General features: G+C 34.4%; 11 protein-coding genes and 2 pseudogenes across 13 annotated transcripts; 10 read left to right on the top strand and 3 right to left on the bottom strand.

Annotated features, from left to right (window-relative positions):
• Window positions 1–1,269: 1,269 nt before the first annotated feature.
• LOC145569920 (putative hydrolase C777.06c) lies at window positions 1,270–8,364 on the bottom strand. Its single transcript, XM_081628883.1, has 12 exons — window positions 8,058–8,364; window positions 6,864–6,997; window positions 6,651–6,763; window positions 5,064–5,105; window positions 3,629–3,684; window positions 3,436–3,512; window positions 2,550–2,669; window positions 2,340–2,416; window positions 2,165–2,228; window positions 1,976–2,026; window positions 1,847–1,895; window positions 1,270–1,638 (listed from the first exon to the last, which is right to left on the bottom strand). Exons 1-12 carry the CDS (start codon window positions 8,224–8,226, stop codon window positions 1,520–1,522), a joined length of 1,071 nt encoding a protein of 356 aa, XP_081485009.1. The 5' UTR covers window positions 8,227–8,364; the 3' UTR covers window positions 1,270–1,519.
• Window positions 8,365–8,452: 88 nt separating this feature from the next.
• LOC145569919 (uncharacterized) lies at window positions 8,453–17,831 on the top strand. Of its 2 annotated transcripts, XM_081628881.1 has the most exons (17): window positions 8,453–8,458; window positions 9,173–9,252; window positions 9,343–9,422; window positions 10,146–10,240; window positions 10,837–10,997; window positions 11,815–11,966; window positions 12,227–12,345; window positions 12,824–12,987; window positions 13,134–13,208; window positions 14,159–14,230; window positions 15,008–15,145; window positions 15,259–15,414; window positions 15,885–15,937; window positions 16,053–16,231; window positions 16,933–17,024; window positions 17,115–17,260; window positions 17,419–17,831. In XM_081628881.1, the coding sequence occupies exons 2-15, from the start codon at window positions 9,186–9,188 to the stop codon at window positions 16,991–16,993; spliced, it is 1,572 nt and encodes a 523-aa protein (XP_081485007.1). In that variant the 5' UTR covers window positions 8,453–8,458; window positions 9,173–9,185; the 3' UTR covers window positions 16,994–17,024; window positions 17,115–17,260; window positions 17,419–17,831. The 2 variants fall into 2 exon arrangements, with proteins under 2 accessions (XP_081485007.1, XP_081485008.1); XM_081628882.1 differs by lacking the exon at window positions 8,453–8,458 and having other exon boundaries at window positions 8,508–9,252; window positions 15,271–15,414.
• A 14,779-nt stretch (window positions 17,832–32,610) lies between these two features.
• LOC145571441 (fructan 6-exohydrolase-like) lies at window positions 32,611–37,086 on the top strand. Its single transcript, XM_081630473.1, has 7 exons — window positions 32,611–32,809; window positions 33,012–33,020; window positions 34,670–35,532; window positions 35,621–35,779; window positions 35,910–36,151; window positions 36,273–36,363; window positions 36,705–37,086. Exons 1-7 carry the CDS (start codon window positions 32,662–32,664, stop codon window positions 36,882–36,884), a joined length of 1,692 nt encoding a protein of 563 aa, XP_081486599.1. The 5' UTR covers window positions 32,611–32,661; the 3' UTR covers window positions 36,885–37,086.
• Window positions 37,087–42,198: 5,112 nt separating this feature from the next.
• LOC145571440 (fructan 6-exohydrolase-like) lies at window positions 42,199–44,152 on the top strand. Its single transcript, XM_081630472.1, has 5 exons — window positions 42,199–43,056; window positions 43,136–43,294; window positions 43,429–43,670; window positions 43,774–43,864; window positions 43,955–44,152. The coding sequence occupies exons 1-5, from the start codon at window positions 42,199–42,201 to the stop codon at window positions 44,132–44,134; spliced, it is 1,530 nt and encodes a 509-aa protein (XP_081486598.1). The 3' UTR covers window positions 44,135–44,152.
• A 955-nt stretch (window positions 44,153–45,107) lies between these two features.
• LOC145571439 (fructan 6-exohydrolase-like) lies at window positions 45,108–47,891 on the top strand (annotated as a pseudogene). Its single transcript, XR_014096576.1, has 6 exons — window positions 45,108–45,300; window positions 45,639–46,506; window positions 46,590–46,748; window positions 47,036–47,280; window positions 47,422–47,512; window positions 47,593–47,891. The product of XR_014096576.1 is annotated as a fructan 6-exohydrolase-like (transcript).
• An 812-nt stretch (window positions 47,892–48,703) lies between these two features.
• LOC145571438 (fructan 6-exohydrolase-like) lies at window positions 48,704–51,338 on the top strand. Its single transcript, XM_081630471.1, has 7 exons — window positions 48,704–48,870; window positions 49,030–49,038; window positions 49,132–49,985; window positions 50,186–50,344; window positions 50,448–50,689; window positions 50,860–50,950; window positions 51,046–51,338. The coding sequence occupies exons 1-7, from the start codon at window positions 48,744–48,746 to the stop codon at window positions 51,223–51,225; spliced, it is 1,662 nt and encodes a 553-aa protein (XP_081486597.1). The 5' UTR covers window positions 48,704–48,743; the 3' UTR covers window positions 51,226–51,338.
• A 1,143-nt stretch (window positions 51,339–52,481) lies between these two features.
• On the top strand, window positions 52,482–63,631 carry LOC145571437 (fructan 6-exohydrolase-like; annotated as a pseudogene).
• Window positions 63,632–67,027: 3,396 nt separating this feature from the next.
• Window positions 67,028–69,557, bottom strand: LOC145572723 (PKS-NRPS hybrid synthetase cheA-like). The gene is made up of 3 exons (XM_081631696.1): window positions 68,108–69,557; window positions 67,839–68,066; window positions 67,028–67,641 (listed from the first exon to the last, which is right to left on the bottom strand). The coding sequence occupies exons 1-3, from the start codon at window positions 69,555–69,557 to the stop codon at window positions 67,028–67,030; spliced, it is 2,292 nt and encodes a 763-aa protein (XP_081487822.1).
• Window positions 69,558–71,027: 1,470 nt separating this feature from the next.
• LOC145572722 (fructan 6-exohydrolase-like) lies at window positions 71,028–73,339 on the top strand (the record flags this gene model as incomplete). Its single annotated transcript, XM_081631695.1, has 5 exons — window positions 71,028–71,915; window positions 71,989–72,147; window positions 72,427–72,674; window positions 72,913–73,003; window positions 73,151–73,339. Coding segments are annotated over 5 exons (1,575 nt in total), but the record flags the coding sequence as incomplete, so codon positions are not given.
• Window positions 73,340–77,534: 4,195 nt separating this feature from the next.
• On the bottom strand, window positions 77,535–77,975 carry LOC145572721 (uncharacterized). The gene has a single exon (XM_081631694.1). The coding sequence runs from the start codon at window positions 77,973–77,975 to the stop codon at window positions 77,535–77,537; it is 441 nt and encodes a 146-aa protein (XP_081487820.1).
• An 8,061-nt stretch (window positions 77,976–86,036) lies between these two features.
• Window positions 86,037–95,284, top strand: LOC145572720 (fructan 6-exohydrolase-like). The gene is made up of 7 exons (XM_081631693.1): window positions 86,037–86,187; window positions 86,355–86,363; window positions 86,671–87,530; window positions 87,640–87,798; window positions 87,948–88,195; window positions 88,554–88,644; window positions 95,006–95,284. Exons 1-7 carry the CDS (start codon window positions 86,037–86,039, stop codon window positions 95,246–95,248), a joined length of 1,761 nt encoding a protein of 586 aa, XP_081487819.1. The 3' UTR covers window positions 95,249–95,284.
• A 992-nt stretch (window positions 95,285–96,276) lies between these two features.
• On the top strand, window positions 96,277–99,683 carry LOC145571436 (fructan 6-exohydrolase-like). Its single transcript, XM_081630470.1, has 7 exons — window positions 96,277–96,450; window positions 96,622–96,630; window positions 97,348–98,216; window positions 98,312–98,470; window positions 98,771–99,009; window positions 99,191–99,281; window positions 99,380–99,683. The coding sequence occupies exons 1-7, from the start codon at window positions 96,378–96,380 to the stop codon at window positions 99,608–99,610; spliced, it is 1,671 nt and encodes a 556-aa protein (XP_081486596.1). The 5' UTR covers window positions 96,277–96,377; the 3' UTR covers window positions 99,611–99,683.
• Window positions 99,684–105,401: 5,718 nt separating this feature from the next.
• Window positions 105,402–106,249, top strand: LOC145571435 (cell wall / vacuolar inhibitor of fructosidase 1-like). Its single transcript, XM_081630469.1, has one exon. It carries the CDS (start codon window positions 105,506–105,508, stop codon window positions 106,037–106,039), a length of 534 nt encoding a protein of 177 aa, XP_081486595.1. The 5' UTR covers window positions 105,402–105,505; the 3' UTR covers window positions 106,040–106,249.
• Window positions 106,250–107,811: the final 1,562 nt, after the last annotated feature.

Raw genomic sequence — 107,811 nt, 5'->3', positions numbered from 1 at the left:
ATAGACTTTGAAATTACATAATCTTAGCCTCTGGAGTTAGTTGTTGATGTTCAAACTTGTTGGGGGCAACAATTATGGAGTAAAATATGATGTATTCTAATTAAACAGTGTTATTGTTAAAAAATTATAATAAAACTAAACAGTGTTATGATAACTCACTAAATAAATCAAATTTTGTATAACCTTTAGTAACTTTTTTTTTGGAATTTCAATGAAGGGTAATTTAATTTTTTATTTAATCTCCCAAAAAAAAAAAAAAAAAAAAACCTCTTATTTCTTTTTTTTTTTGAAGAGTGGGTCTTCAGTCTTCTAGCTAGCTAATGGTCTTTTACCTTGCCCTTGTGGAGTGTGGACTATCAACACGACAGTAGTAGTTGATTGGCCTACTATCCCTGTATTAACTGGGCCAGCCTGGGCCCTAAAAGAGGTGTTAAAAATTGCAGTCTCTTACATGCTCGTATTTCATCCAATTTTTTAATAGTTGCTGGGTTAATCTTATTGCATAGTTTCAAAATACTATTTGATGAAATACAAAGTGATTTTTACTGAAATGTATTTATAGATTTTAATATTGACAGTTAGTACATACGTATTGTAATAAAAAAGAAACAAAGAATCTATAAGAGACGGAAGTAGTATATATAAAACGAACAAATTATGTAGACAATCAAAGCGTCAATTAATTTGGCTAGGTTTGGAAATGGTTGGTGATTATCATGTCTATGAAATACCCATCAATGTCATTTAGAAGGAATGTGATGTTATATTACAACCAAGTTTCACCAAACAAGACAAACATCATCTGAAGCCTCAACATCTACCTACTACCATTTTTTTCTATTTATAGCTCAAGATTAGAGTTATTGTCAACTCCATTATTCCATATTCTTCATTGATCATGACCTTTCATGCTTTTGCAATTTACATGACCAAAAAAATGGGATGAAAAACAACTCTTCTGATTTAAATCCTGCGAAAAATTTCCACAATTATATGAAATGATAATAATCTGAATGATGATTGCATTCCTTATACTATGATCCATCATGTTTGACATGAGTTATCAGGATGTACTCTATCCCAGAAATAATTGTCGCAACATCTCAGTAGTGTACCTTAGTTGAACTTTCCATAAATCTTATGTAACATCTAACTATTGAATATGGCCAAAGAGAGCACTAAGTGTACTCTGCATCGCTTTCCAGCCCTGCTTTCCCTGTGCACCACCAGGCAGTCAGCAGTGAAATTTAAAACAAAAAACAGCCGGGAAGTACAATGAGAACAATGTTCTCAGTCTTTTATTATATTTCTGGTAAAGGGTACAAATCGTACAATATAATCTGTTGCAAGTCTTGCAACCTATGCCACATTGCGCAGCTGAACTGACCAACCACACTTTTCCTGGAGCCCATATGCAATTTGCATTGATTTGAACCTAAGGTATCAATCTTGCTGGATAAATAATTGTGAACACTGCAGTATAATCTGGAGAGATGGAAACTTGCCAGGGAAAGGGAGACTAGAGATCTATAGGCACGCGAAGTCCATCATAGCTCAATTGCACATCAAGTCCTTCTGTATCCTTCAAACCCGACAGCTGTGCGTTAATTTCTTCGTGATCCATTAAGTGCATCATGCCTTCACATCAGTAGCAAAAGAAAATTGAGGGAGAAATCAGGATTATAGTTCATTACAGTACAGTTTCCAATCTCTCAGATAGGATTGAATAGTGAAACGATGAATGAAGATGGAGAAAACGTTAAACTAAGAAATGGGATAAAACAATCGGATCGAAGACAAGTCTTCATTGAAAATTGAGCTGTGTACATAATAGCTCAAAACATACCAGTGAAAAGTGTTCTCTTGGGTTGGATTTTTCGAACTTCATCCAACGCCTGCAACAAGAATATGCAGAATGAAAATCAAACAATCTGGGGCAAAACAGAATGGAATGAAAAGTAGAACTAGAGCCTACCCTTGGCAGTCCGAAATGGGTTGGAGTAGATCGTTCAGGTTTCAAAGCATCCTAAGTTGGATTAGCAAAGCATATTAAGAGCCAAACACAAATAGAGTAAATTGTAGATAGAAAGGAACCATGCAAGTAAGAAGCAACCAAACAAAAAACAAAAAGATAAGGAGAAAGAGGGGGGAGGGGAGGTCGTACCATGATTAGGAGATCACAATCCTCCAAGAGCGGATAAGTTTCATCTGGAATATCACTGACGTCACTGCAATCAATTACAAAAGTCCATTGGAGTATAGGTGAACATCTACAGAATACTACATAATGTTGCAAGGTGACAGCCAGGATCTTAAACATAATCATTCGAACAAATTACCTTATGTAGCAAATGTTGCCAAAACGAAAACCGAGAGAACGATAGCCTTCACCGTGCCACACAGGCAACGGAGTAATCTGAAACCATAATAAAATACTTAGAGATGACATGAAGAACATGAAAGAGGAGAAAGCATGCAGTTGTTATTCCACAGAACATGACATGAAGAGCATGAAAGAGGCGAAAGCATGCAGTTGTTATTCCACAGACCTTCAGATCATTCACAATAAACGGCTCCTCCTGAATGATATGGAACTGCAACTCAGAGACAGCAGCACCTTCTAAAACCACACTAGTATCAACCAGATAATAATGGGTTTTCTTCATCACCTGAATTATTTTAATTGCTATAGTCATCTCAATACATATATGATGGCACATTTCAGTGCAAGAATGAGCCACATATAATATTATCAAGGGTCACAAATTCACAATCTGAATTGGTAAAAGGCACCTCCTCTAAGCATGCCACTTGATCTTGTCAATCAATGAACATAACATAGACAAGGGTGAAAATGAATGACGAGGAGATAAGAATATAAGATGCATCAAGACCTATGAAACCCAGACAACCAAGCTTCTAACTTGCTAGGTAAATTCAGCTAAATGAATTCCTAAGCATTTTAATATCACATTTTTGTTATAGAAGCCTATAAATTTAAGCCAGCAACTGGTGTCTTTTGTCAATGAAGTTCTGAGTTTGAATAACAGCATTACTTCAGCACAAAGGACCTTTTTTTTTTTTTTTTTTTTTTTGGAAACATTGAAACCAAATGTCTTTGTCCTCTTTTCCCCCTTTTCCCTGAAGGATGTTCAATAAAGCTGAAGTTGGAAAGTACCAAAAATTGAGCAGATTATCACACACGAGTAAAGTAATCCATCACCAGATAGATAAAACAACGGCATCATATGCATAAGTAGTGTACACAACAGTTCAAAGAAGATTAAATTTAGATTATCTAACAGAAAGAACTTAAAACCTCAAGTTTAACTTATATCATTTCAAGTTTAGCTTGAGTACACATATTTTCATGCAAGAGCATTTATATTTATAAAGCACAAACACTAATGTAAGAAAACAAATGTGGGTATAGACCTCAAAATCACGCCTTGCGACATATATTGGAATGTGGGGCTGAACATTATTTGTCCAGTCTCGAAGATCATCAAGACCTAAACCAAAAGAAAAAAAAAAAAAAAAAAGAAGGCTTGGGAGGGTGAGCTGAAAGGTAATAACTATCAGGGGAGTCAAGTGAAAATTAAATATTAGAAGTGTTCATGTCAGAGACCTCCAATAGCATCAGCATGAGAATGAGTAATAATAACCGCATCAAGTGTTCTTATCCTGGCAGAAATGCAACTAGTCATGAAAGGGCAAAATTGACACTGGCAGATACATGACTAAGAAAACCCATTACCAAATATTCATGATTTGCTTACATACGACAATTATCTCTACTGAAGGTAGATAAAACAACATAACTTCTGTGGAAACAATAACTCTATGGAAAATCACATGAGCAAAATCACGGTAATTTTACAATTTCCTTCCACCCCTCAAAAAGAAGACAAACTTTAAATTTTAAAATCCCATTGTAGTAATGCATGCAAGTGCATCATACCCTCAAAAGAGAAGGGGGGGGGGGGGGGGGGGGGGGGGGGGAGAAGAAGAAGAAGAAGATGCATCATATGCACTAGACTAGTTGCATTTTGAAGTGTGTGCATATCTTCCTTCTTTTTTTTTAAATCAACACAGTATGGGTTTATTACTGGATTTCTCAGAATGAGCCTAATTAAAATAAGTGATAACTGCTAAGGAGAGTAAGATAATGATACAAACGTCATAAAGGGTCTTTACAGGGTAGCCATACCAATATACCATGCCCTTATGAGGGGTTGGGATAACGTGACAATGTTTACAGATAGAGGAGTACATTGTAAATTGGGTCATAGTGTGCCAAGTCCAACGCTAATGAGGCAGTACACATCTTACTAAAGATAACTTCATATCAGATATAATGAGTTAGATACCTAGAAAAAGAAAAGTGAATAAAGAAAATTCCTGCCCTTCTCTAATAATACTTCATGTGTAAGTTATAAATTTTCCCAGCCTCCTTTCCTCTATGTTGCCTAGTTACAAAAAGCCTCCATGTGTCAGTCAGCAATTCTATGAAAATTTGGCATGATATTGGACCATAATGAAGTATCAACAGTCAACACCCATGTTCAGATATCGAAGTATTCAGCACACACAAGTACTCGAGGTGAAATAGAGTACCCAAGTAACATAGCCCTCGTATCTTATTCTTTGATAGATTAAATTGTAATGTGGATTAAAGTGACTACAATAAACATATATTCATATCTCTTTTAAGGATGTGTCTGAACTACATCTCCCATATTCCTTATCAGAAATGTCATAACTGAAATTTATTTGCAGGTCAAGACTAAAACACAGCAATAAAGATCCTAAGAATCTAAGACAATTTGATGCATCAACTTGCTCAAAAGTGAATTATCAAAATTTTCAATATCAAAGTGACCCTTACAATGTCAACCTTTTCTCTATGAAGCCTTCTTCCAGAAAAAGTAAACACTTCCAGAAAAAGTAAAAATGACATACATTAATAAATAGAACCTTCAGAAATATTTAGAAATGAGGTTACTTAAAGATGCTAAGAAGCATTGATCAATATGTAGTGAAGCTACTGCAGCATTGCTTACCCATAGGTAGGAAACCAGCGGAGAGCACTATGGTAGAAAAATCTGCATAAAATTCAAGAAGCTCTTCAATGAATATAGTAAACTACATGGAAAAAGTGATGAATGATATACTTGCTCTTATCTAGTAAATATAATCAAAATGACCACAATATCCAAAAGACTTAAAATGAAGACTGCAACTACTCAGTAGCAAACATAATTGTTGAACATCTGCAGAATTTTAACTCATCAAATGAACCATTTAAGTAACAAACGCTTCTTCATGACCAAATAATGAGCAAGAGCATTACAGTATATCTCCCAAAAAAAAAAAAAAAAAAAAAAAAAAAAAAAAAAAAAAAGAGCATGAGCATCCCAATCTAATCACATGTGAACTATCCAGCATGACAATATCCCTATATCACCATAAGATTCCTGAATGCACTATGATCATAAATTCATAATGTTTCAAGTACTGCTTTCCCAATTTTCTCTAAAAGTAACTGACATCAAAATCAGTATGGTTATAATGTTCCTGAAAGCAAAAGGTCCTTTCCCAGCTCAAAGGGAATTCTAGAAATTACAGAACAACAATAAATGACTTCCTAGGTTCAAAATCCAGAAAATTTATGTATCAGATTATTCCACAGAAACATGAATGAAACATTTGAACCACAAAAAGAGCAATATAAATATCGTTGGTCCGTCACTGATTAGACTTGTGTAAATGATGAAGTGCCTCAAATGACAAACTCATAGGCACATCAAGCACCACGATCTAGAGTCACCAATGTGGCTATGAGCAAATACTTGTGTAAATGTAGCGAGAGTAAGGATGTGTTATATTCACCTAATTTTCACTTATATGAACTTATTAAAGCTTATTTTAGTTGTAATTTGAACTTGGGTAACCCTTATCAACTCTTATCAAGACTTATATTTCTTGAACTTATCTAGTTATCTTATTTGAACTAATTAGACTTGAAATAAGTGAAAACATGGTGAGCATAATAGGGCCTAACAAAGAAATAAATTGTTGAATGGCATTTAAGAGAAGCAGCTACACTGTAATATATAATCTAAAACGGAAAATTAAACACTATTGGCAACACAAGACCATATTGCTGAAAATGCAAATTTGAAAGCTAAATAAAAGTTTTCCAGGTCAATAAAAAACAGCATTATGATCTGTAAGGTGCAGCTCTTAGACTACGGACGCAGCATGTTGTAGCCAGAAGTTAGTTCACTAACACATTTAACAGAAAACGAGAAAGCAAAGAAATCACCCAGGCTGACAGGTACTAGTTGCCTCCACTTTTTGGCCTACATTTTGTGTTCCATGTTCTATTGAAGTGCTAAGAAACAACTAAATTGAGGTACCTGATCCTACTGCATAGGAAATTCAAAGCCTACATGCAAATTAGTCTCCTTCACTCCCCAGCACCCCACTATGTTGAATTGTTTTCATACAATGTTCTTAACATCCTTATAACCATCCAGTCCTATCCTCTGGGAGTCTGGGGGCTTCAAAATACTGCTAAGATTTCTCCTATGATTGACAATTCAATAAAAATCTGGAAATTAAAAATTAGGAAGAAGCAAACTTACTTTCCAGCATCAATAAGAATATTGCGCATCCCAGAAGCTCCATTGTAACGGATCAGGATGCTTGTATTGAGTCTCCTATTTTTACTATTTGGATCTGCTGCTTTCTTGCATACCTAGAAAAGTAATATGGAGGACATAAATTTCACTCTTCTTAGATCAATAGCATAATGATGGAATATTTCGTATCATGGCATTCTAGAGAGATGTTCATACCGGACAGTTTTTGAAAGGATCAGTCAAGCAGCTAACACGTGGGATGCCCTCACTTGTTCCTGTTCCCACAAATATTATCTCAGACTGTTCTCCTGGGGGGGTTACGAGATTGTTGCTTGTAGATTCTAAAGGAACTGAAGAAATAACTCATATTAGCATTTACCAAACAACCTTCAACAGATTCTATTATGTCTATTAGCAAACATCTAACTTATTTTCACTTCTAATAATTAAAAGTTCAAAAAAAAAATTGACTGATTCATCCAAACAAGAATACATAAAACAAAGTCGGTTAAGCGTGAAATTTCAAAACAACGAAAGATAGAAGTAAGAGCAGTAGAACACTTGTTAAGTTGTTATAAAAAACGCACCAACATCACAGATACATGTGAAAGACTTTTTTAAGAGGTATGAATATCAAAACCTTCTTTAAAGAGAACTTCCTGATATTATAATCCATTGGTAACTCTTTTGCTTCGCTTCTAATCTCTCATTTGATGTGACTAACCCAATCATCCCTCAATACTTTCAAGATTAATCCACTATCCATACTGAACAAGAAAAGTAGTCGTGACTCACAAGCCTTCAAGCTACAGATTTCTTATTCATCATACAGGCAAACTACTCACTCATCAAACTCCTTATTACTCATCATGAAAACCTTAAAAACTTGAACACTATGTCAAGAGTCTAACACCAAACCAGGTCAATATCTATGAAACTCTAAATAATTTTTACTTGACACGAATCCAAAAACCTCACCCCACCCCCTTTTAGTAGTACTCATGTTATGTTTTCAATTAACATAGATCAATTTTCAGGATCATCATCCTCAGTAGCACAAAATTTAGTGCACTGGCATTAATTTTCTTTTCAAACCCTATATAAACAAGACAATCACATCAGTCAATAATCACATATCACATACAAGTAAAGGACATACTTTTAACTTTAAAGCCACTATATCAATCAAATAATCAATAAACAATGTACATGGTAACCAATTGGCCCAACATTTGCTATCTAATCTGCTGCTCGATTCGCCTATCTAATTGATACAGCAAAATTCCCAACACTATATACTAACATTACTCATAAACATCGACACAGCTAAGTACACTATTGCTAAATAAAACAACTAAAAGAAAAAAAAAACGAAAAATTAAAAAAGAGAGGAGGTAAATTAAGACATACCAGAATGTATAGAAGCTTGAAAACTTCGTTTAAGGAGATGATGGAAAGATAACCCATTTCTGGGAACTGAAACTGGGAATCCAGAGAGAGAAAGTTTGAATCTTTGATTTGCAAAATTGGTTAAACTATAGGGTACTGGACGAACTGTGCCCAGAAATAATGCTGCCATTTATCGATTTCAATAATTCAATAGAAAATGAAAAAATGAATTTGTTAAAGAAGAAAAGGTAGCGGAAAAGCCAGAACAAAAAATCTGGGTTTATTTGGCTCCCTTTCTAATGCTTCTTTCTGTACGCAGTAATTGTCAATTGCTGTTTATTTCACTTTTTCTAATTTGGTCCCAGGTGTGCGGACTGTGGAGCACTGGAGCGAGCTAGACGACTTCGCACAAGAGCCAAGAGGTTAAGTTTAGTCAATCAATAATGATTTTACTGATTTGCAATTTGCTTTATATAATCGCAACCCCTTTATGATCCCGAGTAGTAAGTACTATCAATAGACATTTTTATTACCAATTTGTTAAAAGATTTTTACAAAAATCAGTAGGAAAATTTTCTCACGAGGAGAATTCTTAACATTACATGTCATTTGGAGTATGTAAGTTAGGCAAGAAATACTACAGTAGCCAATAGGTGATATTCAATGCATATGCAACTAAAAGACCTACGTTAGCGGTTCAATTTGCACTGGTAGAACTACTCCATTTATTAAATTTGCCATAGTGTAGACCACTTGTCATTGATTGCATTGATGATTAGTAAGCGTTCAATAGACTCCTTTGTCAATAACTATCTAAACATCTAACACTAAATCATCATATAATACAATTCAATTATAATTCACGTCTTACTTGCGTTTAATATAGACACAAGCCAATATGGCAAGAGACTTCCCTATTATCCCCTCACACAAACTCAATTGCACTAAGTTAATATCGGTGACTACATGTTTTTTTTTTAAGTTTTACACCTATCAAAATCCAGAGTACGCTTCAAGCATCTCGTTCCCCCTCGCCCGTTGGCCTTTGGGCTTTTGACTCACTTGTTCTCCCAACACTCGGGCTCTCTTTCCCTTTAATTCTTGTCTTCAACATTTTTTCTGTAAATCTGTAATAGATCACAATTCACAATGGTACAACCTCAGAGCAACAATGGCGACGCAGCCAATTTTTCCCGCACATTCAAGTATCTCATGGGTTAGTTAACTTCTCGAAATTCATCTCAATTACTACTTTGATCTCAATTTTTAATCCAATTTTAGTTACCCTTTTGCTTTCTCTTTTCAGCGACGCAATTTTTGTCAAGGGGCATACCTTTTATCTTCAATACCTGGATAATTAGGCATCTTACTGCAACCGATTATGCTGTAAGAATCATTCAATTCTCTTTTTAATACTATATTAGTTTGTTTTCTGCATATTTTGATGATTTTCTGAGCAATAAATTTAGCTGCATTTCTTAATTTTTCAATTGATTGATCCTGATTTTGCTGGAGTAAAATATATATTTTTTTTCTGGGTTGTGTATTGCTGCCTTTAGGAAAGAGTGAGTACAATCAAATCTAGAGATAGATTTTAATTTGTTTTTATTCTTGTGTATGAAGAGCAGTAAAAGGCAATGATGTAGACGGTATTTGATCTGAGGTCTTGGGTACCAACCTCCAAGACTTTAATTAACTACGCAAGTTGGCACCCGCAGTTGATGCTAATTTGTGATTTCGATTTCGAATCTTTTTTAGTGTCCCTTAATTATTAATCATACTAGGCTAGAATCTATGGGAAGAATTCTCTTTACCTAATTGAGTGAAGTTGAGAGTGTCACATTAATCCAACATAAAGAAGGCTATTTTTTAAAAGGACTTAGTGAAACCATGTTATAATCTTAATTTTGAGATGTTGCTACCAATGTGTTTACTAAAATATTTAGTGAAATATTTTCCGATTGGCAAAGTATTGCGCATATTTGATTATTATTGTCCCTGATAGTTTAGAGTTTGTGTCTTTATGATCTTCTTCCTGTCCTTGTACTAGGATTTTTTTACTGGAAATACTCTTCAGATCATATATTGTTATTTTCATGTAAAATGCAGCTTTATGCAGTGCAATTTCATCTGTTTGTTACTTGCATACTGTTTGTCAGTCGAGAAGGATTCAGGCGAGCATGCATGCGGGCAGAAATTAAGAGGTGTTTCTCTTGCACTCTTCCATTTTTACAACTCTATTAAGGCCTTTTTGTGTTCACCTAATTTTCAATTATTTAAAGTAAAATAAGTTCAAGTTCATACATAGGTTAATAAGCTTAAAGAAGATACATCCAGGAAAACTAAGTCTAAATAAGATGTAATAAGGGTTATCTAAGTTCCATTTGTAACTAAAATAAATTTTGATAAGTTTAGCTATATATAGATTAGTTTAGATGATGAAATTAGGTGAATCGAATGCACCCTTAGTGATTCTAGTATGACTTTTGTAAATTATGGATCATTTTTCTTTTATGATATTGTTGATTTTGTGCTCTCTATATGATAAGTTTTGTGTCCTTGCATTGAAATTTTGAGTGCTTGCTCTATATATTTTTGTAGATTAATTTCTTAAACTAATAATGGAAGTGAAGGATGTTGACTAGACAAAGAATCACCAAAAATTCTATTTCTTTGTACTTGGAACTAGTGTATAGGGTTTATGGAGGAGATAGCACATTTTCTAGTTGCCACTTGCCTTTATGCATCTAATTAGTTTAGTGATGTAAAAGCCAGTAAAAGTTTAACATGTTTGATGCAGTGATGATGCTTCAGCGGGTGAGTATGCATCAAAGATATTGAAAGTAGCCTGGCTGTCGCTTCCACTTGGAGTAATAATTACAGTGATAGCATGTGCATTTGTCTTCTGGTGGCAACATTTGAGCTATTCCAGCCCTTACGGGCAGGCTATATTATTGAATGGTAATCTACTGATTATATTTAGTAGTGTTTCCTACCTAAAAAGGTTTTTAGAGTTTGTTTCCTTAGCACATAGCTCTAAAGGCTCCTTTAGTTGTATATATATTCCCAGAAGAGATTAATGATCTTTAATGCTGTGTGCTTGTTACATCTCTCTCTCTCTCTCTCTCTCTCTCTCTCTCTCTCTCTTTAATGTATGTGATTCTCTTACTGCCAATCAACTTTCCTTCTATCCAAACCCTTTCCAATTTTTCAGATAAATCAGTCAAGACTAATTATCAGGATTTCCTAGTAGTTGGGACTTGGGAAATTTCTTTCATTTAAACTTGTAGGGACAGGAAATATTTCACCAGCTGCTTTCAGATGTTCTGGTGACTTCTCACTTGAAGCTTCTCTGATGTCTATGTTTCTTTTCTTTTTTTAAGTTATGTTTCCTTTCCTTTTTTTTTTTTTCCCTTTATTTGGGAGATGGAGAGTGCAGGAGAGGGAGTGTAGAAGTGATACTAAAAGTGCACTTATCAGATTGTGTTGACCATGTTTGTTTCAACTAGCCCAACTACACAATGTAGTAATTTCTTTAGAGGTGAATCACATTGAAATTTTGAGTTCTGTGAAATGCATTTTAATTGTTTATCTGATTTCCATTGACATACATGCAAAGTATTTTCCTCACCAATCAATTACTATTTTAATGGCCGATTAAGATGGTCGTTATGAGATAAATTTTTAATCATGGAAGTTATAAACCCAACCACTTAACTTTTGCTTCTTCCATGGAACTTTAAATTCCCTTAACCCCTAGCTGTTTTTGGCATTGCAGGCTTTGCGTGCTTATTGGAGCTTTTAGCAGAACCATTTTACATTCTTTCTCAGTATATGTTTTGTCTCAAATTGCGGATGTTGGTTGAAAGTGCTGCAACACTTTCTCGGTGTATAACAACATATGCCCTTATAGTTGGAAGCAGTGACATGGTAAGCCATTGAACTGGACTAAGCTTGAGATACTGTTAAATACTAGAGCCCTCTTTTCATTTTTGAGAACTTTACCCGCGAAGCCGTGCAATAATTAAGTGTCACAACTAAGTCAAGAATTCCCAGCATAATTAATGTCATGGACTCATGGATGATCTTGTTTTATTTATTTTAGAATATTTTTTAATCGTTACATATTCCATGATAAAAATATGTTTTGATTCTGTTGGTATTGTAATAAAATCAATTGTACCTTGCAGGAAAAGGCAATTGTGTTTGCTTTATCGCAAGTTTCATATGGGGGTTGCGTGTTTCTAGGCTATTGGGGCTACTTTGTCTTTTATCATAAATTGCAAGGTTCAAAGCTTTTTCCTTTCAGGTAAACTTACTATTCTATATATGCAACTATGCAAGCTATGATATTACATCTAAGAGCTTCATTGTTTTGTTTGAAGACCCACACTAGAGATTTATCCATTGTAAGCAAATGTATGGCTGCTCATCTTGACCTAAGGTTTAGCTTTGCATGCAATTTGGTTAGTATCATGGGACATTTTTTGTTCACACCACAATTTGACTATATTAGCATGCAACTAGATCAATAATTTGCTGGGACTACTGGAGAATCTAATGTTGAATCATTGTGTATATGCTTACCTGCAACTTTAGCAAATTCCAATGTTTTTGGGTGTCTACACGACAAAAGCTGTCTACAAGATCCTTTTTTTCTTTCTGATTTTATAAAATACTGTAAGTCCATTGAGAAACTCTTTGCCTTCATGTGTCAGGGTGAAAACTGGTTTTACCATCTCACATTTGCTTATCATTCATTGACAACTTTATCCCTCTTTTCTCAGAATAGCTGCTATGATGAGCTATGACAAGCCACTATTGAAGATGTGTACAGTGTTTTCTCTTCAGTCAGTTCAAAAACTGATTCTTCAAGAAGGAGAAAAGATGGTACTTGTGTGGTTTGACACTCCATATAATCAAGCTGTATATGGACTAATTGATAAATTAGGTGATTTGTCTGTCAATCTCTTGTTCCTCGAATGGCAATCTTTTATTTGGCTTTAAACTATTAACTAGCTAGACACATTGTGATGTACTGACAAAATTTACTGTAGGGCGTAGTTGCTTACTCTGTCTACTAATTCCACGTGTCAGGTAGTTTGGTGGTGAGAATGGTATTTCTTCCTTTTGAAGAAAGCTCATATGCCATATTTGCAAGGTCTGCTTCAGGTCAAGTTCTTTTAATCATCATCTCGTTTATTCATTCTCTTTTGATATAAAGCTCTATAATTTTGTTCACAGTGGAAATTTAATAATGAGCATGCTAGCATAATAATGTTATTTGAAGCAATATATAAAAAGGTTCAAGGAGCACCAAGTAATTGGGATTTCCCTACACCATAGGTGTGCCTCCTGAAGTGAGGTGCAGTTAATAAATGTTTAAAATTTTGTGAAAAAGGCTGTGCCTTATCGCACCTAGGTGCACTTCAAATTTGCTTCGTCTAGATCAAAAAAAGTGTAAGACCCATATCGCCTTGCGTCACAGCACCTCAAGCATGCTTTTTCAAACACTGGTTAGAAGGGATTGCTCATATCTGCAATTGTCTTTCTCCCAGAAAATTTTGAGGGTGTTACTTCCAGGGCCCTATCTTTGGGAAAATATTTAGATTGTTTCTCTAAGATTCTAAAATGTGACCCTTGTGAACTCTGAGACTATATTATGCTTTAAAAGTAGTATTAGCATTTATCAAGTTCCTGAATAGATACTTTTGCATGCTTGAATTACGGCTTGGTAACATCTGATAAGATGTGTCTTTTCCTGATGACCTCATTCATGATTTGTAAATTAGCCTCACTCAAATGTCAATTCAAATGTCAAAAGATTGGAGCAAAGACTAGTGCATTTGATGCATATTGAGATCGCTTCTTGTTATGGTCATTCTAGGTTAGACTTGTTGTCTCCTTGGCTTTCCTCTATCTGTCTCTCCATCCTTGTTGCTATTGGGATCAAGAGGAGTTGGGGCTGAGCTCTAAGGGAATACTCTTACCTAAGTGATTTGATGTTTTTGTTTGCCATTTGAACCTTTTCTTCTCATTCACGACAGTATGTGAAGGCTACATTGCATTGTGGCCAAAATCCAGTTCAAAGTTTTTATAAATTGCTGCATATCAATCTGCAGAAGATTCTAAAGATAGAAGGAAGGATCTAGGACGCCGCCTCACGGAAGCCCTAAAGCTTGTAATGCTTATTGGTATGTCTTCCTAAGTAGTTGTATAATTAATATTTTTGTAATTTTCTTCAATCTGAAGAATTTTTTAATTATTAACAACTTATTTAGTTTGATGCTTGAAGAAATTCTTGCCAGTATTTGAAAATAAGTGATGTAATAGCTTCAGTGGATATCTGCTTCAACTGTGAAGTCCATATTTTTTTTGAACTTGGCTGTTGTTATATCTCTGTATTTGTATACATGAGATGTGTCGGTGTAGTGTTCACTCTGTTCAGTGCTAGTCATGTTGCTGCATGCTTGGTATCATGGTATGCTATGCCTAGCTGTTCTGGCATCTAAGTTCTGCAAACGTGTGCAACTAATGGAGTACTTCTTTAATAGTGCTATACACTCAAGTGGGGTCCATTGACCCCACTTAACATGAATAAATGAAAATTTTTTCTATAAAATTATTTTTTTTCCTATAAAATTAAAATTTTTTTGCCATTAAATATACGCACTTGACCCCATTAAAATTTATCTAATGTATTTTGACCCGTTAAATATTTTTTCTGGATCCGCCACTGCCCACCGCGTTCTTCGTTTTTGTAAAAATTTGCATGTTTGAGGTAATTTTTTTGTCTCAATATTGTGACTTTTATCTATAAGTTTTGGACAGGGACCTATTATCCTCTTTAATTATTCTTTGTTATCGCAGGTGTTATTTTCTATTCAGAATCAGAAGTATTAAACTAAATTATAGTCTTATGATTGTCTACCCGGTACATTTGAAACTGTCTGTTTTAATTATTATCGCAGGTCTTATTTTTATGGCTTTTGGACCAAGCTACTCTTATTCTCTCTTGAGATTGTTGTATGGACAAAAATGGAGCGACGGAGAAGCTTCAACTGCTCTCAGATACTACTGCTTGTACATTATAGTTCTGGCAATGAATGGTTTGTGATATATTCTAACCTTGTAGTTTTGACTATATCCACTGAAAGTTATAATATGAGCAATATATATTCTTTTGATTGTGATTTGAATGTTAATGTTTTCTTTGTATCAGGAACATCAGAAGCTTTTCTGCATGCTGTTGCTGATGAGAACCAACTGAAGCGCTCTAACAAGTCACTGGTTGTGTTCTCAGTGATCTATGTTATTCTGAATATCTTGCTAGTACGATCAGCTGGTGCACTTGGCTTAATCTTTGCAAATGCCACAAGTATCCTTATCTGTGGTCACTTAATTCTGCCATATTCCTTGTAATTGATTTTTTTTTTTTTTTCCCTCCTCTGATACAGCTATATTTATCCCGCTGAGACAGGATCTTATAGGGATGTCTTCATGTATATGTAGGATATCCCTAAACAGTTCAACCACCATGCTAATTCGGACCTATACATGCATGCACATGACTAATAAGAAAATCATTACAAATAATAGCACCCCTGCTCCCCCCCCCCCCCTCCCCACACCCACACACGCACCAAAACATCCCTATTCATGAAAGAGTCCGTCTCAGGTTCTGTCATCAAATTCATGTACTATCATTGTACTTTCATGCCTTGTGGCTGTGGAATCAGGATTTAGACAAATCAACCTGATTTTTGTAGAAAAGCTTCTCTCTAGGTAGCAACGGCTATTATTGTCCTCATTTCTATATTCCCTGTTGTTGCCTTGACTGTAATGAAGATATGGCACTGCGGATAGCATATTCTGCTGTATTTATCAAGCAGTACTTCCAGGTTTGTCCTGTATTTTGACTCCAATCCTGGCCAAATATTTTGTGATGTAGATGTTTGGCAAGTTTAATATTGGAGATATGTCTTCTTGTATTTTTAACCTCTGTCCTGTACACAGGGCTCATCGTCATTTTCATTTCGTAGCTGTTTGCCTTCTGGTTGGATAGTGCTGCTATTATCATCAGCGGTTACTCTGTTATCTGAGAAGATATTTCTGGACAGGGATAACTTCTTGACTACATTTTGGCCCCACTTTTCTGTCGGGCTAACTTGTTTCTGTGTTTCAGCTTTTGTCATGTAAGTCTCATATCTTCTTTCTTTCCAAGGGTTCTGACCTTCAACACCCCCCTTAAAAAAAACACCACACACACACACAAACACCTAAAACAGGTTTTGAATTGGAAGAATAAAGTAGGAGCTGAATAGGATTAATTCGAGGGCTATAATTATGGGGGTAATGAGGAGGTAATGATGGATTTTTAGGGTGAAGGAACGTATGTTATCTATGTGGAAGTAAATTATTAGTTTATTACAGTAGGAGGGGTTAGGAGACCCTATTCACCCTGTTAGAGATTGATCCATTTCTCCATGATTAATTTACACGATAATTTACTTCCCTTAGTTATTTCCACAATTGATAGACCCCTTTTTTCCTCATTCCAAGTATGTTGTATGATTTTAGAAGACAAGAAATCCTCTTCCACTATTTGCTGTTCCCAAGCTTTTGCATTGAATTTCGTGCCCCTTGCTCCCTCCCAACCTGAGTAATATGGTATCAGCTGCTGCAAAGTCATCCTTTTGGGTTTTATTAAATGATGTAGTTTTATTGGTATATTGTGTTTTCCTGAATTGAATTTAGTGGCAGGGTAATATTTACTGGTTTATGATATTGCTCAAACATGGATTTTCTTCCTCCATGCAAGTTGTTTAGTGTTAAATTCTAGTCAATATTAATTATACAAGTACTATGTATTATGACTGGTTTTATGTACCAACAGATATCACAGTGAACGGGACTTTATAAACAAATTGATCCACATACGCCGTCATGCTGACTAGATAGTACCAGCATTTTCTCCTGTGATTAAAGGTCTGTTGCTCTATTAATTATTTTTTCTCCTCATTCCCTAAAGGCCTGAATTGTGCTTTTTCATTCCTTTACCTCTTGTTAACTATGTAGTGTTTTGGGATGGATGCGAGAGAAATGGAGTGCCTTTTGAGTTTGTTCAACTCTTGCAAATTGTTGATCAGTATCTGCAAGGAGCTTTATCGACCAATTGGCAGATTCTTGTCCGGAGTTCGACTAATTGGCAGATTCTGTCCAGGGTAAATTTTTTCACTCTCCCCTTTATTTGATTGTTATGCAACTGCAACTTGATCATCATTCATTGTCAAGATCCAGCATGTAAATGTTTTACTTTGGCTCATTATATTTGTAAATTGTAATGGTCTTTATTCTTACTATTTTCCTCTTATGTTTACAGTTTTCTCTCTCTTTCTCTCTGTGATCCATCTTCTGAACTTTGGGGAATTGCATTGGGTAGCTTTCAGCTAGTGTTACTACTTGTTTACAGCTTTTCCTGCACAGCTCTTGTGGTGGTGGAAAATCCTGTTGCCATTGCATAATCTTAGCAATGGTTGGTTGGTCCGAGAACATGAACTTGCTGTCGGAGAAGATTAAGTGGAGCTGATTAATCCATTTTCATCTATACAAAGGATCTCTTGCATGAAGTTGTAGCAAAGAGCTGATATTGTTCTTGTGGAATTGTACTATATTATATCATAAAATCTCATGCTGAACAACACTGTACAAGTTCAATATAGATGAGTTCTTGCAGTATAAACTACTGATAGATACTTTAATGGTTTTTTGTATACTTTGAGCTAGCTACATCAATTCAATGGTAGAAATTTAGTGATTGATATTGCTCTCGAAGATCTTTACCATAGTATTGAAACTGTTTTTTCTAGTAGTATTGATGACTTGAAGCCATTTTTAATTTTTTTATGCAGCTATTCTTTGCTGCAGGAAATATGTTGTATGGGCCGTATGGTTCAGCATCTTGCCTGATTGAGTTATGTGGTTCCACTCTGAAATTAGTGGGCTAGAAATATGCTGACAAATAATAAAGTATTGGGCTTGTTTAAAAATCTCATCGTATATATATATATATCAAAAGCTTATTCAAAATTCTCATTACAGAAGGTTTTTACATCAGCAATATATCAGTAGACATGAATGTTAACGTAAGTGTTGCAACTTCGAAACGTTCGAACCCTGTCATATAAATTGGTTAAAGTCTTGGAGCAGTGTCTGAGACCTCCTTTCAAGCTGGAACCATATATATTTAAATTAAAAAAAGGTCAGCCTTTTTTTAAAATTCCATATTTTGGGCATTTATGTCCTGAGTTGTCTAATAATACTTGATAAGTCTCGCCTCGTTTACACGTAAAAAATGTACTCTTTTTTGGTCAACCTTTTCGAAAGTAGAACAATGTAGATCGAGGTGGGAGGATCAAAACTTACTACGTAAAAGACATTAGAAGCATTATTATTGGGTGGAATCCACTTGGTCAATTTGTAACCCTTTTTGTGCAATCTGCAATTGCACAAAAAATTGAATATCTCTTGGAATGAACATATACACGGGTAACACACAACACAACTACTTTCTTTTATTTTTGGGTAACCTTACAAAATTTGTAGTAAGTAGTACTTATCCAAATCCTAGTATGATTTATCTAGAATTTGCTGGTTGTTATTTAACCATACAAAAATTCACATACTTTTTTCACATGATTTTAGTTTTTGTAACTTCACTTTTTCATTTAAATTATCTTGCATCATCATTGCCACATATAATGATATACATTTAGATTTAGATATGGATTTTGGTACACGAGTAATGTGTAACATTGTATTTTCTTTGCTAGTCCTTTTCAGAATTTTCTGAAATTTGCTTAAGTTCTACTTTTGAGATTCAAGATCTCTCACTTGAATAAAGTTTTTGATTGTGTGGTGTCACTTATACCTTTTCCCACTTGTGGATTTTATAATTTTTTCTCGCATAACTTTGTTTTCCTTATTTATTTTGGATAATGTAGTAATCCGTATACTTGAAACATTTAATACCTTATTCATCACAAATTAATTGTCACTTTACTTTAGAGGTCTACATTCAAAGTAACTAGCATTGACCTTTGATAGTCACAAACCTCAAATTGTAATTACTTCATAGCTAAATTACAAACCTACTATTTGTCAAAAAAAAAAAAAAAAACAATTACAAACCTATATGTAGCAACAGAACAAATCTAAATTTTTATCTTAAATTGATTGTTATAAAAATAATTAGATTGCCCAAGACATTAAAAAAGCTTTCTTTGAATTTTTTTTTTTCTTGTAAAAAAATAAATAATGAATCGTGTGAAATTGTGTGATTAAGAAGGAAATGTGTTGTTTTACAACCTTGATCATGACCCCTAATTCAATTTATGACTTAGCTTCTACTCCATATTTTTAAGTACTCTTATAAAAATATTGTTTTTACGTATCATAATAGCTTATACTGCGTATTGTTTAAGATTTTTAGAGGACCATGATTTATTTTTATGTAGATCGTCTTAAGAAATTAATATATTTCATATCATTATAAGAAAATTCTATTATACATTTAACATAAAACCAATTAAATTTCAATTCTATTTTAATTTACACCGAATACCTCTTCACTAGATATCATCAATCAATCAATCAATATCAATCAATATCAATATATATATTAAAACTCATGGCAAGGATTGTAATCTTGGCATGTGTCATCAATCTTGCCACGTGTCACCATGTCACCTATATTAATTACTAATATTTTCTCACAAATATTTACTATTTATTAGCATTAATATTTGAACCCATAAGCCATAACCTTTATATTCATTAAAATTGAACTTTGATCATCACTCCAATGATACATCTTATATGATAATAAAGTTGTATTAAAAAGAGTTATTTATGTTCATAAATTCTAGAATTATAATTGTGAACTTATATGTGGATATTTTAACAATAATATGATTACAAATTTATTTTTGTTTCTTTTAGTTACTCAACCATAATTCATATAGGTGTTAATAAAAATATGTAACCCAAAAATGCAAAACAATTTTACAGGTTTTTTCTTTTTACCACAAAATATATTTACTCAAAAGAATTTATTATGACAGCTGATTAATAAAAAAAAAAAAAAAAAATCCCTTTAACAATTAAAACAAACTGATACAATATAATTCCTCCGTTTTGCAACATACCCTTTTTCACGGTATTTAAGAAAATTGGGTCTCATGTAATTTAAAACACTTAAAATGGAGGAGAAAGATTGTTAAGAGTATTATTTAGTGTACCATGAGATTATAATAAGAGTTATAGTACAAATTTTGACATAAAATACTTTCCAATTATAGTTTGTTGCAACTATTGTGACAATTCCATTTTAGGAAAGTTTTGCAACTATAAAGAAACGGAGGAAGTGACATTTTGACTACTGCATATTAAATAATGCATTTTGATGTTCAATTATATTTACAAAATTTAACAAATGATATTATTTTTATAAAACCACCAATGTATTTCACTTTATTTTGTTATAATTTTTAATATACAAACAATGACCCGGGGCATCGCCCGGGCCAAAAACTAGTTATTCAGTTAAAGACCAAACAAAATATATATTAATATAGAGTATTATACTACATACAAATTATTCTCCGTATAGTATAGTACGAGTGTGATCCAAGTATTTCTTAATATAAGACAAAATTATGCATGTGTTTTCAAGTTAGTAGGCATGATCTACGGATGAGCATGTGTTTAATCTTGAAAACAAGCAAATCAAATTGATGTAAAATGCTAATCATCTTTTTGATGCATTATAAAAAGATAATTATTGTTTGTGCTTTGAAGTAATTAGGTTCTCAAAATAGCATAATCTCTAGATTAGATCTTGTTAATTAAGGAAAGGTGGGCTAATTGCAGTTGACTTAATTTACATTGTTTATGCATGGTTGTCACTCTTTTCAGGTGGTGGTGTCCAAAAACAGGCATCGGATAATGATGTCACCAATAACTATCTTTCTAGCTTCAATGACGTGTTCAAGTTACCAATAATAGTAAAAGGAAGAGTTATTATTAGGATAGAGACTCGTTTTCTTAGTGACACTCTTTTGACTTTATAATAAAAATACATAAAATAAATTGACTTGTTTATAATTACGTCTCGTACTTAAATTTTACTTTAATGTTCCAGGTACATTGTAATTATGATCTTCCACAATATTGCTAAATTTTTGTTTAGGATTGAGTTAATAATCAAAGAACGTAACAAGAAAAGTAGGACTATATATGAGGCGAAGGAAATAATTATTTTAGGATATATTTAGTTGTACTTCTCTTTTCATATGAAATCATATAACTAATATATAAAGCTAAACTTTTAGCCAAGTCACGAGATAGTGACACTTGGCGTTTTAATTTTTCGCCAAGTGTCACGCTACATTGGATGGATTTAGATAGATTTCATAGGATTAAAAAAAAAAATAGTTTAGATAGAATTCTATTTTCAATGAAATTTGGATAGAATTTTAGGATAAAATTGTTAGTTTAGAGTTTTATTTTCGATGAAACAAAAATATTTCAGAGGTAAAAATTGAATTATAATTTTATTCAAAATAAATTTTAGATTATAATTCTCAAAAATTATCATGTAAATTTATTTTTTATATCATAATATTTTTTGGAGCGGAGGAAGTAGTTCAAAACGTAAAACATCCATTTTTAATATATACTAATCGGTTAAAATAGTGTACTTCACAATCTATATACTTTTATTACTATGTAGACCTATCAACCAGGGTCAAGTCATGTCAGGTCATGACTCATCTTGGATCAGGTCACTTCAGGTTACAGGCCAAGAAATGTTAAACCCTTACCCAAAGTTTTGGGTTCGAGTCAACCCAACGGGCTATGAACATTTTTTTTATTTAATTTTTTTTGCTAATTTTTTTTTATGTATTTAATCGAACATTTTTTCACCAATTTTATTATTAGTCATTACATGCCTATTAGATAGCAAATTGTCACAAAAGAACATCAATTGCTAACTAATTTTGTATCAATGATATATTTTAAAATTTGATATATAGATAAAAAATTTATCTTAAAATTTAATAAACAACCTGGACATCGCACGGGCACAAAACTAATAATCATATATATTATTTTAGGATATATATTAAGAGGCGAAGGAAATAATTTTTTTAGGAAATAATCAAAGAACCTAATACATTTCATGCTAATTGTTTAGGATATTTTTAGTTGTACTTCTCTTTTCATATGAAATGTACTGTATAGTATTAGAGTTAATTAGAGGAAGAAGTATAAGGGTGAGACAAAGTTCATACAATATAACATGTGATTTAAATAAATATTATTATTGTTCGGTCCAAATGAAGACTTTTTTTTTTTTTTTTTAACAAGCAAATGAAGACTTATTTAAGGGAAAATCATTAGATAGATAGATAAGTCTTATAGGACTTATACCGCTAATTTGACTAGATAAAAGAAGGGATAAAATCAATAGTTCCACCTCCTTATTACGTAGATTATGGTAGGGCGGTTAGCCGATTTCATACCCCTTTTGTCCAATGGGAATCATGCTTCGTGTAAAATATTCACAAAACTAAAATCAAATATCATAAAGCACAAAAAAGAGAGCGGCTATATTTTGACTTCAATAATCAGTTCACGACTTATAAGATTTTATCGTACAACAAATTAAACAACTCCATCTATTTTGTACTCTGTATCTCAGAATATTTTACCATCGTATATTCGTATTTCTATTGGCTTAGCTTGGGAAGGTTTGCTAATAATAAATCTAACAATAATATCTTAAATTATTCATTAGCAACCATTATAAATAATTCCCACCTCTTTTGTGATAAAAGAGGTACTCCGTATCTTATCGTGTAAAAAAAACAAAAAACCATTATAAATAGTTTATATATTTACAATATATATTTTGAGACTAATTTAACAACGTAACTACTCTAATACTGCACTTTTTTTTTAATCTACAAAGTACTATATACTAAGCGGTCATTACAAGTATTAATAAAAGATATGATTAAAGTAATTATATAAACAGCATTCCAAAATTTATTGTTCATTACACATGTTACATTAAGATGTACCAAAATAGTAAGGGTATACTGTATCGTATATGTATATACTTCCCCTGTTTTTTTTAGTTGACACCTTTCTATTATCACGCTTGCCAACGCATGTTTTAACGATTAATATCACTAATTATCAATTTGTAAAACTTTAAAAAGTGGATATTAAAATATCTCACATGAATATGTTTTATAGTATCTATAAACCACAAAAGCAGGTCAAATATATGTTTTGAAACCATATTACTCGTAATTAAGTGCATGAACGTGTTTTAGTTCACACGTTGAAAACTAGGAATCGTGGAATTTTGCAAAATTACAAGATTTCAATGCCTAGTAGCCTACAACCAATGTGCCAATTAATATTATTCAACTACTACCAGTATTATACTAAGTATGGAGTATATACATACGGACATACGGTGTATTTATTTCTATATTAGAATTATAGATATACAGGATTGATATTGGATTGATATTACAGTATATTTTATTGTATTGTTATTACATGTCAACAACTTACTTCTCAAAAAGAAAAAAAGGCAAAATATTTTTCACACAAAATTATACAGTAATGAGTAATGAGCAAAATCCCTTTTTTCTGTCAAATTATAATATACTAGTGTATGGAAAAACCTCTTTCCCGTGGAATAAACTACAATTTTGGTCGGTGAAATTCATCAACTTTCAACTATGTATTATTTAAAAATAGACTTGATTTTTTTTGTGAGGCTAATTGAGTTGCGTATTTAACAACGAATCAACGTCACTCACCTTATATATATTCATACGTATTGATTGTATATCCCTGTTTCCTCCCAACTTCATTACATTATTTTCGTGAAAAGGTTAAATAAGTCCAATAATTGGGGTTACCAAATTGAAAAATTCCATCCCTCTCTTTTTTTTGGTTTAGTTTGGTTTGTAATAAAAATTCATGTATAGTTGTACACACATGATTCAAAACCCTAAAATATATACCGTTTTATATTATTTGACGATTAGACATTTTCTACTCACACTTCATGTCAAATCATTGTAAATAATATGAAACGGAGGTATATACTTTTCTTCAATTATCTTATCTTTTGCTTAATATGCCTACATATTAGTGAGTAAATTATTTGGTGTTTGGTTTATTGTTACATATGATAAGCGGAGACTAGCTAGTGTATACATACAAGACCGCTGTACTTATCCTTCGTCGAAAGGGCCAGATCAATGTTAGATGCGCATGCTTATTTAACTTAACTTTCTTTGCTTATTAGTAAACTATGGTAGGAGCCGTAGGACCTTAGTTACAAAACAGTCGATTACTTGTATAGGAAACCACACGCCGTTGACCATCTATTACATATAATATGAAAAAAATAATTTTGTGCAATTACGAATACTTTAAAACCCCTCTTTTATGTACTTTAATAGAAACAAACCACCAAAGTTTGACCAAAATATGATACCGAATTAAAGCGACCATAAGTGACTAGTAGTAAAATGTAATGTAAGTTGTGGACAAATATCAGTACCATATGTACTTGGAGTGACTAGTAGTTGTAGACAAATATCAGCACCGTATGTACTTGGAGCGAGAGTGGTACGCCTAATGACATGGATGTAAATTTAATTAGTAATTTAGATTTCATCTAAATATTATAATTAGAAAAAATAATCTTACGTAAAGTAGTACCAGTGGGAAAACCCAAAATCTAAGTAGTAGTATATTCTTTACTCCAAGATCTAAATTATAGGAACTACTGTACAATTTAGTGTAATAAGTGTATCGAAGGGAAGTAACATGGCGTCTGGAGCGCGTTGTAGCCGTTGGATAAATCATTAATACAAGAAATAATCAACTTCTTAAATTATTAGAACTAGACAATTAGAGTGTCCATTTTGCACGGGATATGTATATTATATGAACAATATAAGTAATTGTTTCTGTCTGAACCTAACTTCCCCAAGAATTCGGATCTGAGATTCTGATACTCCTATCGGCAAGCTGAGAACCTACACAATGAGAAGAAGTTAGCTAACCCCGGGGTGGTCCGGGGATAACCACTCCGATGACAAAGTCAGAAAGTGTTTAAGAGAAATAGATAAGTAAGAGAGAGAAGGTAGAGAGAGAGAGAGAGAATGTGTAATTAATGCCCTCATGCAGTTCTTCTATCAATCTTGCTGACTCAAAATCCGTTATACATCTTTGCAATGGTAGTGAAAACCCCCTTTTGTATAACTGGCCTTGGTACATAACGAACCACACACTATCCTTCCGCAATCTTTTCAGCTCCCACTTATCTGTCGGCCCTACACCATGAACGATGTATGCCAGTATTTTATCATACCATTGATTCCCAACATCAACACATAACACCTCTGTCGACATCTCATCTATGCTTCTCTGCTTTAAAACCTCCACCATGACTGTCCTTTCCAAGTCGTTAAAATTTGAACTTGCTAATCTTGCCAGCGCATCTGCTTGAGCATTTTTCAATCTCGGAACTAATTTAATCTCAAAGTATTGCAATTGAGCTGCTAACTGCTTCACCTTCTCCAAATATTTCACCATTGCCGGCTCTCGGGTTTCATACTCCCCACTGAATTGACTTGATACCAGGTGGGAATCAGTTGTCAAAACTAGCCGTTTTGCTTCTGCTGCTATTGACAATTGCATTCCGGCTACCGCAGCTTCGTACTCGGCTTCATTATTTGTTGCCTTGAACTTAAATTTCATGGCGTATTCAAACATTTTCCCATCCGGAGCCGTTATCACAATTCCAGCCCCTGCCCCCGTTGCTGTGGCTGATCCATCAACTGATACCTGCCATGTTCCCAATTCCTCCTCTTCATCGGTGTATGTGGTTTCAACAATAAAATCTGATAATGCTTGAGCCTTAATTGATGTTCTAGGCTTGTAGCTTATTTCATACTCCGACAACTCAACTGCCCATGCCAGCAACCTACCAGATGTATCCATTTTATGCAGTGATTTCTCTAAAGGGTGATTGGTCAGCACCTCTATTGGATGTGCATCAAAGTAAGGCCTCAACTTCCTAGCTGCCACTATTACTGCTAACGCCATTTTCTCTATCACTGGATATCTACGCTCCGCCGCATTCAAAACATGACTGACAAAGTATATCGGCTGTTGCTGCTTCTTCCTTTCTACTAACAAAACGGCTGCTACCGTTTTTGGTGATGCCGAGATATATAACTGCAACACTTCTCCCTTCTCGGGCCTGGCAATTGTGGGAAGAGATCTAAGATGATTCCTCACTACCTCCAGGGCATCACTTTGTTCTTTTCCCCACTCAAATGCCTTATTCTTTCTTAATACCATAAAAAACGGAAGTGCCTTATCAGCTGATTTGCTGATAAATCTGGTTAACCCTGCCATCCTGCCAGTCAATCTCTGTATATCACGAATGGTTTTTGGTTGTTTCATTTGAAGTACCGCATTCACCTTATCTGGATTCGCATCTATTCCCCGTTCACTGACCATGAAGCCTAGAAACTTCCCTGATCTAACCCCAAACACGCACTTCTCTAGATTTAACTTCATTTGATATTTCCTTAAAGTCTCAAATGTTTCTCTCAGATCTGCTATGTGGTCCCCTTTTTCCTTACTCTTCACTATTGTATCATCCACATATACCTCAACATTCCGTCCTTTCTGCTTCTCAAAAATTTTGTCCACTAACTTCTGATAGGTTGCTCCGGCATTTTTCAACCCAAACGGCATTGCCTTATAACAATATACACCAACATCTGTTATAAAAGCTGTTTTATTCCTATCAGCCTTATGCATGCTGACTTGATGATATCCTGAAAATGCATCCAGAAAACTAAGCATAGCATGACCAGAGGTTGAGTCTACCAGCCTGTCTATCCGGGGTAATGGGTAACAATTCTTAGGGCAAGCTTTATTGAGATCTGTAAAATCCACACACATTCGCCACTTCCCTGTCGGCTTTCTCACCATTACTACATTTGCCAACCACTCTGGATATGTGCAAGGCTCAATGAACCCTGCCGCTAAGAGCTTATTTACCTCAGCCTGAATTGCTTCTATTTTCTCAGTTGAGAAATTGCGTTTCTTTTGCCTTATCGGCCTGAATTTTCTGTCCACATTCAACTTATGCTCCATCACTTCTGGATGTATTCCCGGCATCTCTCTTGCTGAGAACGCAAAGACGTCGGCGTTCTCACGCAATAAGCTTATCAGGTTACACCTAGTATCCACATCCATATCAGCCCCAACCTTCACTGTTCTACTCGGGTCGCCTGGTTGCAATTCAATTTGGACAGTTTCTCCCCCTGGTAACGGCCTTGACGTTTCCTCAGGCCTTGCATCAAAGTTTGTCATGGTTAAATCCTGAACAGTCGGCTCACCTTCCCTTATTGGATTACATGGTACCGTAACATTACCAACCGGATTCTTCAAAGCTGTCACATAACAAGCTTTTGACATAACCTGACCCCCACACACCTTCTCTACAGCACCCAAATTCGACACATAGGCTATTGCCAGATGGTAAGTTGATACAACAGCCTGCATGTCATGTATTATCGGTCTGCCGATAATTGCGTTGTAAGCCGACTTAACATCCACCACCAGAAACTCTGCCATCACATCTCTTGCCTGTGGCCCATCACCCATCCTTACCGGCAACACAATACTCCCTTCTGGCCTTACAGTCGACCCATTAAACCCGATCACAGGATACGATACCGGCTTCAAGTATTGCCTTCCTATATTCATCTCATTGAAAGCTTGCATAAACAACACATTTGCTGAACTACCTCCATCTATCAGCACTCTTATGATGTCAGCCCCATTTATCTTGGTTATCAGGACTAACGGATCATCGTGCGGGAACACTACACCTCGTGCATCTTCTTCCGTGAATACAACTTGGGGTATTGACGCCGGTCGAGGACGGTTGTCTACGTCCAAAGCACAAACTAGATGACGGTGCTCCGCCAAATGCTTCTTTGCCCCACTAACTGTCCCTCCATGAATTGGTCCTCCCGTTATCACATCTACCCTTCCAGTAGATAACGGTGGTATTCCTGCATCCCCTTGTCGGACTATTCTTCCTTGCGTCCTTCCAGGCCTTGCTTCTATCCGTTGCCTCTCAACTGTTTGTGCCGGTTGCTGATTCCTGCCTGCATTCAACCGGTATTGTGTTAAGTGCCCTTTTCTGATCAATTCCTCATTGTTGTCCTTCAATTGTGTACACTCCTCCGTATAATGTCCCACATCCCTATGGAACATACAATACTTCTTCACATCCCTTGGCCTTGCCTTCATGGGAATCGGCCTTGACCAATCTTCTCTGTTCTGATTTACTGAGTAAATTGCTGCCCTTGGTGTATTCAGGGGAGTGTAGGTGCTATATCTCATTGGCAGCCTTGTCGGTCTGGTATCTTGCCGGCTTCCTCCTCCCCTTCCCGGGGCAGGTGCTCTCGGCCTACTTCCTCCAGATGATGTCCCTTCATACTGACTTTGACCCTTTCCGGCAATGGCATGTCTGCTACATGTCTTCATTAATTCTTCACTCTTTATGTAATCATGAGCTTTGCTAAACGCCGCTGCTAACGTCGGCAGGTTTTTCCTTGTTAGATACCGTTTAAAATCAGAATCAACCAATCCATTCATTAAAGCCATCACAGCTATTTCCTGTTGCAATTTTGGAATGGTGTTTGCCTCATTGTTAAATCGCCTGATATAATCCCTCAAAGATTCATCCGGTTTCTGCTCCACGGCCATCAATTCTCCAGAGGTTCTCTGCCTCACGCTGTTACTGACATACTGACCCACAAACATCTCAGTCAATCTTTCAAAACTATCCACTGACCCAACTTCAAGGTTGTTGAACCAGTCGGCTGCAACCCTAATCAAAGTTGTCGGAAAGACTTTACACCAGACTGCGTCCGAGATGGTGTACAGCATCATGTGCCCCTCATAGGACGTTATGAATCTTGCAGGGTCCCCTCTTCCATCATATCTACAAGTCGGCATTTTCACCTTTTCCATTGGCTGATCCAAGATGTGCTGGGCAAATGGGGATGCCCTTAACTGCACCACTGTTCGCACTGCTTGCCCCTCTGCCTGCGGACTTCTCTGCTGCTGAGTTCTGGTACTCACGGTGTGACTTGAGGATTGTTCAACCCGCCGTGACGTTGTATGCGATCTTACCGGCGACTCATGTCGGGGTCTCCCCGACGAGTTCATCAACTGATTGTGTTGCTCCTCCTGATTACGGTGCGATGCACCTCTATCGGCCTGAGCAGCCTCTCTTTCGGCCCGTGCCGCCTCAGCCTCCTTTCTCTTCCTACTCATTGCACTCATCACCCTTGCGGCCGTTTCCAATTCATCTGGAGTGAATGTCGCCATAGGATCCTCTGCCTCCCCTCCTCCTGCAGGGGGAGTTATCGGCATATGAAACTGATTACCCTCTAGGGTATGGGTTTCATCTACTATTTCTATCTGGGGTTGTTCTACTGGTATTCCATTGTTCCCGGTCATGGTTATCGTGGTTATATATATGTTTTGTGTGAGGTTCTTAGGCGATAGAAGTGATCAATGCCCCTCCTTCTAGCGCCAAATTGTTTCTGTCTGAACCTAACTTCCCCAAAAATTTGGATCTGAGATTCTGATACTCCTATCGGCAAGCTGAGAACCTACACAATGAAAAGAATATAGAGCTTAAAAGAATATAGAAGCAAATCTTCTCAGCAAAAGATGTGAGTCTCTGAGATATTCTCAAGCTTCGTCTGATAATGTGTCTGAGTATAAGCCAAGCGGGTATAACAAACTGCGGCAACGACAAGGTCAGTAATAAAGTTTTGTTAACGTACAGTGCGTGACAGAATACAAGAAATGTTGCCACATGAAATTTCCAACATAAGGTGAAATTTGAGGAATGAGAAGTGAAACCCAAAGTTTGTCTAGTTAGGTTAAGTTGTTGCCTACATTAACTGAGAACGATGACGTTTGATCATGCGTCCTCACTTGGGGGGCTAACTGTATGGGATGATATCTGGGTATGACCGATATCTTGTGAAAGCACGTGACCAAACCCTGAACAATTGTGAGAGGATGCCGATATGTCCCAGAAGGAAGACATGTCGGCTTGTCGGAATTCAACACGTGGCAGCAGAAGCTCGACACTTGGCACAAAAGGTACTGCATGGATGAGAGCCACCTGTCAAGATAGATCATTATAAATAGTAGGTAAGACCTCATTAATGAGGGCATTAATTACACATTCTCTCTCTCTCTACCTTCTCTCTCTTACTTATCTATTTCTCTTAAACACTTTCTGACTTTGTCATCGGAGTGGTTATCCCCGGACCACCCCGGGGTTAGCTAACTTCTTCTCATTGTGTAGGTTCTCAGCTTGCCGATAGGAGTATCAGAATCTCAGATCCGAATTCTTGGGGAAGTTAGGCTCAGACAGAAACAATTTGAAAGCACGTGACCAAACCCTGAACAATTGTGAGAGGATGCCGATATGTCCCAGAAGGAAGACATGTCGGCCTGTCAGAATTCAACACGTGGCAGCAGAAGCTCGACACTTGGCACAGAAGGTACTGCATGGATGAGAGCCACCTGTCAAGGTAGATCATTATAAATAGTAGGTAAGACCTCATTAATGAGGGAATTAATTACACATTCTCTCTCTCTCTACCTTCTCTCTCTTACTTATCTATTTCTCTTAAACACTTTCTGACTTTGTCATCGGAGTGGTTATCCCCGGACCACCACGGGGTTAGCTAACTTCTTCTCATTGTGTAGGTTCTCAGCTTGCCGATAGGAGTATCAGAATCTCAGATCCGAATTCTTGGGGAAGTTAGGTTCAGACAGAAACAGTAATGTAAAAAAAAATGTTTTAAATTTAATGGTTTTGGAGGATAAAAAGTTAGAAGTTTTTTTTTTTTTTTTTTAATTTTTTAATTTTTATTTTTATTAAGGATTATAAAAGAAGTTATGTGAAAATAATGGGATTTAATTTAATTTTTATTTTTATTAAGGATTATAAAAGAAGTTATGTGAAAAATAATGGGATTTAATTTTTTATTAGAAAAAACAAGGGGGGAAAAAGTGCACAGAATTTAAATACTATTGGAGCTTTGAGGATTTGTGGTTGAAAGTTTGTTAAAAAAAAAAAAAAAAAAAAAAAAAAAAAAAAAAAAAAAAAAAAACTATGAAGTTATTATATTGATAGCCTCAAATGTTATGTTAAAAGATTTTTTCTTTCTTGTACTTGTGTGTTGTTATGAATGTCGTTTTATTTGTTTTATGTGCATTCATAATGTGTTTCAATTTTTTTTATTCATTATTTTTTTATTTATCATCAAGACTTCTTATTATCAATCGCAATATGAATTTTTATATCAAGTTAAGGTCAATACAAAGTTTTATATGTGGCTAGTCACATGGTGTGACCACTTCACATAATCACATATAAGACAATTAATTAAGTAATAGGGGGGTTACGGTGATGGATTTACCTTAACGCGTATGTAGGTTACTTAAATGAGAAATAGGGGTTACTCTCTTAAATAAGTGGAATTGTTCTTTTATTTTTTAAAACAAAAGAATAAGGATTACTCGAATGAACAAATAAAGTTACTTATTTCTAAATTACTTGAATTCACTCGTATAATGAATTTGGGTTACTTTTATGGAATATAAGGTTACACTTATGAAAAATTGAGGTTACTCATACATATAAATGAAGATTACTCTTATAAACTAAAGTCAAATATGTTAAAGGATGATGATTAATGTTTTTTTTTTTTTTTTTTTTTTTGATAAAACAAATAAATTATATCCAATCTTTATCTTAGACGTACTCTCCCTTTATGTTTCAATTTTGAAAACCCAAGGCCTCACTTAGCTCTCATATTAGCTAGAATATAATCCAATACTTGCATGAGTTCGTTTACTACAATTTGGACTACTACTTTTCAAAGCCGTAATTGTACACCAATACTAGTATCATATCTTATTTCTTTGATATTCTAAATTAGCATAGCCAACCACCATCAACCACGAGGTTTTGAGAAACCGAAATATAAACTTTGACAATTGACTAATTGTTTATTTCCCACTTGAAAATTAAAAAAATACTAGCATAGACATAATTTACACTTCAATTAACCTATTTAATTAATAATTATGATTGTAATAATTAACATACAAATCCTTAATTAGCTACATCTCTATCCACTTGCATTGATGTTTCATCTCTAATAATACGAGTACAATATTAACCCCTAAAACCTTCGTGAGGGTCCCGCCATATTTAGGTTTGACTTTTTATTTCATCCTAATAAACCAATCCACAATTTCCCTATATATATACCCAAACGTATACACATGCAAGCATAATAACATATGGTCCAAACCATATAATATAACTCAAAACCATATTATTTCTTCCGAAGTTTTAATATTCTTCAATTCATATTCATATCAAGCATTACTCATGGCTTCCTATAAGCTACCAAAACAAGAGACTTTGTTACTTGTTTCTCTCCTCTTCCTTGGCTATGGTGCAGCCGCGCAATCTCCACCTTCGGGTGATCCTTATCGAACCGCCTACCATTTTCAACCTCGCAAGAATTGGATCAACGGTACGTTTCAAAAACTTTTTTTTTTTTTTTTTGTATTATCATTAATTAATCAAGTTAATTAAATATGTACCGTATATATTTAGGTGATGAATGCTGATTGCTTGTTTTTTCATGATCAAAGCTTAACATCTTTTTTATTTTTCCATGTTTGCTATGTGCTGGTGGAATGCGTAACTGGATGGATTATTGTGTATATTTGCAGATCCGAATGGTTAGTTTTTCTAACCTTGTGCTTCTATTTTGTTTGTACATAATATAAAGTCAACATCTTAAATGTAAACTTGATCAAGTACTCCAAAGTTTTAGTTTACTTTAGATTCTTCTCTACTTTTGTATAAATCTCTTATTTAAATATTAAAAAATTGAGTGATAGGTTTTTTTTTTTTTTTTTTTTTTTTTTTTTTTTTTTTTTTTGATCAAATCTCAAAATTTTGTCTAAAAACATTAAAGCAACATTTTGAGTGCAAATTACTTCAGATAATACATTAAAAAGTACAGAAATTAACTACTTCGTCGACCATAACACTTAAGTTATACTCGTAACATCTTCTACGAATCACTAAAAATATGTTAACTCACAAAAAGATTAAGCTTAATATTATGGTAACTCACCAAAAGATTAAAACCTATTTTTATACATAGTTGGAAAAAAATAACTTTTTTTATGATTTGTAAAGTTTACAATTATGCCAAATTGTAGGAATTAATAAAGCCTACCTACCAATATTGCTTAAATAAAGTTCTTGAATATATAAATATGGAACTCAAAAAGCCACCGCATGAGTATAACCTTTACATTGACAAGCTGTCACAAAGTGGCGACCTTTTTGGATCTTGTGACTTAATTTTGGCCATTCATTATTCAATCGTATCATTTTGTAAAGCATCTTTCTGTCTGTTTTCCTAGTGATTCAAAGTGATTCAATTACTACGTACAAGAATTATCAATTTCTAATATGTTTTTTACTACTATATCCGTTTTACATTTTTTGCAACTTTGAAAGGGTGTATATACTTTTAGGTAAAATTTGTTTGTGAGTATAAGATAGAGAGAGAAAAATAGGTATATATGGAATGAGTAGAGAAATAGAGAAAAATGACAACCTAAAAAGAAAAGAAAACATTAATTGCAAATTATGTGTAGCATTCATTTTTGGCAAAAGTTGCAAAAAGTATAAAACGAGGTAGTAATAAACTTCAAATTTCATTTTTAATCTTCTTCTTCTAATTTATAAAACCATATATTATTTGATAGGAAATTCCGTATAGAAGATAAACTTGTTTAATTTGTTGGCTAAATAAATTTAATTTATAGTAGTTGATTAGAGATGTTTACTTATTTATGTATTATTGACTTTTCCACATATGTTGGCGAAATTTTCTTCTTAATTTCATTACATATAGTTTCTGTTATAATCTTTGTTTGACATTGAAGACTAATAAATTACATTAAAACTGTCAATTTCACTAACTTTATTTTTTCCTGGATATTTTCGAACATTACCACACTGACACATATATTGCTAAAAGCTACTCCGTATAAAATAATCAATGTGTATACCATATACATGCTAGCTAATAAGAATTTACTAATTGTTACAATGAGATGAGAGGATGCCTATCGGGTCAATATAGTTTACTTCAGCTGTAAATTACATTATAGAGAGTATAAGGTCTTATTCAACAATTAAATTAATTGTCAGCTCGAACTAATTAGAAGGATCATTTGCAACACTAATATAATTAGGGTGCACATTATAGGAAAACTAATTTTATTGTTTATTTACTCCATGTATGTATATTTTAAGACGTTCGGGAAAAGAATTCTAATATATACAGTAATATTTTTTGTTTTTGTAGGGCCGATGTTATACAAAGGCATATATCACCTATTTTATCAGTACAACCCAAACGGTGTAGTATGGGGCCCACCCGTTTGGGGTCACTCAACATCAACGGATCTAGTAAACTGGACACCACAACCATTAACAATGGAGCCAGAAATGGCTTCCAATATTAATGGAAGTTGGTCAGGGTCAGCCACAATACTCCCAGGAAATAAACCAGCAATTCTCTTCACTGGACTTGACCCAAAATATGAACAAGTCCAAGTTTTAGCCTACCCTAAAGACACAAAAGACCCTTATCTTAAACAATGGTTTTTGGCACCCCAAAATCCAGTCATGTTCCCTACCCCACAAAATCAAATTAATGCCACCTCATTTAGGGACCCCACAACTGCGTGGATGTTGCCAGATGGGAAATGGAGAGTGCTCGTCGGAAGCAAACGAGGACAGCGTGGATTATCCTTGTTATTTAGAAGCAAAGATTTTGTTCATTGGGTTCAAGCTAAACACCCTTTATTTTCTTATAAACTTAGTGGTATGTGGGAATGTCCCGATTTTTTCCCAGTTTATGCTAACGGTAACACAATGGGTATTGATACTTCTATAATTGGTCGTAACGTTAAGCACGTGCTTAAAGTTAGCTTGGATGTAAGTAAGCATGATGTTTATACAATTGGAGGTTATAATACTACCAAGGATGCGTACACCCCTGATGTGGGTTACATGAACGAGTCAAGTTTAAGGTATGACTATGGGAAATATTACGCGTCTAAGACATTTTTCGACTATGCTAAGAAGGAGAGGATTTTGCTTGGTTGGGCTAATGAGTCTTCTAGTGTTGAAGATGACACTAAAAAGGGATGGTCCGGGATCCACGTAAGATTTTTCTATCCATTTTATTTTTGACATGGATAAAGAATAATATATTTGGGTACTTAATACAATTTTCAATCTGAAAATGCAGACGATTCCAAGAAGGATTTGGCTTGACAAATCAGGAAAGCAGTTGATTCAATGGCCAATTTCAAATATTGAAAAATTGAGACAAAATCCCGTCAAATTATACGGCCAATTGATCAAAGGAGGATCACTAAATGAAGTCACTGGCATCACCGCAGCACAGGTAAAAACAGGACTACACCTTCATCATCAATTACTATCTTTTTACCAATATTGTCACGTACCTCGTGATTTCAAAATTAATAGTCACGTATACTATTTTATGATAATCAATGGTCACCTCATATCGACAGGCGGATGTAGAAGTATTATTCAAAATCAAGGACTTGAAGAACGTGGAGAAGTTTGATGCAAGTTGGACTGATCCACAGTTGGTTTGTAGCAAAAAGGGGGCTTCAGTCAAAGGTGGGCTTGGACCATTTGGGCTTATGACTTTGGCATCCAAGGGCTTAAAAGAGTACACGGCTGTTTTCTTCAGAATTTTCAAAGCCTATGACAATAAATTTGTTGTCCTTATGTGTAGTGACCAAAGCAGGTAACTTACATTTTAATTCTCTCTAATCTGTAGTTTGACCAATCAAATTTAATAATACTCTTAAGTTAAGGGATATATGTGTGATTAGATGTGTATTAATTGTTTTGTATAATGTTTGTAGGTCTTCTCTAAATCCAACTAACGACAAAACGACTTATGGAACTTTTGTGGATGTGAATCCTGTTCTTCAAGGCTTGTCTTTGAGAGTTTTGGTAAGTAATAGTATTACTATTGAATTGTTTAACTATATAGCTGTGGGAAAAGTACTGAATTTATGTGCTCTATAACTTCTAAAATTGCTTAATGGCACTTTGTATAAGATAAATTTATTATGTACAAAGTGAGTACATTTATTTTTTATATCGATAAATTGTTAGGTGCACTTAAAAGCATGTGCTTTCAGAAGATGTCAGAACAATCTTAGGAATTGTTCTAAGGAAATCTAAAATGTACTTGGGTGTAACAACTATTTGAAAAGAAGAAATTGTATAGTAAGTATACATAATTATATATATCGAGGTTTTAATTGATTTGTGGATTTTATGCGTGACAGATTGATCACTCAGTAGTGGAGAGCTTTGGAGCAAAAGGAAAGAATGTGATAACATCAAGGGTATATCCCACATTGGCAATCAATGAAAAGGCTCATTTATATGTGTTCAACAAAGGGACATCAGACGTTGAAATCACTGGACTAACTGCTTGGAGCATGAAGAAAGCTTCTATTGCTTAACTCGAATTAAATTAAATTAGCTCACTTACAAATCAATTTTACCGGATTTTTAGAAAGATCATATGTTGATTTTTTTTTTTTTTTTTTTTTTTTTTTTTTTTTTTTCTTGTATTCGTTTACATAATTATACTGTTGATTGAAGAGTAAAAACATGCACACGGTAAAAGGAAAATGTCAATATACTTCTGTATGATTATCTTTTTCTTTGGAGTACTGACAATTATAATTAATAAGTAACATCTTGCGGCACATTATATATTTTTAAGCTCTATATATTTTGTTTTGATCTTACGGAGTACAACAGCAAGCAATTCAATAATTCATATAGTTTCCGATCCTCATGGCAAAAAAAAGAAAAGAAAAAAAAAAAAAGAAGAGCAATTTAGATCACTAATGGCCTATGTTTTTCTCCTAATTAATTTAATAAATAGATACACTTATACACCGTATAAGTTAATTACAAACGTGCAATTACGACCAAAAATATTTAGTTGTACGTAATAAAAAGTACCAAATGCCATTGTTGTGCATGTACACCGTACACCTAGGATGAAGGTTGTAGTGCTTTGGCCTGTGAAAGCCAACTGTTAAGGCACAACAAACATATTTTCAAACAACGCATGTAATATAAGTGTCCCATATTATTGATTAAAAGATGACAGAATTAAACACTTTATAAGATTAAAGGGCTACTTCTCCTATTGCTATATATGAACTAAGATGGAACCTACCTAAACTTCTTGAATTTATAAAGTGGACAATTGTGGCGTGGCCTAAGCCTTGTATCAAACATAGTATTAAGTTCGAGAGTATATGAATCTATTCAAATAATCCCCAGAATACCTAATGAATTTTAAAAACTATAAGGATACCCCAATTGATTCCATTCTATTTTGTTAGTATATTTCATTCGGAAAAATATAAGCTAAGAGTATTAACTTTTATATTTGGGATTTTCATTTGGTACTATTTTAGTTTTGACTTTTACACATGGTACCCAATTTTTAATTTTATTCCAAATGGTACAATTATACTTTCAATTTATTCTCTACTATAGCATTCCATCAAATATATTATGTATTTTTCGACTTGAGTGTCATTAAAATTGATCGGTTAAAGTTTCAAGAGGATGTTTTAGCCTTTCGTGGCCTTAAGGTTCAAGTTTAAGGTCAAAATTAGGGGAAAAACGCTTAAAAATGTCGCGGATTAATAATATGCAAGAAAAATATCCCAATTTGTATATTTCGATTTGTTTCGTGCAAAAAAATGTTCGGTTAAAGTTTTGGAAGTCAATATGACCTTAAAGGATCAGAATTTGCTGTCACAATTAGAATTAAAAGACCACAACTGCCCCAAACTAATGTTACATTTAACAAAATGCTATAGTAAGGAATAAGACAAAATTAAAATGGTACTATGTGGATTAAAACTAAAAATTGGGTGCCAAATGGAAAAACCAAAACTACAATGGTACCAAATAGAAAATCCCTTTATATTTCGATATATTACCACATCGTGTGGTAAACTATTATGGAAGTTATTTTGTCAGTGTTGTAGGGGTTATTCATCCAACGTTATAGAGGTTACCCCGTCAATGTTATAAGGGTTATTCATTCAGAGTTATAGGGGGTTACCCAGTCAGTGTAATAGGGGTTACTTTGTTTTTATGCAAGTAGTCACATTGGTGGCTTGTCGCACAGAAAACGTGCCTTAAATTTTTTTTTTTTTTTTTTGATGATTATTGAATTTGAATGATTTTTAAAAATATTTGTCAGTGTTATGAGGGTAACTTTGTTCTTTTGCAAGTAGTTTTTTGGACTAGCATGTGTGTTATTAGGATAAATAATAGTGGAAGTTATTTGAAAATTTATTTTTTTAGAGAGGGAGAAGTTATTTGGAGGCTAAAAAAAAAGTAAAAAAAGGAGTGCATGATAATAGAGAGTTGGGGTTTTGGAGTGTTGTGGTTAAATGACTCTTAAATTATAAAATAGATTTGACTCCTGTTTATGTGGAGTCATGCTCATAGAGAGCAAAGTAGTCACTCACTTTAATACTTTACGGCTCATCTGATCTACATCTTGATAACAATAATACTTCCTCCATCTCTAACCGTTCTTCTAAATTTAATTTCATATTTTAAGAGATGGAGAGGCCAGTATCAATTGCGTTGACGAATGTGTTAATATATAGCTAGTGGTGTGTTGTACATGGGTTTGGCTTATCATCTAAAGAAGTAATCATCCGACAAAGGCAAATTTAAAATCATGCATGCATGTAACTCGCTACATTATTCTAATCAACAAATCTCCTCTCCCTTTCACCAAATATCATTAATCCAAAATTTGCAATTTGTAGGAAGCTAAGAGCTGTCCATCTTCCACATCTTATTTTATTTAGTTGTTAAAGGATACGTTCAACTTCAATTTTGATTTTCTGGTTAGGTGTATGGGTCCCTAAATCCATAATTTAAACAATTAATTGACCAGATCTTCTCATCTCTTTCCTCTAATATACACTATAAGTAACCCTAAGCTATATTATTCAAACATGTACATTGCTCAAAATCGATCATCGTGATAAGCATGAAATCAATTTTGTTGCTTATTTCTCTCTTCCTTGGTTATGGTGATGTTGAACTCCATGCCTCCCTTCATTCCGATGATCCTTATAGAACCGCTTACCATTTCCAACCTCTTAAGAATTGGATTAATGGTACGTTTTAATTCATCGATATGCATTTTTTTTAATCTGAAATGTTAATATATATAGTTCGTATTGTGATCATTATATGCCTTTTTAATAAGTGTGTGATGCTAATTGCTAATTAAGTTGATTAAGTTGATGAGACAAATGCTTTGTTAATATGATACAAGGTTATTATGCCGTTTATTCCTATTTATTATTGTGTTGGCTTTAACATGTGACCAGCTATATATATACTGGCTTGGACTAGATTAACTCAATCACCTATCTCACATGCATGTAATTTATTAACTCATCATCTTAAATAAATCTAATCTCCCGTCATTTACTCCTAATATTGGGTTGAATTTAACACATTCCTAGTTATTTAGACTCTATTTCGAGTCTCATCCCTATGTTGTTGGGTAAGCTACCCTTGCTTCTTTGCATCGTATGAATATGCATGGTCGCATGGTCGCATGGACGTCAATCGTTTATCACTGTGAATTTGTGATGTATATTACTAAGTTACCTTATTTATTTTTTGCCAATATTTGTGAATCTTCTTGTTTGTTGTTACTCTTGAATCTTGATCTAATGCAACTTTTCACCTTTGGTTATGTGATGGTGGATTGCGCTAATTGTATATTCAAGATCCCAATGGTTAGTGTTTCTTTCTCAAATATTTCCCAAGCTAAAGTCAACTCTAACATATGCCCAATTTACTTATACAAGTATTATTACTATTTTTAATTAATTTATTTGAAGTATATAGTAAGTTAACTAGTATATTTTTGGTATTGCATCCATTGAATGATTGAAAGAATGATGAGACGTGTATAATTTAAATGAACATTAAAGTATAATTTGGGTTAATGCAACAAATAAATACTCAGTTCTATTCAGTTCTATCAGTTCACCCATCTTTTTTATTAATACTACGAAGTTATATCCGAATTCTTGAAAATTTGTCATAGTTTCAAAAATAGCTTAGTTACGAAATATTTATAACTTTATACTAAAGGCGAACTTTGAGATGACACGTATCATCTTCTAATTTAAAACTTTTTCGCCTAATTGTGATTTATTTTATTTATTTTGCCAACTATTAACTTTTATATGTATTTGACACCAAACTTCTTCCATATATGTTCTACCAATATATATTTTCATATCTTTCTTATCATTTTTATTGGGTATTAAAGTAGTAATTTTCTATATGACTTTTTAGGAAATTTTCTATAAGACGTTAAATTATTCCTTTTTTTTTTTTTTTTTTTTGTGTCTAATTATATGCATATGTTGTACTTTGTATTTTATTTTCAAGAATTAAACCATCAACAATTTTCGATGAAAAATAAAATAAATAAAGTTGTAAGAATCTATACTTTTTGTAAATATAATGCAAATATGCAATCCTAAATAATTACTCAAATTATATATTTTTTTTAACACATAATAGACGGTATATTAATTAATCATAATGTTTTACAAACCGTGAAGCTAAGAACTTTTCAACACAAAACCTCAAACCGTTGACAAAATCTGAGGCTGATACATAGCATGAAGAAACTGATCCCCTATATGACAGAAAAATAGTGATCAGATCTTCAGAACAACAACTAGTGCCCCTCCGCAAAGCAGTAAAAAACTGAAGATTAACAAAAGCAACTGAACTATAAATATATAATTACTCAAATTATATATTTATACATAACTATGTATTTTTTTTTTTGTTTAATATTATAGGAATATTAGATAAAAATACCCATTCAATATAATCATAACAATAGAACTAATAAAACAAAAATTAAATTTTCCGTCATTCACTAAAAATGAAACAAGTAATTAATTAAATTACTCATGTGCCTATCAAAGTGTGGGACTAAAAGTCGCACGAGTATTGACCTTGATTTTATTGTTTTAATGTATTGTATATAATGAAGTTATTTTTTCTGTAGTAATAACTAAACGTTGTAATTCGTAATAAATTTTTGTAAAAACCGCACATTGCATGGGATTTGTACTAGTACTATAATAAAGCTCAAGTTTTAATTTTCTTATATGCCCTTACAGCCTTACTTATGGTAAAGATGCTGGATGAATACATTTAGCACAACTATTATTGAGTATTATTTTTTTTTTAGTTTACAAAAGGAGAAAAAAAAAAAAAAAAAAAAAACTTGTTCCTTAATTTTTCGTTTCTTATCAGATAGTTCTAGGGTTGTTCATTGTCCAAAACCAAAATGGACTGGACCGAACAAGGCCAAACGAAAGACCAAAAAATCAAAAATACAAAATTTAGACCTAGATTGGACCTACCAGTTATGCAAGGATCAAAACCATGATAATTTCTGCAACATATTGATGAGAAAATTAATAATTTAAAAATATTTATGCAAATATAATTTGATCCAATATACTAATTTTAAAAAAACTTGGATCAAACCAGATCCAAAAACCTTAAAATTATATATCTACTCGTAGATAAAAGTAAAACCATTTATAAAGTAAAGACTAGATGTCTAGATTTGTATGGGACTAAAGAAATATAGTTTAAAATCATTTACTAGTATATTTTTTTCCATATAACTACCTTTTTTTTTTTTTTTTTTTTTTTTTTACAGGACCAATGATATACAAAGGAATTTATCATCTATTTTACCAATACAACCCTAATGGTGTGGTATGGGCTCCACCAGTATGGGCCCACTCAACATCGACCGATCTAGTGAACTGGACCCCACAACCTATAGCCATTGAACCCCAAATGGAAGCCAACATCAATGGAAGTTGGTCTGGGTCAGCCACAATACTCCCAGGAAATAGACCTGCAATGCTTTTCACTGGGCTTAACTCTAAATATGAACAAGTTCAAGATTTGGCCTTGCCTAAAGATTTATCAGACCCATATCTCAAAGAATGGGCTTTGGTAGCCCAAAACCCCGTAATGTTCCCTTCATCTGAAAATAACATTAATGCCAGCTCATTTCGGGACCCAACAACGGCTTGGATACTATCGGATGGAATGTGGAGAGTGCTTGTTGGAAGCAAGACTGGAACAACCGGAACCTCCTTACTATTTAAAAGTAAGGATTTTGTTCATTGGGTTCAAACTAAAAACCCGCTATATTCTTATAAACTTAGTGGCATGTGGGAATGTCCTGATTTTTTCCCAGTTTATATAAATGGTAAAAAAACTGGTGTCGATACTTCTGTAATTGGTCATCATGTCAAGCACGTACTTAAAAATAGTTTGGATGATACTAAACATGACATTTATACAATTGGAACTTATGAGCATAAGAAGGATGCATACGTGCCAGATCTTGGTTTTATGAATGAATCGAGTTTGAAGTATGATTATGGTAAATATTACGCTTCCAAGACATTTTTCGATGACACAACTGAGAGGAGGATTTTACTTGGTTGGGCAAATGAGTCCTCAAGCGTGGCAGATGACATGAAAAAAGGATGGTCCGGCATTCATGTAAGTTTATATTCATTTTTCTTTTTGTTCTCTATATATTATGATTACGTTAAATAATTCAATTTAAGTATTAATGCAGACAATTCCTAGAAGAATTTGGCTAGATAAACACGGGAAGCAGTTGATCCAATGGCCAATTTCCGAAATTGAAGCCTTGAGAGGAAAACCAACCCGTAAACCTGCCCAAGTGATTAAAGGAGGAGCACTCGTAGAAATTTCTGGTGTTACTGCTGCTCAAGTAATTATATGCTCCGTACTTCATATATTATTATTCGCATTCAATTAATAGTAAAACAAAATAGCTTGCTAATTTCTTAGTGACCAGGCCATTTATAACATATTTGGTTGATTTTTGTGTGTTCATATTTGTAGGCAGACGTAGAAATATCATTTGGAATTCATGAGTTGAAGAATATAGAGAAATTTGATGCAAGTTGGACGGACCCACAGTTGCTTTGTAGTCAAAAAGGGGCCTCGGTTAGTGGTGGGCTTGGCCCATTCGGGTTACTGACTTTGGCTTCAAAGGGCCTGGAAGAGTATACTGCTGTCTTTTTCAGAATTTTCAAAGCCCATGACAATAAATTTGTGGTCCTTATGTGTAGTGATCAAAGCAGGTGACTATCCAATAATTAAATTTATTGATGTTATATTTAGGGTATAATCACTATAATTGGCTCAAGATTAATTATTAATTGTTTATTTATTGTAATTTTGTAGGTCTTCTTTGAATCCAACTCCAGATAAAACAACTTATGGAACTTTTATGGATGTAGATCCTATCCACGAAGGATTGTCCTTGAGAATTTTGGTAAAGCTAGCGTATTTTGCTTTTATCTATAATGGTCTAATTGTTACATTCGTGCCTTTAAGGTAATTTTTTTGTTGTTGTTGGTGACAGATTGATCACTCTGTAGTTGAAAGCTTTGGAGGAAACGGAAAGAATGTTATTACATCGAGGGTGTATCCAACTTTGGCTGTACATCACGCTGCCTATTTGTATGCCTTCAACTATGGATCGGAGAGTGTTAGAATTACTTCGTTGACTGCTTGGTCTATGAAGAAAGCTAAAATTGCTTAGCGTTTTCAATTACCCAAATACTCGAATGTTCGTTTGATCATTCAAGCTAAGCTACATCTGTGACTGTGTGAGTGACTTGCAAATGGAGAAGTTGAAGTAGAAATACTCTTGCTAACCATTGGAGCACAATGTATAAATGATTTATCTTATATTTTAATCATTTCATTCCAAATATTGAGATTATATTGGATTTGTTTCATAGTGTATTTTCACAATATATATTTAATTGTTACTATTTATTATAAAATATAGATAATAAGTCAAAACCGTTCTAAATGCAATTCAATAAGAATATCTTTGAATTCTTCTCTAGTATTTTCCCTAACTTGTAAGGAAATTTATACTTCCTCCATTTCTTTTTAGTTGACAAGTTTCTTTATTCACGTTTGCCAATGTACAAATTAAAGCATTAATATCTTTAATTACCGATAAGTAAAAATTATAAAAAGTTGATAATTTGAAAACATACAATGTGACGGATCTAACAAGATCCCACTTGACTATATTTTTCCTCATATATAAATCACAAAACATGGTCAAAGGAAAGTATGTGAATAGCGCTAAAGTCAAAAAGTGTCAACTAATAAAAAACGGAGGTAGTATGAAAGGTAAAATATTCTAGTTGAACCGTCCCTCAATTCCCCTTCATTCCTTCTGAGATTAGTAATTAGTAATATATACAATGTACAAAGCCATTACAAAGCATATATGCAGTTAGCCTAACATATTATCTAGGAGAATAATATACATGCATACGCATACAATAATGTATTTTGACTTTGAGCTTATATTATTGGAAGTAGTATTTATACAAGTATGCATGTATGGAATTGATAAAACCCAACAATTAATTAATTAATTAATTAAATATGAGTCATCATCTCTTTTCCCCTATATATACCCTAGCAAATTAATACAATTTTGCAACCCTAAACCATAATTATTCATCTCCTTAGCTTAATTTCCTACACATATGGCTTTGTTTTACTCAACAAAGCTTGTGTGTTCCCTTCTGCTTTCTTCTCTCCTTCTTGGCTATGGTGTAATCGAGCTCCAAGCCTCCCGCCATGTACAAAATGTTGCAACTTATAATCAATCTCTTTTATCTGACGATCAACCATACCGAACTGCCTACCATTTTCAACCCCTTAAGAATTGGATGAATGGTACGTTTTACTACAACTATGCTTTGCATATTATACGTACTTTGGTATATTATGAAGCTAATTTTGTGAAAAAAACTGACTAGAATTTTTGTTAATTTGTTCTTCTCTTTGGTTAATTGATGATGAAATATGCTAATCCATGCAATTTGGAAATGATGTAGATCCGTGTGGTTAGTTTTCCTTACCCTTCAAGAGTATATAATTATTGTTGAATTGTCCTAAACTCATCACTAGCAAGCAGTTGATAATAACAACTTATATCACATTATTCACATGCAAACTACGAGTACTTGATAAGAAATTAGTTGGTGACATAATAAATTTAAAATTTCTTGCAGGACCGATGATATACAGAGGAATTTATCACCTATTTTACCAATACAATCCAATTGGTGATGGATCACCCGATGGTCCTCGTGTATGGGGCCACTCAACATCATTGGATATGGTCAATTGGACTCCACAACCCATAACCTTGCAACCACAAATGGTATCGAATATGAATTGGAGTTACACTGGGTCAATCACTATAATTCAGGGATTTAAACCAGCCATTCTCTTTACCGGAATCACCCCTAAAAATGAACAAGTCCAAGATTTAGCCTTACCCAAAGATTTATCCGACCCATTTCTTAAAGAATGGGTTTTGGTGCCTCAAAATCCATTAATGTATCCTACCCTAGAAAATAATATAAATGCCAGTTCATTTAGGGACCCGACAACTGCTTGGATGTTGTCAGGTGGAAATTGGAGAGTGGTTATTGGGAGTAAAATAGACCGTCTTGGTTTGGCTTTATTATTTAAAAGTGGGGATTTTATTAATTGGGTACAAGTCGACCACCCTTTATATTCATATGTTCAAACCGGTATGTGGGAATGTCTTGATTTTTTTCCCGTTTATAGAAATGGGTTACCAATTGGTGTTGATACTTCGGCTATTGGTCCTGTTGTTAAACATGTGCTTAAGATTAGTTAGATGATACTAAGCATGATATATACACAATTGGTACGTATGATATTATGAAGGATGCATATGTTCCTGACGTGGGTTTTGAAAACGATTCGAGTTTAAGGTATGATTATGGTAAATATTACGCTGCCAAAACATTTTATGATAGTTCTAAGATGCAGAGGATACTGCTCAGTTGGGTTAACGAGTCATCGAGCTTGGAAGATGACATTAAAAAGGGATGGTCTGGAATTCATGTAAGATTATTGTGCTTTCTAGATAAAATATGATATTAAAATAATGGTGTTATGTTTTTAAAAAAATTTCAATTATAATGCAGGCTATTCCTAGAAGAGTTTGGCTAGACACATCAAGAAAGCAATTGATTCAATGGCCAATTTCAGAAATTGAACTCTTGAGAGTTAACCCTGTCATATTACCCACCCAAGTGCTTAAAGGAGGATCAACCATAGAAATTCCGGGGATTACTGCTGCACAAGTAAAAATTTACATTTGCGCATCTATAAATATTTGTGTAATTTTATTCTCTTCGCCTGTAGTTTATTGCAGTAATTTTATTTTTATTGATTAAAAGTTAAAACTAATTTTTCTAATGGCAACTTATTTTAATAATTAGTCCGCCTTTACAATCTATTATATAAAGTAATTGATTTTTACTTATTAGTAGTAGTATAATTAATTTACGTTCATATTATTGTGGTAAATGCGTAATTGGACATAAAGTGGTAAATGTGTAATTGGACTAATGTTTAAGGACATTTACAGGCAGATGTAGAATTATTGTTTCGAATTAGAGACGTACCAATCGTTGAGAGGTTTGATGCGAGTTGGACCAATCCACAATTACTTTGCAGCCAAAAGAGGGCCTCAATAAGTGGTGGGCTTGGCCCATTTGGGTTACTCACTTTGGCTTCCAAGGGCCTCGAAGAGTATACTGCTGTTTTCTTCAGGATTTTTAAAGATTATGACAATAATAGATTTGTGGTTCTAATGTGCAGTGACCAAAGCAGGTAATTTGTGGATTTAATTATAATTTTTTTTAACGAAGTTTGTTATTCAAAGTTGATTATGTAGGAATAAGTCATGGATGTAAATAATTCGTTTTCATTTTTAATTAGCACATACTCGTATTTCATATTATAAATTTGCAGATCTTCTTTGAATCCAACACCAGACAAGACAACATACGGAACTTTTGTAGATGTCGATCCCACTTTTGATGGGTTACGTTTAAGGATTTTGGTAAGAAAACTTTACAAATTTGCATAATAACATTACCAATTAGTCATTACGTGCTTAACAAGATTTCGTGTTTGTGGCAGATTGATCACTCTATTGTGGAGAGCTTTGCGAGCAAAGGGAAAAATGTGATAACAGCAAGGGTTTATCCCACATTGGCAATATCTGATAAGGCGCATTTGTATGCCTTCAACTATGGGAATGGCAGCGTTGATATCACTTGGTTGACTGCTTGGTCTATGAAAAAAGCAAATATTGCTTGATTAGAACAACTTGCAAATCAAATCACTGCGCTCTGCTCGATCCTCAACATAAATTACTATCTTACTCTTATTGTATACGTTTACCTTAAAAAACAATTGTTTATATTATAATATAGTAATATATTCATTATCATAGAATATGAGTTGTATTGAAACTTTGTAACAAATATACTTTGGGAAATGAGAATATATAGTTTGAAAAAAAAAAAAAAGTTGGTAGCTTATGTAATCATTTTAATAACATTTTAATTTAATTTATACTTCACATATTGCTTATTACTTGCTTCTATGTTACAATAGGAGATCGATTGGATTGAAATTTCTTGTAAAACCACATGTTCTTCATTATTATATATAAAAGCTATTGAAAATTACAATTAGAAACTAGTATTAAAAATTATTTATATACTAGCCCTAAAAACATAACTTACACAAAAACAAAATCAAGAAGTAAATTTAATTATGTTCAAAACACAACAACGTTATCGAAACATTTATCCAAGAATGGAGTTAGCTATAGTCGTCGAATCATGATCCTCTCCCTTCGTTCTCATTGAAATTGCTAACCGCGTACTCTTAGATGTTACTTCATATATAGTTGATTAGATTAGTTGTGACTTTGTCCTAGAAGTCTAGAACACGGTAATAACACGCAATGTGGACTCGATCTTTAGTTTCATAACTCATTAATTCTTCATCCCAACTGTACAATTTCTATTGCTGAATTTTTTCAAAATAATACCACGCACCAATGCACTATCTTATGAGCTTGACGTCCACTTTATCATAATTTCCTGGCCCAAATTCATTTCTATTCATAATGATTGACTTTATGCACGCTAAGTCAACCCTTCAAGAATTGAAGATTGAACGTCCTCTTTGTTTCTATTAATAGCCAATAATAAACTAACAATATTGCTAGTTAAAGTTTGTTTTCTTAACCCACTAAGCTTACACGATAGAGTACAGCAATGATCTTGTGGCTTATTTCTCTCCTCCTTGGCTATGGCGTGTTCGAGCTTCAAGCTATCTCTCCGCCTAATAATCAACCTTATCGTACTGGGTTTCATTTTCAGCCCCTTAAAAATTACATGAATGGTACGTACATTATACACTTGCGCACTAGTATCCGTACTTTAATTTATATGTATATTTTTCAAATGAATTAAAAAATAATACTTCATATCTATATGCTATATGATATGCTATATATGGTGCAATGTGTTCTAATGGACGGACATCGGAAAATGCAAGCAGATCCTAATGGTTAGTTGTATTTTATTTCATGTTCATTTGTTATTTATACTTTTCAAGTAAGTCAAGGTACGTAATAAGTCCTATCTGATTTATCTCTTATAGGACCAATGTATTACAAAGGATTGTATCACTTGTTTTATCAATACAACCCCGTCGGCAATGGCTCATCCAACGGACCCCGTGTGTGGGGCCACTCAACATCGACCAATCTCATTGACTGGACCCCACAACCCATAGCTCTCCAACCTTCATCTAGTGGAGAGAGCATGTATTCAGGATCAACCACTATTCGCCCGGGAAATAAACCATCTATTATTTTTACTCTTCACACACCAAATCTAGAAGTCCAAGAAATGGCCGTGCCTAAAAACTTTTCAGACCCATACCTTAAGGAATGGATTGTAATACCCCAAAACCCGGTTATCATTCCTACCCAAGAAATTGACCCATTAAATTTTAGGGACCCAACGACGGCTTGGATACTGCCAGATAGCACATGGAGAGTGATTGTTGGTAGCGTAAGCAATAATCAAGGAATGGCATTATTATATAAGAGTAAGGATTTTATTCAATGGGTTAAGGTTAACCACTCTTTGTATTCGGAACAAAATAGTGGGATGTGGGAATGTCCTGATTTTTTCGCTGTTTATAAGAAGGACAATCGAAACGAGTTCAATACATATATTACAAATGATGGAGCTAAGTATGTGCTAAAAGCGAGCTTAGCAGCTAATCAGCATGATGTTTATAGTATAGGAACATACGATCTTAAAAATGACCAATTTGTTCCTGATCAAGGGTTTGTTAATGACTCGAGTTTAAGGTATGATTATGGAAAATTTTATGCTTCAAAAACATTTTATGATGCTGCTAAGAAGAGAAGAATTTTATTTGCTTGGATTATGGAATGCATCTCGGATGCAGATGGTGTTACTAATGGATGGGCCGGGATTCAGGTGAGCTCATTGAATTTTTTTTCTCCTAACATACATATTACAAATTTTTCAACAATATTATCATGCAATAAACGTTACTTTTTACATTATACCAACTCTTTTTTTTTTTTATTTTTTTTTATTTTTTTTTTTTTTTTTATGTAATTAAGAAAAAACATGTCATTTGTGTTGTGCCTAAGAATAAAACAACATTGGTGTAGGGGATTCCAAGAAGCATTTGGCTTGACAAATCTGGGAAACAATTGATACAATGGCCAGTTTCCGAACTCGAAATGCTAAGGGAAAAACCAGTAAGCTTACGAGACAAAGTAATCAGTGGAGGATCAATTATAGAAGTTTCTAACATCACTGCTGCACAGGTAAAAGTAAAGTAGGAGTGTTATTGGTTAATTAATAGTTAGTACACATTCTTGATGAATAAGATCGAGTTCGCTAATCAGTATTTTCATGTATAATATGCAGGCAGATGTAGAGGTATTAATTAACTTCACTGACTTGAAAAATGCTGAAAAATTCGAGTCAAATTGGACGAACAATCCACAGTTATCTTGCAACCAGAATGGATTATCCAAGAACGGCGAGTTTGGGCCATTTGGGTTGCTGACCTTGGCTTCCAAGGGCTTGGAAGAGTACACTGCCATCTACTTCAGAATTTTTTATGATAATAACAAGCATGTGGTTCTTATGTGCAGTGACCAAACAAGGTATACTTTCTACTTTGCCTAATTAATATAAGCATTGAAATATGAAAGTAGTACATATATACTCGTAGTAGTATATCTGTAAAAAATGTAGTAAATATTGTTGTAATCATAAATGTTGCACTAATAATGTCTTGAGGATGATCTTCTCCGATGTTCTGTTTGTTATGCAGATCTTCTGTAAATACGAATCCTGAGAAAACATTGTATGGAGCTTTTATGGACGTAGATCCAACCAGTGAAGGGCTGGCCTTAAGGGTTTTGGTAACTAAATTTCTTTGTTGCTATTTTCTATCAAGGATATGATATACAACCCATAATAATAATAAGGTGTTTGTTGACATTTTTCTTTGTGACAGATTGATCACTCTGTGGTTGAAAGCTATGGAGGAAAGGGAAAGGCGGTAATCACAGCAAGGGTATATCCTACGATAGCAATTGACGAGAATGCCCATTTATATGTCTTCAACAACGGGACTAATAGCATTCAACTCTCTAAATTGAGTGCTTGGAGCATGAGCAAGGCTCAAATTGCTTAATTAATGATGCTAATTAATGTGTTTACTTTAATATAAGTTAAATAGATTTAGTGTTAAGAGTTGTGTACTTAATTAGTTATTTATTTTGAATTTACTCATATACCATTTACATTAATAATAATGTTACGGTGTTACCTGTTTAACTTTTAACGTATGAAATTGATTCTCAATTCTTATTTTTGACCTAATCTCTTATTGTTGGTACTTGATATATTAATGGTACTTGATATATAAGTGTTTGTATATTTGTATATTTGTATTTGGTCAATAAACAATTCTTTTATTTGTTAATTTTAGTCATATACTCCCTCCATTCCTATATTTTTGCCTCATTGCCATTTTTTTGGTCAACTTTGAAAACTTTAATCATAAATTATCGTTAATCTATAAGAGATAATATAGCCACGTGAGATATTGTAAGATTCGTCTCATAGTATATTTTATTAATATCACGTTTTTATAATTTTTACGTGTATGAAATAAAGACATAAACGTTTTAAAACACATTTTGGAGCCCGTGAAAAGTTAAATGGGGCAAAAAAATAGGGATATAGCTAGGGAATATAATAATAGGCGTAGTTGAGTAAAAATCAATGTAATCCCTCCGTTTTTAAAAGTTAATCTTTCTAATTTCTTTTAGCATATTCACTAACATACATTACATCTATCATTTATATCTTAGAAAAATCTTCAAGACAAAGCATGCAAGACCTCACACGAATAAGAGTATTTCTTATGTGTTGAAAATTTTTGTATATATAAGATTTGTCTAATTAAAATTCCAAATGAAAAAAAAGGAAAGTACTCCCTCCGTCCCTAAATTACATTCCTCTTTCTCTCTATTATGTGAGGAATAAATGCTAGAAACAGGAATGTAATTTAGGGACGGAGGGAGTAATAATTTTAGATTTGTCTAATTATATCTGAGTTTGTCCTAGAACACGGGATGTAGTTAGGTAAAGGACACGTAATGTAGTCTTTAGTATCTCTTTAATTCTTCACCCCAAAAGTGTAAAAATTGTATTGTTGTACCTCCTTCATATATATGATTACCACGCACCATATCTTATCAATTTGACATCCACTAAGACTAACGCGGACCTAAATGATTGAATTCATACACGCACGCTAAGTAGATCGTTCAAGAAGATTATGCATACCGACCACTTTGTTTCTATAAATAGCAATATAATGCAAGATCTAATTGCTAGTTAGGTTGCTTAGTTAGCTTAATTAACCATTGAAATTATATTTCAATGGCTTCCTTTTACTCCTCAAGAACACTAACCATCTTGTGGGTTTTCTCGATTCTCACTTCTGGCTATGGCGCGACTAATCTTCATGCCATATCTTCTACTAGTAATCAACCTTACCGAACAGGATTTCATTTTCAACCTCTTAAAAATTTCATGAACAGTACGTATGTAGCATACATATATTCATTTACAAGGTACTATGTATAGATAGATATAGCGCATTTTATATAAAGAGTATTTTATAAGCTACGTTTTAAGTATTTGTGTGAATTACTATTAGAGACCTCTCGGTTCTTAAATACTAATAACCTTATAATACCTTCTTTTTTTTTTTTTTGGGTAAAACTTATGTATCTTGCGTCTGTTAATTTATTTTTATATGTAATTATAAATATATCGTGTGAGCACATAAAACTATGACAATTTTAAGTGTGTTGTGTAAGGTATGATGGGTTGTACAATAAATATCCTACTTAACCTCCATCTGAAAATTAAACTTCACTTTCTAGAGTTTAGAGGTGTATGTACCACGTTAAATGCTAGCTGGCCCTGGCCTTGCTTGACTCCTTGTATGCATGCATAATTGCATATACACAGCATCACGTAAATGCCTTCTATTTTATGTTATTTTTTTGGTGCAAAAATACCTCCTAATTTATGATTTAATAATTTAAGGTCATTTCTTACATATGTACCTTTACTTTATAAAAATAGATATAATTAGGTGAATACATATCAAGGTTATATTATGTCATCTTCATATGCTATTTGATGCTAAATCATTGACTAACATCGATCTTTTGCTGCATTTAATGGTGGGATATCTTATAATTGGACTTTGGACAAGCAGATCCTAATGGTTAGTTCTTTCGCACCAGAACTTTCATTTAATTTCGTCCTCTAATTCATATATTCTCTTCAATTCAATGCATTTACATGTGTACTCTTCCTACTAATTGTACACCTTACATAAATTTCATTCTTACAGGACCAATGTTTTACAAGGGAATGTATCACCTATTTTATCAATAAAACCCGATCGGAAATGGCTCATCCAATGGTCCTCGAGTGTGGGGCCACTCAACATCAACCGATCTCGTCAACTGGACCCCACAACCCATAGTCCTCAAACCTTCAAGGGCTTCATTATCTAATGGCGCAAGTATGTTTTCAGGATCAACCACTATACTTCCGGGTAACAAACCAACAATATTGTTCACTCTACACTTACCAAATCAAGAAGTCCAAGATATTGCCGTGCCTAAAAAATTTTCGGACCTTTACCTTAAGGAATGGGTTATAATGCCTCGAAACCCGGTTATTACTCCTAACCAACAAGTTGACCGGTTAAACTTCAGAGACCCAACGACAGCTTGGATACTATCAGATGGCACATGAAGAGTGGCGGTTGGGGGCGTAAGCGAAATTCGAGGAATGGCATTATTATTTAGGGAGGAGTAGGGGTACACATGGTGTACAAAAGAATCTTGTACACAAGTACCTTATTGGTTGAAAAGGTATCTTTTGAATTTGTGGGCCACCCTCATTTTCATTTGAATTTCAAACCATATTTTTTAAATTTTCAAATTTGAAATTTAAATTTATCTAACCCGTTCAACTACTCACATTAATATAGTATATAATCCCCAAAAAAATTATTCTCTTATTTTTTCTCCTCATTTTTTTTCTCTCTCTTAATTTTTTTTCCATGTGTCCTAATTTTTTTCCTCTGCCCAATTTGTACATATTTCTCACAAAAAAATTAGTCTCGTAATTTTTTTTTCCTCTGTCCAATTATTACTCTCTCCATAACGAATGAAATATACTGAAGAAATCTTACATTATTAGTTTTTTCATGGAAAAAAAAGTGCACTCTGTGGTAATCTTACATTACCACAGTTCGAACTCTGTTGAAAGAGTGTATAAATTTTTTTATATATTTTTGGTGTCTTATTCAATTTTACAGAATCATATTTAATTATAAAAATCAAAATAACAAAAACATAGTTTATATTTTTTTTTTATGTGAAGGAAACAAACTTATTCCTTTAGATGTAACTTTCTTAAATTTAAATAAGTATTTTATTTTTGTATCCAAAATTTAAAAAGTATTTTAAAAAGTAAAAAATTTTCAAATTTGATAAATGTACAAAGAGAACCTATTCATTTAATAATATATAGTAATATGTACTCCAATAAATGTGCTGATACCCCCTTAGTCCAATGGTCTAGACATTATTGAAATAACGTATTAAGCAAAGCCATTCAGTGTTCGACACTTGCGACCTTGAAAAAATATTTTTTTTTTCATTTGAAACATTTGTTATTTTAAAGAATCATTCTTCTGTTTATAAAATCTAAATTAATAAAAGTAATAATTTCAAATCTGCGTACACAATGTTTTAAACTCTAGTACACATGTGGACCAAACTTCAACAACAAGCGTTAGAAAAAAGACGAGAAGAATTGCTTGTCCTAATAGAACAAGTTAAAGTGGACATTTCAAGGAAAGCATTAAAGGAAACCCAGCCACAACATCGTCCACATGCAGGGCCTGTCCCGAACGAGGGTGTTGACGATGATCTTACTAAATTGTGTCTCTAATGCTATATAAGCTTTTTTTTTTATGATGGGGGGATGATTGCTTCACTAAATTGTGCCTTTTGTTTTTCTTTTTCTTTCTTTTTTTTTTTAAATGAATGTATGAAGTTTAAGGTCTAAAGTTCAGTCTAGTTCTGGATTGTATTTTGTTTTGATGTTATTAGTGCAATTATAAAAATATGTTTTGTCTTTTTAATACATCTGTTAAGTCCTTTGCGTTTCTACGAATTCAAATATGATATTCTAAATAAATAAAAAATTACATTTTAAAAATACTGATGCCATTTAAAATGATTAATTAACAACCACTTCTTAAAAAGGCTACAACTTTGCAAGAGACGAATATTATAATATTTTAAACCAAATACAATAATGGAAAACACACTTATTAAGTGCTACGAGTTACAAAATACATACAGTTACACATTATTTTAAAGTTTTTTCCCCGCCTCTTATTTGTGAATATGATCCATATTTAACAAGGGTTTTAGGTGAAAATGTGAACAGGATTCACAAACATGAACACTTATTTATAGATCATTTTTGGAGGGAATTATCCCGCCAAAAAAACTAAAATTTTATAGTAATCCATGGACAAGTACAATGTACCCCATTCACAATGAATATAAACCCATTTTATTGATAGGATACTTTAAAAACTGGAATGATTCTAGGATTATAATTTGATTATCATAAACAGTTTATTTTAGTGGATATTTATTAATATGTTTTCCATCAATGCATGTGTAGGGTTTCAAATAAAACTCAAATGAAGTACAAACTAAATTATTAATGGATTATATTTTTATTATTTTTGATTGATGAGAGATTGAACACGGGTTCTCCATGACAAGTATAGTCCCAATCAAGGTTGTTATTGGGATCGATGAGGGGGATGGGATCAAATCGATATAATCAGATCATAGGATCGTAAGATCCTACTTAACAACGAAAAATATTATATATTATGTTATAAATTGACTTAAAACACAATATTAAATTGATAAATTATGTGCAAATTTAATTTGTGAAGAATGAGACCTTAACTATGACAATTGCAAGTTGTCAATTGATAAAATCATATTAATGTCTCGGATTCGCTAATTTATTAGTGATTATTAGTATATACATTAACTTTAGGTCCATATAACTTAATGAGTAATAAAAAAATATGTCAAAATAAATTACAGTCTAATATTATAGTGAAATGTTGGATTGGATTATAGGATCGTAATAAAATCGTAGGATCGTGTTGCGATCCAACGACTCATAATTAATATCAGAGTGGGATCGTAATATCCTACAAACTGTAAGATCCTACCAAAGATCCGGATCGATCACGCAATTTTGGATCCTAGAACCGTAGGATCGTAAGATCCGAATAGAGATTTTAACAACTATGGTCCCAATACCACACCAAAAGAGTGTGTATAAGGATTTAGAATAGTTACAATTTACCTCTCTGTTAACACGTGTTATTAAAGTACTTATAGTTTTGAACTCCGTGACAACACATAAAACGTGAGATTTTAAGCGACAAAAGGAATGATAAACAACTTACTTTTTAAAGTATAAACATTCCACTATTTTTATGATATCAAATAGAAGAAATCATTACAATCTATAAAAGCAACTAACACATCTTTAAACTAATGCATTTTGAAAGTGATGCACATAATAGAATAAGAATTGTACATAAATTATTGTTATTTATTGTTGTTAGTACATATTATTAATTTAACCTCATGCGTATGCTTATGATTAATTTTTTAACCCTAAACCCTAAACCAAAAACCCGAAATATAATTATATGAAGCAATAATGATCATTATGTGTTAAACAGAATCATTTTAATATAAACTAGATCATATTGACACTTATAGAATAAAGAAATTGATTTGACATCAACATCAAATGTATTTTTTTTTAAAAAAAGACGATCTACATAACAACTCGAGATATCATTTTGTATCTATAAGAATGATGGACATGAATTGACATCACGATGAAATGGTACAAAGTTATGTGAAATTAAAAAATGTGCTACAAATAAAAAAAAAATTATAAAACGATTACATCAATCAACAAATGATTTAATTAAATAGTAAATGTTTTTTAATATGATGAATTTAATCAATGTATAATTTCAAACCCAACGTAAATAAGAATCCTATTAACATTTAACGAGTCATATTATATTTAATAGAATCACCCCATTCTTTTTAATATAAATACATATGGTACAAAAACATAAGTAATATTATAACAGACTTGTTGATACCCTCTGGTGTAGTTGGTGAATATTTCCTTATTTATCACAAGTGACCCGTGTTCGATTCCCGACTGCACCATTTTATTTTATTTTTTTGGTTTTTATTAAGGTTTAATTTAGGCAAAATATATACTAATTATTTTTTTCATTGATGATTGCTTTAAAGTCAATACACTACCTATAATGCTTGTTTACATTTTAATCTCCTATTTTTACCAATAATGATTACTTTTAATTATCGATACAACTGATCGAGGTCTGGTTTCATAATAAAAACAAAAAAAACTTTTCATAATGTCAACATTACACTAGTTTATTATTAGTATATACATATCAAATAGATGAAATCATTACAAGTTATAAAAACAAATAACACATCTTCAAAATCCATAAAAAGTTTTTCCAAGTTGTAACACATATCAGAATTGTATACCAGTCTGATTTCTTTAAATTCCATAAAACAAGGTTTTTCGAGTTTAAACACAGCATCAAATTTTATTTACAGCATCAAAAAGGTATTTACAGGAGCAGTATAAATATTTGATTGCTGATTCATAACTAACATATTACTTATTCATTCAACTCAGAAACATTGGGTGGATGTGGGGATTAACATTCGATTGTTGAGAACTATTCTGAGAATTCATGGCTGCTTGTCTGGGAACGCCTCTGCCAAAACTACGTAGGTTCATATTTGTTCCAGGCTGTTGAAATACTTGACCACCAGGAGGGCTTTGATTTATTCCTGGGTATGGGTGGTACTGGTACGTGCGTCGGGGGTCGACTGAACCATACTGAACTGGACCACCGTAAATAGAACTGAAATTACCAGTATGTTGTTGCGGATTTACTCCATAAAACTGGTTTGCGTCACCAAACATATCATTGTCAAAATTATCATCCCCATCACCGTCATCCTCAGGTTCCTAAAACAAAGAATTTTAAAAAAAAAATGTTAATGATACCAACAATTCCAAAAAATCATTTTAAAAACAAAAAACCTGTTACTGATACCAAGATTTAAATCAAACAAGAATATTTTTAGTTCAATCAATCCACCTAATGAACAACAAAAATTTTCTAACCTCGTCATTTTTCCTCTTCCTTTTCTTCGATCCTTTCTCTGATGGGTGTTTATTCCTCGTAGTCTGTCCCCTTCCCACACCTCTTTTGACTACTGGATCCTTAATGTTCCTTTCTTCAGGCGGTTTTGCATTCCGTTGAAGGTTTTCTTGGTTTTGCTCCTTCGGCCTTAGCCTGCGCCGACCGAACACCCTGTTCACTGAAGGGTCTGACCAGTCATTTCCATCTTTCGCGGATCGAATACCAATAATTGCTTCTAGAGTACCACGGATTTTATCGGTTGCTTCCCTATACAATTTTCAGTGTCTCATCGCTATGGAGTGCAAGCGTTGACAAGTATTGATTTCTCACGTGAATTTCGTTCTGCTTTTTCAATTTCATCGAATCGTTAGGGTCATAATACGACACAGTAATGCCTTCATAATCCCTTACTATATTCTTCCTCCAACGATCCAAAATGTATTTAGAAGGAATAAAGTCAATGTCTTCTTGCTCAATGGCCCTTATAATATGCCTGCAAAGTATTCCACAGAACTCAAATAGTTTGCACGAACATAAAAATTCACCTTTTTCCTTGTCCACTGAAACCTTGAACATTTTTCGCCTTGCTTTCCAAACAGGAATCGGAATCTTCTCTTCTGCATCGTACATAACTTTTGTCCCCTCATTTCCTTTCCTTAACACATTTGTTAGCCTTAGGCCTATCACCTCATCTCTTACCTCAAGAAATTTCTTATTTGTGTACGCCTTGCTAAATACGCACTCCGCCAAAATTGTGTTATCATAACCACAAGGTTTACTATGTGAAAGGAAATTCAATTCCTTCTCATCTTCGACTTTCTTCTTATTGCTTTGCTCAAGCTGCTGCATGAATTGCAACAGCCCAGTGTTCACACCAACATATCCCTTAATGCATCGGTTTTGTCCTTCACTCCGCTGGGTTGATGACATTCCAGCCCAAAAAATACCCCTCCAGAAACCAGGGGCCCAGTGTTCCCTATTCTCGTAGGTGTCATTAATCCAATCGTTGTTTTGCAACCGATATTTTATCACCATTTGTTTCCAAGAATCCTCAAATTCTTCTGCAGACAGCGAATCATGCACGACAATTCTCAAATCAGCTTTGATCTCCTTAAATTTCTCTAATTTTCCTAAATTCCTGTGAGCATTCTGCAAAATGTGCCATATACAAAGCCGGTGTGGCACATTAGGAAATACTATTTTAACCGCCTTCCCTATAGCTTTACACTGGTCGGTGATGATACCTTTTGGCGGCTTCCCCATACACTGCAGCCATTGTTTAAATACCCACTCAAATGTTTCTGCGTTTTCATTAGTAACTAAGGCTGCACCTAAAATGATCGACGACCCGTGATGATTGCAATTAATAAAAGGAGCAAATGGCATATGGTACCTGAAAAAGGTAATATAATTTTATTCAATAACTTACAACAAAATTCAACATGATACTTTAAATTAGATAATGAATCTTTAAACATACTCATTGATTCTTAAAGATACATTACAGTATAAAGAATAAACCAGTAAAGAGAACTTCACGGTTTACAATAATTGAAGATGGTTCTTTTCTTGATATAAATTATAAAAACAAACTACAAATTATAAAACAACTCTTTACAACAATCTTTTTCCTACTTTATAAACACAAATCCTTGCCATGCACAGTTCTATTCTATTGATTTATAAACAAGATGTTATAATTTATAATCAGATTCTGTAAATTACAAAACGACTCTTTAAAATTTTTTTGACTATTATAAATAAATCACAAATACACAGTCCGTATTAATCTACTTAAATCATACAAACAACCAAACATATACAATAAAAGCAACTCTTACTTGTTGCATAAAAATGTTGTATAAAATGTAACTATATCTCCAAAGTCTTTGTACTGCGAACGAGCCCTTGCATCAGCCCAAAATACATTCACAAGTTTGCCCTCTTCATCTGTTTGGATTGCACTATAGAAATTAGAGTTTGCTTCTGACATCTTTTCAAAATATTCTTGTACTGCATCAGCATCCCCACCAAATATGACATGTCGTCGAACAATGTTTACTGCATTTCTCAAATCACTCTTGTTGAAACTTAAATTCTCTTGTCCACCTCTGGCAATAACAATCGAATTGTAGCTTTTGGTCATTGAAATTCCAGCTGAGTCATTTAAGACCATGTTCTCATAAGCACCGTCATCAATGCCCCGATAATTCACCATCAGCCGACTATCATTTGGAAATAGTTCATGATCGTGGGACAACACACAATTCTTAATGTAAAACCAACCATTTGAGAATCGTGCCTCAACACACACCTTGCACTTTGTAGGAGCACATGATATCTTCCTTCCCGATTTCTTTTTCCTCCTGTCTTTTGTACCCATCTTACACACCAATCTAATACGAGACATCATGTGACCTTTAGGCTCCATCTCCCCAACACCTAGACGATTTATTCCTTTTTCACGACACTCGTTCATTATTACACTTGATCGAACAAAAAATTGAAACCCTTTCTCAAAGGCATACGTATGGCAAAACTTTGTAAACTCTTCACCGCTTGCAAAATACATACCCACAGCTGGAGTACGGCTGGATTCTTCTTCTCTATTTGACCTATTCGGAGAATCGTGTTCATTTATATTGTTGTTAACCTCAACCTCATCCTCTTCATTATCAATGTTATTATACCCAGCATCTTCATTGAGATCGAATGGCATTGCTGCATCTTCTCCTGTTACATCGTTTGATTCTGAATCTACGATTGAGGTAACCACATCGTTTATCACTTCATTAAGATCAATGTGCAAACGAGGGGATTGGTTTTCGCTTTCCATTTCACTGCCAAAATGTCAAACACACTACTGTATTTAATTTCAGATGCTAAAAAATAAAAAAAGATGCTATGAAATAATATTTTAATTTAATATTGACTAAATGACACTACATACAACAAACAGATCCTATAACATAATTTATTATTGACAGCAAATAAACAACGATTCCATTTAACAATTGATACCAGTACGAAACCCAGAAATACTCCTTCACTTCAATCACAATAAAAAAGTATACCATAAACAAATCCCAAACCCAACATACAAATCAATATATTAATCTACACGATTTACCCTCTCAAATCAATCATTATAACTATTCTACTTTTTACCCAAAATAAATTTTTACCCAAAATCTAACAATTAAAACCCTAAATTATTAAAATCATCAAATTAGGAAATTTAATCGAAATAATTCGAAAAGGAACAAATTTACCTCCTAATATTTGTAGCTGATTGACGAAATTAACATCCACACTTGAATAATTTTGTCACGATTCGTTTATTCAAATTTTGTTCTTTGTCAAGGAATTTTAGGGGCAAAGATGAATTTTCGGGGAAGAAGATGGTAAATGTCGAACCTAATTTGGGTAATTAATTCTGTATTAGCCATTAATTGATGCATTAACTCTTGCCGCCCATAGAAATTTTTCCCGCTCAGCTCCATCACACTGGCGCCCAAGCTGAAATTAATGCCGCTCGTTTTTCCCTCTTCTTTTTTTCCTTTCCCTCTTCTTTTTTTCCTTTCCCTAACTTCAATGCTGAGTTGGCGAATTTTAATTGGTGGTGTACAAAAGCATTTTGTACACCATGTGTACCCCTACCCTTTACCTATTATTTAAGAGCAAAGATTATATTCATTGGGCTAAAGCTAATCACCCTTTATATTCGGAACAAAGTAGTGGGATGTGGGAATGTCTTGATTTTTTCCCTGTTTATAAGGACGGTCTAAATTATGGAGTTGACACATATAACACAAATCACAATGTTAAATATGTGCTTAAAGTGAGCTTAGTAACAAATAAACATGACGTGTATAGTATTGGAACTTATGATAATTTAATGGACGAATTTGTCCCTGATCACGCATTAATAAATGACTCGAGTTTAAGATATGATTATGGAAAATTTTATGCGTCGAAAACATTTTATGATGTTTCTAAGAAGAGGAGTATATTGCTTGCTTGGATAGGGGAATGTTTATCAGTTGCAGATAGTGTTGCTAACGGATGGGCAGGAATACAGGTAAGATCTTTTAAGTTGGCTTGATAAGAATTTTCGTCAACATTGAATTAGGTGCTTAACTGTTAGACAATCAACATGATGTGACATGTATTCAATGTATGTCCATGTATATATAGTCCATCCATAAATCATGTAGCATTGTGTCGATAACATGTTATTTCAAATGTAGGCAATACCAAGAAGCATTTGGCTTGACAAATCAAGAAAGCAGTTGATTCAATGGCCAATTTCAGAACTCAAAATGTTGAGACAAAAACCAGTAAGCTTACCTAAGAAAGTGATTAATGGAGAAAGTAGTATTTTCTTATAAGTACACATTCATGATAACGTATTCTGAATTTCTTAGTATACAAAAATACCATTTTTTGCTGGCAGATGTAGAAGTATTATTCAAAATTACTGACATAAAAAAAAGCTTACAAATTTGACTCAAATTGGACTAACAACCCACAGTCAGTTTGCAACCAACACGGAGTATCAAATAAAGGCGGGTTTGGGCCGTTTGGGTTGCTAACTTTGGCATCTAAGGGGTTGGATGAGTACACTGCGGTGTTCTTCAGAATTTTTAATGACAATAACAAGCCTGTAGTCCTTATGTGCAGTGATCAAAGAAGGTAAAATTGCCGACTTTGTTTACCAATAATTCGAGTTCAAAAGTAGTACGCGAAGTATGAACGAAACTAGAACATGTGGTTTGTACTTTGTAGTAATGATGTATTTTGGTTGGCAGATCTTCACTTAGTCCAAAACCACAGAAAACATTGTATGGATCTTCTATGGATGTGGATCCGGTTCGTGAAAGGTTGGCTTTGAGGACTTTGGTAATGGTAAGTGAAAATCTATTTTAAGAAACTATATTTACTTATACAAATTAATAAATTAATTGAACGATGTTGTTCGATGTTATGGCAGATTGATCATTCTGTGGTAGAAAGCTACGGAGGAAAGGGAAAGGCGGTAATTACCGCAAGAGTATATCCCACATTGGCAGTTGAAGAGAATGCACGTCTATATGTGTTCAACAACGGGACTAATAACATTGAACTCTCTGAACTGAGTGCTTGGAGCATTAACAAAGCTAATATTGCTTAATTGACTCACAATTGTTGGACTTGGATATTAACAATGTCATCAATAATTCTTATCAAATTTTCGCTCTCATTTGCTTTTACAATTAATGCAAGAGATATTGCTTTGGAATGGGGGTTGTTAAATAACGCCCACATTTTTATCAAAATCGCCCACAAATTAGGGATGAATTTACGTTCTTACCCCTACTTAAAATCCTAAACTCTTTCTCTCTTTCACTCTCTAACATCACCTCTTTCTCTCTCCTCACTTAAAACCTCTCAAGAAAACTTAAAATCACCACCACCACCAACCAACACCACCATTGCCGCCGCTACCGCCGCAAAACAACATTCACCACTTTAAATCACCACCACCACCGTACATTGCAACCACCACCACAAGGTCCACCACTTCAATATCACCACCACCACCGCCCATAACTTCGAGAATGCCACGGTCGAGGAACGCAGCACGCGCGAGGGAGGAGGACGCAGCCCAATCGGAGCAGGTATATTTTTTTCGCCGGAAAAGTACTCAAACCGCCCTGTCTGTGCGATTCAACCGTGGTACAACCGCCCAAGTTAGACGATTTGACCATGGTCAAAACGCCCATGATATACGGTTTGACCATGGTTCAATCGTGTAGTTTGGGCGGTTTGACCACGGTCAAACCGTATTTTCTGGGCGGTTTGTCTACGGTAAAACCGTATTGCTTGGGCGGTTTGACCGTGGTCAAACCGTCTTACTTGGGTGGTTTACGTAATTAAAAAAAAATTAATTTAATTATATATTTATTTTGCGTATTAATAAAATTATATATTTGTTTATTTTAAGTGCATATTAATTAGAAATATGTTTAGGAAATAAAATTATGTAATTGTTTATTTTAAGTGAATGTTAATTAGAAATATGTTTAAGAAATTAAGTAAAATAATTGTTTATTTTAAGTGAATATTAATTAGATTTATTTGTAGGAAATAAAATTACGTAATTGTTTATTATTAGTGAATATTAATTAGATTTATGTTTAGGAAAATAAAATAATGTAATTGTTTATTGGTAGTGAATATTAATTAGATTTATGTTTAGGAAAATAAAATAATGTAATTGTTTATTTTAAGTGATTATAAATTAGATTTATGTTTAGGAAAATAAAATAATGTAATTTTTTATTATTAGTGAATATTAATTAGATTTATAGAATTGAGTATTAATTATTTGTATTACATTTTTTTTATTAAATAATAGCCACAGACCGTTAGAAGGCTAAATATCGAGTTCACACGTGTCGAAGGATCGGGTCCTCGACATACTCGATCTCGTGGCGTTGATGCTTCTGTTAGGAGGGAGAGGGCAGCTTCTCGCACGGCGGATGATGTCTTGGGTTGGCCTTCAGATGCTCAGCACGAGCTAGATCAGGTCATGGATGATTATGATTCTGATCATCATGACACGGAAGATGCCACGACTTCAGAGAGTGGGCGAGGAGGATTCGAGCACGGGGAGTCATCGTCTGGGATTTTCGTGAGGAAAGGTAGAGGAGGGAGGTTTGTGGGTTCTACGACTACGACTTCGAGCACCGGCCGTACTCGTAGGTCTCGTGGTTCTCGAGACTCAGATACGTCTTGGCTTGTTCACGAGGCGATGCCAGGTGGTCCAGCTGATGGCAGTCTTATCCCTAGCTATGCAGCTCACGTTGCTTCTCGTGTTTGGGTCGGGGATGATCGTGATCCGTTGAGGTGCCACAGTAGGATTCAGTGGTGTAGGTCGTTGCAGGAATGGGAGACAGAGCTGAGTGCGGATTTACGTGCACGCCTTAGTGTCACTGGAGTACAGCACTTGCCGTCTATCATGCATTTGCACATTGATTGGCCTCTGATCTCTGCGTTCGTTGAACGGTGGCAGCCGGATACGAACACTTTTCATCTCCCCTTTGGTGAGATGACAATCACGCTACACGACGTCGCTTATATTCTGGGGATCCCCGTTGAGGGTGACTTGGTTGACATGGTTAGCGACAGTGCATCTCTCCAGGTTGACTTTCAGGAGTTGTTGGGGCTGAGTAGGGATGAGCTTTTGGTGAAGCCGATAGCTATTTGGGAGAACGGTGCTGTAGCGGTGACTAGCATCTATGAACGGTGCAAGTTGTTGGATCGGGTCCTAGACGTTGAGTTCATGGGTTTCTTTGTCACACTACTTGGTAGCACCTTGTTCGTTGACAAGAGTGGTCACCGCCTTCTTCCCTCCTGCATTTTAGAGGTGAAGAAGTCTTATGACGATCTTCACCGATATTCTTGGGGGTCAGCTACACTTGCTTTCTTGTATCGGCAGTTGGGTATCGCCTCCCGTATTGAGTGTAAGGCTATCGGAGGTTGTCTCACGCTACTGCAGGCGTGGATATACGTGTACTTCCCATGTTTTCGGCCTTGTCAGGGAGCTTTAGTGGTACAGCCAGGTGAGGCACGGGCCTCAATGTGGGATCCACGCTCAGAGTCGAGGGATCACCAGCGACTTATATCTTTCCGTACCCGACTTGGTCAGATGACTGATGCTGAGGTAGTATGTGAACTTAGCTTGCGTATATTATATTATTATTTAACGTCTTCAAAACTAATGTAACATTCTTCTTATGATTGCGTGTGCAGGTTAACTGGCGGCCCTATACACTTACCCTCGCACAGGACGTCCCGAGAACCATGCACGTACATGGGATGTATACAGTTTCGGGACATTGTCGAGCCGTATAACCCAGACAGGGTTTTACGGCAACTTGGTCATGTGCAGGGGATACCGCGGCCCGGTTTTAGGCCTGACAGCGCGTACAGACCTGCTAATGTCCGGTCGTATAGCGTTACTTTTCGAGGTCAGGGGTTATGGGATAAGTTTGGTCCTGGGAGCTGCTGTTTCGGCCTGTCGTTCCATCCACCTCTATTGGATGGACAGCCCACATGCACACCTGACTACTTGGCCTAGTTTTACACGTACTCCCATCCTCGGCTTATCAGTGATACCGCGGTTCTTGCCCCCCCACCAATTCCAGGGAGGACGAACACTGATTACGTAAGTATTTGTTACTTGTTTTCCATAGATTACTGTGCAACTTAATATTGGTAATGATTATTTTTTGTATTTTTTACAGTGGATGGGTCGCTCCATGCATGTTATACGACGATTCATTGCTGAAAGCGGCGGTGAGATTACCCAGACAGTGGTTGAGGCCCAGGACCTTATTGCGGCGTGGGACGCAATGATGAGGATGTAGTTGATTTCATTTTCTTATTTAGAAACTAAATTCATTTGTTTAGGTTATGTTGTAAAATTTTTTAAATTTATTATTTGAATTTAAATTTGCATAATACATTGCTTAATTCTACAACTATGCAAAGTTCTACAACTAAACATTACAAAGTTCTATCACTAATTTGTAGCTAAAGTATGCCATGTTGCTATCCGACCTACATATCGTTGATCCCAGTCTTGCACACTAAAATCGCGCACGTCGTACCAAAAACCTGCTACAGGAGGGACTGGAAAATTAGGTGACATGTCCAATCGAACATAGTGATAGTTTGCCAGTGTGAGGAGTGCAAACTCCCTATATGGGCCCGTGGCAGTGGACGAGGCACTCCATGGTAGCACAGTGATGCATGGATACACACCTATTCCATCTACGCCAGCACCGAAAAGCATAATGGCAGTGTTGAATAGGTTAGCGATCGGAAACAAGTCCTGAAACACTACCATCCAATGTTCACTTGTGCATCTCCCACCAGTCCATCTGATACGACGAACCTCGTTCTCCAGTTGATCAGCATAAATTTGAGAGTAAATGTTAGGATGCGCGGCAACCTCGTTTGCAACCATAGTCCTGGCCAACATCCACTGCTCCTGGTCACCCAAAAAGAAATCTGCAATACATCGAAATCCGCAATTTCCGTCACCTATCGGGTCAAGCCAACCTTCCAAAAACGGCAACATGAATTTCGGAAGATGATCGACGTATAAAAAATCATCGATGTTCATCTGACTACCTGTAATAATCACCAGGAAAGTATTTTAGCATTATAAAAACCCGACAACATCCGCACTAATTAAATCCCAAAAGAATTAATTAAATGTAAAACATATTAACAACAACAACAATAATAATAATAATAGTAAGTAACAATAATAATAATAATAATAATAATAATAATAATAATAATAATAATAATAATAAAGCATATACCAGAAGGCGTTTCCATGTTTACTGATGATTGTGATCGACCACGTCCGGAGCTAGATGTAGAAGTAGCACGACCCCTACTTCGGCCGCGACCTCGCCCACGACCACTACTACGGCCACCCGGAATATGCTCGAAGCCACTTGGATCACACCTGGTAGATGAGGACCACTGTTGGCCTTGTGGTCGACCCCTGGTTGTCTCATTTATCTCGGGCTCTTCATAATCTACATCTTCAGGGCAAACAACACTCGGTTCACATTTCGCACAAAACTGGCATCACGAAGTAGTACCTCATCAACCAGGGATCTAAACTGCGTCGTGTCCTGTTCCAACTCATCCTCAAAGATAGGAATGTCAACACCGTCTCCAATGACTAGGGTTTTCCAAAAAGGATGGACCTGATCCAAATACAACCCCGTACCACCCTGAATCGAGGTGTGTATAGTACAAGCGCATGGGAGTCCGTGTGTCATCAACATCGCACAACCACAACGCTCGTACACATCATCAGATAACTCTCTCATCCTGTTCACCTCCTGCTTAAGAATTTTGAGAGCATGGAAGGAAACATAGCCACTGAGATTGTGCAAGGGCATTCCCCTGTACTCCACTCCAATTCGTCGTCTGGAGTCCTCCAAATGATGAAGAATTTGAATAAGCAAACCCTCAGTGGCGCGGTGTACACGGTTGAAGATAGAATCCATTGACCCTTTGGAGCTTCCGAGCCACTGTTTAAGCACAGAATGTTGACTCTCTACTCTACACGTGTTCACGTTACCAAAGTGCAGCACCTTATTTGTCCAAGCCGGAATAAACTTGTTCTTGTGCACAAGCCAAGTTTTTTTCACATAATCCACAATGGTATGCCTTGACCTTCCCCAAGTATCCTTCATTTGTTGCAACTCAAATTCATATTCATCCTCAGTTGTCGCATTCATGATTTTTGACCACCTCCCATTCCTAAATTTATCGGCAGTCACCATGTCTTTCTTACACAAATGGTATACCTTGGCCAACACATCTTTGTTGATGTGCCACCTACATAGCAAGTGAGCTGTGTTTGGGAATATCTCTTTCACCGCCTTCATAAGTCCCAACTCTCGATCAGTTAGTATCACCTTAGGAGTCACTTCAAAACCTATATACAACTTCAATTTCTCCAAGACCCACTTGTAACTCTCATAGGACTCTGTCTTCATTAAAGCATACGCGATCAAAAAGTTTTGATTTGTCGGTGTGATCCTAACAATCTCGAAAAACGGCATGTTGTATCTGTTTGTCTTGTAAGTGGAATCCATCCCTATGACATGTGGATATGTTCGTAACATATTCGCCATCTCTGGATGTGCCATAAAGGCGTGGGTGACAACACGTGTGTCGGGGTCAGCAGCTACCCAACTAACGTATTTGCGCTCATTGGCCAAGTAAAGGAACTGGTTGACGACATCTCTCCTTTCACTAGCATCAACCCTAACACGACTTCTGAAATTGTAGATGTGTCTCATATTAGGGTTCTCAGTGGGAAACGCATCTTTCACTGCCGCCATTATGTGACTAGGTTTAGCACATGCTGAACTCATTTGACTAACCAATTGCTTCGCAGCCGGACTTAGACCACTCACTTGCCGATGACCCTCTCGATATACCATTATTGGGTGGTTATGCAAGCCATGCAAACCTGATGAAGAATGATTTTCCACCCTTGATCGTCCACCATACATGTGACCTTGATACGAAATGGACACTTAACACCCTTTATTTTCGTGTTTTTCCGTACAACATTCTCCATATCTCTATCTTCGGCTGTGTTTCTATGGCCACGATCGCACTTAAGATACTTGATCGGTCGACCATCTCGTTGTTTCTTATACGAAGACTTTGTAAGGAAAAAGCCATAACGTATGGAAATGTTTTGTGCCCATTCAAATGCTTCTTCAAAAGTCGGGAAGATCATTGACGTTATAAAATATGAACTGTAGTCGATGCCATCACCACCATAATCCGGTAGTGATGCCTATTAAACATCCCAATAAAATATTTTTAAAATAATAATCAAAATAATAATAATCATAACAACAATAATAATCATAATCATAGTTATAGTAATAATAATAACAACAAGAACAATAATAATAATAATAATAATAATAATAACAATGAAATAATAATAATAATAATAATAATAACAATTAAATAATAATAATAAAAACAATATTAATTAAAAAAAAAAACAAACCGGGCGGTTAAACCGTGCAATCCGGGCGGTTCAACCACGGTCAAACCGTGTAGTCCAGGCGGTTTGACCATGGTCAAAAACGGATGTCAATCAAATTAAAACGGATGTAGTCTGTAGTATTATATACGGAGTACTCTTCCGTTTCAATAGTTTCTATCCATTTTGAAATCTTTTGTATAAATTAAGAAGAGGGAAATTTTTTTAGAATAACGTACATCGTATGATTATTGGAACCATTAAAACATATCGAGACCAAATTATTTCTTTAGGAGAGGGAAATCCACTATCATTCCCACCTTCCCCCCTTCCCGATATAGATATATGAGGAGGTCTTTCCCGAAATGACCCTTATTATAATAACTATTATTATGAAAATTAACAAAAACTTACAAAGTCAAACGAATTACAAGAAATTAGTGGGGAGCCGGGATACAATCTGGGCCCTCACTTCTTTAGCTATAGGGAACTCGATCCTGTTGAAGATGTGAGCAGCTGCACGAGCACCTCTGAGTCCTAGCGAACGTCTGAACCTGATTCAACAACGCAATAACTTTAGCTTCTTCTATAAAATAAACTAACTCATTAAGTTTTGCAGGATATCCAACGCATAAATTTGACCAGTTATATTTTGAATTATGTAATAGTGTAAATTATGAAAATTTGATCTAAGAAAATATAATAATTTATGAGATATTGAACTAACCTATGTACCAAGTTTATTTGATAAATGTATTGAAGTGATATTTAAGATCCAAAATCATAGGCCAATTTGACTTTTTATTTTTGCATTTGCCAACTTCCCAAGAGAACGAATTGGGATAAAAAATTAAGGTTTTAATAAGAATACTAATCATGAATTAGTCCAAATAATTGAGTGTTCATTATTAACCAATGACTCAATCATGCATTACATATATGTTGATTTAATAATTAACAATTTTATATATTTTTTAATTTTGTTGTAGGACCTTTTAGTTACAAAGGAATATATCATCTATTTTACCAATATTACCCTTACACACCTAAATGGGCCAAATGGCGCATGGGTGGAATAGTATGGGGACATTCTACATCAACTGACCTAATCAATTGGAAACAACAACCAATTGCCCTTTCTCCATCTGAATCTTACGATATTAGGGGAATTTGGTCTGGTTCTACTACCATACTTCCTGGTAATAAACCTGCTATTTTTTACACTGGTGGTAACCTTGAAAATAACCAACTTCAAAATCTAGCCTTTCCCAAAGATTTGTGTGACCCTTACCTTAAAGAATGGGTTAAAGCACCCCAAAATCCAGTTATAGATCCCCTACAATATAACACCATTGATCCCAAAGAGCTTAGAGATCCGGCCACTGCTTGGCTATTGTCGGATGGTAAGTGGCGAACCGTTATCGGTACTAAACAAGGAAGAACCGGATCTGCAGCTCTTTTCACAAGTGAGGACTTCATAACTTGGAACAAGGTTGATCATCCTTTACATTCAGTTCAAGATGTTGGGATGTGGGAATGTCTTGATTTTTTCCCGGTTTATGTTGGAAAGTCAATAGGTGCTGATACATCTGTTACTGGTGACCATGTTAAACATGTTCTTAAGATAAGTTTGGTTGATGGTCAAAAAGAACTCTACACCATTGGAAGGTACGACATTGAGAACGACGTGTATGTACCGGATGAAGGGTCTATTGAAAATTTATCAGGGTTGATGTGTGATTATGGAAAATTTTACGCGTCAAAGTCATTCTTTGATAGTAAGACCAATCGAAGAATACTATTCGGGTGGGTTAGTGAATCTTCAACCCCTGAAGATGACAATATAAAGGGATGGTCCGGACTACAGGTATATAATTAAATTGATGTGTGTGCATAAATTGATTATTTATCTAGCTTAATTGTTGTTGTATGTATTTAAGGGAATCCCAAGAACAATTGTGCTAGATGACTTTGGCAAACAGTTGGTGCAATGGCCAGTCACGGAAGTTGAAACATTACGAAATAGTCAAGTGGATTTGCCTTCTCAAGTAATTAAAGGAGGATCAGTAGTTGAAATATCTGGAATCACAAGCTCTCAGGTAACAAGGATTATGTTACAATGTTAATTCGTGATCACAAATTATAATTGTTTATTATATAGAGTAACTTTTAACGAGTTCATATAAACCTTTAACCAACACTGTAAGTCTTTAGTTGAATTGGTTTTTTAACTTCAAATCGGTAAATATACTCCATCATTTTTAACTTTAATCTAACATATACCGAGATGATGACATAGATGATTTGTAGCCTTCTTCGTGTTTTACAATAATACCCGTCATATTCTAGAGTTTATAATGTTTTTTTTCGCCTTAAAGGCGGATGTGGAAATTTCATTTGAAATACCAGACTTGGAAAATATTGAAGAGTTAGACCCGACGTGGACCAACCCAGAGACATTATGCCGCGAAAAGGGGGTATCAGTTGAAGGACGAATCGGGCCATTTGGGCTGCTAACGCTTGCTTCAACAGGCTTAGAAGAATACACTGCAGTCTTCTTCAGAGTTTTCAAGGAACCAAATGCCCCAAACAAATATGTAGTCTCAATGGGCAATGACTTAAGCAGGTTACATACACAACTATCTTTAAACTTTAGCATTCAAATTATAATACCTGTACTAGTTTTACTTTTGCATCATAGGTACGTACGTAAATTGTAACGAATAGAACTTAGAACTTAGATATAGATTTTATCAACTTATATTATGATTTTGCTTTTATAAATGTAGATTGTCTTTGTAAAGTTGCATTATTCATTAGTTATTATACTTTACAAGTGTATCATTCGTTTTTTGGTTGCACAGATCTTCTCAAAATACAACAACAGATAAACCTAGTTACGGAACTTTTATGGACGTGGATCCTACTAAAGATGAGCTATCTTTAAGGGTATTGGTGAGTTAAAACAAGCTAGCTTTTATTTTAATATTCGCACTTCATTCGTACTGGCATTATTGTATTTTCATTCCAAAAAATATCGTAAAATGCCTGCAATAAAAATTTATAATTTATTTGTTATTTTTATATTTATTTATTTTACAGATTGATCATTCCATAGTGGAGAGTTTTGGTGCTAAAGGGAAGAATTGCATGACTGCAAGAGTTTATCCCACACTAGCAATAAATGACAAAGCAAAGTTATATTTGTTCAACTATGGAACCGAAGATGTTTATATTACTAAATTGAGTGCTTGGAGTATGAGGAGGGCTGAAGTTAATCTTCCAATGTAAATTATGAAAATTTGTTCTATGCTTAATCTACAGATGTGTAATAATTGAAAGAAATCTTTTCCGTGAGTATTGCATTCCACTTACTGTCAATATATACAATCTACATGCTTAAGTTAAGCCACTAATTAAGCTAAGGGATATACATCAAATATTCTAAGCTACAAAGTAGGAAACTAATTATATACAAAGTCAAAGATATATTATGAGTAATATATCTTAACACACCCCGTAGTCAAAGCGGGAGGAGGACGGACACTTAGACTATTTCTGAAATCCTCAAAAAGCACTCGTGGGAGGCCCTTAATGAAGATGTCCGCAATTTGATGCCTTGAGGGAACATGGAGGACTCGCACTTCACCCCTAGCCACCTTTTCACAAACAAAAAGTATGTCCATCTCAATATGCTTGGTCCGTTGATGATGTACTGGATTACCCGAAAGATAAATAGCACTCACATTGTCACAATACACCAATGTAGCCTTTTTAATCGGACAATGTAGCTCCACTAACAAATTCCGAATCCAGCATGACTCAGAAACCACATTAGCAACACCACGGTACTTTGCCTCTGCACTAGACTTAGAAAGAGTAGCTTGTCGTTTAGAGGACCAAGAAATCAAATTATCACCCAAAAATACACAATATCCGGATGTGGAGCGTCTCGTATCGGGACATCCACCCCAATCAGCATCAATATAAGATATAAGTGAAGAAGTAGATGATGGATAAAGATGTAAACCGTGCTCAAGAGTACCTTGTACGTACTGAATAATATGCTTAAGATCAGCCATATGAGTCTCCTTCGGCTCATGCATATGCAAGAAAACCTGTTGCACGGCATAAGATATATCCGGCCTTGTAAAAGTGAGATATTGCAGTGCCCCAGCAAGACTGGGTACAAGATCAGATCTGCAAATGGGGAACCCGAAGCACTGACCTTCGGCTTAACTTCAACTGGAGTAGCCGAAGGCTTACACGAGCTCATCCCCGCCCTGTCAATGATTTCCTCAACATATTTTCGTTGTGACAAAAATAATCCACCCTTATGCCTTGTCACGTCAATACCAAGAAAATAATTAAGAAGACCCAAGTCCTTCATAACAAACTCTGAGTTAAGACGGGACATAATAGATTGCCTTAGAGCATCATTAGAAGTGGTAAGAATAATATCATCAACATATAGCAACAAATAAGCCACATCCTTGCCAGCACGATAAATAAAGAGAGAATTGTCACTCCTACTATTAGTAAAACCAATAGAAGCAATAAAATCAGCAAACCGCTTGTACCAAGCTCTGGGTGCCTGTTTAAGACCATATAATGATTTCTGTAGTAAACACACATAATCAGGGTGAGTTCGATCACGGAAACCAAGAGGTTGATACATATAGACAATCTCTTTAAACTCACCATGCAAAAAAGCATTCTTCACATTAAATTGATGAATTTTCCAAGCCTTAGATAGGGCCAAGCTAAGAACAGTACAGATGGTAGCCGGTTTCACCACCGGACTAAAAGTCTCCCCACAATAAATGCCAACCTGTTGCGTTTTGCCATCACCTACAAGAAGCGCTTTATGCCTCTCAAAGAAACCGTTAGATTTCACCTTATGAGTAAAAATCCACATAGAACGAATAACATTAACATCAAGCGATGGGGCACCAACTCCCACGTCTTATTATTAATAAGAGCATTAAATTCATCATCCATAGTCATTTTCCAATTCGGGTCACGAAGAGCAGAAATGGGGTTACGAGGGAGAGGGGATTTCGTAACATTTGAAATCATAGCATTGAAATTTTTATATTTTGGATTTGGTTTAGAAATACCATTTTTGCTTCTTGTGACAATATAAGAAGGAGGAATTGGATTTGAAGTGGGAATGGGCTGGCTTGGGGAGGAGATTGAAGCATTTTGGCTTGCTGTATGGGTAGACCGCAAGTGGGCCGTAGCTGATTGAACAGGCCCACGGTCCGCTTGTGATCTATTTTGCCCAACAGAAGCTGCCATGCTTGGAGAGGTAAAAGGGCCACGAACTGGGCTAGAAAGAGGAGAAGAAGACCGGCCTGGGCTGGGCTGGAGGGAGGAGAAAGGGCATTCGGCCCAGAGTGGAGGGGTGTAACCGAAGGTGGGCTAAGAGGGGGAGCCTGCCTTGGTGACGTGTGGGCCGTTTGAGTGGGTTGCCCAGCCGTGTTTTGTAAATGGTGAAGAATAGAATGATGAAGACCCTCATCCAAGAAGTCATAAGTGTGAGAGGTGGGTGTATGCAACTTAGCAAAAGGAAAAACCGATTCATCAAACACAACATGGCGGCTTATGAAAATCCTATGAGAAGAAAGATCATAACATTTATAACCCCTATGATTTGACGGAAACCCCAAGAAAACACATGGTGTAGAACGAGCTTGGAATTTATTAATAGTGGTGGACGGAAATAAGGGGTAACACAAGCAACCAAAAACACGTAGATGAGAATAAGACGGCTTCCTTTGATATAGAACTTCGAGAGGTGACTTAGACTCTAGTAACTTACTTGGAAGTATATTATGAAGGTAAGTTGTAATGCATGATGCCAAAAGGAAGGAGGCAATGATGCATGTGCAAGAAGAGTGCGAATAATATTATTCAATGACCTTATTTTTCGTTCGGCCTTCCCATTTTGTGATGAAGTATGTGGACAAGAAACACGGAAAGACATACCATTAGACTCACATAAAACCCAAAAAGGTCCATTATCATACTCCCTCCCATTATCACATTGAAATGTTTTAATAAGTCTTTCAAATTGGGTTCGAATTAATGCTTGAAATGCCAAAACTTTTTTATAAACATCCGATTTCTTAGCTAATGGGAATGTCCACAAAAACTTAGAAAAATCATCCAAAATAAGCATATAATAACGATGGCCCGATGAGCTTAAAACAGGTGATGACCATAGATCACTATGAACAATATCAAAAGGCATAGTAGTAGTAGAAGTAGAAGAAATAAATGGCAATTTAATATGTTTTCCAAGTACACAAGAATGACAAACACTTGATCTAGAGGAGTGAGTACATTCAATGTTTTTATTATTACTAAGAGTCTTTACAATAGGAGATCCCCAATGTCCCAATCGATCATGCCAAAAGGAAGATGCTAAAGCAGGTTAGGTTCAAGGAGAAGAACGTGAGAAAGTGGTAGTGAGTGGATAAAGGTCCCCTTGGCTATCATATCTCATTATTGGCATCCCCGTCCGATAATCCTTCACAAAAAAACCATAAGGGTCAAACTCAACAGACACATAGTTTTCAGTGGTAAACTTACGAACAGAGATTAGATTTTTAATTAGTTTTGGGGCATGTAGGACATTAGAGAGGGATAAAGGGGGATTTGGGGACGGTAAAGTCGTATTACCACAACCACGAATTGGAATACAATGACCACTACCAACAATAATACCATTATAATGATTGCTCAAATTAACATAAGACGAGAGATTACCGTTGGTGGATGTCATATGAGAAGTAGCACCGGTGTCCATGTACCGCGAGGGATCGGGCTGCTGCAAAGACATAGTGTGGAAAGCCTCTTCAAGGTCCGTTGGAGCATATGAATTAGACTGTGAAGCTGTATATGCCTGTTGCTGGGGTCGTGGACCAAGGAGGCCATGTTGCTGTCTCGGTGGGCCTTGAGGCCAATCCCAACCTTGGGTTGGATATGGGTTAGGTGGGAGCAGCCCATGGCCAACCCCAAGGTGGGTAAGCTTGTTGCTGCCAAGGGGACATACCCCATTGCTGCTGCTGTCCACTGCCGCCACGGCCTGCACCGCCGGCGCCGCCTGAACCTTGACCACCACCAGCGGTAGAACCACGGCCACCGCCGTTGTTCCCTTTCCGGCTAGAATTTTTCTTTTGGTTTTCCCCTTCCCGCGAGAATTCCCTGAGCCATCAGAACCCAAATCACCATCACAAGAAGTCGCCACCATAGCAGACGCCGAGCCCGAAGCTATGGCTGCCCGTTTTGCCAAGCCCGCCTCCTCCAAAGTAAACATCGAACGGGCTTGGTAAAATTAAGGGAGAGGAGAGCTTTGTCGTATAAGAGTAGCAACACCATTATACGGTTCGGTGAGACCCGAAACCAACTGTAGAATGAGTCGATTATTGTCCACCGGAGCTCCAACATTCCGCAATTGATCGGAAAGACCCTTGAGTCTTTAACAGTAAGCCGATGCATTTGGAAATTCCTCCTTTTTTGTAGAGGAAAATTCTTGTTCTAGAGTTACGGCACGAGAGTTTTGATTGTCTTGGAATATATCACGCAACCTATTCCAAGCCTCCATGGTCGTAGCATCGGGTTCAATAATTGTCTGCAAAAGATCGTTGGAAATAGTGGCATAAATCCATGAGATCACGGCTGCATCCAAAATAGTCCACAATTCTTTCTCCTCGTCAGTGAGAGGTGCCTTGTCCTTCGCCTTATCCTTGGATAGGGGAGGGATAATGTGATCGAGAACCCGGTGAGAACGAGCGTGAATTTTCAAGAGTTCCGCCCAAGTAGAGTATTGGGAGTTGTCCAGTTCAAGAACTACTAGAATAGAGGTCTTGATATTATTCATAATGAGTGCGGGGTGATATGAGGACTTTGATTCCCCCATAGATAGAAAACAGAGAAGAGAAGAGATTGAGAAAAGGGCGGAAAATTGCTAGGTGTAGCGGAAGAAATTGCCCTAAGCAACTGATACCATGAAAGAAATCTTTTCCGTGAGTATTGCATTCCACTTACTGTCAATATATACAATCTACATGCTTAAGTTAAGCCACTAATTAAGCTAAGGGATATACATCAAATATTCTAAGCTACAAAGTAGGAAACTAATTATTTACAAAGTCAAAGATATATTATGAGTAATATATCTTAACAATAATCAAATCCTATTTCCGACATAATGGTTTGATGCTATATATGTCATCTATCCTATTTTTTATAAAGTTAAGTTGGTATTGGACGTTCAAGAGAAACGTTAATAAGGATTTTGTGAGTTAAGCTTTGGATTTTTTTTTCAATTCCGATTTTAATTTCAATGAATTGATTAAATTTATTGTGGATTGACTTTCTCATCACTAATCTGAGAAATTTGGAGTTTTTATTTTTCTCTAAAATACTTTTGTACACTAAAGGGCCTTGCTCAGTAACATGATTATTACTTCTTATTAGAATTTGATAAGAAATTTCATTGAATATTATTTAGATTTTAGAAGCATTTTATGGTACGGTATAGCATATAAGCCTCATGTTTGTATACTTAAGCACAATTCCAACGCTTTTTTCTGGTGGTTTTTTTTAAAAAAAAAAAAAAAAATACAATTCCAACTGTATCCAAAAATCATATCATTTAGAGCTACTAATTTAATTTGCTAAAGCAATAAACATTTTCACTTTTAATTATCAAAGGAAAAAAGACAGTTGTTTTAATTTTGAGAAAGTATTGCGTCAATCCACACTGACGAAATGTTTCGTCAGTCCAGCGGATTTTTGATATCCTATATTGACTGAATGATATCCTCTATTGGTTAGATGATATTCTCTATTGGCTGGATGATATCCTCTATTGGCTATATGATATTATAGCTGAATTATATCATATAACCAATAAAGTATATCATATACACAATCATAAATGATATCATATACCCAATAGAGGGTATCATCTAGCCATGATATCATATAGCCAGTAGAAATATCATCCAGCCAGTAGAAATATCATATAGCCAATAAAGAATATTATCCAGCCAGTAGAGGATATCATCCAGCCAATTGAGCAAGGATATCAAAAATCCGCATTTGTTATCGTATATGATTAACAAATGTATTTTTATCTTATAAACAAATAAACCCACTGTCCACAAATCATCGATCACCATATCATCATCATCATCCTAATAAACGGTCCACCACTTCGAAAGAACAAAATCATGCAAATTAATTTGGAATTTGGAGTTACCGAGTCACTGTTAGCATCTATTCAGCAACAAGATACAATGGTGTTTTTGAGCGACGATGTTTAATCTAAATTGAACATTGAAAAAATCAATTTAATCGAAAAATACTACTTGTATGAATTAATATTTACAACAATTAATATTCACTAACATGGAAAATACAAAGTAGGAGATGGCCTGGAGAAGGAGATCCACCATTGATGTCGTCATCGTCGTCATCATCATCATCATCGTCGCCTACAGGGAGAGAAGCTGGAGAAAAAGAAGGAAATCTACCATTGATGTAGTCATCGTTATCATCATCGTCGCCTACATGGAGAGAAGGAGATCCACCATTGCTGTCATCATCGTCATCGTCGTCTTTATCATCATCGTCATTTCTGATCCTCCGCCGCACGAACTATGGTCAGGCTTGACTGACCCAATAGTTAGTGTTTAGTTTTTATTTTCTTTATTCTAAGTTCTAACTACTTAAATTTGCAAAACCTTATCTACGTTGAAGAACCAAAATTACTTTTATTGAGCTCAACTAATTTCATAATTGTACATCGTTCATTTTTACTTAATTTATTTACAACATTTTTTTACTAATTTACTTATTCTTATTAATAACATTGATTTAAATAGACAGGGAGAATAATTAAACTCTAAGCCCAAACCAAACCCGGTCTATGGACTTACTTCAATTTTAGACAGATTTTTCGAAATTGGTGTGAAATCATGGATTATAACCTTCACTTCTGGATATTTTCATACTTTTCTGAGCCGGAAAAGAAAAGCTAATTTAACATCCATTGACCTTAAGAGACTTTGGGAGACCTTTTGGATAGTTAAAACTATTCACTTTGCCTTCACTACTAGAAAACAACTCATTTTCGACGAACCGGTTCCGACGGATGCATAATTCCGTCGAAAAATTCAAAATTTTCAACGATTTATTTTTCGTCGGATATTTGACGAATTCAAAAAATCCGTTGAAAACCCGTCGGAAAATTCCGGCAGAATTTAAATCCGTCGGAATATATGTAATTTCCGACGGAATTTTCCGTCGTAAAGTAAAATTTCCGACGGATTTATATTCCGTCGGAAATTTCCGCCGGAATATAAATAAGGAAATTTTGACTTTTACCACCAAAAAAAATCAAAAAATTGTTTTTTACCACCAAAACTTCTAAAACTTTTATTTTACCACCAAAAAAATTTCTAAAAATTGTTTTTTACCACCAAACGGCAAGAAAACCGTTAAATCTAACGGCTTAAAAAAATTTCCTTCGAATTTCGTGCGCAAAATATGTTTTTCATGGGTTTAGGGGGGCACTTTGGCCCTATGGGTCCAATTTGAGGTTAAAATTGACAAAAAATGATCGGAAATGCCTCGTTTTGCGTGTTCACGCAAATCGAGGTTTTTTTAAACACGCAAAACGAGGCATTTCCGATCATTTTTTGTCAATTCTGACCTCAAATTGATCCCAAGTGCATGTGTTTGACACGAAAATCAAAGAATTTAAAAAATTCCGTTAGGTTTTTGACGACAGGTGGTAAAAAACAACTTTTAATTTTTTATTTGGTGGTAAAATAAAAGTTTTAGAAGTTTTGGTGGTAAAAAACATTTTTTTGGTGGTAAAAGTCAAAAAATCCTATAAATAATAATATAACAAAAAATCCTTTTTAACCTTTAAATCTCACGCTCTCTATTCCTCTCTTAAAAAAAAACCCCTCATCTCTCTCTCCTCCTCTTCTCTTTCTTTCTCTTCCTCTTCTTCACTTCTCTCTTTCTCACGCCTCTGTTCTCTCTCCTCAGCTCCTCTCTTTCTCGGCTTTCTCTTTCTCTATCCTCTTCTTCCTCACTTATCTCACGCCTCTTCTCTTTCTCTCTCCTATTCTTCCTCTGCTTTCTTTCTTTCTCTTTCTCAAGCCTTTCTTTCCCTCTTTCTCATGGTCTCTTTCTATGGTCTTTCATTCAAGTTCATGGTTTTTATGGTCAAATTCAACTATGAAATCTCTAGATCTAAAGGTTGCATGGTCGAATTTGGCCGTATTAAACCAAATCCGAGGTGAAATTAACAACTAATAATTTCAGTATTAAAGGTATGCTTCTTGTTTTTAATTTTCTTTCTTTTTTTTGTTTAATTTTGGGTTGTGGTTGTGGTTTTCGGCACCCGTGGTGGGCATTTTTAGGTGGGTGGTTCGCTTAGGATGGGTTTAGTTTGGATGGTTTTAGATCTGGGTTATTTTAGTAGGATTTAGTTTGGGTGGTTTTAGATTTGGGTTTAGGTTGGCCGTGGTGGGTGGTTTTAGATCTGGTTTTAGTTAGGGTGGTGGTGTTTTCGGGCAGTTGGGTGGGGGTGGATCTGGTTCGTTAAGGTGGGTGGTGGGGTGGTTCGGTTAGAGTGGTGGTGGTGTGTTCGGGCAGTTGGGTCGGGGTAGGGTTGACAATGGGATTTTGGATAGTTGGAGGTGGTGATGGGCCGTGCCGGTGGTGGTGTGGCGTTTTTTTTTAATTTGATTGCAGCATTTTCCGACGGAATTTCCATCGGAAATTTCCAACGGAATTGTGTCCGTAGGAAATTTTCGACGGACTTTTCCCGAGCCGGAAAATCTCTTCCGATGATTGAATTCCGTCGGAAAAGTGTTTCCAACAGAAATTTCGCTAAAAAAGGTCGTTTTTCCTACAAATGCATTTTCGACAACCGGTTTCGACGAAAAACAGGGTGTTCCAACGGAAATTTTCCGTTGGAAATGAGTTGTTTTCTAGTAGTGCTTTAAACTATCAATTTAGAGGATTACATACACTTCTCCCATTGTTTGTACAAGGCCATCAGCCCATCACGAATTTTTGTGTGATCAATTAATAGCCGCATATGTTTCCAACTTACATAGCTACGCAAGTAAAGCAATGTGTACTCTGTAGTATATTGTTACTTAGATGGGTACCTACTTTAATATCAAAGGACCCTAAATAATTACGTTCTATCTAATACATTAGGAATTCCCTTCGTGAATAAGGCTTCCTAATATTTATTTTTTCTTACCTTTTAAAAAATAACTAGTTAGTGACCCGGGCGATGCCTCAGGTTTTTTGTTTCTTTGTTATTGTTTGAAGATATTGTGATATTTCATGCTTATAGTTTTTTTAAAATATTGCTCCATATTCCACAAAGTTAGTGTTGTGTGTGACTATTTTATTTAATTCCACTATGTTGTCTTGCTAGAATTTTATACGTATAATTTGCAAGTTTTTCATTTTTAAATAGCATATATATTGAAAATTAATTAGCAATAATAAAATCCCATAAATGCATAAGTAATAGTTAGAATAATTAACAATATCGTACTTGATTGCTAATTTTTACATTCAATAGGTGTATTATTTATCAAGTAAATCATTTATAGACTCTATTTATGTCTCATTTTTTTTCATTTTGTGATGCATCTTCGTTATTTGCTGGGAGTTATTTTTCTTCTGCATCTTCTCCTTGCATAAGGTTCTTTCCAGAGTTGAGAAGCTTCGTTTGTTCAGTTTCCCTGTACAAATTCATATGATGATATCAATGCTTTGGGTTATTTTTTGTTGAGGAAAAGAGGGTTTGGGGGTAGGGGTATCAATATATGCTTACTCTGTGGTTCTTTTTATTTTCCGTTCATTGTCCTCTGATTTAGTTGATGTTGTGTCACTTGCATTTGGGGAACTTGTGTTGTGCAACATATGCGGATCTTCTTGTGTACCTTGGTTGTCGTTCTTTTTTGATGTTTTCATCATGCCATGAATCTTTTGCAGCAAATATTTTGTTTCTAAGTTATAGTTTATGTCAAATGTCTTGTGACAGTTCAACTCCACTGTGTCACTTCTTGTGTTCGCTTTCACACGGAATACAAATTGTTTTCCGATGTATTCTTTTAGGCGACTCATAACTTTGTCCTCCCCGTTAGCCTGCAATTTGTTATTGTAGATTGTGATTTAAATGTGTTAAGTCCTAGTATCCAAATGTGCATATTATTTGAATAATAGTATTAAATGAATGCAGTAGAATATATTAATTGATTTTCCATTTCTTTTGTCTGGCCAATTTTTTTTTTTCTTTTGGTTTATTTTTTGTGGGTTTTGTTTTTACCTTATTGTAGAGGTTCACCATTTCTTCTACTTCAATTCCGACAATCTTCTCAGCTTCTTTATCAAATAATGTCATTTGGCAGCTTTTACTCCCATGGTCTAATTCCACCTTCAATAAGTACCTGTGTATGGGCTGTATTTGTAAATTGTTGTAATTGTAATTTTTTTTCAAAAATAATTTCTTACCTTGGTTTTGGGTATTTCACTCGTAGTTGAGAAACCCTACAAAAACGATCGTCATGTATCATTCGCTTGCATGTGTCACATGATAAATATTTCCATTGTCTATCAGTGCGAAGATTCATTATTATTCCCCTGCAAGTGAATATTTCCTTTTTTGGGTGTGTAGGTATTAATTGATTAGTTTGATCTGAAAATGTACAATAATGGTGTTTCTTGCATTTTGTTTGAAGTTGTATAATGTATGGTGTTTTTTATATTTTTTGTATATCCTTTATAAAAAGGATACACAACTAAACCATCAAATCAAAATTTCACTTGCTTTAAAAAGTTGCAATCAATTTTTTCCTCTCATTGTTAGTCAACCATCATGGCAATGAAATTATTTTTATAAAGTCCTTCTATAAAGTCCTCATAAACAACGCAGGTTGAGCTAGAATTATGTAGTTGTAACTTATGAACTAGAATTATAAAGTCCTTCTATAAAATCTTCAAAAACTAATTTAATAATAATAAATGTAATCACATACATGAAAGGGTGATAATTGAACTAGAATTTCACTTGATCAAAAGTGACAATGAGAGATTAGCCAACTATACAGATTAAACGGAGCTTTTTTCATAATACATAGACACCCAAAAGGAAATATATGCATTATATTTTTTTAAAAAATTGATTTGCACAATAAGAAGAAAGTACCTTAGGCTATTGGAATGAAGTGTCAAGTGTCAACCACTGAAATTAGCCTCAAACAACTCTGCAAATTCCAACATTAAAAAATGAAATTAATGAAATTAACATAACAAATGATGGTTTTGATCAAGTTTTCAAGTTAGGGTGGTTTTGGGATTAGTCTGAATAGGTTTTTCATTTGTATTATTAGTTTTACAGACTAAAAAAGCATTGTTCGTGCCTCATAAATTCACATTTAAGAAATTGACAACCCAAAAAAAAAAATGAAACTTTTAAGGGATTTTTTAATCACTTTAAGACAATAGCTACTGCCACAAATCAATAAAATGAGGATACTTTCAGAGCAAAACACCTTTGCTTGATCACTCGACCGCAATAACTACAAACAAAATTCAATGGAATATATTAATAAACCTTTAGAACGTTGTGACAACTTTGCAGCATAATATGGTTAGTTTTATAGTGAAAGGTTGAGTGATAGTACTAATGTCACACATATTAATTCAGCCATTAATTCCAAAAATTTAGCCAGAAAAAAATTTAACTGTTAACTATTATAATATGAGGCAATTCAATAGTTTAGTCTAATTTTTTTTTCCGGCAATTCTAATTACTACTCTTTAAATGATTGAATACTTTAGTGAGTCAAAAATTGATAATATTGTAGTCACAATCTTCATAAAGATTTTTTATTCAACTAATTTATAATCATCTCAATTATTTAATTTAATAATATTGATTATACAATCAAGGCAATTAAATGATTTTATTTCACAATCAAGACAATTAAAACCCAAATTTCACTTAGGATACTTCTCAAAATCATAGATCGGTTACCTCTTTTTGAGGGGTTGCAACCCGTCAAGTGAAAACATTGACGGCGTCGGCAGCCGACGACCCATCCTCCACCATGATGGACATGGCCTTCCCGTCTTGTAGTATGCCGACCACCATTGTCCGAATTCGTGGTTCCTGATATTTGTTGGAGCTTTTTTGTGTAGAACCATGATGATTCCATATTGTTTTGATACCAAAATTAAAGATTAGGGACTTTGTTTGGTTGTTTATGTTTCGTGAAAAACTATGACTATTCACTTTCAAAGGATTGATAGAAGAAGAAGACAACCTTTCTTTTTATTTATTCTTTTATAATTTTATATTTTTTAAGAAAGAAATGCATAAATATTGCTATTTGTCTGTGAAGTATTTTTTTAGAAAGAAATGACGTGCTCATGTATTACAATGACTTGAATGCATTTGAGAGATTTTATAATTTTTTTTTTAAATATAGATATCAATTGCTATTTTAATAGGGTGAATAAAATAAATATTGTTATTTTAATAGGGTGAATAAGGTGAAAAAGTTTAATGATGTGGCAGTTGATGATGTGGTAATTTTGCTGACTTGGCTTAATTAGAGGGGAAAATTGACACGTAATGCATTGTAACTCCTTGCATTTGAGTTTTAATAATAATATTGATTACATTCATGCTATCAAAACTGACACAATTTAATTTTTTATTCCTCTCTTTTCTCTCCTTACATCCTCTCCACTTCCCTCTAATTATTAAGTTGACCCAGCATGAAAGTCGTGCATAATTTTTTTTTTTTTTTTTTTTTTCCCTTTTAGAATAGTACAAATTGGAGTATACATAAAAGCAACCCAAGAACGCAACACCTTAATTTCCATCTAATCTAAGTCAATTTCTCTTAATCATTATTTGTCATTAATGGCTATTCCGATTAACAACAATGACAACAAACGGTTGACCAACTTAGCAGAAGATAATCAAGCGGATTATAATGTTGATGCTCAGTTTAATCACGATGATCCATTTAGGACTGCTTTTCACTTTCAACCAACACGATATTGGATGAACGGTACGTATTATTATTTCTCTTATTATTAGCATAATTATTCTATTTAATGAGCTATCTAATTTGTGTTAATTAATTGCATGGTAATGCCCTTAATGGATGTGATTGGGTTGTTCGTTGCTGAAATTGGTGCTGAATGTTGGATTGGTTTTTGGGTTGACTTTGTGCAGATCCAAATGGTTAGTTTTCACTTTACCTCTCTAGCTTCATCTCTTTTTGTTTTATACTCCGTATTAGTTTCTTTTAATATCATGCAATTACATATTACGGAGTACTATCATTTTACTGCGTATGTGATACGAAGTATATATATATATCAATATATGTCAAACAAGTTGGTTAGGTCGATTGGTTAGGTTTGAGTCATTTACGGATTAAATCATTATATTGTAGTTTGAGACGATTGTACACAGTAAATTTTTTTCAATTATTATAAATTGTTATAATATGCATGTTTTAGCTTACTCTTTTGTTTACATGTTATAGGACCCATGATTTACAAAGGAATATATCACTTCTTTTACCAATATAATCCTGAAGGTACATTTTGGAAACCAGAATTAGTTTGGGGACACTCTACATCTACTGATCTAATCAACTGGACAACACAACCAAATGCCCTTATTCCATCTGAGCCATACGATATCCGGGGATGTTGGTCGGGTTCCGTTACCATACTCCCCGGAGATAAACCGGCCATCCTATACACCAGTATCGACAGTCAACATTACCAAGTTCAAAACCTAGCCTTACCCAAAGATTTGTCTGACCCTTACCTTAAGGAGTGGGTTAAGGTGCCTCAAAATCCAATAATAGTTGGCACACCCAACGTTGATCCCTTTAATCTTAGAGATCCAACCACTGCTTGGCTATTACCTGACGGTAAGTGGCGAACCATTATCGGTACGCAACAAGGGAGGAACGGATCAGCAGCTCTTTACACAAGTGAGGACTTTGTAACTTGGAGCATCGTCGATCATCCTTTACGTTCAGTTGTAGATTCCGGAATGTGGGAATGTCCTGATTTTTTCCCGGTCTATGTTGGAAAGTCAATAGGTGCTGATACATCTGTTATTGGTGACGACGTTAAACATGTTCTTAAGGTAAGTTTGGTTGACGGTCAAAAAGAACTCTACACTATTGGAAGGTACGACATTGTTAACGACGTCTATATACCAGATGAAGGATCTATTGAAAGTGTTTCGGGTTTGATGTGTGATTATGGTAGATTTTTTGCTGCAAAGACATTCTTTGATAGTATGAATAATCGAAGAATATTATTCGGGTGGGTTAATGAATACTCAACCACAGAAGATAACATTAAAAGGGAATGGGCTGGACTACAGGTATATATATTATATAATCACGATCACCCTACAAACCTTTTATTTGTCCTTCAATATCTAGCTTTTTTTTCAACATATTGATTATATATATCTTGTTCTTGTACTCAAGGGAATCCCAAGAACAATTTTGCTCGATGAATCTGGCAAACAATTGGTGCAATGGCCAGTCGCGGAAGTTGAAACACTACGACATGGTCAAGTAGACTTACCTTCTCAAGTAATTAGAGGAGGAGTCATCATTGAAATAACAGGAATCACTAGCTCTCAGGTTAATATATGCATTTTCCTACAATTATGGTTTGATGCATCACAAATATTTTTAGTCTTTTGTTTGAAATAATTTATTTATTTGTCTTTTGATCATTTTAATATACGAATTACTAATGGTGATCAATCCCTTGGTTATTATTGTTAAAGGCGGATGTGGAAGTTTCATTCAAAATACCAGAATTGAAGGATGCTGAAGAAATGGACCCAACATGGACCAACCCAGAGACATTATGCCACGAAAAGGGAGTATCTGTTGAAGGACGAATTGGGCCATTTGGGCTGCTAACACTTGCTTCTACTGGCTTAGAAGAATACACTGCAGTTTTCTTCAGAGTTTTCAAGGACCCAAATACCCCAAACAAATATGTGGTCTTAATGTGCAATGACAAAAGCAGGTTACCCACCAAGTTTTTTTTGTGTATTTTAAGTGTTCTATTTTAATCGTCATATTTGCTGACATAAAATTTTGATCAATAATATTTTCACGTTAAAACGATTCAAACAAGCATAAACATTGGGGAAAAAAAATGGTGTATGTGAATACTTTAACTTTGTTTGTACTTTGTAAAAGTTTAGTTTCCTCACTAATAAATAATAATAATATATAAAAAATAAAAAAATAAAACATAAAAGGTTAATTGAAAGATAGAAACATTAGTAAACTTAATCAATTCTAAGCTTGTGTTAGCAAATTAGCATTAATCATTAATTTCTATATGCTTTATAATTATACCTTTGTTTTTCTGGTTACAGGTCTTCTCTAAATCCAAATACCGATAAACCCAGTTATGGAATGTTTATGGATGTGGATCCTACCAAAGATGAGCTATCCTTAAGGACTTTGGTAAGTTCAAATAAAGTTCTTATAAATAATAGTGTTAACACGTCACACCTTCCTTTTACAACTGGGTGCATGTAGAATTATGTGCAATAAAGTTTGACTTTTTACTCATTTGGTGATTTTTGTTTTTTTTTTAATTATTTTAAAATGAGTAATAATTATCAAGTGAGCAGTCAATTATTTTTTATGCACGTAATTCTAGGTGCACTCGCCTCGGATGGAAGATTGAATACGTATTAACACAATTACAAAAATTTGTAAGAGTTTGACATTATTAATTCTATTTATTAATTTATTTTATGGGACAGATTGATCACTCCATAGTGGAGAGCTTTGGTGCTAAAGGGAAGAGTTGCATAACTGCAAGAGTTTATCCCACACTAGCAATTAATGACAAAGCAAAGTTATATTTGTTCAACTATGGAACCGAAGATGTTTATATTACTAAATTGAGTGCTTGGAGTATGAGGAGGGCTGAAGTTAATCTTCCAATTGATAATAACAAGGAAAACTAATTAATGATTTGTGATTACTCATAATTTCAATTCTTTTATTTTATATTCAACTTGTTTGATAATTTGGAAGAATATGTGAATTCTATTTCCCTACAAGATAGTGGCCGATGCCATGCTATCTATTTATCCTTTTATTGTATTTTGTAAGGGACAGTGGCAGATTCAGGATTTTCGAACTAGTGAGTCACCATCAATAATTGATTACTTGTTTCAATACAAAAATTATATATAAAAAAATATATATATATTTCACCAAAATAATTTCAATCCAAAAATAGGACATATAAATCAATACTACAATAGTACTTAACAATTCAATCTTACAAGTCAAAAGTACATATTCCAAATAAATAACATGTTACAAACAAATGGTACTATAAAATTATTATATTAAATTAACTTTATGATTTTTTACTTAATTGATAAGATTTGTGGGAAAATATTAATATTGGTTGCACAAATATAGTATAAATAGAAACAAGAATTATTAAAAAATTATAAAAAAAAAAAAAATAGTGAGATAACTTAAGAGACCAGATATTAAATATAACGGGTCTCTTTAATGAAAAATGAATCCAGCGCAAAAAAAAGTCAAATATACAACCCATTATCTAAATAACGGGTCTCTTTGATATTTTTAAAAAACTGACACAGTGCTAAACACAGGTAGGGTATGTAACAATAGTAGCATCAAAGAGATTTCCTATCTATAATAGGAGGTCTTTTTGATATTTTTTTGAAAAAAAGAATTATTTTATATATATATATATATATATATTTTTTTTTTTTTCTGGTGAGTCACGTGCACCACCATACACATGAATAGATCCGCCCTTGATAAGGGGGTTATATGGTTTTACTTTACTTTAAAGTAAGGGTTTTACATGCAACTAAATTTATTTTCGATCTATTAATTTAAATATAATAATATTGGGTTATTTTAACTTATTAATAAATTCTCTATGTATTATTCTCTTCGTATGTTGGAATAGTATACAAGTTTAAGAGACAGTACACTAATTGAGAAGTTTTTGGCTTCTCATCAAATTCTCTATGTAGTACGCTGTGGTGGATCTTCTAAGGGGCAAGGCTGGGCTAGGCCCCCCTTAGATTTTGATCCAAAGTTTATTATTTACTTGCATTTCTAAGGGCGTGTTCGGCACTAGCTTTTGGGTAGCTTTTAGGTAGCTTTTAGTGGTTTGACTTATTCAAACCACTACATAGAAAAAATTATGAGTGTTTGGGAATGTAGTGGTGGGGGTAGAGTTTAGTGGTTGAAGTAGCTTTTGTGAAAAGTTAACATTATTAACTTTTGTGAAAAGCTAGGTAGCTGTTGAATTTTCTTCTATATTTTTTAGAATTTTACAGTTCACAGCTAGTTTACCAAACACTCATACTAAATTATTTATTTTCACAGCTAACAGCTAGTTGACAGCTAACAGCTTCATATACAGCTAACAGCCACCAGCACGGCTAACAGCTACCTCTACAGCTATATTTTGCCGAACACGCCCTAAATATTTAATGGCATTTTTCTTCTTAGTTTACTTATTTGCAATGTAATTATATCGTTAATTTTTTTAGTTATACTTTAACGTATACACCGTATCTAAGTCATGCTAAATATAATGTTTTCATACAAGTCAAAATCTGAATTTGATTATTTTTTGTCGGTTGACGGGTCGCTTTATAACACTTATCCAACATGTTATGATATATATTAGTAAAAACAACATGTCATGGTAATACATGAATAGTGTAAAATCGTACAGAGTAGATGGTTAAGGATTAATTGAAATTTAATTCGATCGGCCTTAAGGATTTATGTTTTCGTCGTGTGCAATTACTAGATATATAAATGGATCAAATTATGGAGATAATTAAGTTCGTACATTTGGGTCGTCGTTATATCATAACTAGAGATACTAACGATCTTTGGGCTAGTAAAATAGGCCAAAACCCAATTGGACGGATCCTATAAGGTCACACAAAGGGCCTAAATCGAGTACGAGAGGACGAGGCCCAAGATGGGCCTCATCTCCTATTATGGCCGTCCATGTAGAGGGTTTAGAGAGGTTTCGGGCTTCCTAACCTAGTCTAATTATAATATGATTATAAGTAGACTAGATGCCTAGGTTATTAGACAGAACAGTTTTACTATTAAGTTGAAACCCTAATTAGCAAACACGAAACCAGCTTCTCTCAAACTCCTCTTTCTCTCACGGCTCTCTCCTCCCCTCGGCGCCGATTGTGGTGGTTCGTGGTGGTCAGTTCAGTCCATAAAAGGTGGTGATCGCGATTTTCCTCTTTTACTCGACCAATCTAGTATTGGTGGACGGCTCGTTCGAATCCCGTAGACTAAGTAGAGGAGCAACGCTTGGGGCTCTATTCTCTCCCTGATTTTCCTGTCGAATTGCTACGTGGAATTCACGCTTCAAAGGTATGATTATGTGTCTTGTGTGTTATGCATGCGATCTTGGGATTAGGTGTTTGTGAATATGGTTCATGTTTTTCCGCTTTATAGTACCTATAAGCTCCTACACAGCCCCCCAAAAGCAAGTTGTCAAGATCCGCCACTGATAGTACGTAAGTAGGTTTTAAGTGATTGAATTTATGGAATTATGGTTGAATATAGCTTCTTGCCTTCTCATAAAATTTGACTTACAAATCTCTAAAATTACTTATTAGTTATTACTATATTCTTCAATTTACAAAAGGGCCGGTCAAATTTGTATCATGATCACTCCGTATATAATTTTGATGTGCATTTTATCAGATCATGTGGCTAATGAAGTCAGTGTTAACAATTTAGAAAATAAATAACTTTCAACAATATCCATAAAGCAATTAAGGTAAAGATGATACAAAAGAAAAGAATATTACGGAGCACTTTCACTTCTAAGGCAAAAATAGATTGATATATTCTAGTTCTTATTTTAAACTCGAAGTTCAATGGGGCTGGAGATTTTTTTAAGGATTTGCAAAGGACAAATGATGTACACAAAGTTTGATCAGAGTAATATTTTGGATACCAACTCTCACACATAAAACTTTTTTTTTTTTAATTTTTTTGACAAACTTAGGAGTTTAATGTTTACACTATTGTACGATCACAACTGCAACCTACCAAAAGCTCTCTCCGATCTAAACAAGATGATTAAAAATTAATCAACAAGTATAATTTTTTTAATCTAAGTATAGGAGTTAGTTAATATTATTCTTTTTTTGGGTGCATCAGAATGGTTAATTTATAATAATGCAATATAATCAAGTCATATTATAAGTTCCAAAATCATTGACATACAAACTAATTGGTGCATTTGAACATACCATACAGTTTATCTGTTCAATACAAAAAAAGTAAACGCAACACCTACCTACTCTTTGAAGTTCAATCTAATCCAAATCAACATTATTGAATCTCTCTCAGCAATAATGGTCATTCCCATCAATGGGGGTTGGTTAGTGTTGAGTATTGCTCTTATGCTATCAAGCCATGGAATGATCATCACAGCTCAACATCAAGAGGTCCAAATTTCATGATTATATTTTAGGAAATTTTGTGAAAAAATACCTATTATAGTCCAGAATTTGCGAGAAACTACCTATTAACAAAAATGTTGTAATTGACTACCTAATTTTTGAAAAATGTTGTAATTTACTGCCTTAGGCCGGAATATGAAGTTATACCAAGATTCTCCGGTGTTGACTTGGTCATGTGACCATCACGTGACACTTAATGACCCCTTTCTTTCCCAAATCAACATGACCACCTAAGGTAGTAACTTACAACAAAGACCTTGTATATATAAAGCATATAATTACCACCTAATCCACTATATACATACCTAATCTCTGTCCCAAGCTCTTTTTCATGCCAATTGAGTGCACTAATTAGAAGAAGCTAATCAATTTTCTTTATTTTATTATTATTATTATTATTATTATTATTATATTGTTGAAGGCGGATGTAGAAATTTCATTCAAAGTACCAGATTTAACTTACGTTGAGGAATTAGACCAAACATGGACCAACCCACAGATATTGTGCAGCTGAAAGGGTATATCCATTGAAGGAAGACTTGGGCCTTTTGGGCTGCTAACACTTGCTTCTACGGGCTTAGAAGAATACACTGCGATCTTCTTCAGAATTTTCAAAGGCCCAAATAAATATGTTGTCTTAATGTGCATCGATCCAAGCAGGTTAGTATTTTAGGTCCTTTGAAGCACTAGGTAATACTACTCTTTCCATGCGAAAAAAAATAAAAATAAAAATAAAAAAGTCACTACATATATTATTGATTTTACAGGTCTACTTTGAACCCAACAACCGACAAACTAAGTTTCGGGACGTTTGTGGATGTGGATCCTATTAATGAAGATTTGTCTTTAAGGACTTTTTTTTTTGAAATGAGGATGCATTAATTAAACAATAAGAGTATTACAAGCCAGATTCGCTGGGACATCACCAGGCAAATTGTTCAGGGAGAAATTAGTACAAAAGTTAAGGTCTTTCTCATAAGAAACATTACAAACAGCAGCAGGTGGTTGCATCAAAATACAAATTTCATTCATGCGAATCAGGTTGGCTCTTGCATCCTTAGCTAGCACATCTGCTACGTCATTGCTGCTCCTTTCCTCAAAGAGCATATCCAGAAGGAGCTCCGTTCTGAGGTCCCTGCAATTAGTGAGTAATGTAGTAGCATTAGAGGTGCAATCGGGGGAATTAATTTCCACAACAGCCCTCTTCGCATCAGAACAGATCAGAACATTCATCCAGCCTCTATTTTTTACTAGATTTAAAGCTAACTTAATAGCTTTCAATTCTGCATCGTGGCTTGAAGGAAGGTAACTCTTCCAGACAAGACCCTCAATCCATTCACCTGAGCTGGCTCGACACACCACTGCACATCCTGCCTCTTTAGAGGAATGAATGAAGGATGCATCACAGTTGATTTTGTAGTAATTTGGGGGGGGGAGGAGACCAGTGAGAGAGGATGGGCTCTTGGCTTTCGTTATTGCACTCCAAGGAGAAGTAGAATTCCGAAGCAGCCCAAGTACACTGATTGATTGCTATAGAGAGGGGGGTGTTTGAGTTAGAAAGAGACCAAGCATTACGCCTTAACCAAATGGACCAAATTGCAAAGCAGAATAAGGTGTTCCATGGGATGGACCAAGTGGTAAGGACAGAGGACTTAAGGTTGCAAGCAAGCCAGCTAGTCCAGTCCAAGTTATCAGGTATGGAAGTCGGGTAAGCAAGGGAATCCCAGAATTCCTTTGCTCTGACACAAGGAATAAAAATATGAGAGCTAGTCTCATCATGATTAGGACAGAAAGAGCATTTGGGAGAGGCAGAGGACATTCTTTGGTTAAGGTTTTTTTTGTGAGCAATGCGATCCCAAGCTAACAACCATAGGAAGGATCTTATTTTGGGAAGAGTCTTTGCTTTCTAGATTAAACTCCAATCAATTGGAGGAGAGGTAAAATTCCCATTGTCTTGGATGAACAGCTTGGCTTTTTTTGAGTCAAATTTCCCTTTATAGGACCAGATTGAAAAATGGGAGTCACTGGGAGAGGAGAAAAAAACAGATTGGATCAGATCAAAGAGATGGGAAGAGATTTGGAAGGACAGGAGATGTTCTGTTTGAATTTTTGAGGAGTGGGAGATTGCATATAGGGGAAGAGACATAGCATGTAGATTAATTGGGCCGATTAAATTTGACTCAAAAAAAGCCACATGTCTTTAAGGACTTTGGTGAGCTTGAACTAGCCTTTAGAAATTAATTTTTATTTACACTTTTAATTATTTTGTAAAACAATAAGTGAATTTTTCCCCTAATATTTGGCAGATTGATCATTCTATTGTGGAGAGCTTTGGGGCCAATGGAAAAAGTTGCATCACAACAAGAGTTTATCCCACATTGGCAATTAATGACAAAACAAAGTTGTATGCCTTCAATTATGGAACAGTGAATATTAATATTACTAAATTAAATGCTTGGAGTATGAAGATGGCCCAAATCAATCTCTCCAAGAACATGGAATATCACAATGAGGAGCATAAAGATGATTATGAATTTTATGATAGATGATAGCTTCATTTTGTTTTATGATTCTTATTCCTATAGTGGAGGAGCAATTGTTAGGTAATTTTTATTTTAAGTTTTTAAAAAGTTTCTTATTAAATCTGTCTTGTGTTCATAGATTTGAAATTTGGAATTGGATAAGCGTAATTTTATTTTTATTTTTTAATATTATACATGTGATATATAATCCAATCAAGACTACACAAACTTGAAGTGTCACAATTGTACTCGAACCTAAAAAAATGTCAAGCAAAAAGAAAAGTATTACGGGTTACACGATGACTTGGGGGGGGGGGGGGGGGGAGTATATGCATAATAAAGGATTAATGGTTAACAGTATTGTACTCGTATATCCTTTAACATTCAAAAATCCACAAATCATGCCAATTGTTACGGTGGATTGACAACAAATAAGGTTTTCTAGAAGAAATAAAACAAATATTGAAGGGATGTTATCTTGGTTATGCAAATTCTAATCAAAACTATTGAGTTCACTATTAGTAATTAAAATCACATACAATTAATCAAAATATTTCAAAATGGCCAAATGAATCCTGTTTTACTGATACAAGTATACAACCCAATGTATGTATACGTATACGTATATTAAACACAATAGACCCAAGTTGTCTTAGAAAAACCAATCTTAAAAAAATTAAACAGGTAAGATAATGAAACTTTACAAAGATCCATCTTGCGGAGCACGATGGATGTTTATTAGAATGTACAACTAAGAATTGCAGATGATATGAAAAAGACAATTGCAAAATCTTATTTTATAATCCAATAATAATATAACAAAGACTGCTTCTTTAAGTCAAAATTATTATATACTTCGTATAATTGTATATCATATGTTAAGTAAATGATTACTACTAATAACAATAGTTTAATAATATACATCCAATCCATAAATCGAACCCCAACACTTAGCTACTAGTTATTCATCAAATCTTAATCAAAAATTCTAAATCAAACTTTCTCACTAAAAATGGTTATTCCTAATCCTAACAATGGAAGTCGTTGGTTTTTGCTGAGTATTTATCTGGTGCTACTCAGCCATGGGTTGTCCACCATAGCAGAAGATCAGACGGTCCATAATAATCATGATGATATTCTTATTGTTGATGATCAGATGATTAATCGTGAAAATGATGATCCATATAGAACTGCTTTTCACTTTCAGCCACCCCAATTTTGGATGAATGGTATGCTATTTTTCTCTTTCTTATTAACTCTTAATTCTTCTCTAATGTATTCGATTAGCTATCTAATTCAAGTTTATCAACAACTAATGGTTGTGTTTTCTTTTTTGGTTGCTGGAATATTCTGGAGTTGATGCTGAAATTGGATATGATTTTGGGCTGGATTGATTGCAGATCCTAATGGTTAGTTCTTAATTACCTTTTTTTTCCCTTTTTAATTTGTTTAATATTTGGCTTAATATACACTAGTGACTAGTTTAAGGTCATAATACTCCATTGCACTTTACATTATGCATCTTGCTGTATTATTCCTGTTTTTATTGGTCAAGATGAATATAGATTAGTTTGTGCCTAATTTTAAAAAAGAATTTTTTCTTTAGTGCTAAAAAAGATCCACTGTACTTCATTGGCTTTCATAAGTGTGAACTTTATAACGGTCAATACATTACTCTGTATTATTTAATTAGATGGAAGAACCGTTTTACTAAAATGGTTACACTTTTTTTTTTTTTAAAAAAAAGGTATACTAATAATGTGACATTTAATTATGTGTTAGTATAAGCTATAACATTTAAATATCTTAAGACACTCATTAGACAAATCAAACATGATCATATATAGACTGATAAAATCTTCATGTATGAATTAATAGGCAATATACGGTAAAAAAATTTAAACTTTGGCCTTAAAGATGTAAATTATAACCATTTAAGTGAACTAGAAAGAGTAGCTGCACTAGGGCTCCCCTTGTCCCATGGAGGCTGTAGGGGAAGGGACGGGTAGAGCACAGCACGGTTGTCCAATGAGGCTTGTAAATAATGGACCTGCATAGTTCAAGGGAGGGGGTTTGTAACATTTTATTAATTACAAACCCTATTCTCTTTTGTTTATGTGTTATAGGACCCATGATTTACAACGGAATATATCACTTCTTTTACCAATACTATCCCAATGATGCTGTTTGGCACACTCAAATTGTATGGGGACATTCTACATCAACCGATTTAATCAACTGGACACCCCAACCAATTGCCCTTGTTCCATCTGAATCCTACGACATCAACGGATGTTGGTCGGGTTCTGCTACCATACTCCCCGGAAATAAGCCTGCAATCTTATACACTGGTATCGACAGTCAAAAGTACCAAGTCCAAAACATGGCCTTGCCCAAAAATTTGTCTGACCCTTACCTTAAGGAATGGGTTAAGGTACCTCAAAATCCCTTAATGGTTGGTACACCCTCTAATGACAACATCAATGCTTCTGAATTTAGAGATCCGTCTACTGCGTGGCAACTACCAGATGGTAAATGGAGAGTTATCGTTGGTACACAACATTTTAAACGCGGCTTAGCAGTTATATTTACGAGTGAGGACTTTATTACTTGGAGCAACACCGAACATCCTCTTCATTCAGCTAAAGGTACCGGGATTTGGGAGTGCCCTGATTTTTTCCCTGTTTATGTTGGAAAGTCATTAGGTGCTGATACATCTGTTATTGGTAAGGATGTCAAGCATATCTTCAAAGTAAGTTTATTTGATACTCAATATGAGTACTACACTATTGGAACGTATGACATTGATAAGGATGTCTATATCCCGGATGAGGGATCAATTGAAAGTGATCTAGGTTTGAGGTATGATTATGGTAAATTTTACGTGTCAAAGTCCTTCTTTGACGATGTAACTAATCGTAGAATATTATGGGGGTGGGTTAATGAATCTTCAACCCAAACAGATGACATCGAAAAGGGTTGGTCCGGACTTCAGGTAACTAATCAACCATTACTAAGCTCCATAATTTATTTATTTTTTTCTATGTACATGTAACTAATTAGCAATGTCTTGTACTTGTGTGTATTAAGGCAATTCCAAGAACAATTGTGCTTGATAAATCTGGCAAACAATTGGTGCAATGGCCACTAACAGAAGTTGAAAGTCTACGAGAAAATTCAGTACAATTGATTTCTCAAGTAATTGGTGGAGGATCGCTCATTGAAGTATCTGGAGTCACAGCCTCTCAGGTTTCATTCTCCTTAATGGTCTTACTAATTTTTTATGCTGTGTCATACTCCGTATACGATTAAGCTTGAGACAGCTCCTTATGCATGTTAATTTATGTTTGTCGACCTCAGTCACTCCAGAACTAAACCTTTCTTGCAATTGAAATTTTATTGACAATTTTTGTTGCATTAAAACAATTTCTAAAACAACACGAGTATAGTGAATGGATTAAAAATTAAAATGAACTAATTATGGGAAACAACAGCTTTATTTATTTATTTTTTTTCTTAATAGCTTATAACATTCTTTTTTGGGTAAAGGCGGATGTGGAAGTTTCATTCAAAGTACCAAAATTAAAGAATGTTGAGGAATTGGACCCAACATGGACCAACCCACAAATATTATGCAGCAGGAAAGGAGCATACCTTGATGGAAAAGTTGGGCCATTTGGACTCCTAACACTTGCTTCGACGGGCCTTGAAGAGTACACTGCGGTCTTCTTCAGAATTTTCAAAAGCTCAAGCAAATATGTGGTCTTAATGTGCAGTGACCAAAGCAGGTTAGTAGTTTAAATGTTTAATATATATACCAAAATATAATCATGAATCATTTTTATATCAGGAATTAGACATTCTAAAATAGTAAATGCCCATATTGGATAGGAACACGGTAACAATCTAACACAAATTGTGTCTTATTTGTTGGCTGAAGTTTCAAATTTGTTCTTTTGATTTGCACAGGTCTTCTCTAAATCCAACTACTGATAAACTAAGTTTTGGAACATTTGTGGATGTTGATCCTGTCAATGATGAGCTATCTTTGAGAATTTTGGTGAGTTACAACAAACTTTTTAAAACCATATATATTCCCACATTCATTAAAATTTTACAAAAGTATAGCTAAACCTTTTTTTTAATTCTTTGGGACAGATTGATCATTCCATAGTGGAGAGTTTTGGTGCGAATGGAAAAAGTTGCATTACTGCAAGAGTTTATCCAACACTAGCAACTAACGACAACGCGAAATTGTATGTGTTCAATTATGGAACCGAAGATGTTAAGATCACTAAATTGAGTGCTTGGAGCATGAAGAAGGCTCAATTGAATCTCCCAACAATTACGGCTTCTCACACCAAAAAGGTGGATAAAGAAGAGTTGTAACAATCATAGATTTATTTGATTTCAATTTATATGATGATATTCTATAGATTTAAGGCGAGTTTTACACCACCTAAATATATTGTTTAACTTTTTAGTCTTACTCTAATTTATACTGTATGAATTATAAGTTGAGAATCTATTTGATATTGTAGATTAGTAGTCATATATACATGTTCGTCATTATAAATACAATTTTTATTTTTATGTTTGAAAACGGATTTAATTAAGTCATTACTGTTACGTCACCTTTGGTTAAAAGGTTTGGTTTGGTAATGGTTACCTTGTGTTTGGTTAGGTAATGATTTTCACCTATTTGTTAACCCTCTAAAATCCAGTGTAATAATTAACCTTACCCTCAACCCAAAAAAAAAAAAAAAAAAAAAAAAAAAAAGGTTTAAGTAATTCTTTAAACAAAACAAATAAAAAAGTAAGAGCTAATTGTTTCTATTTCCACTCTGTTTTTTGTTTCTTTTACATTCCATTTTCAATATTTATACCAACACTACTTAGGGCCTGTTCACTTCAGCTTAATTTCAGTTTAGTTCAGTTCAGTTCAGTTCAGTTCAACTCAGCTTCTAACTTCCTTCTCTCATAAAATATTCATCTCAGTTCAGTTCAGCTCAGGTTCTAACTTCCTTCACTCATAAAATATTCATTTCAGTTCAGTTCAACTCCAATTAGTTTAGTTCAGTTCAGCTCAGTTCAATAAATATGAACAGACCCTTAATAGTGTTAAAGAAGTCGAAGGATGCTTAGAGTGAAAGCATGAATTATATCGACTATCTACACTACTCATTCATATGCGTCACGAAAGAGTTTCGCTAATTGATGTAAAAGCAAACTAGTTGTTTGCAAGATATTTTCTTCTGTTTCTTTCTAACAAAGTATTTTTAGCTCCTTTATTAAACTAAAATACCACTTTTCTTTCACTTTTTAGCCAATCCAATGTATTGTTGCCACGAGCAAAGTTATAGAATGGCCCTACTTTTACTTTATTGAGTCTCTTCACGCCATATTGTTGATTGATGATTTGATACTAGGAGAAAGTTTTCTAGAATTAGAAACCTATGGACAATTAAAGAATCAAATGAGTGTTGTAATTTATGATACACATCCACTGATATTGATAATATTTATAGTTTTTATTTTAAGTTTGTATTATAATAATAACTCTAAGAGATGAGGATTACATATAAAATTTTCTATTTATTAAGAGCAATTTAAAATATATATAGTGATATAATACGGAGTATTAAAAAATGAAGTGAATACATGCTACTCCTTATGGAGTAACAATTTGGAACCTCCAAAATAATTCCATCAATGATTAACGTGGAGGGTTCCACACGGCTATCCTCTTGTTAAAAGTTAAAACTAAGCTAGAATCTGCATGATTAACTAAATTAGGCTATGTGCTTATACAAGGCAATTAATAGAAGCCTCTAGAATTTGGATATGGTAGGGCCTTATACTCGTTAATCTTTTCTTTTTTTTTTTTCTTTTTTTTTTTTTTTTTTTAAGTATGCGCATATCCAGTCACCAATGTCCAATAGTGAGTAATACTAATGGGTAGATTTGGAAGTGTACAATTAAAGTTTCTTATAATACTTCCAACATTAGTTTTCACATTATTTATATTACAACTTTTAAAAGGTTAATATCTTAAAATACGAATTGACATTTATATCACTCAAATTACTAAGATTATTATAAATCGGATGGAGTAACTATTAAATATTCTAAGGGGGTGTTTGGTATGGGCTTTTTATAGGGCTGGAAACGGAATCAGATTACCGTTTCCGTTAGAACATGTTTGGTTTATGAGTTAAGTAACAGAAATCGTTTCCTTCCTCTAACCCATTCCACCACTTTGTTTCCAGTGTAAAACTTGGGGAAACAAATCCTGTTTCTCTCCTCTATCTCTTCTCTCTCCTCTTATACGACAGATCTCCCCAAAAAAATTTCAACTTTGATCGATCGAAACCACAAATTTTGTTGAAGTTGTTAAATTTTCGTACTTCAAATTTCCAGAAATCCACAATCTCAAGGTTTGTTATATCTCACTTTTTTGTTGAAGAACCCTAGATTTGAGTTTGTGTTGAATTTATAAATTATTTTGTTTGATTGATTGTGTTTTGATTTTTCTATCTCGAAATATTGCTACTTAATTTGATTTGCGATCTATATTTTTTGTTTGTGTTTTTATCTATTTGTTGATTGCTATTTTCGATCTATGGTGTTAATTTCTAGGGTTTTCTGTCCTAATTTTTCTGTTTTATTTGAGTTTTATTTTTCTCAATTGAATCTCCTGCTTTTTGCTTCATGACATTATTGCTAACATGATATCAATTTCGATTTTATGCTTAAATTAGATGGTATATATTGCTATTATTGCATGTAATTTGTTGTTTATTTTGTGTTTTCCCCTAAATTTCGATTTTCATCTAATTAGATGGTTGATATCAATTTCGATAGCTTTGTTTTGCTAAATTAGATGGTTGATATCAATTTCGATAGCTTTGTTTTGCTAGAATTGCTAACAATCTGACCAGAAAGTCATGTAGCAAAGTAGCACTTTTATTAATGCTATGTCTTGTGTTGATATATCTCTAATGTATGATATGTTCTGTTAGTTCTATTATAATCTGCCTTGTAGTTTGTTCTGTTCAGTTCTAATATGCCTTTAAATCTGCAATTTTTTCAGATGGAGGTTAGTCAAGCTAAGGGAGAGGCAAGCAGTCAAGGAAGAGGTAAAGATAAAAGGTATTGGGCGTATGAAGAAGATACGGTTCAAATAAGATATTTGCATGAGTTGAGTTGCGATCCGTAGGGAAGGCGGTGTTTGACAATTGGGTGAAGGTATGAACTACTCTGAACAGATTATTTTGGGTCTCTTTGATAGTAAAATCTGATAGAACTTGAGATGTTCAGCAACCTTTATTTTAAAACCAGTGTCACTCAAGCAAATCTTTGTTAATTTGCTGTAGTTCAACAGATTCTCAGAAGAGTAAATAGAAATACTTGAACCAAATATGCATAGGATGATCATTCTATTAATGGAATGCTGTTAATTATTTATATAGTTGGCAATGGTCATACTGTTTGATGTTGTGAAGTAAGTTAATTTAGATATATAGGAAAAGGACATATAACTGTGGTTTTATTTTATGTTTCATTATTAATTTAGATATACCTTGAGTTGGTAAGATCAGATTATTGGACTGACAAGAGACCTAAAAATGAAAACAAAACAGAAGATTTATTATGATAATTTGCTGTACTTATACCGAAACTCAGAAATCAGAGTAATGAAAATGCTTGAACTAGATATACTTTACTGCAGCAAATGAAATCTTTATATATTAAAACCTTTATATCATCATTTGTATACTTGTCCTTGACTTCCAAAAATGGTTTGATCACTGTATGGTTGTATATTAATACCTTGTGATGATTTTTATATCATCACAAGGACAATGAAAAAGTGATGCAAAAATATACGATTAACAAGTTAACATAAATGGTTGAATTGGAGCTATAGGGGCTAAAGGGCAGCATAATATATTAGTGCCACAAACTTCATAGTTCATACATGAAGATGCAATTAGGAGGTTGGAGATAGCTTGTAAGAAAGGTGATTTTTTGAGGACAGTGGTACAAATGTACAATAGATATATTTGTAGGGCTATCAGTATGACTATATAGTACCTTTTGGCACTTGTGCCACACAATGACACTACTATACTGTCAAAACCTTCAGCCTAAAGCAAAGTTAATAAGGCCACAAAAGGCTAAAGCCTATCATGTTCTTATATTCTGTTCTGATGCATTTTTCTGTCATATATGAACTATAACTATAAGATACAAATATTTCATGTTTTAGACTTGAATTAGAACTTGATTTTTCTGGTGCATCTTGGAACATATCTGGTTTATTGCTCTTTAATTTCACTTGCTGATTTGAACTCTTTTTGAAGTATGCAGTTTATCATAAACCATTCCTGGAATGTTGGTTTTATCTCTTTGATATTTATGCTAGCAGTTATACTTTTACATGTTTTGACTTGTTGTATTCTCTTATATGGCAGACTCATAAGAAAGCTAAGGGGTTGTTTGGAGTTCCATTCATTCACTATGAAACTCTTGCGGAGATATGCGCAAAAGACAAAGCTACAGGAGATGCAAGTGAGTCGTTTGTTGATGCTATAGAAAATATGGATCAAGAGATTGATAAACAACCATTGAATGTCGAGAGTGATGAAGAAGATGTGAATTCTCATGGTGGAAGAACATAAGCTTCGCATCTTCGAAACAATATGCAATTGATCTTCTTAGGAAGAAGTAGAAAGTTTTGTCCTAAGTTGTTATTGGAGTTGATGTTTCAATAGTTTTTGAATGCTTTTTTTTTTTTTTTTTTTATTTGAGAATACTAGAATTTCATTGCTTTTGTAATTAATAATTTATGTGACTTTGCCTATATGTAGCATATGATATATTATGGTAATTGGTTCAAAAAATATATATATATATATATGTATATTATGGTAATTAGTGTTGCTCTACATTGTATAATGTATAGCAAAAGTTAGCCAAGACAACAAAAAATAAAAAGAAAGTTATTTGTTTTCAAGTTATCTATGCCAAACAAGAGGAAAGGGATTGGTTATAATTGTTTACGTTTCCTTAGTAATGTCAAACAACTAGTAAGAGTAACACTATATATTATTCTTTTCCCTCCTAATTTGTTTCCATTCCCTTAGATTTACTAATTTGCTACCAAACGCCCCCTAAGTATCAAATCCCAAACATGAGTATATCAATTGAGGATCATTCCATAGTCCTTACATACATTACATTCGTTAATACACACAATGACTACATTATTTGAAAAGAAAAAGAAATGGCAATTTCAATTTTTGTTTCTTTTGGAAAGTTTCGAGGTTTGAAATTCTCGGGATTACTATGAATTTTAAGTGCATGTTAGCAAGTGTGTACACCACAACAATTGTGATAGAGTGATAGAATGATAGATACACATGCAAGTCATGTAACAGTTTCTGCCGTACTTTCAATCACCAATGAAGATTTCACATGAATTTGGTTGTGAGGTTACTTGCACAGTCACACTTGAAAGTCTCCCCTCAAAACGACCAACTTCATCAGCATTAATTCATTCACAAGTTTCAAATAATCTAACTACATTGCAACTTTGTCAATCGACAAAATCTAAGTTGACATGATTTTTCTCTATTTTCTTTTATTAGAAGACTCAATTGTCACATTTGCTAAAAACGTTTGACCAATGAACCCACCAACTAGTAATACTTCCTATAATCCTGTTACATATTACTATATGCTAGCTCGTGAAAGTTTTAAATATACTCGACACGTAACTTCACAAGAACATAATACAAAATTCAAGTTTGTAATCAAGTGAAACATTACGATAGATATATCAGAACATTAAACATAAAGGATGATAGTCATATATATAATTCGTATTTCTTTGAACGGATATTATTTTGAAGTTATTTTCCACATACATGTGAATGCGTTTTTAAAATGCATATCGACCATTTTACTGATTTATATAAAGCAAAGGTCATTAAAGTTTTGATTTCCCTCATAAACTTACACTTAAACTAATGCGCATTTGATGCCTAGTTGCCCACAGAAAATATAAATCTAATCTTAATAGAAGAGACGCAACATTTTCAAAGAGTGGTACCCCACCATATTTGTAAGCATCACAGACCAACAATCCCTCTATAAAAAAGGGTGGAAACCACATAATGTTTTTGTCCCAATAATAATTGCACCAAAACAAACAAATTTGTTTCTCAAACTTACCATAAACCATACCTCAAATCATAGAGCTTCTAAAAACTAATTAACATGAAAACTCTAAGCAATCCTTTACTAATTTTTCTCCTGTTCATTACCCTTGCCCATGCATACTCCCACCATAAGACTACCAATGACCTTGTGACCCCTACATGCAAGCAAACACCCGACCCGGTACTATGCGAAGCCGAACTCAGGTCTGACCCACGGAGCTCCAAGGCTGCTGACACTCAAAGCCTGATCCTGATCATGATAGACGATGTTAAAACCCGGTTTTCAGACTCACTTCAATATGTTGAGGAGTTGGCCCGGAAGACCCATGACCCGGATACTATCCGGGCCTTGAAGCAGTGTATCCGACTTTACCGGGTTGTGTTGGATACAAGTATAGATTTAGCTGTTAGGGCAGTGAAGCAAGGGGATCCAAAGTTTGGAGAACAAGCCATGGTGGATGCAGGTAATGAGGCCGAGGCATGCCGGATGGCGTTCCCGGAGGATAAGGTTCCGGGCCCAATTCCGGGTCAGACACGGATGCTTCATGGTGTGTCTAATGTGGCTGCTTCTATGATTAAGGAGTTGGAGTGAAGTTTTTGTTCCTTGTGTGGTAAATACCAAGAGTATTTGTTAGGTCCTTCAACATACTTCCTAGTAGCAAATAAATGTCTCACAGCTCACAAGCTGTGTCTAATTTCTTTTATTTCTTCTGATTCAGAAAAAGTTGTACAAAGAACAACATTATCCAAGTTACAAAATTAAGAAAGTGGCATACTATTTAGAGACGACTTATAATAAAAATGGCAAATCTTGTATCACCTTCACATATGTGATCCTAATTCGCAAGTGACTTTTGCAAAGTTGCAACTTTATTAAAAAGAAAAAAAAAAAAAAGAAAAGAAAAATAAAAAATAAAAAATAAAATAAAATAAAAAAAAGGATCTTTTTGTTTTTGATCTTTAACTAATCTGTAACTAATCATGCATAAGCAAACAAAACTTGAGTTAATCATCAAGGACATTGAGAAATGCTTAACAAGTAAGCATTAATACGAGTAACTAAACGCCAGAAAATGACAGGAGTTATAACTTATCTCATCTCATGCAATTCTAGTGCGCAACTTCATCTTTAAGACTTTTAAGTCTTTGTCCTGTACTTTCCGCCATATAAATGAGGAACACCCGGTCAACCAGGCTGATTGACAAAATATGTAAATCAGTCCCTTTGTGGGCCATGATCTGTCAGAAGAAATAATTAAATAATGCCTTGTACGGTCATCAATTGTAAGAAAGCAACGGAACGAATTTGCACGTTAGGGACGGACGTTAATAACGTCGTTTACCCTTTTTATTTTATTTTTATTTTTTGTAAACACCCAAAATTTAATCTTAGCTATTGTTGCTTCTTGATCCTCACCTCGATCTTCATTGGAACATTGGTGTACTCATTTCCAGTTCGAGGGATGACAAAGTAGAAGTTCAATCTCCCATTGTTTTGGTCGTTTACCTAGGTAGATTAATTCGTTTTTAAAGATTTAAATTGGTAATTAGTTGTGAGCAGATCTGGTCAGTGACTAGATTAAATTCTTCTAATGAGAGTTTTTTTTTTTTTTTTTTTTTTTTTTTTGAAACATCTAATGAGAGTTTGATAACACAGAGTGGACTAAAAACTTCATGGTCTAGATTAAATTCACTTTTTAACTTTCTCAAAAAAAATAAAAAAAAAAAATTAAAATTTTTAACAATGGATTGAGAAATTCATGTTCAACAATAAATTAAAATTTTCAACTAACAAATAAGTAATAGGTAACCATATACTTGAGCGATCGACCACATACCACAGATATCAATGAAGCTGGTGAGTTAATTGGACTGCCGCAACGCCTTGACTCAAATTCAAGCGACGTAATTGGCTCCAAATTCAACCACAACCACTACAATTTAAACTCAAAATCACTGAGTTAACGAATTATCTTGGGATCGAATTAGTTGTTATCAACTGGAATTGCTCAAGGAAGTTGATTTTCAATGGAGTTCGAATTAGAGTTTCATAAGGGAAAGTGAAAGAATTTTTGTCTTCTGTTCATCAAGTACAAACAGCAGGGTTACGACCTTGACTAACCCAACGTTAGTCTATATTTGCCATGTCAATCTGCCATCCCAATTACATCCGGGTACACTTACATATTTACCCCTCACTAAATCATTGAAAAGACAAAATTACCCCTTGATTGACAAAGTTTGTAAATCAGCCTGATTAACTTGTATTTCCTCCATATAAATTAGTGATTATCGTTTGAAATTATACACAATTTGACATACTAGCATTTGTTACTAAGCACAAAGATATTGTATTTATTTATG

Source organism: Chenopodium album, chromosome 12 (assembly GCF_948465745.1).
Source record: "Chenopodium album chromosome 12, dcCheAlbu1.1, whole genome shotgun sequence".
In the NCBI taxonomy this organism is placed as follows: domain Eukaryota; kingdom Viridiplantae; phylum Streptophyta; class Magnoliopsida; order Caryophyllales; family Amaranthaceae; genus Chenopodium; species Chenopodium album.
The sequence above is the reverse complement of the archived record's forward strand: the minus strand, read 5'-3'. Positions and strand labels throughout refer to the sequence as shown.

What these genes read in the sequence shown, in the direction of transcription:
- LOC145569920 (XM_081628883.1), bottom strand. Translation starts at nt 8,226, where the DNA reads ATGGCAGCATTATTTCTGGGCACAGTTCGTCCAGTACCCTATAGTTTA. An exon ending in TTATTGTGAATGATCTGAAG is followed by an intron (nt 2,417 to 2,549) that starts GTCTGTGGAATA and finishes TTATGGTTTCAG; the next exon opens with ATTACTCCGTTGCCTGTGTG. An exon ending in GGCAACATTTGCTACATAAG is followed by an intron (nt 2,229 to 2,339) that starts GTAATTTGTTCG and finishes AATTGATTGCAG; the next exon opens with TGACGTCAGTGATATTCCAG.
- LOC145569919 (XM_081628881.1), top strand. Translation starts at nt 9,186, where the DNA reads ATGGTACAACCTCAGAGCAACAATGGCGACGCAGCCAATTTTTCCCGC. An exon ending in TAGTTGGAAGCAGTGACATG is followed by an intron (nt 11,967 to 12,226) that starts GTAAGCCATTGA and finishes TGTACCTTGCAG; the next exon opens with GAAAAGGCAATTGTGTTTGC. An exon ending in TATAGTTCTGGCAATGAATG is followed by an intron (nt 15,146 to 15,258) that starts GTTTGTGATATA and finishes TCTTTGTATCAG; the next exon opens with GAACATCAGAAGCTTTTCTG.
- LOC145571441 (XM_081630473.1), top strand. Translation starts at nt 32,662, where the DNA reads ATGGCTTCCTATAAGCTACCAAAACAAGAGACTTTGTTACTTGTTTCT. An exon ending in CTGGCATCACCGCAGCACAG is followed by an intron (nt 35,780 to 35,909) that starts GTAAAAACAGGA and finishes TCATATCGACAG; the next exon opens with GCGGATGTAGAAGTATTATT. An exon ending in ATGTGTAGTGACCAAAGCAG is followed by an intron (nt 36,152 to 36,272) that starts GTAACTTACATT and finishes TAATGTTTGTAG; the next exon opens with GTCTTCTCTAAATCCAACTA.
- LOC145571440 (XM_081630472.1), top strand. Translation starts at nt 42,199, where the DNA reads ATGATATACAAAGGAATTTATCATCTATTTTACCAATACAACCCTAAT. An exon ending in CTGGTGTTACTGCTGCTCAA is followed by an intron (nt 43,295 to 43,428) that starts GTAATTATATGC and finishes TCATATTTGTAG; the next exon opens with GCAGACGTAGAAATATCATT. An exon ending in ATGTGTAGTGATCAAAGCAG is followed by an intron (nt 43,671 to 43,773) that starts GTGACTATCCAA and finishes GTAATTTTGTAG; the next exon opens with GTCTTCTTTGAATCCAACTC.
- LOC145571438 (XM_081630471.1), top strand. Translation starts at nt 48,744, where the DNA reads ATGATCTTGTGGCTTATTTCTCTCCTCCTTGGCTATGGCGTGTTCGAG. An exon ending in ATGGATGGGCCGGGATTCAG is followed by an intron (nt 49,986 to 50,185) that starts GTGAGCTCATTG and finishes ACATTGGTGTAG; the next exon opens with GGGATTCCAAGAAGCATTTG. An exon ending in ATGTGCAGTGACCAAACAAG is followed by an intron (nt 50,690 to 50,859) that starts GTATACTTTCTA and finishes TTTGTTATGCAG; the next exon opens with ATCTTCTGTAAATACGAATC.
- LOC145572723 (XM_081631696.1), bottom strand. Translation starts at nt 69,557, where the DNA reads ATGTATGGTGGACGATCAAGGGTGGAAAATCATTCTTCATCAGGTTTG. An exon ending in GGTACTACTTCGTGATGCCA is followed by an intron (nt 68,067 to 68,107) that starts GTTTTGTGCGAA and finishes TTTGCCCTGAAG; the next exon opens with ATGTAGATTATGAAGAGCCC. An exon ending in AAACATGGAAACGCCTTCTG is followed by an intron (nt 67,642 to 67,838) that starts GTATATGCTTTA and finishes TGATTATTACAG; the next exon opens with GTAGTCAGATGAACATCGAT.
- LOC145572721 (XM_081631694.1), bottom strand. Translation starts at nt 77,975, where the DNA reads ATGGGGGAATCAAAGTCCTCATATCACCCCGCACTCATTATGAATAAT.
- LOC145572720 (XM_081631693.1), top strand. Translation starts at nt 86,037, where the DNA reads ATGGCTATTCCGATTAACAACAATGACAACAAACGGTTGACCAACTTA. An exon ending in GGGAATGGGCTGGACTACAG is followed by an intron (nt 87,531 to 87,639) that starts GTATATATATTA and finishes CTTGTACTCAAG; the next exon opens with GGAATCCCAAGAACAATTTT. An exon ending in ATGTGCAATGACAAAAGCAG is followed by an intron (nt 88,196 to 88,553) that starts GTTACCCACCAA and finishes TTCTGGTTACAG; the next exon opens with GTCTTCTCTAAATCCAAATA.
- LOC145571436 (XM_081630470.1), top strand. Translation starts at nt 96,378, where the DNA reads ATGATTAATCGTGAAAATGATGATCCATATAGAACTGCTTTTCACTTT. An exon ending in AGGGTTGGTCCGGACTTCAG is followed by an intron (nt 98,217 to 98,311) that starts GTAACTAATCAA and finishes GTGTGTATTAAG; the next exon opens with GCAATTCCAAGAACAATTGT. An exon ending in CTGGAGTCACAGCCTCTCAG is followed by an intron (nt 98,471 to 98,770) that starts GTTTCATTCTCC and finishes TTTTGGGTAAAG; the next exon opens with GCGGATGTGGAAGTTTCATT.
- LOC145571435 (XM_081630469.1), top strand. Translation starts at nt 105,506, where the DNA reads ATGAAAACTCTAAGCAATCCTTTACTAATTTTTCTCCTGTTCATTACC.